This window comes from Ammospiza caudacuta, chromosome 5 (assembly GCF_027887145.1).
Source record: "Ammospiza caudacuta isolate bAmmCau1 chromosome 5, bAmmCau1.pri, whole genome shotgun sequence".
Taxonomy (NCBI): domain Eukaryota; kingdom Metazoa; phylum Chordata; class Aves; order Passeriformes; family Passerellidae; genus Ammospiza; species Ammospiza caudacuta.
Window position 1 is genome coordinate 62,422,926 of NC_080597.1, and position 121,896 is coordinate 62,544,821.

The window sequence follows — 121,896 nt, forward strand, 5'->3', positions numbered from 1 at the left end:
AGTGCTGCACAGGGCCTCTGCAGTGCTTGGGATCTGTGTGTCCATAAATCAGACACTCTGGAAAGCAAAAGAGAGTGATCTGTCCTTCAGCACCACACAGTGTGGGAGACACAGCTCACTCTGAAGGCATCATGGCTCTGCAGCTCAGAGCTACCTGTGGGAGCCAGAGCTTGCACCTCCAGCACTGGGGCCTCAGAGATGTGGCCCAGGCATTCAGCAGCAGCTTCTTCAGCAGCTTTTGCCATTTTGAGCAATATCCCTTCCCAAACAGGTTCTGCTCTTTTTTCCCTGCCATTCCAGCTACAGCCAGCATGCTCCAGTGAAGCCAATGGAAAAACACACAGTTGTTTCCTCAGCACTGCTGTGCTTGGAGCTCTACCAGGACAAAGGAGCAGATCCACAGGCTCCCTTCGTGTGCCCAAGGAATGCTGGTCCAGAGACTGTAACTGAATCTTATCAAGGAGCTGAACTTTAAACTGAAATTTCTTCCCTGTCCCGCTCCAACAATCATAGAAAGGCACAGGGAGGAGCTGGTGGCTCCCTTGGCACTGGACTAGGTCTCTACAGTGCAAGTCATCTATTTCTTTTCCTAAAAGGACAGCAGGAGGCCACCAGTTTAAGTGACTTGCCTTAGTTGCTCACATGCAGAAAGAATTAATTTGCAGTGGCTGTAAAGCAGCAGGACAGCCAGGTGCAATCATGAATCTCGGCAGCTCCTCATATTTATATTGGGCCCTTTGCAGCTGCTCTGGAGGCGCCTCACTAACTCTGAACTTCCCCTGAATACCAAGTGACTGTGGCTGCATGCAGTGCACTGTCCCTCCTTTCAGGAGCACACAGATATAGCAGAAAAAGATAAAATAATCAAAGGAAGTGGTAGGAAAGTTTTTCCATTTAGAGAAAAAGGGGAATTTTCTCCCTCAAGAGCAATGTGAGAGAATGGGATAGCCTAAATCTGGTCTCTTCTGCAGTCAAGTCAGGGCTGTCACATATCCTGGAGCAGGGCAGCAGGAGCTGGGAAACTTCTTTTTAAACCAGTTTTAGAAGTAGAAAGCTATTTATGTCTTTGTACATATACAGTGTATGCAAGTGAGACACACCAAGAGAAGAATGGATGAGGGCCTGTGCCTTTGTTAAGCAAGAGAGGGGTGATGGAACACCAATGCTATGAATTTAAAGAGTTTGGATCCAGCCTCTCCCCAGAACTTTGTCACTTGTTGCTAACACAAGTGAGGCTGCCTGAATTGGGTGATTCATGTCCCATGCCCTAAATGGATGGTTAAATTTTGCACCAGGACTTATGTGATTGGGTTATGGACCACACTTGTGCACCTTCATGTGTGCTGTGTTCCAGTGTCTTCTAGGTATGGATGGGCTACAGGTGGCTTTAATGCATTCTTGAATATTTTGGTTCTTGTTTTTCTTTATCATTGCACCATAGGAAAGCACATTTGGGTGTGATGGAGTCATCCAGGCACTAAGGCACTTTGCCCACACATAGCTGGATCGATAAGTTGGCCTTTCCCTTGCTGGAAATCCACCTGCTGATTACAAGAGGTTAAAAAGTTTACACCATAAAGTTTTGACAGGATGTATCAATTTCATTAAAAGTTTCATAAGGAGATTCAGCAGAAAGGGGACTTTCCTTAAAATGAAACGTGGATGGTGCTCTGATTTAGTACATGAGACCTGAGCCTCTGTTTGGCAGCATCTGCAGTGAAAAGCTCTGTGCAGAGCAAGGTGACCAGCATGCACCTCTTCCAGGAAAGGGGACTCAGGATCCCAGCACACACCATCACTTGTTGGGATTTTAGCTGACTAGAGAATTGGAAAAGTACAAGGCTGTGGTTAATTCTAAGTCTTGCACCTGCAAGATAGCGTGTCTTTAAGCTTAGCTGGGTATGATAACAAGTAGACAGAGAGACGTGGGGAATAGGGAATGTAGGCTCAAAAGAATGAGGAAGAGTTGATGGTGTAGTTTAACCAATAGATCGCTTGGCTTACAGAATATTCATAAGCTTATTACTTGCTGTATAAGTGTCTGATGCTCTCTTCAATAAACAGAACTTGCTGATGACTCAAATTGAGCCCCGAGTTTTCCTTGCACCCGACAAATGGCTCATCCCCAGCAAACAGCCCATTCTGCAACAATCAGTCATACATGTTACATCATGGTGTGCAACAGAACCCAAAAAAACTTAAAATTATGGTGGAAGGAGACTGGTGGCCTCTGGCTGAATGTCTGCTGGCAGTGCACTGTCTGCCCAGCCTCAGGCTGCAGCAAGAGCTCAGGAGGCCTTGTAGGGACCAAGCTCCAGACCAGACAAGGTCTGCCCCATCCCAGAGCATTCGGGGGTGCAGCAGCACTTTAAAACATGCCTGAGGGGAGCTGGGGAAGAAGGCACAGGCTGCAAGCTGGTAGCAGAGAGGAATGGATGCCTGGACACAGAACCAAGCAGCATGAGCCTGAAGTGGATCCATATGTGTGACTTTATTTAAGACTCAGAGAAGCTAAAGAAAAGTTCAGTGTCACAGAGTCAGGGTGAGCAGCAGCCAACATGATTGAAAAGCAAGCAAGCAATAAATGGAGTGGCTGCCCATTCTGTGCCCTGGAGACACCAGCCAGCCTGGCTGGCCTTGGCCAGCAGCCTGAGAGATGCCAGGTGTGAGCTGTATCACCCTCACTCCTTGGCTCTCAGTGTCCTCATTTTCAGTACTTAACTAGATGCTCTATATCAACATACTGGACTCACTCACATACACTTCTTGGGTGTGTGCCTGATATCAGAAAGCTTACACTCCTTTGAAGGAATACAAAAAAGTAATGCCACAGGTTTGTCTTTCTGACATCCTGTATGTGCATCCTCCCCTGTTGCTGTAATGATATTCAAATATGATACAGACTGAAGGAAAACTTTTAATTTGAGTTAAAGGAGTTCTTTACCCCATAGCCTCAAGGGACCTATGTCCTCCTAGGTTATCCCATTCACTAGCTTTGTACTCAACCCTGCCCTTCTCCTAAACCTCCATAATTTTATTATGTTATTATTTTATTCAGTGTTTTAGGGCAAAATTCTGAGTGTGTTTACTCAATAGAGGCTAAAATAAACCTCAACAGCCTGCAAAGATCTGGAGTTTAACCACATCTATATAAAGAGGAAAGAAAGCAAAGGGTGTGTGTGTTTTGATTTTTGTCCTCAAATTGTTGCTGCAGCTGAAATCCCCTGCTTAACTAACTTGTGTCATCTGTACTTTTCATCTCCACCTGTGCAATCATTTGCAGAAACATTATTAGCTGTTTGATTTTTTTCCCCAGTTTGCTTCCATAGCAACATCCATCAGGGAGAGAACAGCAGGAGCATATGGGGAAGTTATAAAGCACATTTTCTACAAGAAAAGGAGGCCAAAGCATTTAACAGACAGCACTTAGGTTTCCCTTAGTAACTGAAATTCCAAAATACCTCTCTTGTTTCAGTATATCCTGGTATTAATTAGGCTACTTAATGATGTACCAGTGCAGGCTGGAGGTAACACTTGGGTTGTCTTTAATTAATCAAGGTACTGGAACATTTCTTTGAGATTTAAGCTTATTGCCAAAACACATCCCTGTTACATTTTTGTGTGTGTGTATTTTACAAGCAAGGCTTGGAGCTGTTAGACAGCCTTTGACATGCTAAATATTGTGGAAAACTTTTTGCATAAAGTTCCAAAGAGAAATGCCAGAGCTGAAAATTATCTGTTTGAATAGTTTGAAATCTGTCACCAAGGAATAGCTAGAAGCTGTCAGGTCAATTTTAGAATAAGTATATAAAAAAACCCCACCATATCTCCTGCATTTCTCTCCTTACCAGCAGCAACCCTTATGAGCTGGTATTTTATTAATTAAAACTGTACTGGTGTTCCTCTTTGGTTTAAAATACAGACCCTGAAACTCAATATGAAAACACTAAGAGTTGTTAAGCCTTTTTAGCAAATCAAATATTGCACTAATCTCTTTACTAGATCCATGTTTGTGCCAGTACATACTTAAAATGGAGATGCTGATGTTTTGGGGGTGTTATATACTGCATAAGCATAAAACTGACAGGGAGACTGATGAGACTGCAGTATAGAATGCTGGTGGAGATCAAATTATTTGTGTCTGGACAAACACACTGGAAGATGTTGCACCAAGAAAAGATGCATCCTGCTGGCAGGCTGCTATTTGTCCCCAGTGTTTCTGCTGCTTTGGAAGTGTGGCCAGTGCTGGATACAGGAGGAGACACACCACAGTCCCCCTGCAGCCACTGGAAATCTTTGTGAAATGCAGTTTTTTATTACTTCTTTATGTCTTTCCCTATCAATTCCTTGCTTTTCTTCTTCTCATATCCAAATTGTTCCCTGTTTCACACATGCCACTTCAGCCTTCCCCTCTCCCCCCCAGCACCTTCTTTTGTCTTCACATCTCCTGTTGTCCTTTCTCCATGACTTCTCTGCCTGCACCATTTGTACAGTGCCATCCTTAGGATCAGCCCTGCCCCACCCAATCTCCCAGACAATGCAACTGCTCTTTCTGCAAGTGGTTTAACAATTCTCTCATACTCCCACCAAATGAACACTTCTGCTCGTTTCCAGCTTTGTATATCCTCACCTCCTTCACCACCTTCTCATCCTTGGCAGTTGGTTCCCATCTGAGATAACATCCATCCCAAAGCCACCTCCTCACCTCCTGCAGCCCTTCTGCCCCCCAGCACCTCTCCCTCTGTCCCCTCACCTGGTGAGGGCAGAGCAGGAGGGAGGAGCAGGAGATGTCTCCCACCACAGCAAAGGAGAGTGAAATCTGCTCACACATTTCCAACATATCTGGAAGCCATCTGTGACACATCACATGCTCAATGGCACTTTGCAAATCTGACCAGTCCTGCTGCCTCCATCAGCTCAGTAACCAGAGAACACTGCTGCACGAGGATCCTTGAAATCTCACTAAAAATCAAAATTTTCCAGGAAACTCAAGCTGGCCATGGACAACTATGGAGGGATATCAGTGGCCTGAGGTCTCTAGCCAGAGTAACTTGGGAACACAGAGCTCCAAACGCTGGAAAAGTTTTGTGTTTTAAAACAGGCAAACATGACTGTGTCTTCCTTTTACTCTCATGTCCTGGGCTGCAAAGGTTTACTGTATGGCAACAAACTCTGCCATTTTGTAGGTGAGTAAAAATGACCCACTTCCCAATCCACAGCCAAGAGGAAAACACTAAGGAACCTAAACAGGTAACTGCACTGGCTGTAACTCAGTCAGGTACAAATTTTTGGCATTTTTAGTGTGTGCCAGTGTTTCCTCAAAAATTAAATCAACTCACTCCCCACCCTCAGTTTGGAAGGAAGATCTCATTCCTGCCATTTGATCATTTGCTTGGGGTTTAGAACCTTGGTTCTAAAGCCGAACCATGTATGTGAAGTTCTGCCTGATGGGAGAAAGTTTAAGATTGAAGGATGAGCCCTTCTCTAACACCTGGTTCTCTCATATTACAGCAGATCTCTCAAATCCAGTTTCTATTAAGGATGGCATAGGCAGAATGGGTCCTCCCAGAAGTTATCAAACATATAAATAAACAGGAAGCAGTGTTTCTCTCCCTTTATTTAAAAAGCACCTGCTGCATCAACTAAGTTGTAGCATAGATAGAACATGAAAAATTAGAGCTGGCAGAGGATAAATTGGAGAAACAACATTTCAGTTGGCAGTCCTACAGGAGTGACTCCTCAGACTAACCATGAGCATGGGCAGAGCCAGGTTCTCCACCCTCCCTGGCTTTCTGAGGCAGCTCTGAAAATCCCAGCCAGAGCTGTTGGCCCAGCCTTAGCAAAAACAAAGGCAGCCCAGTGCTGAGCAGCCAAGAACAGGGAGGCTGACACAGCCAGGGCTGGGTAACATGGCATTAGGCAGGGGTTCTCCGTGTGCCTGAATGCACCAGGTGGAGGGGACAAAACAAATTGGCTTTGTTCCAAAGAAGCCCCTGAACTTCCATTGCTCCAAGGGGGCTGGAGCCAGCATCTTCTAGTTTCTACTGCTGCTAGTGGGTATTTTTTATTTCTTAATGTGAGCAATATGTCATATATTCTACATGTCATTTAAATATACATAATATAATTACAGATAAACTTAGGAGACCAAATGAACTTTATGTCTTTTTTACTACAAAGCTGTAGAAATAGAATAATGAATAGGACTTTCTTTTTTAGCAAATTAGAATAAGAATAATGATGTTATTTCACTGGCATTATTATTTTGCCATTATTATTAAGACTTTTAACCCCTGAAGTTAAATGCTAAGGCTAGCTCCTGCTAAATGCTCTACAGAAAAAAAAAATACAGGGCTACATTCAGACTGTCAGCTCTAAAGATGGAATTCAGACTAAATCAAGGTGCCACCATTTAAGCTGCATGTTTAAGCTGATATTACACTCAAGGGGAGCCTAGTCAATAGAGTCAGAGGAGCACAAAGAGTGATTCAGCTTTCCCTATCACAGTCACATCTACAGTGGTTCACAGGCACCAAGAGCCATCTGAGATGCTGTGGGCACCTTGCTGGTGTTCCTGCAGTGACTTACCAGGCTTGCTGCCATGCTCACCAGCTTAAGCAAGTGTCCAAGTAACTTGGGGCATCCAGAATAATGCAAGTGGCTCTGTTTAGGCACCCTCAACAGCTGGAAGGACAGCTTGCTCTCAGGGGTCAACTTGCTGTATTCAGTTGCCTAAACAGAGGCTTCTAGTGATATTTGAGGTGCTCAAGTGTCGCAGACATTTCTCCACAGAAATCCTTTTTTTCACATTTCTGCATCTTCGGGAGGCCAGGGGCCCCCGAAGAGAAGGTAAACAATTATTATCAGCTGCTGTGGAATGCAATAGGATTCACCTTGATTGGCTCATTTTCTATGTTTATAATTAAGAGCCAATCACCAGTTCAAGCCAGGGGACTGAGTCCTTGGCCACAACTTTGTTGTGGGTTCTTTTCTATCTCTTCTTAGCTTAGCTAGCAGCTCTGCAAACCTATCTCTATATTCTATTAGTACAGTAATAATGTATTATATCATATATTAATAAATCAAGCCTTCTGATCAAGATACAAGATTCACCGTCTCTCTCTCACCAGCTGCGACCCACACAGGACGCTGTAATACTCAAGAATCTTATTCCTCAAATACATTCCTCAGATTCCACACCAGCAGCACATGGTCACTCTGTGCGCCATCTGCCAGGCTGGTGAAATTGTTTCAGATACATGCAGAACATTTCAAACTGTCCCCTCATAACACAAGAACTTAAACTGCCCCTTCCACTACCTGTCCTGGGGGTGACAGTCCCCAGGCTCTATCTGTGGATAGGTGTCTCAGAGATCTCACTAATCTTCCAGTACTGGAGTCAGATGCTCCAGAACATCCATCCTCCAGCACCTGCAGAAGCCCCTCTCATCCCAGCTTACATGGGAAAACTGACTCCATCCTGGTGCTGAAGGCAAGTATTTCAGCTGCTGAAGCATCACACTAGAGCTCAAGTGCTTTAGAGTCCAAGCCCCCTGCTCCAGAAATCCATCCAGATCCAGCTGCCTAAAGTTCACCTTAACATGAGGGTGCTGTAAGATTCTGATGGACTGAGATTCATCAGCATGGGTGCAAGTAAATGAAACTGGAACGGCAGAGCTTTTCAGGGATATTATGAGCCATCCCTGAAGGCAGAGTAACTGAGATTCTTCTTAGTAGGTCCCTTGGGGCAGATTAGAGTGAAACACCACCAAATGACAAGTGTTTATAAATATGCATATGGCAGGTTTATTTCAGAACAATCTGCTTGCAATGGAAAGTAGGTATGTAGCTGGTTTGGTTATTAGCTGTAGAAATATAGAAATATAAAAGCACAAAAACGGCAATTAAGAAAATGTAAAGGGAAAAGGAAGAAAAAGGATTAGATAGAAGGGTATTGCCACCCATGTATCCAATGTGAGACTTTATTGTTGCAATTTTGATGTCCATTGATCAAAGTGGTGCTCACAGTCCTGATCAGTCAGGGGAGGGGGAAGCCTGTGAACCACAATGTTCAGCAGGTTCAGGTGGGAGTGCCCAGATACTCTGTGGGAACCCAGGAAATTCCTCTGGCTGCCCTGGAAGACTCAAGACCCTGTCAGGGGGGCTCAGAGACCTTGGCACAGAGCCCAAAACCCGTGTGCCTTTGATTTAGCCCTTGGAAAAAAAAACAATTACCAACCTTTATATGAAGGATTACAAGCCATGAAAGTTTAAGTAGAATGACAGTGAATTTATCACAGGGTGAAAAATAGATTTTTGGGGTTTTTAGAATGGGGGTTCAGGAGGAAAGATGGAGGAATCTGGGTGTGACCAGCATTTCTCCTTCTTCTTGGCCTCCATCTTCTGCTGTGATGTTGGCACTTTTAGATTGGCTTAGAGTAGAAGCTCACTGTCTAACATAGGTGATAGGTATTAGAAAGTAATTGTAAATATTGTACATGTAACTTTTAGTATAAAGACATAACACCACCCTGGGGATATATATATATATAGCAAGAGTTCTATTGTCATTACACTGCAAGGATTCCATATTGCAAGAGTTTTGTATCTCCTCGATATTTCCTGTAGGCAGCTCCTCCAGGCACTGACTCTTCCTCATCCTCACAGCAGCCAACTGACTCTAGTTCCCACCAATCCACTCTTTTACAACACTCCTCTTGTTGGCTACAGGCGTGGCCTGTTAACATCAGGCCTGCTCCTAATCTTTAGTAATTGGTTCAGCTGCAACTCTTTAGGGGGTAAGATTATATTCTATACCACCTTCATTTACCCATACTGTATGCCCCTACTGTCTTGCTGAGTGGACCTTGGCTGGACAGGAGAAATAATTTTATAGATAAGATGCAATAAACAACCTTGAGACTGAGAACTGAAGAGCTCTGACTCCTTCAACTGCCAGGCCAGGAAAAGAGACTTTCTAATGTATCTCGGGGTCACTCTGAGCAGCTAGAGACCCCAAGAATTCCCCTCCTGGGGCAGGGAGCTTTACACTGTCTGATGTAACACTGTGGATCACAAGCACACCTCTGGTGGAAGGTCTCAGAGATGAGTCTGGGGGTGCTTCAGGGTGTTTGATGGCTCATGGCACCATCTAATCTGTGGCAGCTGCTCTCAGGTCAGCGTGGCTGAGTCAGTAATGCCACTGCCAGTGGGGACTGTCAGTTCAGTCCATCCTGAAGGGATGAACACCTTCAGGACTGCATGTGAATGGTCTGATATGACCATTGGAGTGGGGGGAGAGATTTACACCTGAGCCAGATGAGTAAGAGAGGACAATAGCATGATAAAAAGCACTATCCTGTTGTCCTTATATTACAAAGGTTCTATTATCATTATATCACAAGGGTTCCATATTGCTAGAGTTTCATACCTCCTTGGTGTTTCTTGTAGGCAGCTCCTCTAGGCACTGACTCTGCCTCATCATCACAGCAGCCAACTGACTCTAGCTGCTCTCCAACCAACCAATCTACTCTTTTATAACACTCTTCTGACTGGGGACAGGTATGGCCTGTTAACATCAGGCCTGCCCCTAATCTCTAATTATTGGCTCAGCTGCAACTCCTTAGTGGGGTAAGATTACTTTCTATACTACCTTTATTTTCGTATGTTATATCCCCCTACACTATCCCACCTCTGCAAGGTCTGCTTTTTATTGGCCTCTTCCCTTACCTGGGTGAAAATCCAGCTTGTAGCCTCTAGTGGTGGGTGAGCACCCCCTCACAGCTGGGCTGTGACTTTGCACAGCATCAACAAAGCACCCCCTGCTTTAGCAAATGGCCAATTGTTTGAGTCATTAACCATTAATTTTGCAGTTTCTCACAAGGGAACATTAGCAACTTGAGCAATACTAGTCCCAGAAGACAATGGAAGGACTGGGAGGAGTAAGGGTGAAATTAGAAGACAAGACTCCACTCCTCCCTTGATTTTAGAGAAAGGGGTATAAAAAAGTGGGGTCAAAGCAGGGGAGACCAGTGCCACCTTTATGAAGAAGGAAAATCAGATCACTGCTTACACTACAGCAAGAAAAAGGCAGGGGAGGCAGGAGATTAACCCTGACTGAGAATCTGTGAGGTGTGTGGGTTCTCAGCAGTAGCACAAACAGAGGTCAGATAAGTGGGGCTTCTGCAGGGTGAACGATGGGAGGAGGGATGAGGTTTCAGGTTCACTCTCTGGATTTGAAGGACACAAATACTGGTAAGTTAAGTATGTGGTGTGCCTGTTTTCATAAATAAATTAAAAAAAAAAAAGGATGAATTGTGGAAAAGAAGTACTTGATTTACTCCTGAAAGTAAGTATAAAAACCTCAAATGTTAACTTTGTAATTTAACTCACCCTCTGCAACCATTCCTAATCCTCTTTGAGGCTCGCCACTTTTAATATTTTAAATAACTCTGCAAGGATTAAATAAGGATTTGGTGCTTTTATCCTCCTATGGATAACAACGTGAGGCTCTCTCACCTGCTCATTGCTGCACTCACTTCCTTTCCTCTCTGTGTATGTGACAGCAATGCTTTCTATTCCTCTGCTTGCAAAATACTGACATGCTTAGCAGCTGTTGTTCCTCAATTTGCAAAAAGATCTAGTATTATTCCATAATGCCACCTAATTTGTCAGCTCTTACACCTCCACCATCCTGGAATCTTTTATTCTTCATCACAAGGTATTTGCATACCTCAGGCCATATCTAGCCTCCTTATGAAAACCAAAAGCAAACTATGCCTGTTTGTTTTGCAATGCATCAGCAGCCTGAAATTCCTGTTATCTGAGCTGGTTGCAAACAATCCTCTCAGTCACAGAGCCTGTGGAAGTGCCTTGGATGGCAGCTCTGCCAGAAGCACCACCCTCCCCATTGCTGCTGGGTAAATTCAGTGAGAAATTTGGGCATTTGCCCTTGGGGGAAGTGTCCAGCAAACGCCAGTGTACAGATGTCAGAGCAGCACAGCTATGCAGGTGTGCAGCCCCTGCCACCCTGGTGTCACCACAGCTCCAGTGCTTAACTGTGATGGTGGTCACAGGGGTTTTCAGGGGAGGGAAGATACGAGAATATTGACTCCATATTCAGAAGGCTTGATTTATTATTTTATGATATATATTACATTAAAACTATACTAAAAAGAATAGAAGGAAAAGTCACATCTCAGAAGGCTAGCTAGGCTAAGAATGGAAAGGAATGTATAATAAAGGTTTGTGTCTTGGACAGAGAGTCCAAGCTAACTGGGCTGTGGTTGGCCATTAATTCTAAACATCCAAGATGGGCCAATCACAGATGCACCTGTTGCATTCCACAGCAGCAGATAACTATTGTTTACATTTTGTTCCTGAAGCCTCTCAGGAAGAAAAAATCCTAATGAAAGACTTTTCATGAAAAGATGTCTGCGAGACTTAACTCCAAGCTGCACGTGGCACAGCATCATGACCAAAGACAATGCCCTCCATCCCCAGCACCCACATCCCAGGATGGTGGCTGCTGCTTTGTGCATGATGCTGATAGGGGGAGGACTGAGCTGAGTTGGAGACCAGCTGCTCTGAGTCTTTGGCAGAGGAGTGGAGCTGTGCATAAATCCCCACCCACTTTGCATTGGAGTGTGGACCCCATTCCTGGCCACATTAAAGCTGCCTGCACCTTAGCTATCCCAAAATCATGTGTTTATCCTTCACAGGGAGAAAATGTAACTAGAAGTTCTTAATTTGATCCTACCACACCTTAGGAATGGATTTGGAGAAAGGTGCAGATTCAATGAGCTGTCCAGAGTGCATAAATGTGCATAAACACTCTGCCAGGCCACATCCACAGCCAGGAGACCCAGGCAGAGGCTTTAGAGGCATGGGATAGGACGGCATAGAAGAAGAGTGCACTGCTTGGATGCCACAATGTAATTCTTGGCCTGCATTTGCAGCCCAAGGCAGCACTAATGCTCTTTGCAGTCTTACCATCAAAGAAATTCAGGCAGATCTTCAGGCATCAGAATTTCCTCTCTGTAGTCACAAGGGAGATTTGCACATTGTCTTACTGACTTAGGTTGCTGCGTCGCTCAGGAGGATCCTTGCACCCCTCAAGCCCACTCCAGCTCCTCCTGTAGAGCTGTCTGTCTCCAGCCCCATTCCTGGCTCACGGATGGAACCTGCTGCTGCTGCCACCCCAGTTCTGCCTGCCTGCTCAGGGGCTGTGGGTCAGTCCCCAGCAGTGGCACCATGTCCCCCACCAGGGTCCCTCACAGAGAAGCTCTCTTTCCCCAAGGTCTGGACCTGGTGTGGTACCCAAAAGCCCATCATCACCAGAACCCAGCATTCCTGAACACTTCACACACAGCAGCTACAAGGCTGCCCTTTTTAGCCCTCTTCTTTCTACAAAATCAGATGCAAATACTGTTTATTCCTCTCCAATTGTTTTCTGTGCCACCTCTGCCACCGCCCTGCCAGTGACCAGCTGCTTGGTCTCGTCTCTTTCTTGGTTTTGGAGCTCTGCAGCACACAGAGAGGCAATGACAGGGACTTGGGGCTGCAAAGAGCCTCTCACCTCACATGACAATCACATCCCACCTTGTCACTGCTGGGCTGGGGTCTCCTTGAGCAGCACAGCTGGCAGCTCCTGGCAGCAGAGCCGTCCCACACATGGAAGACATTGTGAATGTGACAAGGGATAAAAAGAGTCCCACACAATTCAACCAACTTCACTTTGCAGTCTTTGTGAAGTGTCAGAATTGAATTTCCACATACACCACTCCACCATGGTGAGAGATGTAATGCTTCCAGAGCATATTTTCTTTCTTGTTCGGAAGCAGAGAAAACCTCACAAGAACAACAATTCTCATGGGATTTTGTGCAGAACTGGTAGAAATCTTAAGAAAACAATTCCATTTTGTAGTATCTCTGACTCTCCTGTTCAAAAATCCCATGAGGATATTTTCCAGGACAGTTGGATTTAAAGCTGAGGTTAGTTGACAACTAACCTAGTTGTCAAATCCTAGTGAGTCCACATAATATTTTTTCTCCCTTCCTTCTTAATAATGACTTGGGTTACTGAAGGAGAGCAGTGCTCCCTGCTCTAATGTCCCTGCTTGGTGTTGTGCTGTCAGGAGATTTAGGCACAGGTGAACCCAAGCCAGCTGCAGGGTCAGCACAGCACAGGGCTGATTCCTGAGCCACAGCGGTGGGACAAGGGCAGTTCAGAGGCTGGCTTTATTCAGTCCTGGTTTTTCACAGCTCCACAGCCTGGCTGTGATTACATGCAATTGGTGAAAAGCTGGCCTGACATTGCTCTGCAGCAGCAGGAGAGCATAAAGGGCCTGGAATCTGCTTTGACCAGGCTACCTGACAGCCACACACCTCTGGCCTTCCTGTGTGGGTCTCACTGCAGCTTCATTATGGCATTCTTCAAAACAAATCCAACAAAAGCATTTTAGCATTTTAAGTTACCCCATCACTAGATCCACCACTGCTACACAGCAGGAGTAAGGCACTGGGATTTGCTTATATTCCCAGGGTTTTCTGTGTGGGACTGTCCTGCAGGTCACCCACTCACCTGTGGCACAAAGGGAGCTGGGGCACCATCACACATGGTACAGGTGTGCAGGCAGGATTTGTAGCTGGCAGTGCACATCAGCTTTAAGGGAGAATGTTGTTTTGGGGAGAAGATTAAAAAAAATAGGAGAGAGGGGGGGAAAAAAAGGAAAAGGGAAAATGCATAAGGTCCTTTGCAGTACAGTAACAAATAGCTTGGAGATTGATTGGTACAACATCTTTGCAAAAAATAATTGGAAAAGGAATATCAGGGAGTAGAAAAATACAAGGAAGGGAAGGAGACAAGCTGCAGGAGAAAAGGAAATGAACAGATCTGAAGATGTTATCTGAGGCTGAGAAACCCCACCAGTCCTGTCTTGGTGCCAGTGAAAGTCCTTGCAATAAGAAATAATGCATTCACAGGCAAGAGACAGGCATGAGAGAAAAAGAGGGAAATGCTGGATTGTATAAATTTTGTCAAACAAACCTACTCTAAGGAGAACTTGGTGAGATAGTAAGCAGATCCCCAAGAAGCAACACTTGCCTGCATCTCCTGCTGCTAAAATTTGCCTCCCATAGTCCCAGTGAGCTGCACTGCAAAATAACCAGACACAAAGGCAGCTAGACCCAGCCATGGCGATGAGAAAAAATTTGTGGCTTAGCACTCCAAAATCTGACTCTTTTGTGTGGATTTTCTCTCAGCAGCGTTGCAGAATTCCCCATGTGCAGCTCCTTGTGCTCCTCCTCTAGAGTGGGTGCGCTGCAGGTCAGGACCTGCCTCTGGGGTGGGACACACACAGCAGGTACAAGGGCAAGGGCTCTGTTATGATGAGGATCCTCTGGGTAAACTGGAGTTACACTAAGAAAGAATAATGGCATCACATTTACAGACACCCTCAATCCAATTCTAACAAAACTAATGACTCTCATCTGGGCAGAAGAGCAGTGTCAGATTGCTGTTGCTCATTGATACAGATTGGCAGGGCATCTCCCGCTTTGGTGCTCACCAAAGCCCAAATGTTACAGAGAAGTTTTGAAGATCTGCCTGCAGCCTCCACCTGCAATCAGCACACTTATCTCAAAGACATATCTTGTCTCTATGCCATTTCCAAGAGTTGTCAGGTAATCACAGCTGTTTGTGTTCTCCCAACAGATTTCACGGCTACAAGGCTTCAGAATGAACCAGCCAGGCAATGAGGCATTTCTCTGGAGAAGACAGGTTTTGACTAAGCAGTTAAAGAGTTTTACTCACAGTAGAAGTAAAACGGGTTGTGTACCTGATCAGTCCAAAGCCTGCTCTAGTTCAACATAAATAAAAAATCATTACCCTATCCAAAAAGGACAGGAGACAGAAATCTCATAGAGGGCATTGGAGCTAAAAGGTCAGATCCATCAAAACTTTAAAGAAAAAAATCAAGATTCATCAAAACTGCTATGAAAATCTGTACAACACAAATCCCTGCAGTGTAACCTGGAGAAAAGATTTCCCCAGTTCTTTTGTCGGAGCAGGTAAAAAACGCAGAATAGCTTCAGTTAGGGTGTAGACCCCTTCAGCACCTCATAGGATGGATCTGGCCCTGTCTAAAAGGCACAAAATGAGAAAAATGAGATGGGGTCAGATGGCAGTAATTGTTTCTGTAATCTTCTCTTAAGTCTGAAGCAGGTCTAGCTGCTTCCTTGGCCTCATCCCATGACTCAGAGAACTTGACCTGGGGAAATAAGAATTTCCTCCTTGTCTCTTCAAGCCAGAATATTTCGGCTGGAGCTATCAACCAGATAAGCAGCCAACAGCATTTGAAGAATTTGTGCCTATGGTGCTACACTTTGGACATGATGTAGTTTGGTTTTCAGCTCTGCATGAAGGCAAATGGCAAGTGTGACACCTTGGGGAAAGGGAGCATGGGAAGCTCATTCATCGCCATGGAAATGACTGAAGGATTGAGGGCTGCATCCAAACTAATCTCACCAAGTCTCCCTTCCTAACAACCAGGAGAAACAGACAGATTTAGGGTAGAGTGGCATTTGGATCTTTCTAGATCTGTCTCACCTGTCTGGCCGTTCAGATGTCTGTGTGGTCAGATCGTACGTGCCTGGCATGTACAAAGTTTTAAGCAGTGATTTGATTTCCTGCTTTCTCCCGTGACTGTAAATTAGTGTTTTCTCCAGTAGTCTCCTGGGAGTCACCTGGCATGGTCAGAGAGGTTAATAAGACCCTGTAGCTAGGATCTGGCTACAGAGCAAGGTGCAAGGAAATACAAAACAAAAGCTTTGCTCATATTTATCCAGGCAAAATTTGTCTTGACAGGGAAAAAAAGGTCTAAAATATAATAGAAACAGATCAACTGCACAACATTTAGGAAAAAATGTGATACATTACTTGCACTTGATATATTTTAAATGTCTGAGAGTAATGAACTGGCACCTGGCTCAAATGGAAACAAAAGGTCTTGCTCATGGGGAGTGGAGAAGGAATAATCCTGATGCACATATTGTTCTCAGAATGTAAACCTACTTCACACTCCTGTAGGTTAACACACCCTCCATGAAAACATCATTACTCTGAAAGGGTTTTATTTATATTCGTACAAAGGGAAACCTGTTGCCCAGAAAAGAGGAAAAAATATTGAACTAGATTTGACATAGACTACTGTAAATAGCGAGAATAGAGAACACAAGGTGGTCTTGGTGATAATTTTACTTTATTGTCACAAACCATTATCCCTACCTCCCCTGAGTGCATACATGGAATGGCTGTGCATGGCCATTGGCTTGAGAGTAGGAACCTAGAAGCTGGGAAGAAGAAATAGGTAACCAATAAAGGAAAAAACCCCAAACACTTGTGCATAAAACCTTCAGCTGACTGCTAGGCAATTTTATCATCAAAAAGAATACACAGGGCTCATTCTTACAGTGCCTCTGCAACTCGAGAGCGGGTATTAGGAAAAAAAAGAGTAATCCACTAGATAAATGTTTGCTTCCTTTTCTCTCCAGTAGCCCTTTTGCCCCGGGCAGTGGGGAGCCCATTCCAACAGGCAAAGTAAGTGGTGCTTCCCTGTCTCCTGCTGACAGCTCGGTGAGGTTCAGCACTATCTGCTCGGGCAGGTACAGCCTGTTTGATATAACTCTGCTCACTGCACAAAGTGGCCAGGTGCTGTGACAGCTCGCTGGAGCTCTCCAAGTCATTCCAGCAGGGCTTTTCTACCATTATCCTCCCACAGCCCTCAGGGATATGATTAATTCATGGAGCATCACTGAAGGCATCTTTCTATGGTATATGGAGTTAAAGTGTCCTCTTCACAGAGCTGCCTGGGGACAACTGTGGAATTTGTACAGACAATCCCACTAGGCAGTCAATCTTGTAAAAGCACTGATATTACAAAGTAAATACAAGTGATCTATTTGTTTAAGGTTATTACTGTGACCGACAGGGTATTAAAACAATCTTTCTACTGGCAAAAGATATCAGGCCTGCAATCCCATTTGATGTTCCTAAGCAAGCTTTTCCTCTTTCTTTCTCAGCCACTGAGCTTTGGGGTGTTCGTCAAACTCGACTGATCGGAGTGCACCACACAACCAGCCCATTGAAATTCAATTCAGATATGGGGTTAAATCATAAAAAGAAACCTGAGCTAGTAATAACACTTTGATGTGCAGATGTATAAAAGTTTTAACTTCTACTTTCTTCTGAAACAAATCAGCTTCAAGTCATGCTATTTGATTCATATTTTAGCTTCTAATACATCCAAAGCACGAACACTGAACGTTGCCCTCTGTGGTCAGGAAACTTGCCGTGGCTTAGGTATGAAGGCTTCCATTTCACCCTTTTATCAAGGCTGTATATGGACACTTCCCCTTAACAAAAATACACTGCCTGATGTTCAGAGCAAAAGGTCAGTCACTTTATGTCTGGCCCTTTTCAAAAACATACCATTTCTGTTGGAACTGGAAATTTCAGCTAGGAAAGGGCATCACTTTCCTAGATGCATTTGATATTCTGGCAGCAGAGACACCTAAGGAAAAAGTCAAACCTGGACACAGAGCACCCAGACACGCTCCCCTCCACTCCATGCTCTGCAGACCATGCCTCACTCCCCTGTCCACTTTCTTTTTTGAAGCACACAGTCCTGTGCAACTCACAGTTTGCTTATCTATCAATTTTTGCTTTTATTTACATTTATCTTCTAATGTCCAGTAACACCTGTGCCAGCTCACAGGAGCCTCAGAGAGATGCCAGTGCACAATCCTCCCTCAGGCCTTTAATTCCTGGCTTGAAAGATGACCTCAGCTCTAAGCCTGACACACACCTGTGAGAAGATGCATCACCAGGGAAGCAGCCCTCACTGTGATCTGTCAAGGTCTCCAGGTGTCAGCCCCAGCCCTCAGTGCTGTGCACATAAACTCACCTGGCACAAGCCTCTCACCTGGGTTTGTAACAGCAGCCAAGGAATCAGATTATGTGCCTCTTTATCTACCTGCCCCATAACTGGAAGACTTCAAGGCCAGCCTGGATGGGATTTTGAGCAGCCTGGATGGGATTTTGAGCCCCTGGAAAGTGCCCCTGTCTATGGCACGGAGGTTAGAACTGGATGATCTTTAAGTTAGAACTGGATGATCTTTAAGGTCCCTTCAAACCCAAACCATTCTATGATTCAATAATACCTGACCATAATGCAAATGCAACCCTTGGTGAGTCCTGTCTGGTCCAAGCTTTCAGTAGAATCAACCCATACAAATTTCCCAGGCTGACATTTGAACCCGGTGGGCTCTGAGAGTTGTTCATTTCTATATCCACACGAGGAAAGAAAGATGAGTCCTTTTCTGCTTTCGTGTTTTAACCCTTTCATTTACACTTCTCTGCATTTTTCTGAAGTCCTCAGTATGCTTCTGGCTTGGTATGGGTCTTTTGGCTGAGTTCAAGTTTTCTGGCTGGGCTCAGTCCATCGCCATGTCTTTGCCACTGCTCACAGAGGGAAAGGCACTGATCACTCTCCTCTGTCCAGCTCTGTGTGTGGTGCTCCCTTGTCCCTTGCCATGGCATGTACCATGTGGCTCTGAGCCACACTGCTGCTCTCCTCTTCCAGCCCCTCACCCAAGACACAGGAGTGTATACTACTGCCTTTATCCTTGTGCCTCTCTTTTTTGAGAAGCTCAAGGTTTAATTTTTTCCCAAAGTCATCTCCTTTTCTCAGGAAAGAGAGTAAGGAGAACCTTTGTGACTCTCTTAAAACAAATAACAATTACAGTATTAACATGGCATTTGAATAACTCTGTGAAAAACTCACAAGTTAGAAGTCAACTCTAATTTAATAATCAAATACTGTTGGAATGTCTGGATTTAATTTTCTCTCTTGGTGCTACACCTTTTAATGGAGAAAGATCTTACCCTTCAGAGCAAAACCAGCTCCTGCCTCTGCTAAAATCCAGCCTGGTGCAGAGCTGGGTCACTGTGTCCTTCTCAGCTCCAGAGGGATGGGGGCTTACACAGTGCCCTTGTTGAGGATCCATGGATGTGGCATGTGGGAAATCCCAGGAAGGATTCACAGTTCTCACACTCCAGTGTGTCTCTGGGCACAGTCCATTGAAAAGCAGCAAGTGGGACATGGGGATCCTAAATGCAGCTTGGTCCCAGCAGGTGTTTCACCCTCTGCAACATCATCCCTCATTTATGCCTGAAGGCACAAAATCCAGGTTGTCCTGGTGCATGGTCAGTGGCAGGTACCCAACTCACCAGCCACTCACTCCAAGCTGAAGCTGTGCTCAGGTTAATTCTCCTGACAAGTCTTAACTGTAATTTAAGTTTCCTACCAATTTAAGCTGAGCAATCTGTACTTCAGATCTCCTGAGCATTAATAAAACAGTTATGAGAAATTTCTGGATAAAAGGTTAAGCCCATAAAAATATGCAACTCCTTTACAAAAATAACTCCATCAGGTTTTCAGAGACTGAGGAGACAAAGGCACTAATTTCTGCATTTGAAATAACTTTGGGACTGTCACTTGTAGAGGTCACTGGAGTAGCCACACTTTGTGAATTGGCTGCCCTAAACTTTCCAAAAGCTGTCACTGCCCACTGGCTCTGCAGCAGTGTCAGTGCAGAACTTTCTATCTGACAGCCAAGGAAGCAGCTTGAGAGAACAGGAGACATTCCTGGCCCCCTCTTGGGGCTCACCACGATGTTCAGGACAGGACCTTCTCCCAGCAGGAGTGTCCCAGCTGGACAGGCCACGCTCAGCACCTGGGGATGGCCTGTGCAGAGCCACAAGGACAATCCCTCTGTTTCCACTGACCACTGCAGTGCCACCAATGGCACTGGGAGGTCCTTCAGGCCACATAAGGCATCTGAACCACTCCTGATGTCTTCTGCCAGCTGGGATGGCCCAGTTTATATCCCCTGTGACTGGGGAACCCCTGGGGCTGGCTCAGACACAGCCACCTGGCATTGCAGACAGCCTCAGTAGGGCAGAAGGAAGCTGTTCTTGTCTCTCTCCCCTCTCAGTGGGGAGAACCAAGGCTGCCAGTGTTATGGGGTGAACCCAATTAAACACAGTTAAAATATTCCACAGCCATTTAAGGGTAACTTTGTTATTACTGGCTCCCTTTTGGGTTGAGATTGTGAAAAGTTGATGTGTTAGCTGCACAGCAGATATACAAACCCAGGGGAGTCTGGAGACAACTTTGAAATTCTATTAAAACCTAGATCTTTTGCTTTAAAATACTATGAAAAATGTTTATGTAGTTCCTCAGGAGCTCAGAAATAATTTTAAAATAAATCAGCTTAAAATAAACCAAATAATTCCTTGTTATACGTGATACCATATTCATCCTCACATAAGCAGCTTTTCTCACTAAGCATTAGCCTGTATTTTTGTAGCAATTTTAGAAAGCCTGGCTTCTTTCTGTCTATCAGCCTTTAAAGCCTTTTCCACTGCAGTATTTGCTGGACAGTCAGGTAAATGCAAGGCAAGCATCCTTCTAGCTCATTACTGCTGATTACCCTGCCCTGGCTTGGCTTTTTTCTCAGCTTGCTCTGCAGGTTTGGCCTTTTCTTGGAACTGCCATCATTCTACACAGCAGCACAGCAAAGGGAAGTTGCTTTAAAATGTTTTCTTTTGTGGGGGGAAAGGATACTGTGCAGTGCTGCTCACAGTATGTGATACTCCAGAGGCACCTCTGGGTTGGCCTCAAAAGTGTAGAAAGGGTCTGTACTTAAAAGCATGCAAATTTACATTAAAATCTGTGCTGCTAAGGGTGCTGACAACCACTGCAACAAAACCCAGCATGGGGGGCTTCCTGCCTGTTTTACTCTTGGTCACATACTAAACCCCCTCTAAGCTCCAAGTGGTTTGTTTTAATTTTTATTTGACAGTTTGAGCAGTAGAGTGCTCCAAGCATAAGCATATACTGTGGGAGTAGAAGGGGCAATAATAGTACTTATCCTTTATGTACAGACTTTTCATCTGCAGGTTTCAAAATCCTCCCCAAAAGGACATTACTGTCACTCTCTGTGTTCTCCTAAGAGGAGAAGGGACATGACCAAGTTCCCCAATATGTCCCACCAGCCTCCCACAGCTGCCAGCTCTGTGCTGTCCTCCCCACCACTTGTCGTGGTGTGCTTGACCTCCACTGGGTTCCTCCTCATCACCTTCCTCCCCCAGGTGCCTACCAGAAAGGGATGGGAGAGGATGGGAGCAAACTCTCTGTGTTTGCTGGATGGTGCAGGTCAGGGGCTCTCTGTGGGCAAAGCATCATCCCAGCTTCTCAAGGTGGGCTGCCTGCAAAGCTGTTCCTCTCTCCCGCTGGTAAAAAAGGAAACAGTCAATTAGTGCAGTGTTGATAAAACACACCTCCAGGTTTGTTTGCCTTTTCTTATAAATGCATAATATGCATACTCAAAAGTAAATCACAGGGGAAATAAATCCAGTTGCTTTTTTCTATATGGAGAGCAAGAAATACTCTCAGAACCCTCTTGCATTCATCCCTTCAGCAACTACATAAACTTGTGGGGTGTTGAAGCACTGCCAGGAGAGGGGCAGAGTATTGCAGTGAGTTTTGTACTGCCAGCAGCTCTTCCACACAGACAGATTCCTTAAAGGTGTTTCGAGGCAGTGAAAGGCTGGAGAGCTGATGCTTAAAAACATTTTAAGGTGAGCTGTGGTACTGAATAAGCAAGGAGCAGTGGGGAGCCCCTGGCAGCTGCAGCAGAATCTGGGCCTGTTCTTTACAGGACAAAAATGCATCTTCTGTGTTTGTCCTCGTGAGCTGAACAACACCAGCATTTCCATGGAGATGGAGGCATTGCGTATTGTTGGAGAAAGGATGTGAATTTTAAACAGAAATATGACTGATCTCCAAATGCTGCTCAGGAGGCAAGGCACTGTTTTTATGCTAAAGAAGTATGGGCATGGAGGGCTGACACTGTCAGCTCCTTCAGTTCCAAACCAAATAGGCACCAGGACAGTGAACAGTCTGTCACAGCTTAAATTCTGTTCAGAGATAGCAAAGTCCTTGTCTGTCTGAGCACTCAGCCCCACTTTTCCCATGATACACCATTTCCATGCCAGAGTGGCAGAAAGGGCTCCCCCTGCAACAAATGAGGAAACTTCAGTACTCTGGGGGAATGAGAGTCTAGGCTCAGCATCCTGAGGGATAAAACCACCAGCTTTTGGATTTGCAGAAGAATTTAATATGAATTAACCAAAAACCCCAAAAAACATACTCAACATATTCAAAATATTCTATGTCAGCTTTCCATTAACTGCCAGAAAACACAAGGGAAACATTATTCAAGCCAATCAAGTACTAGGGGCTCACATTTTTTCATTTTACATCTTCTTGTGACTTGACACTTAACTTAAACTGTGCTTGAAACCAGGAGAAAGCAGAGAAAGACCCATGAAGGTGACTTGAAAAGTGGTTTCACTTCTAGCTGAAGAAGCTCTCCTCACATAAAGGCCCTTTAAGCTTGCTTAGGAATGGGCAACCTCAGAAATATGAAAAACAAGGTGCATTGTGCACCTGCAGAAAAAGTCTTGGCCACCACTGTGGAGGTGCAGCCTTGCAAAAGCCCTCACAGGAATGGGAGTGGAGCAGTCAGCCAGGAAAGTAATGGGAGGGATGCTTGGGAGACACACATGGAGGTGGCCAGCGCTACAGAAATCAGACAGAAGGTACCTGAGAGAAGCCAGATGGGAGCAGATGTGTTTGCTAACCCTGTCACAAGGAATTTAGCATGGTGGGAGGCAGGGAGAATCTCAGCTCCCAGATTCTCTGCTTCCCCAGTGGTCTGGCTGGGGAAAGGACTCTGTGCTGCCAGTGTCCTCCAGACCCACAGTTCTGCTGTCACATGGGACAGAGGGGTCCCCAAGGAACAGGCACTGCCGTGAGCAGCAGCACCAGGAAAGACTACAGAGTCTGTCATTTATATGCAAAGAGCTGAATGCCTTGTGAATGTCATTATGAAATTACTTTAATTTATTTAGGACCAGAGATGGAGGGAGTGGAATGGGGAAGTAGGAACATAACCCCATGTGCTGCATTTCTGTCTATGGTAAGTAAAGAAACTCTACCCCAGCAATCTTCAGGGCTCAGCATCCTTTCATCTTGTCAGAGAGGCATGCCTGAAGCACTAACAGCCTGTCCTGAGCCCCAGGCCACAGCAGCTTTCCCAATCCACTCCCTCCTCTCCTCAGGATGCCCAGCTGCATGGGTCTGTCCCCGTTTCCCCTGTCTGGATGCAGATGGAAAATCTCACTCCATTAATTGCATGGGGGTAGGTCAAATTCTTGTCTTTCACTGCTCTTCAGATGCTACATAAAAAGAAGCATTTTACATAATCTTGGTTAGACAAATGGCCCACTGAAGGCAATATTCATTAAAATTCCAAATACATAAGAATCATTAAAACACAGAGCTGGCTTGTCCACACACACAATTTTTCTAGTGTTAAATCATGCAATTTTAGCACTTAATGATGTTAGAAAAAAAGTTAATATGGCCACAAACCACCAAAAAAACTACCACAGGCCTGAAATTCACAGTAAAACTATAGTTTGTTTGCTGGGTTAGGGTTTTTTGTGGGTTTTTTTTCAATCAACCCACAATGTCTGGAAACCACAGGCTGAAAATTTCTTATCATTGCTGTAAATAAAAACACTGTGTGGGAGAGAGAAAGTAGAAAACACCAGGCTGCTATTTGGCATGAGACTTTTGGGAGAACAGGGATAAACCTGGCACAGGGCTGGGGGAACCTCCCTGGTCAAGCAGTGAGCCTTGTCCATTTCAGCAGGCATGTAACATAGCCTTCATAAACTGACCTGGATCCACCTTAAAGTTATTAGGGTAAATACATTTCCTCCAAGAGGACACTATGGTTCTTGTTCTTCTAATAGACTGGGACATATCTGGTAATTTCCAACTTATGTTTATTAAAGACCAGTTTATAGCCCACATCTAAGCTTCCCTTCAGCTCAAATATCTCTGAGGACCTTTCCCTGAATATTGGATATATTCTCTCTCTTTCCATGTTTTCCTAGGCTAAACACAGCTGCCTCTGGAATGGCAGCTTCCCTTTCCACAGACATCCAAAACAATGGCTGGGGTTTGCAGTGTCCCTGCTGGACACTGCTGATCAGACCTGCATGTTTGCTGTCCAGAGGATGGGGATGGAATTGAAGGTGGTCTAGATGGTCAATCTTAAAAACGCAAAAGTAGCCTTGTGGCTTGAGGGTCTTTGATGCTGGAGGAAAACAATGATTTACCATCCAATTATATTGGCAAAAATAGTTAATTTCCCTGGTGATGTTCTCAAACACAGCCAAGGGAAAGCTTAAGAAGGACATCCAGCTTTGTGGCTGTGGCAGGATGGGCTGAAAGCACAGCTCTCTAGCACCACTCATGGCTGTGGGCTCTCCCATCTCATGCCTCCCAGGCTGCTGATTAGCTTGGCCTTCGTGTGGGTGCATCCTTATAGTCCATCCAAGTGAGATTTGGATGTGACAAAAGGATTCAACATAATGCAAGTTTCAGAGCAAGTGACAGGAGTACTAAACTCTAAGCAGAGCATAAACATACAAGGTTAGCATGATCAAAATGAAATTACCTTCTCCTTATTGTTTCTTTATAGACCACATATTGACCAGGAAAGTGAACTGCTTTCTGCAGCATGTCCAATTGACTTTGGGAAACTTCCTTAAATCAAATTGGAAATGTTTTGCGATTTCTCAAGAGAATAAATGAGAAATAAATAGCAAAACAGCATTTTGCTGAAGTGTCTAGTTACCAGTCATCATTAGATCTGACAGACAGAACAAGATGTTTGGAAAACTTATTGAATAGGGTCTGTTATCTTGCTATGTATCAAGGCTTTTATCGGACATATCTATGGTATTCTTTATATAAAAAGAACTCTGTTGCATTTGCAACAAAAATATGTTTATCCTAAGGACCTTGTTGTCTACAGTGTGTTGTTGTTTCTGAGCCCTATACAATTTATTTCATGGCAATACAGCTCTCCGTTTTAATATTGCTGTGAAAAATCAGGAACGTTGCTGTTTATCTGGTGAAGGGCAGACAAAAATCTGCTCTTATTTACACTTGAATAAATCTAAAACAAGTGTTGACTTAAGCTACTAATCTAGATACCCACTGCTGTACCAGAGGAGAAACTCCTCCACTGAATGCTCATTTTTTTCAATAATGGCTGTCCCTGCATGGCTGAGCCCAGGGTCCTGATGGATAATGTACAGAGATTTTGAAAAAGTCATTTTTCTCCATCCTAGATCTTCAGCCTTTCTCTGACCCTGACTCCATCCTTTCTCTGCTATGTTAGAGACTCAGAAACTTCAGAAACCTTTTCCCTGGACAGGAGCTCACAGGCCATGACCAAGGCACTTAAGCTCTTCTGGATTAATTATACTGAGCTCTTGGCATGCTCTAAGCTTTTCCAGACTTCAAATCATTCTTGCAGTATTTCAGTGTATCCTCTCCAATTTATCAGCATATTTTTTAAACTGGGGCTCCAAGAAGTGGACAGTTTGTTCCAGTAAAGCTCTTGTTAATGCCTCAGAGTGATAATTTCCCTTCCCACTTCTCATGAGTATTTCCTTCCCATGCAGCCATGGATTACTTTAGCACTTTAACCACTTGGCTAGCCTGGGAGCCCATCAGCAGCCAGCCATCCACAGTGAAAACACTTCCTGGCCACTGCTTGCTAAAATACAGCCCTAAGTCCTGTCATTGGTACCTGCATAAAATATTCCAGCTGTGCAGTTCCATCTCCAGCAACTCAGCCCACTGTTAAAATGTGTGTTACCCAAGGGAGCCTGAGCTGCTGTGACAATGGAGAGCTCTGGAGGGCTGCCCTTTGTCACTCTCCCCCACACAAACCCTCTGCAGTCAAGTCCACGGGGTGTATTTGCACCCTGGCTGCAGAGAATTATGAGAGCAGGACCATGAGCAGCACCTTGTGAAATCCCAGTGAGCACCTCCACTGGGACACTGCTCTCTTAGATATAATTACCTTCTGAGGTCTGTCCATCAGCTGATTTCTGAGCCTTTTGGTAGGGATTTGTAATGCTTTATGTGCAGAAATGCTGGCTTTTTTCAGCAGAATGTTATCCATTATCAAATGAAATGCCTTGCAGTGTCAAGCTTGGCAATGCTGTTTGCTTTTATCAGTCAAATGCATCTCAAAGAAAAGGCAATATCAAGTTCAACAGAAATACTGCTCTGTGCTCATTTGCCTATACATACAGAAAAAGCAATCAATCTGAAAAACCTTGGCAAATAAGAAAATATATTCAGTTATTTAAATTTTCAAAGAAAAATCTTTTGTTCATCCAGTTTGCAATGTACCTGAAAACAGAAAGGTTTTTTCTCCTTCCTGATATTCAGCAACTCCTATAAAGTCTGAGACAGCCAATTTCACTCTCAAGCCATTTAAAGCAGATGGATTGTAGCCATGCACAAAACTCTCTAATGAATAAGTAAAACTACAGTTACTTATTATATTATATAATAGCCATTTGTAAAGAACTGATCATTGAAGCAGCTGAAGTTTTCAGCTTCTCCCTGCCTTGCTTTATTTAATTGCCTTTGTCTGCCTGGGTTTTGCTGGGCATTTACTGCCATCCAGTGCTTCTCTGAGATATGACTCCACCATCCACTATTGAGAGCTAACACAAAGCAAGAGTATTTGGCTCTTAAGGCACTCACTGACCTCATTTGGAGAAGTGCTACAGGTATTTTACAGCAATGAGCCATGGCTGTGCTGCAGCAGTGCCTGAAATGCTGTACCTGACTGTGCTGGCAGCTTCATCCTGGTGGGACTGGGCTACCAAGCCCTGCAGTCACACCCTGCCTGCCCCACATCCAAGGGGGCTGATTTGAGCTCCTGTTCCACAGCTGTCAAAGAGAAAATGTTTCATGATAAGAAATGTAAATAAAGGTTTGCTGTGTTTTTAAGATATTCATCTTCCATGATTTTTTTTAATTCGCCGCATACAATTTGCTTTTGTGTTTTGCAGTCTGCAAGTACTCAGTGTTCACTGCTTCTGCTTGCCTGAGAGATAAAGCTCCATACTTGAAAAGCATTCATCTTACTGGTTTGCTGGTTTTTTGTTTTGTTTTGGTTTGGTTTGGTTTTGTTTTATTTTTTGGACCAAACCCACACTTCACACTTCAAGAGCTGCTCATGTTTATGAAATGCATAAGAAGGTTAAAAGAGTAAAGATTTTAATTATACAATATCTATTTTTTTCATATTTTCATGAAATGTTGAAAGACATTCACAATGAACAATCCATGAAGCAAAACACCCAATGCTACTACAATATTATAGTGCTTTTAATAAGACAGAATGTCTTAATTCCACAAGGAATAAATTGTGCCAGGCTTTGGAAAGGCCAAAACAATTACTTCAGATCTCATGGGGAGAGAGAGAGAGAAAGGACAGACCAAGTGCAACAAGAAGTTTAGGGTAGTGAGGGAGGGAGTCAGACTCAACCTTGATCCTGACCAAGTTACTCAGACCATGGTTTGGAAGCTCTGTGCACACTTGTTTTGGTTGGGTAAGAGATACCTAAATAGTTTTATGTATCCAGCCATTGTATTTGTACCTGCTAGTGGCACTTCCCTTGCTGCAATAAGATAATGCATTGTGGTAAAAACCTACTTAGGATGAAATGTGTGTTTGTTTATTTAAACTGATTTCTGTTTTGCTTTGTATGGTGATTTAAGAAAGCCAAATTTGTAGTCTACAAATTAACCACTATTTTTATTGTGAGAGATCAAACACTGGAAAGACTGCCCTGAGGGGCTCTAGGGTGTCCACCCGTGGCTGACTGGACGTGGTCCTGAGCACCTTGCTGAGACTGGCCCTATTCTGAGCAGGGGATGGACTAGATGGTCTTCTGAGACACTTCCAGCTTCAGCAAGTTGGTTTTGTGTGGTACAATGCATAGCTTTGTCCTGAAACAAAATGTTAGATAGACACAGGAAAAAGTTGTACACAACAATAAAATTATAGCCAAACACTTTAATTATGGTCATGAGTTAACCACCTTTCACTTTCCAGTAAGATAATGAATCTCTAATGACACAGAAACTCATAATAGCATTCATAAATATCACACAAATAGATTTCCTACATGTAAAAATGTTCAAGCACATGCTTAAGTATTGAAATAAGCCTACTGTGATCAGTACTCAGGTTTAGACTAAGCATGTGTTAGATGAACACACAAACTTTACATCTTTTAACACATTCATTGCTCTGGTATCTGTATTCCAGACCACAGAGCTGGGTAGTAAAGGGCAAAAGGAAAGTTATATGTACTAGAAGTTGATGTGTGTCCAGGCAAGATAGAAGTGAACTGGGAAAATGAGAGCCCAAAAAAGGAAAAAGCTGACCCAGAAAACACTTTGAGATACAACCATAATTTCCCCATGTAAAACTTCTAGCACAAGCAGCTGAGCTGCTCCACATATCCCAGCTGAGTTTGGCCTCAGAATGGAAACACAGGGGAATTTTTTCTTTTACAGCTATGTTTAACCAGGAAAGTTGGCATATGGAAAGCCTCTCAGCTATCCTGATCACCTTTCCTTGCCTGGCACAGCAGCCCAGTGGTCACCCCATCCCCAGGAGCACAGGTCTCAGGAGGCACCAAAGCCTTCATCTCCCCTTTCCATAAATCCCCCCTACATATACACATCCATCCCCCAACTTTCCCCTTCTCCTTGAGTAGAATCAAAAAGCCTCCACAAAGCTCAATGGCACAATAGGAAAAGAGGTGGTGGGTTTAAACTAGAGGAGGATAGATTTAAACTACAAATAATGAAGAAATGTTCTATGATGAGAGTGGTGAAGCACTGGTACAGGTTTCCCAGAGGGGTAGTGGGAAGATATCATCCCTGGAGATACTCTAGGCCATGTTGGATGGGGCTCTAAGCAACTTGCTCTAGTTGCAGGTGTCATTGCAGGAAGGTTGGACTAGATGGTATTTAAAGGTCCCTTCCAGCCCAAATTACTCCATGAATCTGTGATTCTCTGATGGGAACACTCAGATCACCACACACACCTGAGCAGAGATGCTGTGCTGCACCTGAATGTTCTTTCCTGAACTGCTGCCCCACTGCAGAAGGAGGCTATAAGGAACTGAGGAACTGCTCAGTACAGTGTTTCAGTATTGGATTTTGTGCTGCTGTGTTACATTTTATTTTAAGATAATAGTAACTAAAAATCTTTGCCTCAATTTATCTCTGAGATTTAATTTCAACTGAACTTTACAAAAATTATTTTCCTCTTTATCATTGTTTTTAATTCTGTGTTTCTTATATAGCTATGATTCGAAGAGGTTTAATTGGACTCACTTGGCTTTATAATAGATTCCAAATCCAAATACTTTTATACCCTTCAGATGCCTACACAGTGATGACATGGAAATGCTGATCTAATGGATCAAAACTAAACCTGTCCCACAGACTCCCACCCTAATCTAAAGGCAAACACCAAAAATAATAAAAAAATTCAGCCAGGATTTTGCTGAAAATCTGTATAGGAGACCTGAACCCTGGGGGTGTGGGGGGATAGAGTGTAAGAAAATAAAGATGGTGCAGAAGGCAGTCTCACACCTGAGGAGTTGCAGCTGTACCGATCACCAAAGATTAGGAACAGGCTGCCCTTAATAGGCCACAGCTGTGCCCAATAAGGATGAGTGCTACAAAAGAGTGGGTTAGCTGGGTGAGGAGAGAATTGGAGTTGGTTGGCTGTGCTGTGGAGAAGAAGGAGTCAGTGCTGTGAGGAAGTGACCATGAGAAATCACCAAGAAGGTACGGAACTTTTGGAAAAAGATAGTAACATGGGGGAGTAAACTGTCTTTTTTAATCTTTACTGGGAAACAAAGCAACTTATTATTGAAACTTTTATAATTACCTATTATGCCTTTAAAAAAATCTCAGACACCAAGAAATTGTTTGAGTTTTGTGGTGCATAAGTATAGGAGTGAGTGTTGTTTGTTGGACTCACTTTTTTAAAAGGAAAGTTAGTCTGATCCTATGGCTGGACCCACCAGCAGCTTTACCACCCATGTGAGCCCCTGTATATCAAAATAATGCTCTTAATTTTAGCCTGGCCACAGCTTGTCCAAAATGGGAGTGTTGAGATCCAAATGAACTGTGATATTGCTTTACCCATGGCTCTAAATGAAAAACTGCTAGTTTTAAAGTTTATTTTAAAGTCTTTATCTATTTTAAAACTTGTAACATACAGAATGCTGAAAGCATAACAAAACACAAAAAAAACCAGGTTGGCTTTTGAAGTGTTGAAGGAACGGGTATGTTTTCTCCAACAAGTGTCTTAAAATTGGTAACAGATGCTACTTTGCCCTTGTTGTCAGTAATAATTTTACAAGATCATTTCATCCTCCATTTCCTCAAAGTTTCATCTAACCAGGTGCCTGCATTGCCAGTGTCTCGGCTCCCTATTTCACCATGCCTTAGTCTGTTACTCATATTCTGAGGTTTGTCACAGTGTGTCACCTACCTGTTTTTATGCTTTACTACCTCTGAAGAACCCTTGACCTTCTAAACCTCCTGACCTGAAAATATTTAAAGGCTACAAGGCCATCCCATCAACATCCCTCCTGCGCTGCAAGACTCAGTTTCTTCAGGAGAGCCTCATGACATTCAAAGTTTAATTTCTCTTTGGTTTATGCTTTCTTCATGCTTTTAGAAACTCTGTGAATCATGAGAATGCCTCTCCCCACGTTTTTAATTTTGTTTCTGGATCTGAAATGAGCATAAATATGTGATGGATGCTCCAGAGCCTTGGCAGACCTGGGCACTAAAACAAGTGAAGGAAAGGGAAAGAAAACTTGATTTGAGTTTAGCTGTGAAGAACATCTGCCTGATTGCACCCAGAAATCTCTTTAGTCATTTCACAGTGCCTGATTTGGCAGAAATCTCAGCAAACCTAAGACATCAATTGGGTCCTGTCTAATGTGAGAGCAATCTGGGAGTCAACACAGTTCTAAAGACAACACAGCACAGGTAAATGCACCACATAGAAAGTGGTGGGTTGTTTGACTCTCAGTTTTCAAGATGGGAATTTGGTGCCATTACAAAAATGTTTGCAATGCTCCAGCAGGAGCTTTCTATCAAAAGAAGGCTTTGATTCAGCATTGCTGTGGGTAAATGATGGATGTAGTTACACCAAAGAGAGGATCCTCAGGCTCCCAGGCCTTCATGTGCTCCCAGGAGGCTGATGAGAATCTGTAAGAAGCTGGGTTGAGAGAAAGCAAAGTAGGTTGCTGTCTAATTGGCATTTCTTCCCCAGGATTTTTGTCTGTGAGTTAGCTAAGCCTGAAGATTAATGTTACAGGGGAAAATGAGCACAAAGGGAATCTAAACTCATGGCCCCAAGGACTGCAGCTTCAGGAACGGGTATGAAATGTAGATTGCAGCTTGAAACCAAAACATCAAGATTGCTTCAAATGACATGGTGTTTTTGAACACTTTGTTCAGATTTTTGTGTGCTCATGTGAATATTCCAACCTGCATCAGGCCAAGCAACAAATGTTGAAGAACTCATGTTCCCCCTGGGATATAAAACCTAATATGTACTTGGCAGTAGAAAACAAACAATCTGCGGTAGCTTAGAGGCTTAATTAAAGGGCAGCTATACCTGTGGCAAAAACTAGCAAACATTGACTTTTCAATGGTTTCTGTGAGCAATTCAAAGGAAAAAGAAACAACCAAAATTCAAACCTACTTGATTTGACAGTGTAAAGAGAAAAGTAATTCTGAAGAGCAGGTGGGCTTTGGGAACACAACCTTTACTGATGGAAGCCTTGGAGATAAACACAACTTAGACAAGTGCTTAAGTGATGCACAGGATAGAAGAAGTTACCTTAACAAGATGTATTTTATAGAGCTGTGTGTTTTTACTACCACCTTGCAACTAAGAACTCATGAAAAAGAGAAGTGCTTCTGAAATGGTGGAAACAAAATGTATTGCCACCTCTGGGTAGAACAGCCAAAGGATCTGAGGCAGTCCCTCAGCTCCTGCTGTGCAGGGATGCAGCTGAACACCACGTGGGAAATGCAGTGAAGCCCAGCAGAGATCAGTGGCAGGGTTTTAAAGAAATTACACTAAAAACTGCAGAGTTTAAGCTTCTTTTAAAGGAACGTTTGCTGTGAACCTTTGAAGAAAGACCCTCACTTGCTCTAAGCCGGGCTCACAAGTGAAATGAAAGCTGTCCTTGCAGTGCTATTCAGCTGTCCTCAATGCACTTTCCAGCAAGAAGCCATTAATAGCCTCCAACAGGAGAGCAGATGAACAGGAAACTGTTTCTGTGAAACTCTCCTCCTTGCTGCTGCTCTAAAACACACTCTAAGGCTCATTCCATTTGTGTGAGTGGTTTCTAAACAGCCCACTTATTTAAAACTCCATTTTTGCTGGGCTAAATTTCCCTCCTATAAAGAGAGCTAGGGTGACATTTATGGTAGCGCCACAGCCAGAGACTCCTGCAAGCACAGAGCTCCTTCCTGCTGCATTCTGGCTCCACAGATGCATTACCAGGGAGAAAATGCAATAGCAAATCCTTTCAGTCTTGTTCATCTGTTAGTCAGAGGGAAGCTGGTTAATTTGGTAACAGGAAGTCTTTCCTCACTGAAAAAAACATCACAGGCAATAAATAACCATTCAGTGGGTTTTTGTTTGTTCTCTTCATTGCTCTGTGACTCTGACAAAAGATAATTTATCTGGCATTACATTTAAATGAAGAAAAACATATATATATTCATTAATACAGAAATCATATGGGGAAAACTGAAGATATTTGCAAAGAAAGGTCGTAATGGAAAATAAAACACACACAATTTATAACTGACTTTAATCCTTTTTCTCCTTTCTTTTGGACAAGCTCATTACAGAAGGAGAACTGAATTTCTGCAGTAGCTGCCTTTGCTCACAGGCCTCTGATGAGCAATCAGCCCTGTGCACTGAAGCATGAACCCTATATGTGTACAGAAATTCATAGTTCAACAAATTCCCCAGATCAACTTGGAGATGGAATAACAACAGAATTAGATGTGTTATTAGAGATAGTGACCCACACTTTCATTTTTCTCCTTTCATTTACCTTTCCATTTGCCTGCATCCAAAATGACAAGCTGAGTCTGCCTTCACTCAGTCCCTTCTGTGATGAATTGTTTGATAAAACAATTTCTGCAGGCCAGAAATATTATAGTTTTCTTTTTAATTTTGATGTTGATTTTCTTGCATTGCTATTCACATGGAAGCCACAATGGATGGAGGAGATAAAGGAAAATGTCACATTGTGCAGGCTTGGAATTAAAATAAAGTTCTTGCATCACAGTTTTTTTCATGGAGCAAAATGCATTTCTTCTACTTTTCTAAGAGGGATTACTCAGTGAGTTCATCTTTGTCAGTAAAAGCAGCAACAAGTTTGGAGTGGAATAGGTTCAACAATTTTGGTATCTCTTGTTGTCTACAAAGTAAACTTCTTATCTGAATGTACTCCCTCCACATGAGCCTGCCACTGTGCCCCTGGCTATGGCAATTTCCAAATGGCAGCTCCAGAGCCTCTGTGGTGCCTGAGCCACTGCAATGGGCATCTCCATGACACCAACAATTTGCTTCATGGAGATGCCCATTGCAATCTGGTTTTGGGAGCCATAATCCTGATACCTCTGGCTCATCAGGGTCATCAGCAGCCTGCTGCAGTAGGCAGATACTGATATAAAGTTATAAGGATATAATAAAGGTTCAGCATTTTTTGGGTACCTTTGCTCACCTTCATCAAACCAAGTATTATATAAAAATAATACACATACTCTATTATATGTGTATATGTATACAATAAGGAAAGGGTGGCAGTCTCAATTTTGGATTTACTTCAAGGACCTCTCCTACAGAGGGTGGACCAAGGAGCAAGTGTTGCACTATCAAAGCATGGCTGGGCCTTGATGACACCAGTGTTTTTCAGAAACATGCTGCCCAGCTCCCAGCTTCTCAGAGCCTGTTTTTTGGAGAGGGACTTCTCCCCACACATCACATGCTGCCACAGGCTGTCAGCACTGTTTGTGAATCAACAAGTAACACAGTTACCCCCAGGTAAAGGGAAGAAGGTCACACAAAAATATCATAAAATCAATACCTCACTTTTTCTAAATTTAATTTATTTTACAATTCATTGTCGCTGGAATCAGTGGCAGCCAGGTGCTGAGACAAGAGTATTTCCTGTTGTGCCTCCTGCCATGGAAAGGCTGCTGTAAGCACCAGCCTCTTGTCTCTGAAATTGGAGTTCCATCACTTGTTGAGTCACTCAGGATATAACAAGTTCTACATTTCCAGAAGTGAAAAAGAATTTGGCCTTGAACAGCAGGTGATATTTTTGTATTTCAGCTTAAACTCTTTTCTTAACAAGGAAAGGAGAGGCTTTTAATTTTCTGGGAGCCTTATAAAAATAGTCACAGTAACTTTACTTTGATAACTCCTGTCTGTCATATCTGGGACTTCAGACTCCTCTTGCCTCATACAAGTGCTAAACCAAAGGAGCATCAGCGACACCAGCAGCACAGAGTCTGCCATTTCACCTATTTAATTATTTTATCTGAGCTCTTCCCCTCCTCTGCCAGCTGGCCAATATTTTTAAGATTTTCAGTCACTAAAATATCTTTTAGAGCATATTTCATTAAGTGGGAGACTTTGGAGTCATACCCTTGATGTGTAACTTTAATGAGGACAAATATTTGATGACCCAGTGTGCAAGGGGGTGGCACTGCAGGGTAACCCTCTCCCTGGATCACACCTTGCCACTGGCCAAGGGGTGATGTCTGTCACTTGCCTGTGTCAACTGTGCCTCTCTGGCATGGCATCCAGGGTCCTCTGTCTCCACACAAGACCTGCCAGCTGGGTGGCAGCATGACTGCCTCTGAGGACCTGAGAACCCAGAAAGTTTGGGAACCAAGTTAACTTTGGATTTTCCTTCCCTGGTAACACCTCAGCAGGACCAGATCCCTCACAGAGCACAATTCTGATGTGACACCAGTGCTGGAGGATGCCCCTGAAGGTATTTTAATTAGTTCAGGCTGGCTTATTCTGCCATAGTGGTTCACAAAGGCCCCACAGCTTCATCATCTCAGAGCTCTGAGCTGATGTCTTTGATAGCAGCTTGCATCAGATCTGTTTGCCATTAAATCATTAGCAGCCCATAAAAAATGAAAATAAATCAGGCTACTATTCCCCAGACTTTGGTCATTTCCTAATCTCATGTAACACATGAAAATAGCTATGCTAATGATATTGTTATGAATTTGGTTTTCTTGCTCATCATTACAATTTTAAAGTGGCTTAAATGGACTAGTAATCACCATAGCAACAAAGCAGCACTCAGGGGGACTACTATCAAGAGAATTTGATGTCTTAAAAGGGTATGTGGGGTTTTTTACATCTTTTCAATGAAATCTGGAGGTTTTTTCTGACTTTGAACCAGATAACAGACCTGAAACAACTAGGAAGAAAATATGCACATTCTCATAATAGCACTGAATATCCCCAAATCTACACTTGTTATTTATTGATGCAAAGTTTAGGGGGCATGAATAGGGAAGCAAGTAGGAATTAGTCCACCAGGGAGGATTTAAGCATGTGTTGGGATAAAAAATGCATTCCAGTTGCAAAAAGACAGTGTTGTACCTGGGGAAGCAAATAACTGAGGTCTGCAGGAAGATCACAGTGTCTTGCTGTGCCTCAGCCTTCAGAGACTTTTTTATAATAACCTCTCCTGCTTCTACCTCCTCCTTCCATTGCTAAACATTCAAAGACTCTTAAAATTACTTGTCACAGTATACAGCACAGTCTAACATGGTTACTTCAGTTGTTCCTTAGATACTGACAGCAACAGCTAATTATATTAGAGATGAGATATAATTTTTTTTTAATGTTTGCTACTGCCTGGCTAAAAATGTTTAGATCAATAATGACATTATCTGTTGTCTCTTTCCTATCTTTGCCCGTTTTCTGGAAGATATGATGTGTTTCGGGAAAAAGCAAATTGAATCAGAGTTATAACAAAATTATTACTGTATTTTTTTAAAATATTGACTCAGATCTGCATATACGTCTGACAAACTATAGGAATTAAATACCAATATTGCCGGATGGAGCGTGCCTGGGCTCGTCTGGGCCTTGCTGCTTGACCAGAGACGGCCACTGTGGTGTTTCACCTCAGAGCCACCTTTGGCTGGCTGGCTGCTGCAGCTGGCGCTTGGGACAAGTGCAGGCATGCAGGAGCTCAGGTTTACCTCTGGCAGAAAGGATTCAAGGTGAGGTGAAGGAAAAGGAGTCGGGTTCTGCTGGAGGGTTTTAATCCAGAGCTTTATTCCTGGCACACAGGCCTCTGAATCCAGCAACAGCTCCAACAGAACTCCTGAACCCCATGGTTGCTGTGTCTTTTAACCTTAGGGACAGGGGGAGGGAAGGGGTAGGGATCCCACCAACCAGGTAAGGTGGGGGAGTCTCAGGGGACAAATGGCTCCTGGATGGCCCAATGTCCCCAGGGCTGAGAGGCATCTTGTGAACTTCGCCAATCACAGATGGCCTTGCTGGCCTACCGAGATTGACGGCCAGCAGTCAGCAGGGGGCAGGGGAGGGGAAGGGAGAGGTTATTGGCACACCTGGGGAAAGAACCGGGATGACTGAGACAGGCTACTACATCACACTGCAACAAACCCCCTCAGTAAAAGCCCCTTCTGCAAAAATCAACCCACCTGCAGCTGAGGCTGGAGTGCTGGAATGTTCCATGCACCCTAAACCAGTGCATGGCAGCAGGACTGGATACAGGAAGGAAGCCAGAGGCCAGTTTCTGCTTGAGGAGATATTTACCCTTACCTTGTTTTGCTCTTCCTCCCTAGAATGCCTGACATCAGTAACCGGGCAATGTAGACAGCAGGTACAGGCAATACAGCTGCCTGTGTGCAGGCCTCATTTAGCAGCCTTAGGGAACAGAGTTTGCCATGCACAGCTCCCTCCAGCCCTGTAAAACCCAGTGGTTTCTGCTCAGGAGGGGCTGCCCCTTGATGTGTCACAGAGCTCAGGAGCCATGTCCTGCCAGCCAGAGCACCAGGGGTGCCCTGTGGGGCTCAGAGCCCAGGAGAGAGCTGTGGGTGAGGGAGGCTGGGGAAGCAGTGGGGAGCTACCCCAGCCACGCTGGCCAGCCCCTGGGGCAACAGAAATTGCACTCTTGAGGGTAAAGACATTTTCCAAGCTATTTTCCACCTGTTCTCCTTGTTGGAGCCTAAGGAACCAGCACATATCCAGCAGGAGCTGAGGCCTCTCCACCCCTCTCCTGCCTACATCTGCCAGACTCCTGTGTTTGGGGGTTGTGGGATAACATTCACTTCAGCCTTTAGTCTCCACCTTGGTACAAAACCTTTCCAGTATTACAGAGCACTTGGATTAACAACATTGCTTCTTGTGACGGTGTTCACAGGGGTCCAAGGAAGAGGGAAGAGATGAGGATCTGACTCCATGTTTCAGAAGGCTTGATTCATTATTTTATGATATATATTACATTAAAACTATACTAAAAAAATAGAAGAAAGGATTTCATCAGAAGGCTAGCTAAGAATAGAAAAAGAAAGAACGATAACAAAAGCTTGTGTCTCAGATTGTCAAGCCAGCTGACTGTGATTGGCCCTTAATTAGAAACAACCACATGAGACCAATCACAGATGCACCTGTTGCATTCCACAGCAGCAGATAACCATTGTTTACATTTTGTTCTTGAGGCCTCTCAGCTTCTCAGGAGGAAAAATCCTAAGGAAAGGATTTTTCATAAAATATCATGGCTACAGCTTCTCTTCTTGGAATGGGCAGAGTTTTCTTCTTATAAAGGACTTAAGTGCCTGCCAAAACTTGCATCTCAATGCCACTGCAATCACTGGGCACAGGGACCTTCTCCAAGACCTGCACAGTCATCTGTAGCCAGATACTATTTTCACCTCATTGCTGATGTGCAAGTCGAACCTGCCAAGGAGATCTAAAGCAGCACACCGAACTCCAAGTTCCTTCCCTTCATTTTTAAATACTTGCAGAGGGAATCAGCCTAGGGCTCAGGGAGGATGCAGGCTGTCTTCAGCTATGAGCTGAATGGTCTCCACCAGGAGAGCTCACAAGAAAACACATTGTTAAAAAACCCACCCTAGAGGCCTCAGAGGTGCCCAGGTGAGCAATATTGTGAGTGATGGAGACCTCCAGCTTCAGCACAGTGCAATCCTTGTGCCCCATGGGAATGAGCAGCTCTTCCCCATTCTGTGCCCAGAACATGTCACCCCACAGCTCAGCAGGCTCTGCATGTTGCCCACCACAGCAGACAACAGTGCCTCTGCTTATTAAAAACACAAAATTAGACAGACCACAATGTTGCTTTTACTGAAGAGAGCATCAAAACCAACATCTGATAAGTATGCTTCATTTCTCACAGGGGCTTCCCTTCAAATTGGTTAGAAACCTCATTCAGCAGCTGTATGTCACGAAAAAACTAACAAAGGGAAAGGACATTTAAATTACCTCAACCACATCAATATTAAGAGCAAATGGAGACCAAGGGTCCCCTGAGCCCAGACTGACTTGGCATAGAAATCCCCCTGGCTCTGACAGCCACATTTCGGATCTGCAGGCTTAAGCCCCAAAAGGAGATCCTGGGTAGTTCCTCCACTTCAGGAGCTATACAAACCAGTATGGAACCAGACAGAAAATTGATCTAATAGAAGAGGATAAAAGACATGGGACAGGGGAGACACTCCTCATAATGGTGTCCCTCTCTCTTCACCATGGCTGCTCTCAGGATTTTGACACAAGGAGAGTCTTCTCCTGTCAGGTGCTCAAGTCTTTGTTCATTGACTCATCCACCCCTGAGCAACCTGATGCAATCACCAAAATAACACTCCTGAAAGCAGGAGAAAAGTGTCTCTCATTAGGGCTTTCTTGGCAGTAACAAAGAAACCCAACACCATAACTCCTAAAAACAAGAACAAAACAAAAAAAAGCTGAAACCTGGCATCTATATTTTGGTAATATATTCCCCACCAAAAATGTTAGCAGCAAGGAGGATTAAAATACAGCGTTATAAAGTATTTCAGTCATAGAATAACATAAATAGCTTATAAAGTGTGATGTGTTTCCATGTGGGGCTAACAGATCAGGTTCCCAGGGCTGTCACAGGAACCCCTCAGCCTCAGCAGCACTGAGAGAAAAGCCAACCAACATTCCCCACCCTGCTCTGGTGTTGGTGGGCTCCACAGCTCGGGCAGCTCATGCTCTCAAAAAGCAAGGGGACAAAATCATAAAGACAGAGATAAATACAGCAGATGCTGGGATCTCTGCAAGAATGCAGATCTGGGGGTGTTTAAATGCAAGGTAGAATTCTTTACAGGCTGAGGATATGGGGAGTAACAGGAGCAGGACATCCCCCATCTAATGTAAGTTAGTCTTATCTCGGTTTTAAAAATAGCAAGTGTTAGCAACTGTGTACACCTGCAAAATATTTATATTCAGGCATTTGTGGACTGGGATCTGGGAAGCCTGAGCTTTCTCCCAGTAGCCACTGCTGCTGCTACAACCCACAGCACATCTTACAACTTAAAGATGAGATTTTTTGCAAAGATACAGGATAGCAGCAGGTTTTTTACATGGCTTAACAACCCAGTCCTGTATCTACCTGCATTTTATACCACCTCAGCAGTGCCACCACCCACCAAGCCACACAGTGGCACTCGGCCCCTGTGGGAGCATGATGTGGCAGGAGGCAGCTTTGGGAGCTGCAGTGGGAAGGGATGGGCTGGGTGGGCAGCAGGAGCAGGCTGGGTGGGGCTAAAGGTCTGGAAAAAAGTGGGCTAAGCTTTGCCAGTCTTCATGTGAATGTATCTGCTGTGCACAGAGAGGTTTTTTCAGTGCACACAGCTACATGTCCACAGGCATATGCAGAAAGAAGGTAAAACTGAAGAGTAACATGGGCTAAAAATGTAAATTAAATCAAAACCTTTTTAAATTTAAATTTAACATTGTCCAAGGTCCTTATTCATGGTTTTTAGAATGAAAACATGCCACACATCAGACCACATGCCCTCTGCTTCTTCTGCATGGAGGCTGTGAACAGCCATCCCCTCCTTGCTCCTGCTTCCAAGAGGGATGAGTCTAACCCAGCACAGCCCCTGAGACAACATGCTCAAACAAAAAAGCCCACGACCTCTCCTGGCTGTATTTCCTGCCTCCTCTCTACCCATCCCTGCTCTTATTGCAATGACCCCAAAAATTTGATGAGCAACAGCCACCCCTACACCTGGGGTTTTTTTTTGTTTTTGCCAGCCCTATTTGAAGTTTTGAGGGAAGGAGCTGGGCAAAAGTCGGTGCTTGAAGGAAGTGGATTTAGCAGATTAAACACACCTCTAACAACAGCATTCCAACTCTTTAAATATTTGCACAGTCAAATGCAGATTGCACACATGGACATTTTAGCTCAGTTTCTTTGCATTATCCTTTATTACTATATGCTCAGGATTAGCCCTTAACATTTATCCAAGTTATATTCAAAAGTTACCTCTGAAATCTGATGGACATTGCAAACCTGACAAGGGGAACACAGAGGTATTTGTATGTTAGATCCCTTATGGCCACCAAGACCATTTCTGGGCTGCAGATCCAGGGCAGCCTGTAACACCTCCTGTGCTTTCTGGAAAGGTGGATAATGCACTGTTCTTCTCACTGCTCTCATCCTGTGCTGGGCTCCTGCCCTTTCAGGAAGGTTTGGTGAGCCCCAGAATAGGCATGAGATAGGAAGCAGGAGGCAGGGAGCTCAGTTTGGCATGAAACCATAGGCATCTTAAAATGTTTGCTTGAGCAGAGCTCAGGTTTTTCAAGGTGTTTACCCAGCTGGACATGGAGCCTGGCACTCCTGTAGAAGCAAGTGTTGACAGGCTCCTGTCATCTCCCAGCCAGGAGATGACAGCTTCACTAAGCTGTCCACATTGTCAGGAATATAAAACAATAAAATTTCTCATAGAAATAAATCTTAATAGAAATAAAAAGTAGAAATAAATCTTAAGCAGGAGTTAATAAAGCAGCAAGTTTAAGATGTTTGCTGAGGTTTAGAGGATTTTGTGTTTATTTTCCCGAGAAGTCCCCAAATACAACTGGGATTTGCCACCTTGCATGATGACCATAATGGTCGTATTTGAAAATGTTTGTATTACAGCAATGCAGTAAAGCTAGATTTTTAATATAGACATTCTTTATACACTTTTTGGCATATTTAAATGAAGAGTCTCAACATATTTGTACAGCCTTGAAGACAGTATCTCCCCTTTTTCCAAAAGCCTTCCTGAACCCTGCTCAGCCACAGATGGTGTGAGGAGCACCCACAATCATCACAAGTCCAGTTTTGGACTCAAAGCTGCCTCTCCCTCACATCCCATCTGTCTTCCCCTCACCATCTCAGCCCTGCATCACAGGTGAAGTTCAGGGCTTAGTTGTGCTTTGCTTTCCTTGGAAAGTGCCCAGAGCCACTCATCTTGCAGAAGGATTTGAGCACAGACCCAGCTGCCCCCACTCCATGAGGTGTGCATCAGGGCTGCTATTTTGGTCAGTCACAGGGGTCAACACCCCAAGAGAGCAATGTAAAGTTCCCTCCATGAGCAGGAAAAGGGCTTTTTAAGGCATCTCCCCTGCCAGGAGAGTGCTGGGAGTAATGATGACATCCTGTGTAGCTTTGGAAACTTCTAGAGCATGTCCACTAACCAACACCAACACACTTCCTGCAGGCATCCCAAATGCAGGGCATGGCAAGAAAAACACATCTGAAACACAGGAAAGCCTTGCATTATGAGATTAAAGAAAGGTAAATATACACATTCACACTTCATGAGAAATGTCCAGTGGAAGCAGGTGTTAGCTCACACTCCCAGGACCCATCAACAGATTTTTCCCAAATACCATCTAGAAGATTTAATCCTTTTTACTTTTTTTTTTTTCTTTTAAGGGCTTCTTGTCACCCCAAATATTTCTTGTATAGATCCCCTTTCTACAAATACATAACTTGCATGATATTTTTAAGGATTGTAAATTCAGAATCAACTCATGACTCTTATTCCTGCTGTGTGCCTGGTTAGTATTTGTGACTGGCCAAAGACATTTCTGGGCAGGGGCAACATTTTTTCATGAAGCAAAAACAACACTGAATATAGTTGCTTTGTTCACAGACTTTATACCAGAAATCCTTCCCAAATACTCATCTGACATCTAAACAACCTAGGGAGAGAGGATTTGCAGAATTTCTTACTGACTTAGCCACAATGGGTTAAAACCTCATACCCTGTGCTCAAAAGATTGGCATGGAGATGCCTCAGCAAATAGCTTAGGCTCAAACATTCCTTCCCAAACACCATTTTGCAGCAGGCAAAATCATCTATATCTACATTTGCTCCTCTGCAGATAAATGTTTTGCTCAACCAATGCTTGTCCCTGTAAAACTGGCTTTTTCAAGAAGAGATTGTTTGCTTTAAAGAACTCACTCCACAAGTTAAAGAAGCATCTTCTTTCCCAGTCATGTAGATGATCAGGAGCAAAGACACAACAAATTAGCTTGAGGAAATGGAAGCCACTGAGTAATCCAAACCAGCAGATATAGCAATTTAGCTCCAATTTACACAAAATGGAAGATCTAAGAGGTGAAGGCAGCTTTAGTGAACTTGTGGCATGATCACTGGGACATGGTCCATCAGTATCTCTAAATAATCAGAACTGAAATAACAGTTATTTTTGTGAGAGGAAGAAAACTGGAACAATGCTGAAGGAGAAAAACAAAGGTCAGAGGAACCAGTGGAAAAGTTCTCAATTCAAAACTGTCACAGAAAAGGAGAAATTTGGGAAATTTAGGAATGAAAAAAGAGCAACTTTTATCAATATCTGGTGTGGAATAGGGAAGGATAGTGAAAAAGGAAAGCTGAAGGAAATCATTATCCATATGCAACTATATGTCACAGAAATTGGCAAAGATGGACAGAACTTCAGTAGAGAATACAAAAGCAGAAATTTTGGCTAATGCACATCTCAACTAGGCTTTGCAGCTTTCAAGGTAAAGTGCCAGCTATTTAAAGACAGAAAAAGGTATTTATCTACCCCTCATCTCTTTGCTTCCCAGTCAAAGCCAACTTGACTAAATACAGCATCAGTTCAAGCTAAATCTAGTATTAAAGACATGCTCATAACTACATCCTTCAGGCACTGCAATACGCCCACCTAACTTCTGGAGCATCTACAAATCAGTGAGGACACTGCTGCAAGGGACTGATCCCTTTGCAATATCCCAACCTCTCTAAGACAAAAAAATCAACTTTTTACATCTTCTGTATTTCTCATGTTTGAAATAAAAATATTCAAAAAGTCTAACATGAGCCAATAATTAATGCACTAAACACTTAGCCTAACCTAAAACTAAGGAGAGCAATTTAGTGGATCCAAGGATTCAGCAGAAGAACTCAGACTTAACTTGAAAATTACTTAAAAGTAACAGCAAAAAACCCCTCAGCTTCTCCAAGCTGAAAGCTGAAACTGCTCTTTATCATTAATCCAGGGCTGCCCAGGGCATGCCTTGCTCAGGTGCACTGAGTCACCGTGTGTGGGTGACACTGCAGAGTGTGGCTGGAAAGCCTTTCTGCAGCAGGAGCTGGAGTTACAGGGACAGCAGGTGAACAGCTCATTCAGCTCCATTCTGTCTTCCATGGGCTGCTGCAGTGACCTTGGCACAGCAAGCACTGTTTTCACACAGACCAAGTCCCCTCACTCATACCATGGTGTCTATAGCCGAAACCAGACTGCCAGGCTCCACACTTTGCTTCCACAAAGCCTCAGGCAGGTGGGATTGAATCCAACCTTTGTGAGTACTGCTGCAGGTGCAACTCACCTTGTACAAACACTTAACAAAGAACACGTTAAACCAGTACAAGAGGAAAGTTAAGCATTCTGTGAACAACTTAAGTATTGTCAGAACATTTAAAATACCAGCCTAAAACACCATTATACCACCAGCTGCATTGCTGCCACCAGGAGAAAACTAAACGTTGAAATAAGGAGAGCAGCACACATTCACGAGTGCAGGATCCATCTCAGACTGATCTACTTCAGCTGAGACAAACACTTGGAGCATTGTAGAGGCAAACAAATGGGCAGGGTGGCTGCTGTGAGCAGGGAGCTGAGGTGACACAGAGGCTGCAGAGCTGCTGCTGCTGATGAGGGAATGCTGCTGCTGAGCACCCTCCCGCACACCCCTGGGATGGATAGGGTTTGTCCCTACCTCCAGTGCCCACCTGCAGCACAGTGGCGTGGAGCTCTGGCTGACAGGAGCTTGAACTCCTCCCAGCACTCTTGTGTCATCCATGCCCTCCTGCAGTGGCATCACAGAAATCACTGCTTGCTATTCCATTCATTAAATTAACCATGTAACTACAAAGGGACTGATGTACTCACAGAAAATACTATCATACACACCAAAATATACATACACTCTCCAATAAAGTAACAGAATTATTTTAAATAAAATTCCAGTTCCTTGGGCTTCAAAAGCAATGACACCCACCCACCTCCCCCCAGAGATGGCTGTGAATCTGCAAAAAGCACTAATTTACTTTGTTCCAAGAAATCAGGTGTAGTTTTGATAGATAAATAACTGAAGTTTGCAAGAAGCATTAGCACAAAGCATTTTTAGGTTTATTTAAATAAAAATTATAATTTATACAAGACTTCTTAAACAAACAAGATTTTCTTAAAAAATGTACAGGGCAAATAATTTCATTATTTCAATTATTCATACAGTATAAGTCTTCTGTCGAACAAAAGTTACACTGATAATGAATTATTTACAATTTCAAAATATAGACTCAAACTTCAGACATAAAAATTTTAACATCCATTATATTTCAATGATTAGTAGAAATTAAACATCTGCCAAAATGTACAGAGTTCAATAAAAACTACCAATGTTTTCAAACAGGTTTAAGTAGCCAAAAATCAGGTACATCCTTTCATCTCTTCACAGTCGGGTAAAATTCCTTTTCTCTTTGTCTGCAGAATGAGGGTAGAGTTTTGCTGCTGGCATCCTGTGTGATGTTGCTACTAATAAATAGCTTGTTTCATTCAATCTTGCCTCAAAAAAGCTACAGTGCACAGAAAGGCATGATTTCATATTTCAGCTTGTTTCTCTTTTGAATTTAAATGGTCAGTGATAAAGAATTAGTCAGTTTTCATCTCCCTTTTTTATTGTCTTTAAAAGGGACTCAAACTAACCAATGAACTTCCAAAGAAGTTAAATCCAATTACACGTGAATGATCCAGACATCCACAGACATGAACAGAATTGCAAATATAAACAGCAGTCAGACAGACAGAATGACAAGAACATCACTTTCAGCTATTTAAAGCACTTTACATTAAGTGTTCCGACCCAGCCCGTTCCTGAAGGGCACCAGGCTGTGCTGCAGAACTAAGCGGGAAGATTGGAATTTGAGGTGGGAGCTGCAGTGTGATCACACAAGCCCAGGATACATTCACTCACTGCCCATCCCCTGCTGCCCTCCAGAGGGTGCAGCAGGAGAGAAAAGCCTCAGTAAACACCCAAAGGTCACCTCCAGCCTCTGAAACCAGGGACACCCCGGGAGGAGCAGCTGTGCAGCAGGGAAACCGGATAACCCAATGTAAAGTGAAATTTGCAAAGTATGTACACACATGTCTGTCAATTATATTACAGCTCTATTAAAAAAAACCAAACAAAGAAATCCAGTCTGTTTTCTCTACACTAGAACCAATGTTGCATTGCAGTTTGCACTAGGTTTGCTGCTTTAAGGATTGCTAACTTTTAAGTTCACACTGTTAAAGCGTGGATTCATTTCAAACATCAGCACATCAGAGTTTATAAGACATTTCTCATTTCTTCATTCAGAAAATGAATTTTAAGAGTGTATTGTACACATGAGGCATTTCAGTCTGGGAAAAGGATAATGCTATCTTTTCTCCCTCTGGGAAGCCTAGGTATGGTTCATTGTCCTGGCACCAGCAGTGTAGATCCTACAGCTCCTCCAGGAACCAGAATCTAGGAGAACCCTGGACACGAGGGTCACCAGTGAAGGGTGGAGGGGGAGGAGGTAATAAGTGCAAGTCAACTGATTTCCTACTGAAACTGCTGTTATGATCAGAGTGAAGGTATAAATTACACTTGAAAAATGATACAAAAATAAGAAAAAGAGCATGCTCTCTGTAAAAAATATAGTTTTCTGTTTCTTCAAAAAAAAAGGATAACCTTAAAACACATCCAAGGGATTTTCTTCTTAAGACAAAATGAATGAATCTGATTAAGATTTATATAACATTAAGCTATTTTAATGCCTATTTTTTAGCTGCACTTGCTATTCAAGGAAGATTCTAGAAAGAAAAGCCAAATTATAATATGTAGCAATTACAAAAAAGATATTAACTGATTTTAAAGTAGTTTTGATGAGAAAGATTTAAGATCAATAATTTTTTCTTAAACACAACCTGAATGTGTAAAGTTATGAAACCATAAACTGTCAAGCTACATCCACTTTAAACGGTGGCAAAATGGATTTCCCACCAGTTCACTTGTATTTGAAGTTTCCAGGCCCTGAGTTACAGCATACCAAAGGTGGTCTTAGAAATGCACCCATTTTTCAGGTCATGTACAGACATGTTCCAGTGCTACTCTAAAGTGAGAACTTGAAAATTGCATTTTAACCATTACAGTGGCTTCTCCCCCATTGCTGCTTACATTTCCACCCAGGGCATACCCCATCAGTGTTTCACTTTACAATACTCAAACAAATTATGACATTCAACACAATTGCTTCATATAAAATTTCTATTAAGTTCTCATATCCTACCTTTTCATGGCCAGACTAAAATAAGGTTTGCAGAGTTTGACCTCCACCTTCTTCATTACTCTTGTACTTATTGACAGACTTCAAGTTAAAACTGTGCTAAGAGTTAAACACCCTTTGGTGTTTGCTACCCCTCTCCCTCCTTCATTTTACCCCTTTCCTTACAAAGAAAGGAAATCCCTGTTAAAAAAAAAAAAAAAAAAAAAAAAAAACAGAGAAAAAAATCCATGAAATTAAGTCTCATTTTACATAAGAATTTGCATCTCCATTGCTTTTTTTTAGGGCCATTCATATAATGTCTGGAGACATCTATACTACTCAACTCAAAAGACACAGCAAAGGAAAAGACACTCAGGAAGGCTTGGCATAACTCCTACTGTGCTTTCATGAAAATGCAAATAAAACCCTAAACCTCTCAGATGGGTGCTATTATATAGAGTATAAAAGCTCTCTAATATTAAAGACAAAGGTCAATATGTGCTTTACTGCTAGACAGGCCTGAGAGAGTTTAGAGGAGTGCAGCCTTCCTGTTTTACCTGGCAGTTGGGTTTAATTGTTATTAAAATTTAGTTCTGCAAGGGGGAAGACAGAAGCACACCAACACTCCTCAAATTATGCTTTGAGAGAACTGGTGCTTTCAGTTGCTATATTATAGCATAATTTTATCACAAGGTAACTCAAGAAAAGAGCCAAATTAAAAAAGATCACATCTGAGTTTAGTTTAATCGTTCCCACCTCAACACAAAAAGCCTTCAAGTCTTTAATGCATTACATACAAACGCTTTGTACATGCAACATGTACAACAGCTGAGCCCTTCTAGGACAAGTACCTATAGAAATATATTTATAAGATGCCTAACATTTTAGGAACAACATTTTGGTGCCCTCTTTTATAAAAAGTATCTGCCTGCCTTCCATCCTCTTGCTTTGGTTAATGAGGAAAGGAAGATATAGTTACAAACTTTCTCCTCCAATTTACTGTACAAGTAATTTAAACATCTCTATGCAGGAAAAATTGAAGTTAACCAAACCAGTAAAACATCCTTCTGCAATGCAAAAATTAGCAAGGAGGAGTTACTTTAAATGCAGTTGTACATATGGAAATACTAAGAAGCTAATACTTCCTTGGTGTTGCCATCAGTTTCAATAAAGGACCCAATTAAAAACTCCAAGCTGAAGAAGGTGACTTCAGGCTGCTGCAGTCATCATTCTCACATCTCAGGGAAAAACAACTAAGATAAAGGGACAAATGAATCCCTAGTGACATCAGTGGAGATAAAGGGATCAATCTGTTATATAGTCAGGTCTCCAAGCATCTTCCCAGCTTTTAATGTCAGTAAATAAACATTAAAAGTGCTTAATGTGCAAGGCTAATAGTGATGATAGCACTTTCACTGTTTTCATTTGGTTTTTTTGTCTTTTTTTACAAAAACCTTAAAAACAAACATGAAGGCATATATAAAATACACTTGGTTTATGTAACAGATAGAATATAAACCACCAGACAAGAAAAATTATTGCAAAATAGATGAGGATGTTCATTTTTTCACTACCAAGTCATACAAGAAGGAAGTTTCCTTTAGTTCTTCCAAGATAAGACACTAGCTTTCAGTGCTGGATGATGCAGATGTGATTTTCATGTATTGGCTGAAAATTGCCTCAAAAGCCTCATCTCTGTGTACCATGGCACCAAACACCAAAGGCTAAATGACAGGAAAAAACACATCATGTCAGTCCACAAAGAAAAATAATTTCCTCTAGGTATATTTTCATCAAGTCACTAGGAACAGATCAATTGTGGTAGAAATGCATTGATAAAGACTAAATAATCCTTCTGTCTATCAAATCCTTGACCACATGGCATATTTTCTAATATTTTTCATTTCCTTAAAAACTTCATCTGAGGGCCAGGCTCTCCCACCTCAAAGCCTCCTTCCCCCCCATGGATGCTCTCAAGCCAACAGCTTTTTGTTTCAGACTGCATAGCACACTGCATGCACCTGATGGAGGGTGCTGGGGAAAAGCTTTCTGAAGTGTTAAACACTCCAGATGCACTAGACCAAGCTGAATATTTAATACATCAAAATTCTGAAGACAAAAACACTGAATAATAGACAAGTGAATTTTTTTAAAAAGAAAAAAAAAAAACAGCCACTGGTATAAGGGGGAAGAAAAAGCCTTTATGCTTATGCTAAGCAGAGGAGGAAAAGAAGGTAAGAAATCCAACACAGCAATACAGATACAGCCAGCTACTTACTTTCTGTGTAGATGGTGTTGATACAGCAATACCCATCCCTGATCCCGGGAGAACAGAGAGCACTTTATACTAAAAAAAGCAAAAAAAAAAAAGCCACACACAAAGACATAAGACACCTTCTGTACTGAACAACTGCAAAAGATGCTGCAGAGGTTACACAATCCATCACTGGCCTGTCCTCCCAACCGTGACTAAGAGACCTCCAGTAAAAGCAGGATGAGGCCAGCTGCCATTCTCTGGAGCCTCATTCTCCTGGCCTTGCTGGGAACAGCCTCACTGGACAGCCAGGACCCTCCTCTCCCCTTGCTCCCAGGAGCTGCTGGAAGCATTCTCAGCCCCCCTGTGAGCATCAGTCCTGCCCAGCCCAGCGGGGAACGCCGGCAGGGCACACGTGAGAGGGGCCTGAGAGCATCACCCACAGCCTCCCCTGCAGGGGACATCCACCCACTCCTTGCAGGAACAGCAAGCAGACCAGAAAAGGCTTGTTTCAAAATTAGATAGAAAACAGGGTATCACAGAGTCACAGCATCATTAAGGTTGAAAAAGAGCTCCCACCTTTGAACACCACCATGTCACCTAAACCATAGCACCCAGTGGCACACATGGATTGCTTGCTTGTTTTTTATGAAGTCCATAAAGATAAGAAGGAATACAGTTTACTGAATTCAGAAGTATTCACAGGGAGAAAGTGACATTCAAGTCAGACCCAGGTTTCCCACCTCCAAATAAAACCACAGTACCTTTTTATGCTTGACTGCATGATCCCTGTCTCATTAAAAACACTACACAGATGCAAAAGAAACTTTATGGCAGTAAAGGCCTATTGAACAACAAAGTAAGTTGAAGCATAATGTTTGAAAGCCATTAATATGAATTATTAATTCCAGTAGGAATGTTCAATTTGAGCATAAGCTGTCTGCTTTACAGACATGTCAAAGAAATAGAAGGAATTAATTTGAAAATCTGTAGGTACTTATGCAGTAATAGACACCAGGCTGAGGTGCTTCTTTGCTCAACATGATTTAATCTGTTGTAAGGATGCAGCAGAAAGCAAGGGTGTCTGTGTTCAAGATAGGGAGAAGTTCAGAAAGGGTAACAAAAAGTGATGTTAAAGGCCACGGAGAGTGGTGCAAGGCACCAGTGAAGCCATTAGTAACCACAGGCTGATAAACCTCAACCAGAGAAAGGACAACACTGCCCTTGCTATGCTTCCAACCTTCCACTTCTTGCCTCTGTTACTGATGGATCCCAACTAGATGAAATTCCAGCCCATCACAGTCTGGCTATTCTGATGATCTAAAAATTTAGATCATTATTTATCAATTTATTCTAATGATCTACATTTCTCCACTGACAACAATCCTGCCTCCCTCTAATGCATCTACTTTTAAGGTGGTGCATCTATCAATATCCACACTCAAACTGAAGTTAATAATACACAATTCCTGTTACCAATAGATCTTCTTAAGGCCTACACAGCTCTGGTCCAACAATGGAGTTTGTAAGCAGCATAACTTAAATTTAAAAAAAATCTGGGAGTGTAAACGTTTAGTAAACTAGTTTGTCTTCATGCTTAGAGCAAGTTTGCTTGTGCTGAGTCTGAAAAAGCAGTTCTGTGAAACATTCATAAACAAAGGATTACATTTCACTTATACAAACTATCAGTGGTGTGCTTTTCCAAAATAACAAAAGCACAAATGCAAAACATGACTAGCTGAACAGAAAACCAGTTTTCTCCCCTATTTCCAACACCAACCAGACATACCTTCTGGATATCTGTTATGTCTGACAGCTTTATAACTTTATTTCTTTTTGATGAGCCAGATTTTGAGCTTTCAAAGCACAAGTAACTGAAAACAAGAAAAGAAAGTGTTCACTTTATTAGAGTGTTTTAAAATAAATTTCTCAAATATCTTCTTGTCTCTTCTGAAGTTTGAAATCTCACAAGTTAAAATAACTTTCAAAATAAAAAAAAGACGTTCAGTTAAGCTATGGCTTCTAATTTAGCACAAACATTTATAAACTCTAGCAGCTGGCTGGTGTGTCTGAAAGCCCAGAACATACAGTATGCATACACACAAGAATTCTTGTATTTATATCACTGCACTGAATGGTTAAACCTGACAAGCATTTTAAAGACACACAAGGGACATATATCCTTAAACAGTTGAAATACCAAACGTCAAAAGGCTTATATGTCTTTCAACATCCTGAAAGAAGATTAATGAGAAACACTATGTTAGTTTCATGTTATTGTGCTGCAGACAAAAGCTCAGATTTCTAAACACTGCAGAGCAGCCTCCATCACTAGGTGACACTGCATACAGATGAGCTTTACTTCCTTTCATTACCCTCCAAAGGAATTTCAGTGCACGACCCAAACAGTAATGATCATAGCTATTCAGTCCTGGGAGGCTGGGAGGTAAGCAAGGAAATTTTAAAAAACAACCACTCACCCATAAAAATTTGAATCTAAGGCTTATTTTTCAGTTTTCTTTTTTGTTGTTGTTATTTTAAGGAAGCTATACATTCAGCTTGCTTGAAAAAAAAAGCCCAAACTAAGAATATTTGTTAAATAGCTGTTGATCACAATTTTCAATGTTCACTTAGGTTTTAGGTTTCTATTCTAATATCTATACAGTTAGTATGTTATCCCTATCAAGAGCTGCAGCTTCTAACAGCTGTCTGCACAGAGCTACTTTGCATTCCTATAAAAGCCTTTCCAAGGCAAAATCTCATCTGCTAAGCACAGCCACACACCAGGCTCAGCTCTCCCTCTCCTATGATACTGCCTTGATGTTGCAAAGCACCTTGAAATGGCATTTTTGTTTCAAAACATTATTAAAGGATCCTTTTTTGATTCAAACACTCACTTTTCTGTGACATAGAGAACTCCATTCCTGATGTAGTCTGTGGGCATCTTCCGATCTCTGTTGATCAAGCAACAGCGCCAGCCATTTTCACACACTGAAAAAGGCATAACAAGAAATCTGACTTTAGGAAAATGAGACTGGCACTATCCCCAAGTCTCATTATACAATAGAAAACACTGAATATTAAACTTTAGATACTTAAAAGTGCTTAGAAAGAAAGGCCTAAGTCTTGTGTTCTAGACACAATAACATCTGTTTTAACATTCATTTTGAAAAAAAAAAAAAAGAAAATAAAACCACCCACACAATTATTCCCTTTAACTTGACTACTGGATTTGCATAACCATAAAAGGAACACCAGGCTGTGCACTCTTTCCAAGAGCTGCAAGGGTATGGAATGAAAGAGACCACCTCCATTCATCCTAATTTAAAGCAAGACCTTTAAATCAAAAGCTTACACCTACACAATGCACAGAAAAGGAATTCAACTTTAAATTATCCTTGGCTTTTTTTACAAAATATTCTACTAATGTAGCTTTCCTGTGGCATCATACCTGGCAAAGGACGTTCATTCTCTGGCAGGTTAAAAACTTCATGGAAATTTCCTCTCTTGGTGGAATGAAAACGACTTGTGTCTTCATCTTTGCTTATTCCAGTGGGGGCACTTGAGCCCACATAACTCCTGGCAGTTGCTGTTTGAAGCTGCAGGAAAAGAAACATGATTCCAAAATCTGAGCAGCAACATTTAAGCTACACTCTCAAAAATAATTTAGCTAGCTACTCTTTCTAAAAAAAAAAATAAAAATCTATAATGCAACAATTTTCATTAACTACTTCCATAAATTAACTTCAGACTAGTGCACTATGCTGCTGCTAGAGCACAAGCCTCTAATATGCTACCTGAACATAACCTTTCAAAGTGCTGCCCTTTGATGGACACACTTTGCTGGGGTGAAGCACACGGTGCTAAATGCACCTATCTTAAAATATAATTTTTCTACAGTAAAGGCTATGTCTCATTAGATACAGTTAAGTCACTGCAAACAGCTCCAATGATTGTAACTACTGGGATTACTAACAGACAATATATTATCAGTACTTGGCTTGCTTTCAAGAGATAAACAAAGTATTACTGCACAAAAGAAGTCAGAAAGAAAAAAGAGAGGAAAAAAAGCCACACAGAACTGAGTAAGCTCATTATGAATAGAAATGCTGGAAATGAAAGGAAGTTTTCCACACTATGATCCATACCTTTTCATGCCCTGACAGCTAGCAGGAAAAGAAACAAACAACACAAATGTGACAGTGACAAAAGAAAAAAAGTGAAATCTATTTAACAGTATAATACACAGAATAAAACATGAACTGAGTGGCACTGCAAGACTTTGCTCACAAACCAAGAGACTACACACAATGAATGCAATTAAAGAAGAGTTACGAGTGGTTAGAGCACACCAGTTCAATGTATTCAGGTTGCATTGGAAGCAGTGATCTTTTCTGTGCTTTGAAGTTGCACTGAATTTTGAGAGTGTTGACACATAAAACAAAATCCGAATGGTTGCTGGCATCCTTGGGAAGGAAAAAAAGTACCATGGAGCTCCTAAAACCATACCTGAGTAAAATCTGCTTCTAACAGAGATTGAAAGTCACTGGGGACTGCTCTGGCAACAAGCCCTACTTCTGGAAGGAGAGCAGGCAGGTTCTTTTGGACAGCTCTTCCATTCTCATCTTGGTGGGGCACCATGATTCCAGAGCTGGCACAAGCAGCTCTGCTCTGAGCCCTCCCATGCTCATGCAGTTAAACAAGTGGCAAACTGACAGCATGCCAGCCCAGGACTGAGCCCTGCTTCTGTGCAGCCCCAGTGCTGCTGAGGGCCAGGCAGCCTTCAGCTGCTTTCTGTTACTCTGCACCAAATTGGCAGCACTCAACCCCTCACAGGATTTACACACTAAGGAAAGAAATCCAAAGCAAATGAAAACTTGTGAACTGCAATTGCTAACTAGAAACCAGACTGACAAAACAGGCACAGCAGAGGGCATTTGCCCTCTTACCCGCTTAAAGGTACATTTTTAGGATACCTGTAAGACAATGATGCCTCAGGGGAAAAAAAAATAAAGTTAACATGGAAAGCAAATGGCTGATGGTAACTAATATCACTTCTGCAGTGCTGAATCCCTGGAACCAAGGAAAAATAACAGCTTCTTCAACAATCTGTGTGCAACTAAAGATGAAAAGAATTCTCTGAAGACCTCCTTAGACAAGCTATTTGGCTGCACATGCACACAACCAGGTGAAGCACCATGGCCCAAAATATAAAAATTATCAAAGCAAGAGATCTAATGCTCTTTGTGCTGGAATAAGAACTATTTCTGCTCTCTGCTACACTGCTTCCTACCTACCTGCTATATAAAGAGATTTAAAAAATGGGAGTTTAAACTTCAGTACCATTACCATTACATCTGGTGGCTGAAAATATGAGTAGTTCTGCCCTTTCTAGTCCTAACTAACACATGCAAAAGTTTCCTTTTACCACTCAGGCTTGAGACAACCAATGGCCAATTACTAAGAGAAAATAATTTCCTTAAGCCTTAAATCTAACTGTAAGTGATTTGATTTGTAATGCTGGGAGAGTCCTGATTGTCTAAAATATCACCAACAATCTGGAGGTATTCCTTTTCACCTGATCTGCCATCAGCTTTTGACATACAACCTTTACCCATCAGATACTGGTGTCAGGACTGCTCTCTAAGGACACAAGGTCAGAGTGGTGGCAAAGGCAATTAATATTGCATTGTGTCTAAGTTTACTGTACCTTGTACACTGTTGAATAATAAGAAGTCAAAGTGAATGCACACACATGCTGGCACTACATGTTTTGGGCTCTGCCTTTCCTATGAAAAAAAAATTTAAAACTCTCTTTGGTTTTTACCTTTTAGTACAAAAATCTATTTTTCATACTATGAGGTTTGCAGAAATCTCTCAAGGGGTAAGAAAGTTTCTCTAAAATTACTGAGATGAAGTTCATGTTTTCAAAGGCATTTGGAAGCAGGTAATGCAGTCCTGCACATCCTTTCCAGGAAGATGAGCCAAGGCCACTGAGCCAGACCTGGTAGTACAAAACCCCTGTCTCTACTTGTAAAACTAAAACCACAAAGAACAGCCAAAAGGAATCATTATTCTCTAAGTTTATGGACTCAAGTTCAACAATTCAGAATCTGTCCACCTCTGAGGCAGATTAGAGAGACTCAGCAATATGATGTCACAACTACCACAGTATGTAAAAGATAACCTGAAAGAGTGAGCTTTTAAAATAATTTTCTGCAAGTAAGAGAAATACAGGCCATGGATGGCTTCATCCAAGTGCTTATTTACCCCTCTCATCCCTTAGAAAACAGGAACAGGAGACTCACTTTCTGTAAGAAACTGTCCTTGTCCACTTCCTTCTGAAATATTCAATTGTGCTGCAGTTATTTTACCATCCTATGCTCCGCCACTCCCCAAGCCCCAGATTTCCTCTTAACAACTAAGGATTAATTTCTTATTCCTTTTACTTTCCAGTTGTACACCCAGGCTGAATTACTGCTCAGTACTGTGCATTTCAGACAGTACTCAGAAACTCCATGAATGCAATTAGATACTGTGCTAAGAAGCATTAAGCAAATGCTAAAATGGCATTAGACTCAAGGTTTAATACAACTATTTTAATTTTTAAACTAACAAACATTGACAAATCCAGGGATATGGAAAACCCTGACTCAGTTACCACATCAGGCTCCAAAAGAATTTACCAAGATGCACAAAGCACTATACTTAGTGATTTAATTATGACATTTTTAAAAAAAGAAAATGTACTTCTGGAGTATGACATGAAGTCATTTGTCACCACTATGCTAAAAGGTCACCTAATACAAATAACCATGAGACATCATGTCTCATATGTAAACTACCTTACTACCTTTGTAAGTGATTATCCCATTAGAAAGCTAATATACTGTAAAAAAGGTAGTAAACTACCTTAATACCTCTATAAGTGATTATACTTACAAAGGTAGTAAACTAATAATTTAAAACTATAAATAAATACACTACTATATTACTATAAAATAATAAAAACTAATTTCTAAATTAGAAAGCTAATATACTTTTAAAAAGGTAGCAAACTACATTACTACCTTTGTAAGTAATTATCCCATTAGAAAGCCAATATACTATAATATTGCATATTATACTCAAGCCTTTATCTATTTTTTAACTGTACTTCATTTTAAGTATTCAAATTTCCACTGAAAAGGGATGTCTAAGAATAGAGAAAGTGGATACAAAAATACTGTATTTGACAACAGTATTACACAGAATGTAGATAAAAAAAATTGGTATGAATATGGATGGTGTTCTATTTGCGTGTTCAGCTTCATGATTCACAGTATCTCTATACATACATACACATCTTTGATAATTGATTCCTTTCATACAAGAAACAGAATTCATAGAAAAACTGTACATCTTGAAAATAATAAAAAAAAAAACGGATATTACAATCAACTAACATTGATTGTAAGGATTTAATTAATCTTCTCTTTAATGTGCTCTAGTCACTGGAGAAAAGGAAAAGGGAGAAAGGGATCTGATTTTCAGAGGCTGAGAACACAGGGACAAAAAGATTCATTGCCCTTACCCGTCTCGACACTGTAGCATTAGATCTTTCTTTGAGCTGAGGATCTGTCAGGAGGCTTATCCAGATGATATAAGGAGTGTCATACTTATCTCTTAGTCTGGGGCATCGTTTGAAGATAAAATCAATAAGGAAAAACTTGACTCCAGCATAGAGTCCTGAAAAAAAGGTCACTTCAGTTGAATGCTGAAGAGGCATTAAGAACATCACTGTTTTGATCCTATTTTCAAAAGTTCACAAATGAAACAGAATTCTGTATATTTAGTCACAGTGTTAAAACCATTCTCCTCGGTTTACTATTTTGTTATTCTTCTTGCAACACCAGAAAATTATTTTTCTTTCCTTCCCATCCCCAGTTCCTTTAAATATTTACATAGCTACTATTATGCAGAAGAACATTTGAATAATTCAAACATATGTTCCTTATTACCAGAAGCATTCTGAAAACAGTATATACTACCAAAACAAAAAACACACCAGAGCATTCAACTATGCAGCTCCTGCAAGAATTTTAATGGCAACAGAGGGCTCTCATGTACTACATAAACCTCTATCTTCCAGTCCCAACTCTTATCTTTTACAAGTTATTTCCTTGCATTCTGCCATTCAATCTGGGCTTAAAATACTCTCTCAAAACTTTACTGAGTGCAGTTCAGATCTCCTAAGAGTCAAACAATTATTCTTCATGCATCTAAATTTAATTGCTGTGTCAAGCAAACCTACATTTATGTTCAAGCTAACTAAATGTAATACTAATTTGATTACATCATTAGTTTAATGAGAAAAAATTAGAATTCTTAGTTCACAGTACAGGGCTTCATACCATAGCAAGGAGTCTCATGGTGTAGTGAGAACCCTTTTCTCCATTCCCAGCTGAGACTGAGTATCTGTAACAGACCCACTGTAGTCTGTTCATTTTGTCAGCCCATCCTCCAAGTTTTACCAGTAATCCCACTAATACTTTAATTTTTTTCCTACATTGTCACTTTCATGCCTCCTGTGCCATGCCACGTATTTCATCTACGAGGATGAAGAAGCAAAAAACCCTCAACATACAGGATTTTCCAGAAGCCTTGGAGCTGACAGCTCATCATAGACTTCTCCTCTTCAAGAAGCAAAAGCATTATCCAGTCTTTTCCTATTATACACTGAGATGGTTTTCAAAATGGTCATGACAAATGATGCCAAGCACAATGAAAATACTTTAGAACACTGCATGATTTATTAATGCAGGTTTTCTCTCTTAAACTCTAAAATTCTCCCTCTAAAGATCATGTAAGCTTTAACCACTAAGTCTGGACCGTAAGAGGTGAATTATTTATTGTGTTTACCCAATGCAAGCCCAAGAATCCTGTAGGGCAAAAAGCAGGATGCAATAAAAGCTGCCCATAGAGCAATGTAGAGCTTCTGTGTTATTTCTGGCTGGACCCACATGAACAAGCTGAAAACAAAAAAGAAGCAAAATTTTATTACCAGTGTTACAGATATTGGTCAAGTCTTGTTTTAAATGGGAAGAAAATCTCACATCAGATAACTTACTTTTTAAATTTCTCCAGTATGTCTGCCATCTTGCCAAAAAGGTTCTGCACAAGAAGCAAGAAAATTAAAACTAAGTCCTGCATTGTTTTGGGGTTTTTTGTCCACATAATGAAAACAAATAGCTTTCTGACTGTGTTGGTAAGCAATTCCCAGAAGTGACTTTTTAAAAACTAATTTTTAGCCATTTATGTACTTCACAACTTAGTAAATACAGAACAGAATAGCAAGACATGATGACTTCCATCTCGTTTAACCTAGTTCTGTAACTTTTGTTTGATCCTTACAAGTGAAGAAACTATTTGATCCCACTGTCATGACTGGAAAGCACTTACATTATTGCAAATATTTTAAATTAAGCTGTCAATCTAAGAGTAAAGAGCTTCTGTTAGTAGGTAACAAAACTGAAGGTCTCTTCAGACAGTCTGAGTACTGAAATGTCAGGAAGTGGTAAAAATGAATTCATCAAAAGGACTATTAGCTTCTTGGAAACAGAGCATTATCAGTTTTTATAATAAACCATTGGAGACAGCAGATTTCAACTAATTCCAACAAATGGGGAGGCAACTGACCCCTGCTCAGGACTCAGGCCATACTCTCTGACCAATCCTTACAGTCAGAGCACCTGAAAATTTCACCTTCCCAATAAATTTCGGAAGTTGCTCATATGAACACAGGCACCACCCCAGCAGGAGGGAGGAGCTGAGCAGCCACAGTCAGCAGGGAAGGTTCAATCCCTTCTGACAGCAGCACAGCACCAAGCAGGGCACAAGGCTGCAGCTCAGCTGCATGCTGCAGCCACTCAGCTGCCACCTCAGCCAGCTCCGGGGGCTGGGAGAAAACCTTCCTTCAGCCTCACCAGCAGATTTCAAGGCTTGGAGAGGGTGGAGCTTTTTAAAACATGCTGTTTTAGAGATGAAGTGCAAACTGCTGAATTAACACAGCCAAACAGATCACAGCCTTCAGCTAAATATTAAAGGAACAGAGTCTCCTACACCAGTTTTATGACTAGCAGATTTGTGATATGGATCCACACTCCAGTACATTTTGAAGATTCACCACCCAATCTACATTATCAGAAGCTTCTATGATACATAAGGTACAAAACTGTGAGAAGTTGCTTCTGTTCCCCTCCAGAGCTTGCTCAGAGCTGCAGTCAGGGAACCACAACCCATCCTCTAGAGCATCAAGCCATTTCAGAAACTCCAGGAATCTTACTGAGATCTCCACTGCTCACAGGTAAAGTTCCCTTTGCAGGAGAAGTATTTCCTCTTTAGGCATTGGTTTTCACATGCTGCCTAACAACCTCCTTTGACCACCTGGAGCATGAACCCCCTTGTTCCCAAGGAGGCAGCCAGAGAGCAGCACAGTACCTGAGCCTTCTGAGCCACATCCAGAACAAGCTGGAACTTCTCAGACACAGTCAGGTCCTCTTTTGGGGGCTCCTTAAGCAAGAAAGAGACAATCCAAGAAAGAGACAATTGATTTGCAGCTCAGATAAAAGGTATTTTTACAGAACAAGGTGAGTCCTCAACATTCTCAGCAATACTCATCTCACTTTTAATCGTCTCTACATTTACCATTTTCCTCCCTTGTTTCAGAGCCATTTTTTATGTCTTTCAGTGCTGGTTATTGTTAGTTTTCAATGCTTTGGGAGGCTCAAGGGAGACTTTATTCTTATCTACAACTATCTAAATGGAGGTTGTAATGAGGTGTGGGGTCAGTCTTCACTGCCAGGTAACAAGTGACAGACCAAGAGGAAATGGCCTCAAACTTTGCTAAGGGAGATGTAGATTGGCTATTCAGAAAAATTTGTTTATTAGAAGGGTTGCCAAGCCTTGAAACAGGCTGCCCAGGGAAGTGGAATCACTATCCCTGGAAGTATTACAGTGACACTTAGATCTGTCACTCAGGGACGTGTACCCAGACCCAGTGACAGGGCTGGCAATGCTGAGTTAATAGATGGACTTAATGTTCTTAAAGAAAACAGAATGCAAGACTTCTTGAAGACCCCACAGGACCTAATTTGGCCCAAGCTGACAAATTAAAATTAATTTCAGAAATGTGTTTTAAGTTTGGAATATTTTAGGGTGAAGCATGTGAACCCAAGAGTGCTGTTACTAAAGACTTTTAAATTACAAGAGAAAGAAAAAAAATGTAGTGTCTTCACTTGCAGCTTGCTCTTCCTTCCTTTTCAGCTACCCACACAAACACAGAGAATGGTTTAAAGGTGCAATTTTTTCTACAGGCATACAGGTGAAGTTGATCAAAGACCTACCATCTGTTCAGAAACTTCAGGCACAATGCTCCACTGTATCCTCCAACCCCTAGGAATGATGGAAATAGTTAGAGAGCAAGAACTCCATCCATCAACACGGCTTGTTTGTAAAAGGTTAAAAAGCAGTTTTCTGCAATAAGCATTTACGGCTTAAAAGCAAACAATATAATCCCCAAATTAACAAAGAACCCACAATATAACAGAAGCACAAGTGGCCAACAACAGCCAGCTTTAAAAATATTAGCTAAGTAGATACTAAACAGAATCACTACTTGTGGGTTTTACAACAAAACTTAATGGTGTGCATGGAGTAAAGGATTAGGAATATTTTCTCTTATTTTCTCATGCAAAGAAAATTACATCAACTTGTAAAGAAGCCTATTTGCTACCAGCAATTTCCAGGGAATACAATGTCAAACAAAATATCAATTAAGAAGTCAGAAAAGTAGTTTACAACATGAACATTAAGGTAATCTACATCATTTTAAGGCGCATTTAAAAAAAACAAACACCCAGACTTAATTTTTAGAAGAGATTGACTTTACAACTGGAAGATACTTTGGATAAAGTATTTCAAGAGCTATGGAAAAAGGCAAAACTGCCATTTTAGGCCTAGGTGAACATTCTCTGCTGGGAAAACCAGCAAGCTTCAGTATTGAAGGTGATGTTCTTCAAGTACTCTAAACATCACAGAATTAGAAATATTAGAATTTCAGTGTGCTGAGGGATTTCTCTGAGAGCATGCAACATTGTTTATGATAATCCAAGCCACAGGATACAAAGATAATTCCCAATAATAGTAAAAGATTATAGAAACTGAGCAATGACCCTTAGGGTATTTGGGTTTGAATTTCCCTGTGTTAAATGTAAGAAAAGGTAGCAATTTATAACTCAGTGCAAGGATAATAAAACATCTTTCAAACAAAGCATTGCTTAAGAGAGTAAGCTAGTATTTATGCAAATACCTGGCTATGAGGTAATTTAGGGATAACCTCAAAATTGCTAAAAATAAGAACATAGGAATGGCCCAGCCATGCCATACAGCATTGATGTAAATCTGCAGATTAAGAAGAAAAACAAAGAGAGATGTGGATTACAAACTGGGGTACAGTGAGTTACATGAAATACCACTTCCCACTGTGCTCTTGGGCTCAGAACCATGCAATTCATATAAAAAAAATTAATACATTTTAGCCACTCTGTGATTGACAATGGCCCCACACTAAGGAATGCAAAACCAAAACTAAGAATGAACCAGATCTCCAGAGATGACACTTCACTAGTTCTCAGCTGCCTCTGAGTATTTTCAACACTACAATTACTTGACGGGCTAGCAGGGAAAAAAAAAAAAAAAAAAAAAAAAAAAGGTAAACCCTCAAGTCTGTGAATCTGCTACATGACCATGATATGGCCAGCCATGGTACAGAAGTGGAGTTACAGCAACTAGCCCCATACTGGGCAACAGGATAAACTCTCACTCTATTATTTCAGGTCCATTAAATCAAGAATTTTTACCAAGATGAAAAAGATTGCAGGAAAACAGGTTTTATTTTATGTAAAAAGTACAACTACAAAAAGCTTCAAAAGGTATTCTGTACCCAGCTTCTGAAAACACAGACTACAGTCTCTGGAGAGACCCTAGGGTTTTTACTGATAACCACAAAGTGAAACCTGTCTCTGGCTCCCAGGTACCAGAGCTTTCAAAAAAAAAAAAAAAAAAAAAAAAAAAACAGCTCAAGTTTCTTCTTTCAGTTTTTATCTGAAATATGGGCTTACCAGGTGAGGCAAGAGAAAAACCAGCAGATATGGAGAAGGGACAGACAGAGGGCACTGGGAGGGAAGTCTCCTCCTCAATATTCATTCAGCTGTGCCATACAAAATAGCAGAAGGTCCATAACTTACAGGGAGTTACTATTTAACAAAAAGGTGTGTGATATTTTCACCACACAGCTATTGCCAATTCCTTTGACAGAAATTAATTTCATATACACTATGACAAAAAGAATTTAGATCATTTCATTAACAATAGGAAGAAGGAAAACAAATCCAAACTCCACTAGATACTTATGTTTCTTTGCAGCATCCAAACCTCATTAAGATAGCAGAGAAATGCTTGAACTTAGCTCACAGACCTGATGTTTGCACATTGATTCTTAATGAAATGAAGGCATTTTGCCTTTCCTCAGTATGATCCTATCAAATGGCAAAGAGCCCTGATGGGGACAATAGCTTCTCACCAAATGTAACCACTATCAGCATTTCAGCCCTAGACAAAAAGAAACTTTGCAGAGGCTGAAGTAATCATTGAATTACCAGGTCTGGGAGACTGGAAACAAGAAAGGCATGAACAACACCCAGACAGTTCTAAGTTATTTTAGCAATTACAAAACTATGCTACAGGAGACCCAGGAAAACACAATTTAATGGTTTTATATATAACAACTGACCACTACTATTATTTTGTGTCAAATGAAATTACATTTTTGATTTGACTTGAACTGTAGCACAACCCCTACTCAGATATGGCAGTTTCAAAGAATTTCAGCAAATAATGTATTTTTTCAAGTTCTTACTACTCCTGGAAGAGTAGGATAACTTACAATAAAGGCAATAGCAGAAGTGTAGATAGAATACCAGTCTAATAAGGCAGAAAGATTCTTCAAAAAATTTGTAACAGGTTTGGCACCTCTCTCTAAATGGAAGTTGAGAAAAAACGCAGTATTAGAATTAGCTGGGAGTGGTTAAATCACTTTTAAATGACAAACAATCAAATTAGAAAACTACAGGAATATTCATGACGTGTAATGATAAAAAGGCTTATCCAAATGAAAAAAAAATTAAACCCACCAATGTAACTGAACAAATAAAGAATGCATTTCCAAAAAATGAAGTGTTATCCAAGACAAATATTACATCTCAACTCTTAAGTATAAACAAAGGAAAAAAAATCAACATCATTTATAAGGGTACCCTAATGCTAAAAGCAGCTTGTTCTCAGCCATGGTCACACCACCCCAAAGACCATTGTAAAGGTCAGTTTGTCTCACTGCAAAACAATCTACATTAACCTGACTTAATTACAAGCCACCAAGGAACAACCCAGAATCACAGAATCATTTAGGTGGGAGAAGACCTTTATGGTCATCACTGTATTTGACCATTAACCCAGCACTGCCAAATCCACCACTCAACCATGCCTCTAAATGATTTTCTCTGCAGAGCCTTCCCACCCACCACTCCTGTCCAGGTTGGTGTCATTGCAAACTGACAGGGAGCACTCCATGCTGCTGGCCAGGTCATTGATAAAGACACTGAACAGGACAGACCCCAGTACTGAGCCCTGGGGAGCACCACTTGTGACCAGGTGGGTGTAGCTCCATCCCCACCACTCTGGGCTTGCCCATCAGCCAGCTTTCTACCCAGCAAAGTGTACACCTGTCCAAGCCATGATCAGCCACTTCCTTCAGGGAATGCTGTGGGAAACAGCACCAAAGGCTTTACTGCAGCCCAGGCAGACAACACCCAGAGCCCTTCCCTCCCCTGCTGCTGCTCCACCAGCTAGATTAAAGCCAGGCTGGATCTCCTGGCTGTGTCTCTGCAGGACTCTACCCACGGCTAGCACTTTGCTGCTCACCCTTCCTAAGCCAGGCAACCCAGCAGATGACTCCCTGAAGCCAGTGTGCCACCCTGCAGACTCTGCTCTGGCTGTCACTGCACGGGAGACTGCCCTGTGTGGGAGAGGCCACACACAGGCACACCCAGCCAGCAAGAGCAAGGGCAGCTCTTCCTCTGCTCCCTAAAACCCTCTAATCCTTTTCACTACTTGGCAAACCAGCTAGGGAACACAAGGAAACAGGAGAGGGCTGCTGCAAGGCCACCAAGGTGCCTGTTGGACCACACCAGTTTTGGCTTTCGTGAGAAGAATGATGATACCTCCTGCACAGAGAGCCTCAGAAGCTCTCACTCTTGCAGTAGAACTCACAACTTTCCAAGCCTTTCTTCAAGAGAGCCTCTGACTTGCTGTCCCAGTTTGTTTGGCTTAAGACTGAGCAATCCCAAACACACTTCCTATGTGAAGTAATTAAGCAACTAGCACTGCATTTCCTTAAGCATCAGCAGCACAACCCAAGCAGCAGATGAAGAAGTGGATGGGCACACCCAAGGCACTGGAAGAGCTCATGGACTCAAGTGCTGCTTCCACTGCTCTGCTGCAGCTGCCTACACCAAGCCCATAAAGAAGATTAAGACTTGAAAGACTGGAAATCACTGGTGACAACAACACTCTGGAGAGCTCTGAGTCAGCCTCCCTGGACAACAGGAATCTAGATTTTGTGGCTAACGTGGTGGAAGTTAGGAACCACCCAAAATTTGACTTTAATACTATTTTTTAAAAGGTATTCTGAAGGCAATGCATGTACACCACTGACAACAAATCAAAAGTATTCTCCCAGATGAAACCAGAATAAACACAACAAATAAAATACTGCTAAGCACTTACTTAATCTTCTCATATTTTCAGTCAACCTGAAAAATAATAGATAAAAGCAATTTGTTAAAGAGACAACTAGTGAACACTTGTGTACATTTGATCCTTGAAATACTCTTCATACTTCTAAACTATAAGCCTTTATTCTGGCGTTTATTCTTGCCTATTCTTTATTATTTCTTGTTACAAAATGTGTTTCTACTAATACAGTCTACCTTGCATCAGACTGAAAACTGAAGTTCAAAAGCCCTCCAGCCTAACTAAGCCTTTGTTCACTGTTTCTGGGAGGCATATGACAAAACCTGGTAAATAATACAAATCTTATTTTAATTCACACAGCAGATAAACTTAAAATATCATGTTTTGTCCAAAGTAGTCAAAAAACTTTTGACGTAATTCTGTACTTTTGGTGTTATTATTTGTTATTGAAACAATTGCTGAAACCATACAGAAGGCTGGTTAAAAAGAAAAAAGAAGTGAGAAGAAAAGTAACTTGTAAAGGCATCAAGAATTTCTCAAAATGACATTAGGGATTTACCTTCTAGCACTAAGTGGCTCTTCTGTTTCCACTGTATTCTCTTCTGGCTGAAATCTGAAGTCCTCAATATACTCCCCAAATTTATCACAAAACCACTTATGGAGTCTTGAGGAGACTGTGTGAGAGCTCTTATCTATAAAAAAGAAGCACTAAGTATCAGGATAGTGCTAGAAGACACCTTTATCCAATGCCAGCCCATTCCCACACACAGTGTTTGTTGGGAAGCACACTTTGCTCAGCTCCCCCATCCTTCACCAACACTCTTTGTGGAAACTTGCAATTTACTTGTGCCACTGCACAGGAACCCAACTGCATTAAATTGGTAAAATAAAACTAAAAGTGATTCCTGTATTGCTCTTAGGACAGTACATGGAAGCATCTTATCACCCAAAGTACAAAGAGTAAAACATCCTAACAAACAGTAATTTTTAGCAAACACAGTAAAAACATTTTCTGGTTAAGAGACTTCTGTAAATGAAAGACTGATGTAAATCTCAGTGCTCCCTGTTGTGCTGAAGGGTCACCTTGAGAAAAGCAAGTGCAAAGCAAATCACTCCTGAGCAGAGAGCTGGAGAACACCCTGCAGCCACAGGGATCTGACAGGAAAGGGAGGTGGAAACATAAGCAAGATTCTGCTAGAGCCATTTTTACTTCCACTTTCCAACCACTGATAGTTCACAAAGATTGTGTGTGTGTGTCTTTATAGAGCAATACAAAAAACCCACAGAGTTTCTTTTTTTCTAAAGTCAGCCTTCAGAAATTATGCTGCATATACCACTTTCTATATATGGAATATTCAGTCATAATACTACCTGGGAAGTCTTACACAACAAAATAATGAAGTGATGCACACTTTCTGTACGTCAGTTTCAGTGGAAAAATAACATAATAAAGGGGTACATGGTAATAAAATCAGGCTAAAAGCCTTAAGGCACTGCAAGTGAGAACAAAACAATCACCTATAACACACAAAATTGTGGTCTAGAAGGAACAGACAGACTATTTGGAAACACAGCTCAATACAGCAATGTCACCAAGAGGATACTGGTCATAATTACTCCATGACCAAATTTAGTACAGAATTCCATTAAATTAATGTATGATTAAACAGAGACATGGGAGATTCATCAGTCAATTGCAACAGCCAAAAAGATGCATTTAAGCTCATGAGAAAAAGCCACTGGTGCTCAGAAAATAGAATCAAACCATTTATTAATGATTGACAATGAAATATAGAAAAACAAGGAATCTAGTGACTGTTTACAGCTGGGACAACCCTTCTATTTGAGAATAAAAATATGAAGTAGCTTCCCACATGCTAATACTTCAGAAAATACTGAGAAAGAGATTTTGACAAGAGGGGAAAAAATGTCAGGTTGTAGCTCTCATAACAAAAAGCACTGACACTATGGAAGTACAGGAGGGGAAATTTCAGATTTAGTCCACAGATTTAAAAGCCTAAATCTCAATCACAAGCTGTAGGAAGGGAAGTAAAAGTGTACTGAAAGATTAAGAATTAGACTTTGCCTTAGTTGTTTCAGACATCAGTAGTACATTATTGAATTCATAATTAGCATCAGCTTGAGAAACGTATATGGCAGTGTAGGTGTCCAACAAATTAATAACTCTTATCTTACTCCTTCACTAGAATGTCTCTTCTTTTAGATAAAGGAAGCAGTAATATGATTAGTGGCATAACAGACCTTCTGCAATTGAGAACAAAACAGAACATTTTTTCTATGTGTTACACCTGTTTTCTGCTAAGTCAAGGATCAGCAAGGCATGCCAGAATGGTGAAGTGAGCCAATAGCTTTCATTACATACCTAAGGGCTTTACAATACACAATAAATTCCTTGCTCATGTATGCTAAGTCAACTACAAAAAGTAAATGCTGAATCACGTACAGAGAGAGAAGTTGCTTGAATTGTCATTTATAAAAAGCTTCTTCAGAAGCAAGATTTGATTTTCTAAGGATCTTAAAAAAAAATCCAACTGAACTAAAGTGCTGTTAGAGATCTGACCAAGCTCACCTGTTCCATTGGCCTGTGCCTGTGGCTTTGCAGGTTGCTGCGCTGCAGGCACCTCTTCTGCCCTACAAAGAAAACAGAAACAATGTGAAATGTTACAGAGGGAGAATTTATTCCCTTTTAGGTAAAAGAAACACCAGAATCTCCACGGTTTCCATAGCTGAGATTTTACAATCATGAAAACCCAGCTTACACCCTTTCACAAGACTCAAAATATTCACTGCACTTCAGATCCTGGGCAATGCCACTCACTATGAGGTGGGGTTTAGCCATTGCTGTCACCAACAGCTCCAATTCACCTTACAACTGCTCAACAACGTAGTATTAAATTTCTTGCATTATTTATGCCTTTGTGTGGTATATGCATTGCAATGCCTGCCAGGAAAATTCTTCAGAGCCACGACTCTTCCCACAGCAATAAATTAAAAGGGATTCTATATCACAAGTTGATAACCACAGCAGCAGAACAAAACCACAATTTAAGACACAAATCTTGAATCCTGCCACTGCTAGTAGGGTCAAACAACTTCACAAGAGGAACGGGTGTTAGGAATGATTTAAAATGTTATGCTGTAAACTCTCAAAATACACAGATCACAACCAATTTGAAAAATAACTTGAGAAATCAAAATAGCCCGAAAAACTGCAACAAAAATGTTCTAAAAATATATGTCAAGAAGCTGGCATCATTGGTCTCACCTTTCAAAATGACTCAAGAATATTCTCATCCATTAAAAGTGAACAGATTTTTTAAAACACAAATGCTTTTGGCATTCTGTACATGTGCAAGGCTTCAAGTTACATTTGTACACAGCCTCCAACTGCCAACCTGTGCTGAGAATACTTCAGGCTTCAGTCCCAAAGTCTTCATTCATCCATGCAGATATCATACAGAAAAAGATTTTTCTATGGAAGCAAGAGCTTTGACAACATAACACCAGCCACAGCAAGCTTTGACAGGGAGTTGTATGATTGGAAAGATTACTTCTTGAAATAAAAGTGTCAGTTGTGCAATTTCATGATCACTCATTTATCAGGCAATGTAAGCATTTTCAAATGTTCCTTTCATCTTTTGCTCCTCAGAAAGAGAAACAAGTGAAACATGGTCAGGAAATGAAGAGCAAGAGGAGGGATCCCACTGCACTGGGCAGATTGCAGCAATACAGATGGACACACAATCCTCTCTCCTGCTGTTCCTCTAGAAAGGATGTTAGGAAAAGATGTCACTATTGCCTGCACATGGAAAAGGTCATTACTGCTGTGTGCTGCTCAACATGACCATACATCAATGAACATGATGGAGAAACTGCAGAACTTGTTAATCCTTCCTAAGCATTCCCAATCCTTAATGAGTTTTCCACGTCCTTGTTAATTTCTAAAAGGAACATTTAGAAGTAGTTTACTGATTTATGAATTACAGTTCGACATTTATTGGTGTTAATGAGCTAAAATCAATGATTTTTGCTTTGAAAGACACTTGCTTTCATGATTCATCAGGACTTTTCCCCATGGCTTCTGTATTTGCAGCAGAAAGACTTTTGAAAGTCACCTGAAATGTCATCAGTTTATTTTCTTTAGCTAAACTTTAACTTTGGTTCCTGTGCCATTTTACCCCAGTTTCTATATAAGTCACAGGTTCCTCATCTAAAAACTCCTCCTATCCTTGCTTCTTCTCCCATACCCTTGCATCTCCTCCATTACCAGCTCTCAAAAGACAGACAGAAATAAACATGATCAAATTTGCACCAACTCTTATGCAGTGGTATCTTGTTTTCCTCCACCAGCCACACATCAGATGGTTACACCACATATTGAGCGTTTCAGCTGAAATCTGTCATTTGGGCTGTGTTTCACTGGAGCTGAAGCCACATTTAGGTGGAAAGGAGATGGTCATTAACAAGCCATTCCAGCTGTGTGGAGGCACTGGCTGGGGTGGTGTCACACCAGAACTCCCGGGACAGAGCCAAGATGAGATCCCAGCACTGTCAGCTGTCAGAGTCTTCAGGCTGGGTCTTCCTTTGGCATGCTGGGATGTACTTTCAAAAGCAGCACAGCATCATTACTCCCCATGTTTCTTGGGCAAAAAAATCAAGAAAATCTCACCAATAAGTAGCTCTGTACAGCAGCCTTACTGGGCTCCATCAGGAGCACATGACAGTTGGCTTTGGCCCTTCTTGGTGCTTTGTTTCATTTCTCTGGCAATGTCTTACTTGCCATCTGCCTGTTACTTCTTCCCCATGAAGAACCTGACCTTTGCAGTCATCAGGTTAATGACAGCTCATTACTGCACCTGTGAATCAGGTTATAATTAGCCACTTCAGACAGATCTGTGACAGGAAGCTCAGAATTCATTGTTTGGGCTTGCACACCTACTGGGAAGTTCAATTGTAAAATCAGGTCATGTTGAACCATGCAGTTCATCAAGACCACTGACAGAGGGAAGAAATTATCTTTCCAGGTTTCTGAACCACTCTTCATGCCAGAGGTAATTTAGAGGACTGAAAAACATAAACAGTCCCCAGAACAACAGTGTGTTCCTATGTGGGCTTCCCAACAGCAGCCTGAACCTACAAAAAAAAGCTGCGTTAATTCCTCTTGGACACACTTTCCACCCAGAAAAAGGGTGTAACACCAACACATGCCCAACATGAAGCTAGGTCATCTTTATGCAACTAGAGATTGCAGCCATTTAAAGCACAGCTGTTTGAAACAGATAAGAGCAGACAGTGGAGGAGACAAACACAAACTGTCTTTTTTGTTTATTTTAATATACTGAGGTCAGGGAAGCATCAATATTAATGAATATTAGAGCTGTGCATGACCAGGTCACATGTACCTCTCAAAAGCAACTAGCACACTCTGATGCAGTGTCCATTCAGTGCTGCCCCACAGAACAGCACCCAAGTGTTATTTAATTATTTAGCTGCAAGCATAACACAAAAGTTAAGGGAACCTTGACACTGAAGACCATTTCCCTAAAATAAACATTTTTGTTCATGCATATGAGGCCCTGAATACAGCTGCAAGTTGAGATGTCTGTGAATCAACAGCCTCCCCCAAAAAACTGGATGCAGACCAGAATTGTTGGACACAAGAGGTGCAGTCCCTGCCATGATGTTCTCAGACATATTCAAAGCATATTCCCACAGGCTAACTCCAAGTTCACAAGCAACCCATCACCAGTTTTTCAATCACTGTTGCAAAAGACACTCAAGGCTGTTAACACTCTTCCTAATGCTCAAACCTGAATTTGTGTGTACTTCCATCAAAAGCACATTCCAACCTCATACATGCACAACTAAGCAGGTATTTTCTGAGCCTAGTTTAAAAATACCTTTCAGGTATGCATGGCTTCTTACCCTGAAGAGCTGTTAAAAAACAAGTGATATAATTTTCATGTTTTCCATCTCCTTCCCATTTAAACACACCAAACATTTCAGAAGCCCTTGCTATTCTCATCTACAACGAAGGAATAGTGATTTATGCAGAAGCATTGTCTATTTGGTCCTTGTAAAAATAGTTCACAATGGTACTAATAACAAGGTGTGCTGCATAAGTCACAAGCTGCTGCTAAATGGTGTTGCAAAACTTTGTTATTTTTCTTTTCTGCATGACTGTAGCTCACAATTTGCAAAATATGTCAGTTACAGCTCACACAAACTATTCCAGATTATTTATGCATCATTCTGCTCACATGTCATAAGCTTCAGCTGCCATACCAAATGCTGGGATGTTCTGAACTGTATCTGTGGAAAACTTCAGCTGAGGCCACTGTATTTCTGAATAATCAGATACACAAACAATAAACACCAATACAAAATAAAGCACCAAAAGTCCTCTTCTTCCACTCTACTCTCTTCCCTGTGCAAAATTGTGGCCTCAAAAAGGAAGCCCATGTTCTTCACTAGAAAAAAAAAAAATTAGATTTTGAACTTGCTTTCTCCTTGCCAAACTTTTTTATCATGTTTTATATTGATACATGTATTATCTGCCTCACAAATACTTTCGAATACTGCAACTTTTAAAATAATTTCTTTCTTATACCACAGCACAGTTTGATTTTCATTAGCATCAGTTTACTTCTGCAAACAGAAAGAACAGTACCTGCAAACCCCAGCCCTCAACTAAGTACCACAAAGCTGCTCCCTCCCCTACCAGGGGACACACGAATCTCTATTTTAAAACTGCTAACATTAATCTTAGAAGCAGGGTGAATTTGACATAACCAGACAGAACTTGAGGCAGTTACTTTGCTTAATAAAATTAAATTTCCATCAGGCCATATTTATTTATTAATAAATATTACTTTGCTTAACCAAATTAAATTTCCATCAGCCCATATTTAATTTCCAATTAAATATGGGCTATTACATATTTGACTATGTAAGCCAACATTTCCCCTATAGTCCTAATAAAAGTATTTTTAAATGTCCACAATGAGATGCAAAATATAGTAAGCAGTGAAGAATTTCACAAAATAAGCACAAGTTAAGCAAAAATTATGGACAAACAAATTGTTCTCCTCCTGGGTAGAAACCAAAAAAATTTCAAAGTCTTATTTTGTTGTCACCTTATGCATCCTGCCTGCCACAAAGAGGCTGAAATAGTAGTAAGAGCAGTTAGAGAAGCACTTTGGTAGAGAGGATAATTGGCTGAATGTAATCCCCAAGTGCAATACCCAAGCTGACAGGACTAATGCAATCCTTAGGGTATCTAAATAGCACTCAGGGAGCCATGTCATCCTACCTTAATTTAGCAATCTCACTCCTGCTAGAGGTTTGCTGCTGTTCACAACCCAACAAGGTGCAGATGTTGACACAAATACTGATAAACAAAGACTGTCCATCTCTTCTCTCTGTAAAGCCTGTGCTGATAAGCTGCAGTGGGCCAGGTAAGACTCTGACTCAGCCTTATTATTGTGAAACAGAGTGGGATGATGAGTACCACTGTGAAGAAGAAGAGAGCTCCTCATCCTCCCCCAGGACTCACAGCCATGAGGAGATCCCTGTCCCCTTCTCTGTGCATGACCTGGAGTGCAGGCACAGCCCTTGGGACAAAGCTGTGCCAGATCTACAGACAAGCACATGGAATTTGCATTTCAAGCAACTTCTTCAAGGCAGCAAGTCACAGGTGAGAAATTATCCTTTCCTGAAGCATCAGTTTCACCTACCAAGAGCAGGGAACAAGGCTCAGTGCTCTGTACAGCTGTCACTGTGCCAGCTGATACTCTCAGCACACAACAAGCTCAAACTTCTCCTCCTCAGCTGTCCACTCTAACAGGCAGTGCCAGTCCAGACACACAGCAAGACCAGCACAGGCAATAAAAATGCACTCTCACATCCCAGCTGTAAGAGCAACTTTAAAGTGTCACTCAAAAAAAGTCCAGACGAGAGCAGTTTGAGCCACCTTCCCACTGCACAGTTGTGGTGCTGGGTGGGAACCAGACTCCTCACAAGGACCTTGGAGAGCCCCTTCTAAGCTGACTTGGCAGCACAGGTCAAAGACTTCACATAGACCAACCCTGCACAAAACCAGTGATTTTGGAAAACCACCACTGTGAAATATCACCTGAAAAAATCCCACTGTAGTAGGTACTGAGAATAGAGGGAAGGCCTAATCTATCTTTTATCTAAAGCCTTGGTGCACCAACACTCTGAATACTGTTCAAACTCTTAAAACAGTTAAAGAATGGCAACTGAATTGATGAAGGGGATGGAGTACTCTTAAAGAGACTGTGGAAAAGCTGGAACTCTTTAGTCTGGAGACAATGTAAGAGAAGAAAGGACTCATTAAGATGGCAAATAAACTGAATGCTGAACAGTAATTCACCATTTCTTACAATTTTGTAAATACGGGGTGCTTCTTGAAACCACTATAAAGTCTGTTAAAAAGGAAAGCAAATAAAATGCTTCTTTAAGATGTAAGAGGGGACTTCTGCAATGCATTGTCTCCACAGTTTCCAGAAGAAGATAGCTCCAGCAATTAATAGTGTTAAATAAATTCATGGATAACAAGTCTGCCAAGAGAGACTGAAGTGAAAGACAGCAATGTACCTTCTGACAGCCTTAAATAAAGGGTATGTGTATGCTTACAATGAGTGGCTGGGGGAACAGGGGCTGTTTAGCCAGGAGAAAAGGAGGCTCAGGGGAGATCTCACTGCTGGCTACAGCTGCCTGAAAGGAGATTGTAGCTAGGTGGGGGTCAGCCTCTTCTCCCAGGTAACAGGCTATAGGAGAAGAAGAAATTACCTCAAGTTGCACCAGGGAGTTTTAGACTTGGTATTAGGAAAAATTCCTTCACCAAAAGGGTTCTCAAGCACTGGAACAGGCTACCAAGGGATGTGGTTGAGTCACCATCCCTGGGGGTATTTAAGAGACATGTAGATGTGGCTCTGGACTGCATGGTTTAGTGGTGGCCCCAGCAGTGCTGGGTTAATGGTTGGACTTGATGGTCCTAAAGGTCTTTTCCAAACTAAATAATTCTATGATTCCATGGGAGCAGGAGGCAGACAAAGAACAGAAAGAAAGCAGGCCCACATGTTTCCTATAAATAACTCCCACTTCCATTGCTGCCAGTGGATGTGGACTGGCCTGAGAGGGAAGGTATTTTTACACCTGAGTACAGAATGAAGTGGGAGGCTGGGAAGAATTTGCATGGCACTGGGAAATTGCATATCCAAGCAAAACATTTTGCCTGTCTGCTCTTGCTTGTCACCTCTAAGTAAGTGTCAGTGCTTAGCACGTGATCACCAACTCAGCCTGCACTGTGTCCTGTGACAGCACTGTGTGGGGAGACAGAGATCCTGCTCTCAGCTCCTGCTGGGCAAGGTACAACAGGCAGCTACACATACAAGGGGTCTAAACAACCAGCCACAAGCAGCTGCTGTGGTCTGAAGATCTGTGTAGCTAAGCAGAGTAAGGAGAGACTACATCAAATGTCATACTTTGCATCATCAAAATGGATGTCCTTGAAATGGGCATGAAAGGACCTGAAAGGACCTAGAAGCATGGGGAGTGTTTCCATCTGTCACTGCAGTGGCCAGAAAAGCTCTAATTCCAGTTACTCACATGCTTTTAGGGCTTTGCTGTGGCGCTGGGACATCCTTGCTGCTGCTAGATTAAGAGTAACAAGGATTGGGCAGTCTGGAGAAGACACAGGTTTTGAGAGGGATAAGCATTTGCAATGGCATGGCAAAGGCTCTGGCATTCAGTGGCTCCAGGTAGGCAAGATCCCAGAGGGAGAGCATCAGAAGAGGTGAAATGAAAAATATCTCAACTAGAGTGTGTCATGGCACTTCTACAGCTACAGCAGCACTTATGGCCAAGTAACTTGCATGTACATGGATGTCAATTATGTCATTTTACAGGACAACTTAGACAGCGGCTCTCTCTGTGACCAGTAATTTATTTTAAGAGCACCTGGGCTGGAAACATATGTTTTTACCAGCACTTCCCAGAGACAGACAGAGATCTCAAGTGGCTTTGAGCTCTACAGTGAAGATGTTTCTCTTACCTTGCTTTAAGTACTTCATTGACTCTTTGTTCTAGCTCTAATCTCCTCTGCCGTTCCTTTTCTAGCTCCTGCCTTAATGTTTCAGCGTTTGTTTCTTCTCTCAGCTTCCTGAGCTCCTCCTCTGTTAATTAAAGAAGAAGAAGAAGAAGAAGATAAAGATTTAGTTACCCTGAAGTATTTCTATACAAAATTTTAAAATCTAATTATGACAGATTGGGTGTGGGGGATTTTTTTAGCTGTGCTATACCAAATATATTCACCAGAAAAAAAAAAAAAAACAACAAGTATTCAAGGGCTAGACAGTCTTCATAAAAAGCACACAGCTGTATCAGGTACAAAATGTTTCATTACAATTGTTAAGCAAGGAGAAAAATAGCTCCAAAGTTTTCTTTTCAAGATGCAAAATAAGCCCTTGGTACAAGCTATCTTTACTTAAACATGACTTACTCTTCATTCCCCAAAGAAATAATCAGCAGGAAAGGCTGCCGATTGCTAAATGCAGTGATCATAACAACAACAACAAAAAAAGTATCTGTTATCTTCCCTCATGTCTGTGGGTGGAAAAACACAAAACCATAAACTCAAAAGAAGTTATATGATGCCATATAAACCCATGCCTATCAATTCCTGGCACTAGGTCAGAGGGTGCCTCTATGAGCCTCAGCACCTTATAATTGTAAGAAAGGGTTGTGAAACAAGAAACTAAGTCAAAATTTTTACACTTTTCCAAGGTTTTTGGAAAAATGTAAAAACTACTAACTTCCATGTAATAATTATATATATATAAATATACTCACATATTTACTTATACAAACACATACACACTCTCACAACATTTTTCACAAGAAGTTAGTATCAAGTATGTATAAGGCTATTTTGTGGCTAATTAGCCTTGCTTTTTGTCACTGGCAGCGTCCTTGCTCATGACCTTATTTTACTCTAGAGCTAAAATGGGGTCACTATTACTGACAGCTTTTCCCAGCTAGGCATACATGAGACATGGCCAAAATAAGATTGGTAATCTCTCTCTTTTTTTTTTTTCCTTTTTCTTTTTAAACCAAAATTTACTTTACACTTTTTCTCTGGTATGATTTTTAAGCTCAATTACAACAATCAGTAGCAGAACAGCAGGTGTCTTTCAAGTTTACACCAAACTAGAACAGAAACTACTTTCTACTTCCACTACCATTAGAAGCACAATGGGTTCAGGCTTTTTACATTGTTTTACAAGACTGGAACACCATTTTATACCCTCCAGAGGGTTGTTACACAATGTCTTTTGTTTCTTCTCACATACTGCCTTCTAAATCTTTCATAGTCGGAGGATTTTGGTATGTGAGCCTCACTGACTCCAACCACCATGGTTCTTGAGAGGGTCTGAAGCCGTAGTGCAAATGTCCAGAGGAACTGATGCGCTCCCCATGCCCTGCAGCAAGCCCTGTGCAGGGTGTCCAACCTCTCCATCTGCTGATTGTCCTGCAGCAGAGCAGGAGCCTCAGAGCACAGAATTAGGAGAGATGGGAAGAAGACACATGAATCAAGGGGACAACACTATGGCTTCCACAGTAAGGCAACAACTGAGCTCCACCAAAAAGAAAGGAGTGCTGTTACCATCTCCCACTGAGAGATGGTGACCCTGGGAGGAAGAGCTGGAGCACAGAAACCACCACGTTATCCCCCAGAACTGAAACTGAGAACCCCCAAGGGTGGGGCAGGGCAGTGTCACTGGGGCAGAAGGTATTGTCTCTCCTGTCAATAAATGGAAATGTCACTGGGGCAGAAGGTATTGTCTCTCCTGTCAATAAACGGAAATGTCACTGGGGCAGAAGGTATTGTCTCTCCTGTCAATAAACGGAAATGTCACTGGGGCAGAAGGTATTGTCTCCCCTGTCAATAAATGGAAATGGCACTGCTGCAGAAGGCATTGTCTCCCCTGTCAATAAATGGACAGATATGGATATAAGGGCAGACTTCTACATGGGGCTGTTGCTAATGACGCATCCACAAGGAATTTTAAATCCAACAAGAAAACTAAATTTGTAATTAATTTACCCAACTTTCAAGGGCTTGTTCCAGAACAAGAGCCTGCACACAGCTGAGGGGAAACATCTGTTGCACTTCAAATGCACTGGAGCTTGTGCAATATCATGAAGATATCACAGAAAGTTCCAAAGCTTGATAGAGACACTATCTTCTCAAGACCATTAAAGGGAAAAAAATTCTTCATTACGCATTTTTAGTTTGATTAAAGAGGAAGTGACTATGCATTTTGTGTACATAAAAAAACCACACACATTATAAATTAACCTCAATGTCCTTGAAAGTCAGATTTTCCAGCTTCCTTAATTCCAGCTGTTCTGACTGTGCTACATCTTGTACCAAAACAAAACCTCCAGAAATTGTATCTCTTGTCCTCCAAAGAGGACAAGCAGTGCCAAATATTCTTTATGGAAAGAGGCAGAGTTAAAGGGTGCACAGTGAAAGAGGCAGAACTCCTGTAAAACAAACAAAAGAAAATACAACATCCAATCCTTAAGGACTGTCATAGCTTCACATTTCAGAGCATTTCCTAACTTTCTCATACATGACTGCAATTCAAATCCACCTCATCAAGCCCTTAAAGCAGTATTTGTTGCTACTTTGGCAGCAGTGTGGTCTGGCACTGTAAAACCTTCGTGTTCAGTTAGTTAAATACTCCTGAGTCTGCTAAGCAACAGGAGCCACAGAGAGGGGAAGGGGGGGAAGTTCTTCCTTGCTCGGTCCCCTGAAATAATCTACCATTTGGCCAAGCTGAACTGCACTTTTAAAGCAAATTCCTCTGTCCCTGAAGAGCCCTCCTGCAGAATGATGGAAGCTGGCTACAAAGAGCAGAGGTCACAGACCCCTGAGAAGTATACATAAGAATATTTCACCATGGTATCTATCCACTGAGTTTTATAGATGAATACCCTCCATGATGCTGAGAATGGAGAGCTCCTTGGATTTCATCTTCAGTCAGCCAAAATTCAAACATCCTCTCCCCTCTGCACACACAAAATGATAAAACATCAAACATGAAGCTTCAAGGTTCCAGATTAATCAGTTTCCATAATTTCCTTCCCAGGCACATCCATCATGGCTCACTATCTCATCCAGGGCAAGAAACATTAAAATATTCCTGGGGGCTCAGTGCATGTCTCAGCTGGACACTCAGGTGAAGTGAGCAGCCATGAAGGTGACCTGGCTAGAGGGGGGAATTACTAAAAGAATAAAGTGTCTGCTGAAATACTGACAGAGAAAATGCTGCTATGCCTGGGAACTGGACCTGGGAACCAGAAGTATTGCTGAGAAGTGCAGCTGGCCTCTCTGAAAAGCACAGCCTGGTACCCAGAAACCTGAGACACCCTGAGATACCATTGGGAAGCACAAAAACAAGGAAACACAACAGCCACTTATCATCTGAAAAGGTGAAAAGTAGCTCAAAAACAGGGAAAGCATCCTGGGGAAGTAAGACTTGGTAATTGCCATTGGCAATTACCTGCAGGAAAAAGAAACCAGTCTAGAAAAATAACTGGCATGAGAGAACAGAAAACATCACGTGTTGGCTATTCTGGGTGAAATATAGAAATTAACAGCATCTATTGGCTGCTGAAGTGGTAATGTCCTACACTTCCTTATTTCTGTCTAATATGACTTAAATTTTTATCCAAAACAAAACTTCTCTCTCCAAGAATTTTGCATACTGCACAGACTTTTCCTTTCCTAAACAGGATGAACCCTTCACACAAACTTTCTAAGAGATCTTGAACCCTCACCCAGGACAGTTTCCTCCAACATCTGGGAAGGTCTGGCCCATTATGACATCTGTCCAATAAGCTGGATACTGGTAGTAATATAAACATTTGTAAATGTGCACATAAATAATCCATCATAATTACATTTTCTGTGATTAAACTGGAAAGCTTCATTAGTGAGAAGTTTGCAGTAGCCTGTAACAGTATACACATATTTGGTTGCTGCCATACTATTGATTGTTCCCAGGAATTGGTAATAGCTCAATATATATTTCTATAAATATACACACACACACATATATATATTTGAGTTATAAATCATACATATAGTTGCTAGCCCTGATTTTTGTCACAATATGTAATAAAGTAGAGATTTAGAGTAAAAAACCTCCATGCCCTAGAGTCTTAGAGAAGCCTATGAAGTCAGTAATAACCTCTAAATACCTACACATTGGGTAACTCTAGGTTTTGATAGCAAGTGTGAGTCTGAAAAAAATGCTTTAGAAGCTCTCTAGCAAAGTCAACTCGTGTAGAAAAGCAGAACAATATCTGGATGCTACTGCTCTTTTAAAATGAGCTATAAAAGTCTGTCAGACAAGGCAACATTGGTGTTTCAATGACAGTAATCACTACACTTCTTATTGCACTGCAAACCCTAGGAGAATTGACCCCATAGTGAACACCATCATCAGTGATGTATCTCACAGGTTACCAAAAAAACTTACCCATTTCAGTTTTTCTACAGCATTTTATCCTCTATGAAGTGTAATGGAAGTGTTGGAACTGAACTCTTAGGGATTGACAACTGAAATTGAAAGACTTAGCATTTCAAAAAGCTTAGCTGATACCATGAAACTGCTACAAGACAGCAGCACCCAGTGTTTTGTTGCATCATCTTACAGCATCAGCCACTACAGCAAATGAAAAATTTCAGTTTGCTCCTCAGAATGCTCACCTGTAAGAAACGTTCTGATAAAAAGCACTTTAACACCCAAGTGTTTAGTATTCAGTATTTAGTTCTGGTGAGACTGAACAGAATGTGAGTAGTGTTTAGAAAAGAAGGATGGTACATCAGGCTAGCAAGGCGTGGCAGAATGTTGGATTTCTAATTCAAAACTGCTTGTGCAGTAAAGCGGATGTTTCCCCTAATCCCAGGATTGGAGGTAGATTAGGGAGCCTCCTCGTAGCTGTTTTATATAATACCATTTATTCCCAGACCTACAGGTATGCTGCAAAATCCCCCTCTGGGACAAAGTGACCAAAAATTTATTTCAGAGCAGAGCTAGAGATTGCCAGTCACTGTTTCTAGCTACCTGAATTCAGTCTAGTGTTAGATCTAAGGAATTTAATCTGAGTTAAAAACTAGAAACGGCAAAAAGCGTGTGTGGAACCCTGTTATATTTACATGGGGAAACACCAGTACTTAACAGGACAAAAATAACCCTTCTACATCTATGTTAATCATGGTAAATCTCCTTACAACCCTTTGAACATTGCTAGAGTTCAAGCATGTTATTTAATTGTTACTAAACACATTAAATCCCAACCACACACTTTCAATCTGGATCTCACCAGTTGTGCTGATGGAGCTAGACACTGGGAGCTGTCCCCAGGGCAGGCAGCTTCCACCCTTGCCAGACTCCCAAATCCTACAGAAAGCTAAGATGTTAACTTTGTCCCAAGGTAAACCCACTATATGACACTACTAACAAAAGGTCAGGAGTCTGAAAGCATCAGATATTCTTATCATCATAGACACTGAAGAGATTTTAGTCGTCACCATTAAAACCAGCAGCAAATGGCAGTGCTGTGAAAGCATGGAACAGCTCCATCACTTATGATAAAGCAAGGACAAACAAAGAATATTGTCTGACCAACAAGCAGTGACGGACGAAGAACCTGAAATGGAATTCTCTGTTTTTTCCTGCTTACGCTTGCTCTGGAATTTACATACTCCTCTGAAGACATGGTCACAGTTCATAGCTGTAACTAGATAGAGCTTAACTGTGCATTATTTGTTCCTGTGCTTCTTCTAATCCATGATTCTCCTTCTCCAGGGCATATGTTTTTTCCATCAGTGACTTGAGCACCATGGAGACTGCCAAAGAACTTATCATAAATCTACCCAAAAGATTTCAGATAAAACATTACCTTTTGATCCCAGACATTGTGAGATATTCTCCTTCTCTGCATGTCAAATGCTTGGCAAAGTGCTTATTAAAGCCATCACTCTAGCAGCTCCACTTTATTAATTCTCCTTTCTTCCTTGAGTCACCTCTTAAGGTCACGTCATCTTTCATGCTTGGATTTCTACACTTCACTTGGGAATCCCAAAACTCACTGCTTAGGAGGATTACTCTAAGGATTTTATGAAGAAGAACCTAAAAATGTCCTTTGTCAAAATGGATCCCAGTATTCTTGTTGTCCATAGCTCTTCCAGAGCTGAGCAACAACTGGTGATTTGTCAATTTAATGGCTTTCCCTTGTGGTCAGGCCTCTTGCTTGTTTGCATGAATCTTCCATAGAGCAAAAAAAGATTTTCTAATAGGAATATTGGTGTCATAAAAAGCCAAAAGGCAGACAGAATCACTAAACATTAAGTATCTTTACTTAGTGCATATCCTTCCCTCCTCTCTGCCCATTTTATACAGGCATTTGGTAGAGTGGAGAAGTGAAATGCATAAATACAAACCCCACATTTTCAATATCACCTTTCTCCAGGTAAGTCTGCACGCATCAAAACAAAGAAGTGACCTGTCATTTTCAGAGCCAGTCATGCCAATTTCCCTTTAAAAACTTTAACACAGCTTTGGCAGTTAAACAAAAGTTTTTTGCTTTGTTTTGTTTCCATCATTCCTTTGTGCTTCCCTTTGCTCTTCCAAAGACAGAGCTCCTGCCCCAGTACTCAGACTAAGCAGAGCTTCAGAGGACCAGTTTTTGAGCCTCTTTGCGTGTGCCTACAGGCCAGGGAGCAGTGTGCTCACAGGGCTCCTGCTCTGCTGATAAGAAACAAGCCAACTCTGATCCAGAGACAGGGGAGGGAAGGGAGAGTCTGAACCAGCATTCTCCCTCAGACAGTTAATATTCACTGGTACTCTTCTCCTCACCTGAGCAGCAAGAGTTTCATATAGAGCGATCTCTTTAATGTGATGAGGAAGATGGATTTACAAAGCACATCATATTTTATAAAGTCTTCTTCCTCTGTGCAAACTGTTCCAGCCTCCTCTCTCACCATTCCTGTCATGTCCTACTTGGAGTGGGTGAGGTTAGAAATAACTAAGCTGCCATTGCTAAGGTTTGTACAAAACCATGATGCTGACTACCAATTAGTAACTTTACATTTACATTTAGTGCTTTCAGTGGAGCTTTTTTCATGTTGTAATAGACACAGACCTGGATCATTTCCCCTTCATTAGGGAAGGATTTTAAATTACACTTCCTGAAAACATAGCTTACTGATACAGACCCCCTTCTCAAAACATCAAGTGGAAAGTTTTCTATTGCTAGATACACTTAAAAGTTCAGCTTAAAAGCAATGAAAAATACTGCTCCTCTATGAATTTTCAGAAATTTCAGAGAATAAAAATGCCAGAAGTGTTGCAAAACCCACCTAAAATAAACAGAGCTGCAAAAATGTTGTCATTACTGCAGGAATGGTTTTCACTCTGTGGTTTTGGCAGAAGTGAAACAGTCTATAAATGTTGAAATAACGTCTGGCTTAGGCATAGCAGCAGGCTCTTCCAAGGCTTTTGTGTTACTAAGCTGAGCAGGGAAATGCAGGTTCCACATGGGGCTCCCAAAATCTCTGTCCCAGTTACACAAAAGGGAGAGGCACAACAGTGCTGACCTTGCCCTGCCTGGGTTATCACACCATCTCTGCAATTAACGAAGCCAAGCTGGGCACCCAAAAAAAGGCAGAAATAGGCACAGCCCACACACATAACACAGTGTGTAGGTGGGATCTGTTCAAGGCTCCACAGCAGCTCCAACAATACATCCCTCTGAGCACTGTGCTGCATTTTCTGTGGTCCATCAGCCTCATGAAAGGCAGTGTGACAATACAGGACCCTGCAGCATTTGGGCATCTTCACGTACAGCACCATCCCCTCCATCACCACGTGCATCCTTTGTGCAGTGACATGGGCAGACTGCACAAACCAGGCTCAGATCAGTGATCAGCCTGCTGCTGGACTGGCATGGAGTCACATCCTGTCCCTCTGCCCTGGTCTCAGGAACCTCATGCTCTGGGAAGCCAAGCAGAGAGTGAGCAAAAGCCCAATCTGTCTCTTCTACCAGTCAGAGCAGAGTCCCTGAAGATGAGAAATGGAGATCTGAGTGCTCATTAGTCTGTATTGAGGCTTCCTGACCCTCAAACAACTGATCACAACTGCCTCTTCCAACAGCATTTCCAGGAAAATGAAGTCAGAGTTTTGGAGGGTTTTTAGTATTTTTTTTTGCCCAGGAAGGCTAGAAATGAACTCAACATACATATTGAGTATGAGAACTCAATGTACACATTGAGTATCTTTGGGTATAAACAAAACCTTTCCTACATCTCTTAAGAAACTTTCTGTAGTTTTGAGAAGTCTCCCAATCAGAAGTCAGACCTAGAAAAACTTTAAAATTTGTTAGGAAGCAAATGAGAGCAGCTCTAATAAAGAGACAGCACTATAGCACAGCCTGGACTCATATATTTTTACTGTGTCACCTCTGGGTGCCCAGGATAAACATTAAAGATTTCCCAAAAGTCACCACAGGCAAACCAGTCTTCATCAGAGGAACTCTACAATCTCAAAAGAGACATGTAAATCTCCCAGAGATACATTCTTAGTGCTAAGGAGTCCGGGATTTTAAACTGAAAAAAAGGAAGTTTAGAGGAAGGACTAAAGGATGTGAGAAACCCAGGGTAAGCTCCAGTACCACAGCACCCTCAGCACTCACCAGCACCAGCACACTTTATTTCACAGCCCTGGTGCAGCATCAGGATCACCTGGCCAAGGGCTGACCATGTAGCAAGGAATGGCCATTATGGCCCACAGCTGGGATTTGTGTCTCTCAGATAAACACCGAGCTGCTTATTCTCTTGCCAGGGTCTCCACCTGCTATGTAAACCAGCTCAAATCAGCTCTAGATTCTGCTTCAAGATTTCTGAACCTCAGGTTCAGACTACAGGCTGCTGTATCAGTAAGAAAACAGCAAAACCAATGCAGTGAACCTATTCTTCTGCTCCTCTCTAGCTCTGCTACTGCAGCTGGTGTGACCCTCATATCAGGAGAAATTAAACAGAAGGTGTCCCGACACAGTTGGTGACTGGACTCTGGCCCAGCTTCACTGCCTATTTGTTGCACAAAATGACTGGGACTGTTTGAGAAGGTATTAGCATTTCTGCACAGAACTGGACTCTTCAGCACAGGTCTTTTTCTGGTCAGCACACACTTGGCCTCTGAGGTTTAACACTTTCTAACGTGCCAGTTCTGCCTGGGAATCATGTATGGTTTTCTAGAGCTCTATTTCCATGAGGTCAGTATTCTTCTAGGTTGTTCTTAGAAAGAAGCATCAGGTCATTTATATCAGAAAGTGAAGTGTGAACCAGAGAAAATACTGTGGAGTTAGTCACATAAGTGGTTCAAAAAGGCACAAGGATGAACAGCGTGCCAGAGCAGAAATTTCAATGGGAAAGCAACATAATTCCAACTTCTTTTGTCATGTGGTATAAACATCATGACTGAGAGCACTGATTTGGTGAGACCTTAAAGTCTCCTGCCACAGACTGCTGTGTGGTGTGGAATGCACAAACCCTTGTGGGAGAGGATTCTATTTCCTTCTAGTACTCCTCATCCTCATGTGAGGTTCCTTTGATTTACCAGCTCATGACTAACCCTCTTCTCTAAGAGTCATCAGGTTTATTCACTCTCAGCTGGTGCTACCAACTCCTCTTTCCTGAGCTGATGAATTCCACATTGCAAAAGGCCTGAACACCCTTGAATTAGAATTAGCTAATACTTCATGTAAACCACAGGATGCATGTGTGCTTACAAAGCACCTTGTGGCACCAGGACAAGAGCACTGATATCTCCAAAACTGCCCTCTATAAGCAGGCACAGGACATAACAGGAAGCAAGGTGTTTACCTCAAACAAAAAAGATGCAAAAGCAGAAAGATTGTTTTGTTGGTTGTTTTGTCTTTCAAATGCAACAACAGCAGGTACAATTTTATTTTTTGTTAAGATACTAGGTTTTGAACTGGAAACACTAAAATCACTACTAATCTTAGCATATCAATCTAACTGCCCTGGGTCAGTAGTTGCCTTCCAAAACTGAGCCCTTAACTAGCCCAAGGCAGTGTTCACTTGTATTAAAAACTAGGTTATAATAACAGGAAGTCCTTTAGAAATAAATGATTCTGATTGTCCCAGCTCCAAGAAAAGCTTTTTCCAACCACATGCACTGGAAACTCCAGCAGACTAAGCCCTTTGCACTCTTCATTCAGCTGATGTTCCAAGATTTCTTCTGAAGGAACCCACACCAGACCAGTACCACAAACTCAACAGGCACATTTTCAGCATTCCTATAATAAGGCTCAGAATGAGCCATTAGATCAAGAGATTAGGACCATTCCCACGCAGACAGGAAAAGCAACTTTAGCCCCTTTAGCTGGGAGAATCAGATGATCCCTGCCCCTTGCTTAAGACATTATCCAAGATCCCATTCTCTGCATGCCTCACCCTCCTGTCAATCCACAGCTTAAATCCCTTGCATTTCCAGATACATTTCATTTGCATTTACAGCTCTGCACGAGCTAAGCAATTCCTCTCCATCTTCACATCTCTGGGTGTTTAGATTACCTCTTTGCTAAAGAAGACATTCATCTGGCATCTCAAATGTAGATATTTTCCTTAGAGACAACAGCTTCTCTCCATACCTACTTGCTCTGGATATCCCCAACAGCTCATAGAGGCTACAGTGAGGTTTGGGATGTTTTTCACTGAATGTGCTACTCGGCCAAAATGCACCCATTGCTGCTGCCTACTAACAGTTGAATGGAGTTTAGAGAAAAACTTTAGCACCTCAAATTACAGACCCACACTGACCTGCACCTGTGTAATGTACGTGTACATCATACATGAGATAGAGCTGAAAGGAAATTTCTCCTCCTTGAACCTCCTGCCTGATGACATCAATACAAATAAAAGTCAGAATCAAGCTGATAACAAGTAGAACCACAGCACATTAAAAAGCAAATGCATGAAACTTCATATATTTCCCTCACTAACTAGCAATTGCTTTGGTTTTTGCATGCCCAGCTGGAGGAAATGGAGTACGTGGACATGGCAAACAATATGCAAATTCACTATCATAGCAAGGTGCCCTTAAGGGATTCCATAGTTAAAAATAGTATGGGAATACTGCAGAGCAACTAGCCTTCCTAAAAACACCTACTGTATGGAAATACTGCAGACCAACTAGCCTTCCTAAAAACACCTACTGCAGCAACAGGATTTAAAAAAAAATAATGGCCAGGCTTTCTTCCAAGGGCGAACTGAAGTGAACAAACTGCACATTTCAAGAATGTTTTTTCTGCAGACCATTAGTTCAGTTTTGGGAAGAAAACAATAATGAAGCATTTCTAGTATCAAAAATCCCAAACCAACTCAAAAGAGAAGGAAAAAGGAAAAGTAAGAACTCAGGAGCCATACGCAAAAGCTGAACTCCATCTTCACTCCAACTGACAAACATGGTGACCTATTTCATCCCAAAATTTTGAACGGAAAGTGGCCAAATAAGGGATAAGCTTCATTTAACTTATTTCTCAACCAGTTTATGACTCTTACTCTTGTTTTTATGGACAAAGGTACAAGCAATTTGTCAGGACAATGCTGTTATTACACCTACAGCTAACATCAGGCTGTGGTGAAGAGGTGAGGGCTGGAGACGCTCCTGGCTGACTCAAGGCACCCAGCTGAACCACCCCACTGGCCTGAACCCCCAAACATCTGCTCAAAGTTTATAGAAAGGGGTAAACTTTATCCTATTTATTCTTCCCCTTGAAGTTCACTGCAAAGCTCTGTGCAAAGGAAAATTCAGCTACAAGTAACAGTTGATCAGAAGGTTTTCAAATAACAGCAGGATCCTGAAGACTACCAATATTCACAATATTCAAACATTTAGTTACTGTAAGAACATTTAGTTCTTACAGTAACTAAATGTGTGCCCCGTTTAGTTACTGTAAGAACATACTAAGAAGGAGAATGGATCAACCAGCCATGGAAGTGCCTGGGAGCTCTACCATGTTTTTACATCAAAAAGCACATCCCACTTCAAATCAGAAATCAGTTCTGCTAAGTCCTGCTGCTTCTGGTGTACATTAGATTGCATCAAGAAATCACAGGTGTCCAACCTAGCCTAAACACAGCTGTGTAACAGGGGCTTAAGCAAAGTATCTTTGGGGATGGAAGGAGTACATGGTAACTCTGTACCAAATAGTTAAATAAAATTCAAGTAAATCACTGAAACTAACATGGCAAGTCAAACAGATCTTTCAGTTTTTACTTGACATTCCAACCATGATACCTCTTCCACGTATCAGTGGAAGCTGACAGCAGCTTGTTATAAATTCGTGCCCAGTCTCCTTTATCAGGCCTCCCTCTGATACACATCAGGGGGAAAACATATCAAAGAAGTATTGCCAAGTGAAAAACAAGACCCAGAAAATTAATGACAAATCCTTGAGAACAAGCTGAAGATAAAAACCTGAGTCTTGTCATTGGATTATAGCCTAGAAATTGGACAGAATCTATAGTCTTGTTATTTCTACTCCTTAGAAAATATCTGACAAGCTTTGAAGACATAAAAACAAACCTCATACTCTGAAGTTCAACACCAAAATATTAAAATGGCCATTTTGGGAAGTAACTGAGCAAGAATTCTCATTAGTTTATTAGAGAGATCTCTACTTGTATCAAGTTATTTTGTTTGCTGTTTTTCTGTTTTTAACTATCCTGTCTTAAAAATCAACAGTTCAGACCTGCTGAGATAAAATCCCCAAAATCTTGCAGTTTCCCCTCGCCATGAATGACAACTTTTTCTCATTATACAAACATATGCACACATATATAAGCATCAACCCCAAAAAAAGCACTTTAAAGCTCCAGACATCCTTCTCTGTATTTCCTACACCACTTACCAATAATACACATCATGTTAAGAGACACAAGTTTTAAGGTGCATTATTTGTTGAAACAGCTGCCACGACAATGAACTTGTCTCCCCTTCATAAATGTCTTCTTAGCAACTACTACTGGAAAGCAAAACACCTATTGCAGGCACATGAAGGTTGACTTAGTTCTAAGACAACCTGCAGATGTCAACATCAAGACTTCATCTACGCAGCTTTTGTCACACAGTGAGTATGTTGTGAGGAATGTAATGAGGAAAAAAATACCCAAGTGACCCAGAAACCCTGGGAATGCTTTCAAGTTCTTCTTAGGGAAGCATAAACCCACGTGCTATCTGCACATCAGCACACCTCAAAATTCTGATGCCAACTCCTACTGTTAGAGAAACGTTATTTCAGAAGTCCAAAGCTATTCCCCTCCACAGAGCATTTTATACTTACGTAAGAAGTGTTTTTCCAGTAAGGCTATTTCCAGGTGACCTTTGATCTCATTCAGTCTGTCAGACTCTGTTCTGTTAAAATCCTGGACTCCTGAAGCCATGATGGTGGTCCCTGGACCAGCCTATAAGAAAGCCAGAACATACTGAAAGTTCAGAAGCATTTTTTTTTGTGTGTGTGCGTGTCATTTAAGTACATCAACTGATTTCTGGGGCAGTAAAGAAACAAGCATGTATTAACAACTCTACATGCCTCTTTCAGCATCAGATTACCAAAATAAGTGAATGAAAGCTAATCGAATGTGAATTTACAGAACACACTTCTGCAAACCTTGGGAAGCCACAGAAAACAAGTATTTCCCACCACCACCCTCACCAGTTCTACTGCATCATCATTTAATCCCTTCTTCTGCTGACTGAAAAGCCGTATTTATACTACTCCTCTCCTCTTCCCATAGAATGAATGGTCAATGCTACACGCTAAACATAACATAATTTAAACATAATCTTGACATAAAATTGTGAGACCAGCAAAAGTAATAGTTTTCTAGATAATCACTGAGCTACTGGGAAACACATATTGTATATTTTAATATCTATCTATGGAATGTATCATTTTTAAGATCTCTCAGCAAGGAAGGGGCTCCCCACTCCCCCACAACAGTAACTCTCCCAGTTACTGCAGAAGGATGTTGTTGGTGCCCAGGAGCTCACTCTGGCAGGCCAGAAGAGCAGGAAATCAGAAGATTGCATGCCTCAACAGATTTTACCAGCACCCCTTGAATGAACTCAGCAGAATACTGAAAATACTGCAGAAAGCAGGAATTAAAAAGCAATTTGATTATTTAGGGAGACCACTGGCAATGTCCACCTCCATGAATTAAACACGGAAAACCCCAGGCCACAGAGCAGAAGGCAGGTGATGCCTTCTTTCTCTCATCAAGTGGGCATTTTCAGACAGCAGGGAAAAGGGTGGGTGAGGGCATCTCCTGGGTAATGGTTGCTAAGTGCTTGTGTACAGGCCCCACCAGGTATGAAAAATCTGTCAATGAGAATTGCAGGAGTTTCTCTAGCAGTTTATACTCAAAACCAAAGGGGTAGATTACAGAAACCTGCCTGTCAAAAACAATCTCAAGACAAAAAAGGAATTTATTTATGTATTCTGACTATTTCCCACTCCTTGTCTGAACCCTGCAAACATACAGGAACTGCATTCCTTTCAATCAAACATGGTTAAATGTATTCCTTGCATACATTTAACCATGACAGCTTAAATTACATACATATATAAATTCAAGTAATGTACAGAAGACATTAAATTCAGATATTTTCTATGTTTTAGGAAAGATGTGCAGAAAGCTTACTGACAGCAAAGTACTTTCACAATTGGGATTGATTTGTACTTTCAAGATAAAACAGTGTGGAAATAGCTATTAAACATCTGTTTTCTTGTTTGAAACTGAGTTTAAGAACAGATCCTGAGTTTAAGCCTCAGAATCTGTCTGTGCAGGCATATCAGCAATCTGTAGGCAGTCACTGCCCAGCATTCACCTAGCACCAGCTCCCCACCTGGGCTTGCTGAACACAGAGCCAAGCAGAGATGGATGCTATTTCCAGTCCCCCAGGCAGCACCACCCACACACACTCTGCCAGTGCTGCTGGCCCTGACGAGGAGCAGGAGCTGTTAGCTCAGCAGCAGCCCTGGGCTACTTCCCATCTTGGAGCTGGCAGGAATCACAGCACAGCAGAGAGGGACAGGGCCCAGGGCAGGACTCACACCGGGAGCTGCAGCACAGCATCCTCCTCGCCATGCCCACATTTCCCCACCACTGCTGCCTTTAGACAGGAGGTGCAGTGAGAGATGCCATCTGCAGCTGCTCCAGACACTGCAGAAGATTATCAGAGACTCTTTTCAGATGAGCACAGGATGCAAACTGACCTCTCTGTTGATCTCTTATCTACAGAGCTGGGCTGTGTTTATTTACACTGCAAGACTTAGTGCTATCACTTGCCAGACATTTGGAGAGCCCCAAGGAGGATGGTGTGGCTGAAGCTGAAAAGCAGCACCCTTACAACATGGGCAGGCACAAGGGAAGTGTTATTAATGTTAATGCATGGCTTTCTGCATTGTACACCCACATCTAGCACATAGGGACAATCTCTGCTCCCAGCACGTACGATTTCACAGGGAGCTGTCTGAAGAAACAGTGCCACTGCTCAAATATTTTATTGATAAATAAATAAAATCACATACAGGACAAAGAGAAAGGTGATGTACTCAGAAGGAATGGGCCTGAACTGGGCATCAGCCCCGTGCTTAGACAGCAGCTGCTCCCCATCCCTGGTGAGGGGGGACAGGAAAAGAAAGGGGCTAGCAAGTACCTAAGCATATTTAAGTCCTCATCCTCACTGAAGGTACTCAAGATATTTTACCCAAAGATGTGCTACATTTCAGAAATATGCCTAGAGAACCAGGTTTGCTTTTGCTTCTTCAGAGCTGTTGAGTGAATAATTGAAGCCCAGGATACCTTAAGTGTGCCTCTAAGGAAGAAGGAAAGAGCAAGAGGTGCACAGCACTGGGGAGACTGATACCAGTTAACATGACTCATTCTTAGAGTTTCCAAATACGTTTATCTGCTAAAGCATTGGACCTAAGCAGCCTGACATCCACAGATAGATTAAAACTCAAAAGGTACACGTTTTTAAACTAGCAACAAAAGGTTAAAATGACCTTCTAACTTAGAGAGGAGAAAAAAAGAGAAAGAAAATTCACTGAGTTAAAACGTAAGGCTGCTCACTAGAATACTAGGAGCAAGATAATGTAACTAACATGTAATAATAAAATGGCTTATTAAGATACACAGTGACACAAATTTGGTGGTGCACTCAATTTCCAAAATTAACATCACCACAACATTTTATAAGTACCATTTAGAAACACACAGAAAAATTGAGGATGCCCAAGACAGTGATATAGAAAACATTTAAACAGATGTCTCTGTCACTGAAGCTTTTCCCCACACCAACACATCTAAGAAAACAAGAAATAATGCCTCTACATTTGCTGAAGGTCAACTGCTTGCCTCTGAATTCAAAAAAGTCCCTGTGTCTGAAGCTAGCATATCTGGCTCAATTCACAAGTTAACAAAATCCTTGTATTAATTCCAGTTTTATCTGGGTAAAGGTTTCTCTTCTCTGCTGCCTCTGTTTGACAGCTCTGGGACTCAGGCTGGATTACCTACACTGCCCTGTACAGATGTCCTTTCCAGTTTCTGACTCACAGTAAAAGCCTTGAAGGCTTCCACAGATTTCTGCTTTTCCTTCTGCCTCTCTAGCTGTGACAGTATTTGACACAAGAGCCCTCTTAAAAGGTTGGCAATCGTTATTACTTAGCCAAGACCATGAGAAGAAGGCAGTGGTGCCTAGGAACACAGAAATGCCCAAGGTGAACACACAGACAGAGGGGTTAAAGGAACATTTCTGATGACAACAGACTGCCTGCAACCCATCAGCAGAGCTCAGGGCTGCTTGTCCAAGCCACATCCAGCTCCAGATCCAAAACCCGCATCTCCTCACAAAAACATTTTTCAAGCCATCTGCAGTTCAGGCTTTTCATAGCAGCATTTCCCAGCCCTCCCTCTCCAAAACCCCTCCATGCTGCAAGCCCTGGGATTTTGTTCTGTGTGCTGCCACTGCTGCTGTACAGCCACAGAAAGGGTCCCAGTCACTTCCCAGCTAAATGGATCTGTCCTCTCCACTTGCAGCACAGCACCTCTTCAGTATCACACAGAAACACAACTGCCCAACTCTGTGCTTCTAATTTCCTTCCACAACATCATATGTATGCGGATGACTTTTGTCTAGGAATATCTCACAAAATGGTGAAGTTTCTTGGAGAGGAGCAGCTCTCAAACACGAAGGATGGGGAGCAGTGAGGACACAATATGCCAGTGCCAGGGGCAAAATCCTCCACTCAAGTCACTCCTCAGAGCCCAGAAAGTGGCTGGGACACAACACAGGAAAGAGACAGTTTAAAATAGAAATTTTTAACTTGCATTCATTTGAGGAAAAAAGAGAAAGGGAGAAATCTTCAGCAAAACAACAAACTACACAGCTTGTCTTGTGAAGTTCTAGCCTCCTGAGTTTTTTTCATCTGACACTTCATGTGCATTTACTCACTTCAAATTATGAAAGGGCTCCCCATGAATGATGCAATTACCTGCTGTAAGAAAAGGAAAAACTCAACAATGTTGCATAAGAATGCAAGCATCTGCATGAATAGTTAATTCTTAGTAGCTATTCATGGAAGCATACCCATACTGGCATGTTCCTAAACCACAGCTATATTCTACATAAATTTTTAAAAACCTAGTGCTAGCCAGGTTCAGAGGCTTTAACTTCTTAACTGTAATGTTTGCATCGTGCTTTATACCTTCCAATCCCCATACATGAGATGACCAACAAGAGCAGCACTTGAGGTTTTAATTGACATGTGTCAGGGAAAACCATGCTATACTGCAAGAGCAATAAAGTAATGTTTTCTGTACCACAATAACTCAGATTTAATCCTAGCACGCTGGCAGGGAACTTGCATAAGTAGATTAGACTGCTTCCCGTACAATGTGCCAGATACAAGAGAGCTTTACCAGCAATTCTCACTGCCAGGTTAGTGCCAGCTTACAGGTTTAAACACAGTTTGTTCTTTCTCTGCTCTGTGAAGGGGATGTGATCTGTCTGCAACATGTTCATTCATACACCTGCATGTAGAACAGGATCTTGTCTCCCCTTCTGTACAAACAGGAAGGGTAGCACTGAATAAAGCGGACTTTAATTACTGAGCAAGCAACATTGCCTCAATTTCTAATGTCACAACAAATCACATGCTAATTATTTTGGAATGGACCAGGTTCCTCCCTCTACCTATTTTGCAATTGTGGTGATTTTACAAAACAATGCAGAAAGAGCAGTGCTGCATGGAGTGTCTAATACCCTTGCCTTAAAAAATACCAAACAACCAGAAATCTAGGAAGCCATTCAGGAATTGAAAGAGATATTTAGCAGAGAGTTAAATCTGTTAACCAGTACTGCTGTCTTGGCAATGATCTGATCACAGCATCCAAACACCCACAGGGACCTAAGAAAGCATCTCCTATTCAAGGCATATCTGGTAGCTGGGGCACTTAAATGAGAGGGGGAAACCCACACAAGCAAGCAGCCAGCCTGTAAGTTGAATCCAAACTAGTTCAAAAACTCTTTTTTCAACAAAAACTCTCAGAAATCACTGAGAATTCAAAGGAAAATATAAATCCTTCCACCTCCAGAGTCCCTGGACCAGGAGCTAGCTGAGTGCTTTACCCAGGTTAGGATGTTTATTATTGAAGTAAATAGGTACAGCTCAGTTTAAAGATAAAGAATAGGAAATGACCTTATCTGGCCATCCTTTCTGTCTTTTCACAGGGTATGAATTTTACATGTGTGACTTCAATAAGGCATGTGAAGTGTTGGGACTAAGTGCCACTGAGCAATCAGCATTCACTTCATTTGCTGCAAGTGCAACAGAGGATGCTGCTCCTCCTGGCAGATGGTCAGGGCTCTGCAATCACAAGCTTTTATCACAAGGCTTTTTACTCTGCAACCTCCATTTGTATCAAGCTTTTGCACTCGTTTGTCAAGTTCAGATACATACCAAAAGAAGAGGCACATTTTTAAGAGCACTGTAAACCCATGAAGGGTTCTTCACTAATAGATGCACTGTGCTGTTCTAATAGACAGAGATCTTTTCTTGATGCCTCCAAAATGAATAATACACCAGACAGGGGCAGAGGAGGGAAGCAGAGAGAGGCAGAGATGAAGTCTTTGTCTAGGGAATAGCTGACAGTGAAGATGCAGATAAGGGGACTAGGACCCTAGATTTGGGTGCTTATGTTCAGTTCCAAGCCACCAGCCTTGCTCTTTCAAGACCATGAGTTCTGTACCCAGATTTCAATAGAAACCATGAAGGAACCGAAGTGGATCTACAGATACATTGTAGATCCCGTGTGAAAAGGATCCTACAGATCCTTTTCAGATAGATGTGCTTTTGTTCCTTCTGATCTACAGGATCTACAGTAGATCTGTAGATCATGTAGATCAGAAGGAACAGAAGCACATCTATCTGAAAAGACATGTAGCCTAACTTCCATTTACACAGAAGACTTGCATTGGTTTTTGTGTGCTTTCAATGGTTTCCCAAAGGTATTAAACAGGAAGAAACCAGTAAGATTTGGTTTTCCCATGATCAGTGTAATACAAATATAATACTAAGTTGCTTACAAAGCCTATAAAAGAAAAACACCCTGCACAAGCAATTTAAGTTATGAGTTTTAGACACTGAATTAAAACCATTTCAGGCACAACTCAACTATATAATCTCAATAAGAAACAGACAAATAATTCAGAATTGCACTGTTTACACAACCTCAGACACACTACTTTAATATTGATTTAAGTATATAAGCATTACTTTCTTTACTCTTGGCACCTCTGCAGCACAGGGGTTATTTCTTCTCCCTTCATTTGAGGGATGGGCAGCAGCACTGAGTGCACAGATGCCTGTGAGGGCCAACTGTTAATCTCCCAAAATTCCCATCTGAAATTTATCCCTTATACGTCAGACCTTTTTCCTCATCCCAATTTGCTTATTTTGCTCATATCTGTAACACAGCCACTACTCTTAGACTGTTCCAGCATCACCCTGGGTTTGGAGCTCCCAAACATCAGGAGCAGAGCGAAACAAGGTTGATGCCATTTCTGCTTTCCTCTCTTTCTTTCTCCCCAATTTTAAACAGCTGCCCTCAGCTGTATCCAAGGACTTGGACCCAAGGACCACAACAGCCTAGTGCAGAACGTAATAGCCAGAGAGCAAATGCTTCTCCCAGCTCCCTTCTCAGCACACAGAGCTCAACCTTTTGAGAAAACAGAGACCATCACTGCAGATGTGCAGCTGATAAGGCTTTATTACTATTCAAAACTACAAGTTTACCTTGCTGCGCCCTCAGCTGCCCTCCATACCACCCAGGAGCTACTACTCCCCTGAAGAAATACAGAAAATAGTACCTGGAGTTTAAGGCAGATCTTTCTGTAGCCTCTAGCTCTGCCATCCAGACACTTCTAATTAAATACAAAAGGCATATGTACCAACACCAAACATAAAGCCTGAAGTTTAATGAAAATAAGCCAGTATTTACCTACAAAAAACTCACAAAATACCACATTGGAAGGACAGCATCAAAGATTAGTCCCAGTATTCACAATACTTACATCTTAACAAATGACAAATGTCACAGACATATTTTATGAAAAATCATTTCATTCGGATCTTTTCTCCTAAGAAGCTGAGAAGCTTCAGCTTCTCCATGTTTTGCTGCTTTGGAATGTGATTTGGAGAATTGTTTACCCAGCATGTGAAATTGTTTTTACTAGATGACCAACGACAGCCACCTGTGTCGAGGCTGTGAGCAGTCACAAGATTTTATTATCATTCCATTCCTTGCTAGCCTTCTGATTAAATCCTTCTTCTATTATTTTAACATAGTTTTAATATATCCTTTTGTTTTAATATAATATATATCATAAAATAATAAATCAGCCTTCTGAAACATGGAATCAAGATTCTCATCTCTTCCCATGTTGGAGTTACCTGCAAATTCCACATCTGGTGACCTCAAGTGAGGAACATTACCACAGATACATGTCTTCAGTAGAATAAGAGCAAAGGAATAGCATTTAACAGATTTCCTTGTCTGAGAAGCTTGAGGATTTTCATATAACAGACTTTATGTGACCAAAACATGCTCTGTCATTACCACCTGTTTGCTCCATGATCATAGGAAAAACATTCTGGCAGAAAAGCTCTCTATAAGCAGGACTGTATGTAGTACCATGAAAGCCCACTTCAATTTAAAAAAGATAAGAGCTACAGAACTAGATACAAGCTGCCAGCCCCAAAGGAGATGCACAAGCATATACAGTTCAAAATCTTTTAGTTTACAGCTTCCTGTGAGCAAGCCCCATGCTCCTACCCATGAGCCTTCAGACAACAGTCTGATTACATTTTGGGGATAAAAACTGCACAGGAAGCTTTCAAAGGGTGATAGAAGTTCTGAATTCCAAGCACCTTCCACAATACAGTTATATAGACAAAGCTAAAGTAATACTGTGGCACTCCAAGCTCATCGATCTACAGCCATTTCTTAACACTTAAAGAAGGATTTTTTTTACTTTTTTAACAAATATTTAACTTTTCCTTAAGTAATGTCTTTGAAAAACGTAGGTGCGTTTTGGTGCTTCTGCTTATAAGCACCAAAATGTTTTAGCAGCCCCTTCACAGGTTTAAACCAGCTCTAACTGCATGGAAGCACTACTGGTTATAACACTGCAGGAGAAGGAGCTGGTGTGACCCTCTAACACCAATGAAGCAACCAGAAGTCTTATCCTTAAAGTCCTGGATAGTGTCATTTGAGCAGATCTGAGCTCCTCAGGCTGAAAAGTTGCCTTTTCTCTTTCAAATGTTCATTAGTAATTCAACAAAACAAATAAAAAACAGAGAGCATCCAGAAGCACATCCAAAGTTAACAAACCTGTCAGCTCACAATATCTAAAATTAGAAGTACGGACAGGGAACTGTAGTATTGAGAAATTAATTGATCTTCCCACAAAATGAAGGCCTAATACTGGAAAGTTACTTCCTAGCCCATAATCTTCAAGTTTTACAACCATTATATAAGGATAAAGAATTAGTAATTTCTGTTATTTTTCTGCCTGAAAAGTAAATAACATAATATAATATAATGATACTAATTTGAGTACTTACAGGGTCTCTCAACTCTTCATTATCTCGAGCAGACGTTCGAGGTATCTTCACTGGGATTTCATCTCCACATTCAGTGTCTGAAGCATTTGGAGACTCTGCTAAATCAAGGAACTCATCTCTCTTGTGACCTCTGAACCTTATTTTGTCCAACTTCTTTAGCATGTTCAGCACTGCACTTTTCTGCTTTACCTTAACATGACGGTTGGAGTCTCTGCAAGATCAAGAAATCAAGAGTATTTTAGAAAGCTTGCAATAAATCTAAAGACACACATTCTTATCACTAACTACTCCCAACCATCTTTCAAGTGCCTTCCTGCCACTTGAGGAAAAACATGCTTAGCTTCTTAACAGGAGTTTTTTCCACAGTGTAACAGATGCATGGTTTAGTTTGCAGTAGTTGATCATTTACCTTCTTCCCAGACTATCATGGCCCCTCTCTCATGGCAGTTTTTAAAGCAAGTCAGAATAGGCAGAAAGGAACAACCTGCACTCCAGAGAAAGATTAGGAAGTCAGTTCCTAATAGGTTACTAGAAACAAAAAAAAAGTTTAGCTGATAAGTCAATATTCTTCAATTTGTGATGCTTCTAATCAAAGACATCCACCAAGAAAATCTACCAAGCTTCACAACCAAGTTTTAAATTCCCAGGCAAACTAAAGTCAAAGAGTAAGGATGTTATCCTATCTCACTACGACCTCAGGCTAACAAAACAAAGTACTATGGGTTTACTGAAAAAAGCCACAGATCCAAGCAGAAGATTTCATAAAAAATTAGACAGCTGAAACAGACCATAAATCATATTCAAGCACACTGCCAAAATCCTTAAAATTACCACAAACTGACAATCTTGTATACCCCTGAAATTATACTAGGAGAAGCATTTTGCTTTTTAAAAGACACCAGAAGAAAGTTTAATTTATGTGCGTAAACTCATTGTAATGGCAGCTTTTCAAGACACTGCACTGTATAATTTCTGATTTAATCCAGACTTGCCAAACTGGTCCCATTCAAGAAATCACACTCTGTACTAGAGGTGCCAAGCTTCATCTTAAAAAAAAAAAAAAAGCCAAACCCAACAGTTAGTTCCTTGACCCTGTCACTCTTGCTCTGTCAGTTTATAACAAAACAGCCACAATTATCTCAGCACACAGAGATTCATCTGGAGGATGATGCCATGCTCTAGAAAATGGATTTTTAAAAACCTTTTTTGAGGCACTTGTTCCTGGTACTACCCTTTTGTCCTCTATGGTCAGCACTACCATCCTCTTCATTAGAAGTCATGCTTGGCTTCATGGCACATCATCCCAGACACTGGTGTGAGATGGAAGTACAAAGGTAAATTCAGACTCATGTCACTTCAGGAGTAAAATAGAGAGCAAAATACAAAAACCTTTTGCTACCACAGCCTTTGTACCTAAGGCAATTCTCACCTCCTAGGACAAACCTCTTTTCAACAGAGCTCTTCAACTTTCCATATGGATTTTTCACTCAACCTAACACTTTGGCATTGACTACTCATTCCAAGTTCAAACCAGATCATTCCCTTCAAATATGTCTTAGTTTGCACCTCTGCCAAAGTTTATTAGCACCTTTCAATTAAACACAGAAGTTTTAAACCAATACAAACCCCTTACAGTACAGCTGGCAAAAAAAACCCCACAAAATTCTTCCTTTATCAGTGATGCTTAAAGTTTCAACTCGTGTTTAATCTATCACTTATAGAGAAACACTTGCGGTAACTCACACCAAGGTTATTTTCTAAGAACAGCTTTACTTTGAAGTTCTTTTACTTGTCAGAGCTATGTTTAAAATAGAAACACTTCTTGCTCATTCATTGACTATTTGATGAAGAAACTTGTCAGCTATCACATCCAGAAATATCTCTAGGCCCTACTATTAATAGCAATTAGGGAACAAATGGTATGAGGGAAGTTTAAACCTCTGATAAGCACCAGTACCATTGTATGGTTCTCTCTCCCATCACAATGATCTCCATCTATGTTCAACCAGATTTACATACCGTGTAGGAGACCTACAGCAAAGCAGCTGTAAACCAAATCCTGTCTGCTCATCATCCATGCTGCCACTGCTAATGACACAGCAGTGCATGGAAATAATAAGGCATGGAAGAGTTATTCCTTTTCTGGAGTGGCTGGCAGCCCATAATGATGGAGGACAAGCATCCATCCCATGCCCTCTCTATCCCTCTCAGAAATGGAGCAGTGAGTGCAGATGAGCACTGCTGTCCTGGACAGAAACAGGAGTCCTCAGCATTGTCCTGTTAAAAGCACATTTATCCACTGCTCCTCAAAGGACAGGGCTGGATCTGGACATGTTTTATAGCCTGGTATATCCAGTACTTTCACAGATGGTTCAAGATGAGAATTCAGCTTTCCTTCCCCTTAGCATAAATTTACATTCACTTGCACGCGTAAGAAATGAGAGGCATCAAAAACATCTTGAAACAAAGCAATCTCCAACCCTCTGAATGAAGACTGAAAAAAGCCACAAGGAAGTGAAGAGGCCCACTGGCATAACTGCCAGGGATGGGCATCATTTGGGGAAACTGAGGTCCTTTCTCATCCTAGGATGGCTCATGCATTTCAGCCCAAGGTCACAGAATAACCTGGCCAGCAGGTCACCCATGAACACATTTATGGTATTTTTTACTCACAAAACTGATGACTTACCCCTATGTATGTTACCACCTAGCCTTTTAAAAATGCAAACCTTTCTTTAAATTACTCCACTGAATGAAGTCAGCATAAATTCTGATTTGACAGGTATGTCATGAGGGTCAATATTTCTAAAGGATTATTCAGTAGGTTAACCATTAAAGGAGGACATAGTAAAGAACCACACTCCAAGCATTTCTGAAGTGCTTGAAGTACAAAAATCTGGTTTATAAAAATATCTTCTCAGTTAAAATTTAAAAATAATAAGATCATTTTGTCTAAAAATTGTTTTGCATGTACCAGGTTCTCAAATTACTTACAGTTACATTACATTAACCTAAGCAGAAATGTAAGCTTGCCAACAAGCTCCTATGAAAACTCATTATCTGGCCTCCAGCCAAATGTTGGATCTAAGACAGGCTTTTTATGTCAGCAGCCTGTTCCTGCAACCAGTAACTTTTTTTTTATGCTGACATTTCAGCAGTTTCACTAGGAAAAAAAAATCTTGGAGATTCTGTATTCCAACTGACTCGAGAGTCAAATTTAGGCAAGCTTGGGGAAGCTTTTGTAAAATGAAAGACCAGAATCCGACCTAGAATTAGATTTACTGTAAAATACAGCAACTAAGTATCAAAACACTCCTTTCACCATCATAGCTATTCATCCCTCACCTTCTCCCAGCTACCCATCCTGGACCCATCCAAACACCCATTCTGAGCCCAGCTGGCTCAGCTGTGAGTTTCTGGATGTTTCTAGTAACTCCCCATATCCACCACATCAAAACCACCAAGCAACTCCCTGCATGTGAGGAGCTCAGAGTGCAAAGGCAGACCCACATCTCACTCTGCTTTCAAACTATTAACAAATATCATAACACTCTAATAAAAATACAAGTATTTTAACTCCATGCATTTTAAACACTGCCAAACATGCATTTCCCAACACTGCCACACATGTGACAGTAATCAAGTGAAACAGGTCTGTTTTCTCCATGCTTAAAAAACCTCCTAGCTAAAGTAATCTTTAAAGATTTTCTTTTTAATTGTAATTAATATCTACCAGTCCTTCAAGACAGAAGCTTTATTCCTTTTAGAGAGGGCCAGGGAAGAGATGCCTTTCTTTTGACCTAATATGTAAAACCCTCAAACAACTGTCAGACCTTTATTTCCAGTGAATATATCAGGACCCAAAAACAACATACATTCACATTCCAAATTTATACTAAGAACAGAAAAATCAAGTTTTCCCAAACTTCCACATGAAAATTGTAAGGAGATCTACAAGACATTTTTCAGCCTACGTTTATAGAGATGCTTCAGTAAGCAGACAAGGATTTCCAGGGAATATTGACAGCCACCCCTGCCATCTGGAGGGACTTGTTCATGAGATGTGTTCCCATGGACAACCCTCCCACCCCTTCCTGCCACTGCCACCCCATTTCTACTCCTGCATGAAGGAGGAAGAGGTTGGGATGCAGAGGGAACTCAACAAATGCATTACCCAATGCACTCCTGCTGTCTGAAACCTGCCTGAACTCACCCCAGAGGCTCCTACAAGTAGAACACAGGTTTTGGTTTTCTGTTGTTGCATTTAGTTTTTACACAAGTGCAGTCTGTGGCCTGGTAGACCCAGCAGGGATTGGACAGCTAAATTTTCAAGCGCACTTTTCAGAGAAAGGGATCTGCTTCACAACAGAGGGTTCAGTCAGCTTTCCTTGGCTGTTAACAAAACAAAAACCTGCTACACAAAGTCAAACAGCATTGCCTCAGCAAGTGTAAGTCTGGAGCCTGAGGGAAAACAAACAAAGAAACCACTTAAAACATCATGGATGAATTTCATTCCAGGTCAAAAAGGCCCTACGAGATATGACACAGTACAGCAACCTTTAAAGCACCCCTGTTCCTTTTGCTAGAAAAATAGCTTTTCAGAAAGCTGAAGATGACCTGCAAATCTAGCATACCCCTAGTTCTCACTTCTACATTCCATCTCCTTCATATTGTCCTTTCATTCTCAAAATGGATTTCTGCAGAAGTTCAGTGTAAGAGTCCTGGTATCCAAGAAAAGCCAGGCTGTGAGTGGATGAACAAATACAGACATTGTTGTCAACACCAGGACGTTCTGGTCTTATTGTGAGGAAGGGATGTGCAAACTGAGGAAGTGGAAAGAATCAAGATTGTGTTTGATATCCATTACTTCTACACTGAAATGTTTCTTAATAATATCCTGAGAGTTCACAGGAGAGCAGTAACACAGGACAAACTCAATCCATCCACATACACTGAAAATTAAGCTTGGTGTATTCTTTTCTAGACATGTTTAACTAAAACTGAAAGGAACAGTGAGTCTATCTAAGCCTAATACAGATTCAGAGTCCTCTGTATAATGTTCTGTGCAAAAAGTTCCCTCCTGCTACATGATTTTTCCCCCCAATATTTCATTTTAATGAATGGAATCTCATTTCAAGTCACTGTCCAAACATTTTGTACTTATTAATATTTAAGAAACTAACCAGAGAAAGATCAACTGCACTAGAGAACTCCTTGTCTGCTCAGCTTTTCACAGAATCAGAATGGGTCAGAGTGGAAGGAACCACAGTGGGTCATCTGGTCCAACATCCCTACTCTAGCAGGGTCATCCCAGAGCACAGGATAAAGGAAAATGACACTTTCCTTCCCCCTGTGCACAGACTTCTCCCAAACTACTCTCCAGGAGGCTCACAACTCTGAAGAAAGCCAAACTTTACCCACAGTTCTTCCTGAACAACAGGGAGTGCTTTTGTAAAGGGGAAGTTTGTACTTTTCAAGAAAACTTTTCATTAAGCTTGCCTCAACAAAGATTTTAGCACACAGAAGGGACACAACTCACACTCAACACGGCCCTTTCATGTCATGAACAGCTCCAACATGAGACTGAGCTCATCCAGGACAATGCAACATTTTGGGTTCTCAGTATAGGATGTCATCACTTGTCACTGGAAACCAAGACTGCAATACTTCGGGCCACACATTCAGTTGGATTGGCCAAGAGCAGCTTACAAACACTCTCTGAAAATTACAAGCATTGCCCAAGTGCCCTCAATTTCTGACATCACAAACACGAAAACAAATCTTCCAGCTGAGCCCTCCCACACTCATCACAACAGGTTCATCCTGAAATAACACTCAGCGTCACAGGCTGGTCAAGTCTTCCTTGAATTACATCACCGTCGGCTTCAGGGCCAGAACATACCCAGAACAAACTCCTTTCTGGTTTTGAGTAACATCTATTAAAAGCTCCTGACAGGGTCAGGATTCCTTAAAACTCTAGGAACAGACTAGACTAGACTAGACAGGGATAGACCATGGGGATGGACTCTGTGAGTTGTTTCTCTTCGTAATAGATGAAATTATCAGGCTACCCTCGAAGAAGCATTATGCTTAGTAACTCAGGATTATTATGCCTGTGAGTTTGAAGGGAGATGACAAAAAAATCCCACCAGAATCACTTCCTGTTACACACTCCCAGCAGAAGCAACACTCAGTTAACACAGTTTGGAAACCAACAGGACGTTGTGCTTTGGTGTTGAGACTTAAAACAGATGCAGCTATTAATTAAGTACCACCTCAAACAATTTATATTGTCCACTGGGAGGAGGAGGGGAGGAAGAAAAGAGTGGAAAGCTGTGTAACATCTTCCATGGTTTAATATGGGGTCTGGAGATGTAGTTCAACATACAGATCTCGACTGCCACTGCTGAGGTTGTCACAGCAACCATAATGCAGCTTCATGAATATGCATTATGGTAAAATCTATCTTTTTTTTCCCCAAAAGGGAGTAAAGTGTCATTCAGCTCACAACATGAAGCTCCCTGGGAGACAAATCAGGACTGCACAGTAAAAGTGACTTGTCTGCAAAACCTTCAGCTTGGCTGCTGCCAACAAAAGGGCTGGGGGAAGAGGGGAGACCCAGAAGAGGGTGGCTTGGGGCTGTAGGGATCTCTTCTGTACCTTCCTCAGACAGTAATTCACACATATCTGGCAAAAATGTTAAGGCAGACATTCCCAAAATGAGCTGCTCAGTTCCTGCAGAGTTGCAGACCTTGATCCCCCAAGCACCTGGGGACCAGCCCTTCAGTCAGCCAGGCAGCAGCACCAGTGACCCTCCACAGAAGGACAGAGAACGGGCAGCTGCTGCTCAGTGTCCCAGACAGCTGAAAATGGGGCCCTTGACTTGACCACCACTGGAAAGTTGTGGGTGGACAGTTCACAAAAAAAAAAAAAATCCCAAACCACACACTTGTACCTATCCAGGTCAAACTTCACTGTGTCAAGGAACAAAAGGCAGTAATTGTTTCCACTGAGTATCTGTGGGAGGTGTACTTTGTCCTTAACTCCCCATTTACCCTAACATTTCCTCTGCTAACAGAGAGCCACCATACACACTTCTTCTGTCTGGCATCATGAAACCTGTCTCTCCTTGTGAAACCTAAAATTAACAAGCTTTGTTAAATTAATTTGTCTGTAAATTGAGAATTTTAACTCCTGAACAGGAAGATGAAATTCATTCTTCCTCAGGACACCTGTGTGGGAGACAATAAAAGTGAGACACTGGTTATGCCACCAGAAGAGCTGCACAAAAAAGCCTTGCATGAAGACTTTGCCTGCAGAGAGGATCTCCAGCAGCATGCATGGACTAGAGGAGCCACCAGTTCCAGCCATGGCAGACAGCCTGTGAAAGGGTTAGCATGTCGTGATAAAGGCTACTGCTGACATGAATTTCTTCCTTCCAGGTCACCCACTGGGCCCTCCTTTCTCCCCTGCTGTGCTCCCATCCCAATCCCAGAAAGCCCAGCCAGGCCTGAAACCCACGAGATCATAGGCTGACACCAAAGGGAGCAACCCCATTAATTTCTGCCACAGCCTTTATGTCATTTGATCACTCATGCAGTTTATCAGCTCATTGCTGAGCAACTAATTTTTGTGTTTGTTTTCTGGCAAGGTCAGTTTAATCAGAGCAGACAGGGAGGCAGTCTCACTCAGTGAAGCACAGACTATTGGAGATTCTGCTGCTCCCACACAGAAAACATTTGTGGTGGTGGTGGGCAGAGGGAGAAAGCATCCTTTTACAGGAGCCACCTGCACTTAAATGAGGCTAAACTGCAAAGCCTCGCCCTAAAGACAGTGTTCATGAAGCTGCCACAAGGCACATTTCAGAAATTGGACTCAAGAGCTTCATTCCCCACTCTGAAGGACAGGGAAGAGTTTGTCACAGCTTGGCACTGACAAAAGGCTTTTTTCTGCTTCCTTGCTCTGAATTTTGTCTACTAGTCAGGGTGAAGACAGGAAGATGAGCATCACCAGCTTAGCAAGAGCCTCTGCATAGAAGGTTCTGGCAGCTCAGAACTGGATGGGCTTCCAACAGGTAAGAAGTTGGGGCACACAGCAAGTGCTTCTGCCTATAAAAACAGAGACATGGGGGTGACAAATGGGGCAGAAGGACAGGACACAACTAACACAGGGTAAGACTGTCATCACTGCACTTATCTCTTCCTCCACTGTTCAAATGGAAACTCTAAGAAGTCTAACTTGACACAACACTCAGAATAATGCTGGTCTTTTGCAATCTACTTTAAAATAAATATTTAAAGTTGGAAGTACATATACTGGCAAGAGCATCTTATGCAGACTAATAAGTTTATTAAGAAGGTAATCACTGATTGTTTATAAAAACTGTGAGCCCTGCCAGCCTTGAAGAATTTTGATTACATTCCTTCAATGTAAAAAAGAGCAAGTTATTGACACCTCTTTGATGCCAAGTTTTTCATCATCTCAACTGCATGTTCATCTTCAGAGGGTAACTACAGATAAATCAGAGAATGAAGGTACTGCTAAGAAAAAAAGACACTGTAGAAATGAGCTGCAACGCAAGCTTAAAAAAAGATTCTTTGAGAAAAGCATTCCAAGGTCTACACAGACTGGCTTGGTGCTAGCAGGTATTTCTTTGAGAGGACTCTCAGAAGCAATCGGGTGTCTGATCACAGCTCACTCAGCAGCCTATGGAAACAGAGCAAAGGTACACAGCATTGTCTAGTTTTGAAGAATGTCTGTGCATTCCTTTTTGTTTGTTGTGCGTAAACACAAAGATGTACCCAAGTGAAGCAGACACAGCTCACAGCTAACAAGCACAGCCTGACCAATTTCCACCATGCACATACAGCCATGAGCACAGCTGAGGGCACAAGCCAGGGCTCCCTTCAGGGGAGCCTGCCTAGCCCTCACCACTCTGCCATGTGAGAAACACTTCCCTGAGCCACTCTGCCAAGCCTCCTGTGCACTGGGATTTCGCTCATGGCCAGGCCACACAGAAGGAATTACTGAAGCTAAGAGGCAAAAGACCACAGGCTGCAACTGCTGTGTCACACGTGCAGGGATAAAATTAACCCCCCAACTTTTCTGACACTAAGGAACCACAGGCCCAGGTTCCCAAATACTTCCCAAACCACATATCTATCAGGGTACCTCACTGAGAACAAGGGCCAGAGTACAGCAAAATGGTCTGTTCTGAGGGTCTTTCCTCAATTTAGGGAGACAATTCAGTAGAAGCCAACATTAGAACTTTGTGAGTATCCAGTTAACATGAAAGCAGATGCAAGTTTTCAGTGAAAGATTCCCAAGATGCATTAGTTTTGTGTACAACACTTGGTAACTTGTTTCTCCAAGTTTTAACTAACCTACTGCTGATCTGAGAATTCATTAACCTTCTGAAATGTGAATGTTGCAAAAAAAAAAAAAAAAAAAATCAAGCATTTCACTTATGCTGACTACAAAAATCGAAAGACAGACACAACTGAGGAAAAGAATGGAGCATTTTACCAAACACCAGTAGCTCTCCAACTGCTATGCAGTTATAAAAATAATGTTAATGCATTAAAGATTTTTAACTTCTCCCTTTGTGGTTAAATACAACATTGCAATTCCATGAAGAACTATAAAGACATAGCTAGCACATGCCAATTACAACCACCACTATAATTCAGCATATTTTCTTTCCTACTATATACTGGCCCTGAGCTTACAAAGAATGTGTATAATCTCCAAATCACAGACATTTCCATGCAAGCAGCAGAGCTGCTGCTCATTCTATTCCTTGTCACTTTCTCCCAACAAATATCTGAAAATGCTTCTGAAGTTGGTGCTACAAGTACACAAGAGAGGGAAGAGGGGAAAAAAGTTAAAATACACCACGGATTACACAAGTTTGCAGTATTATAATTACTCATCATGTCAACCTCTAAATGAAGGGGCATAATATATTGTGTAAAAACTTGCATAAATCATGTGTAAAAGGACAGGCACAACACACAAAAATGGGGTTTATCAGAGTAGGTTAAATGAAGAAGTAACACAGAAAGACCAAGTTTTATACAATAAGTCTGGCTTCAGGCATCAGCTTAATTTCTGGCACTGTCTGTACTACACAGCCACTTGTAAAAGCCATGTAAACTGTTCCTTGAAATCTTACCACAGAGTAAAAAAGCCAAGGTCAAGTTCCCACCAGACTGACAGCAGCTCTGCTGGAAAGCAGCACTCTGGAAAAGAGCCTCCTTCATTCCACCCACGCAGCTCGTCAAAGCACGAGAGAGATATTTTACTCCACGTAGAAGAGTTAGGAAATAGCAGAGGAAGTTGTGTGACACAGGAAAGCACCGAATCTGGGCTCTAGTTATCACAGACCCCTCCTGCATTTCTTCTGACTGCAACCCTTTATTGCACTGCTGTTACATTTGCTGGGAAAAGAAAGAAATCACTGTACCCGAAATACGGGTTTGATATCTGAACTGCAATTACTTGTTTGAATAATTAACCTAGTGAAATGGCAGGCTCCAGATTGAAAAGCCCTGCTGCTCAAGGTAATCTTCCTTACAGGAGCAAACCTCTGTTCTCTCACATTTCAAACTGCACCATTCCCACAGTAGCCAGAATATCTGCTCTTTGTCCCCATGCTTACAGTAGAAATCCTAAATATTTAAGAAACAAAACTCCCAGCTGGTGTAGCCATACCAGGGAGCAGAGGGTACAGTTCTGTGAGAAACAAGATCCCTAAGGAATAGAACCACAATCCTGCAAGTTAACTCCTTTGTTCAGTAAACTGCTCAGGTCTTCTGCCATAACTGCAGATCTTTCATTTCTCATGTTGATTTTAACATGCTTTGGACAGCAAAACTCAGTAGAAATCTTTGCTATTAAATCTGATTCTTCCAAGAAGCAGCTGTCGTCTGGGATCTCCTCCACACTCTTTCCCAACAACCTCTGCCTATAATATCAATGCTGTTCAAAAAGCCAATTTGGGTGACACCACTAACTGCTCTAAGAAGAGGGCTGAGGATGGACACTGAGGATGGACACCAGTGCCGCCCAGGAAAAAGCTGCCATACACACTCAGCAGCAGTGAGAGTTCAACAGGCAATGCATGGAGAAGTATGAAGGTGAGGCTGAGCAAAGTACATCCCCTCACCCCACCAACAGTCACAGATGGGGACCATAGCCTATGAGGAAGTAGAATAACCTTGGAAACAATGATGGAGAAGTCAGGGAGAGAAAGAAAAAAAAAAAAAAGAAGACATTACCCAAGTTTCCCATGCATTCTTGTGTTTTCTTACAAATTCTATTAGTTGACAAAACCTATTTTATTTTGCAAACAAAAACCAAAATAACTCATCACTCAAGACACTCAACACGGCTGGAAACAAACTCCAGCCAGCAATCATAACACACTTATCTTCACACACAGGGCAGCTCAGCTCCTCACCTCCAGCAGCCTGGCACACACAGGCTGCCACAGGAACAGGGACAAAACACGGAGATGCATGGCCACATTCTATGAGCAGTTCTGAGGCCTCCTTAAAGCAAGAATAGAGCCAAGAAAAACTAAATAAAAAATTCCATAATACCAAGGAAACACAGAAATTATGCTTTACATAAGTCTGTAAGGAAGATACAAAGCCTTTTCCTAACAATAAAACACACAGCTGAGGTAATTACCATAAGCTTGCCCAGTTCATACTAATTTGGTCATATTCGTAAAAAATTAACATTTTAATGGTGTCTCTTATATTCTACTGTCTCATAACTGCAGATGACAAAAAGTTATGCACAGGAGTTAACAACTACTTTCTGAAGCTGCCTGAAACAACTGGAACAAGATTATCTTAGAGCAAGTCTTTAAATAAAGCAGGACATGTCAACAAACCAGCTCCACTTCTCTGCAAAGGGGGAGCCTGCTGTCAGCATCACCACCAAAGTATACACATAGGCTAAGTGGCATTTCTCCCAAGAGAACCAGCTCCTCTCTTGAAACAGCAGTACTAGCTAGTTTTCCACCAGGTTTCAACATGATATGCACTGAACACATGGAAAAGGAAAAAAAAAATCTCTGCCAGATTTGTCCATTTGATCCCAAACATGGGGTAGCACATGAATCCAATGGTGTGTGCACTTCATGGATCAGCTTTTTTAGTTTATTAACCAAGCCTGTAAAAGCACTCTAAATTACCATACATTTTGCATCTCTATTATAAAAAACCCCAGTACTTTCTTGTCTCAAAATGTCACAGCTACAACGCAAAGCCTGTCAGGCTGCTAAAATAATCCAAAGCCACTGACAGCAAATAGCAACCTGGCACATGTTGAGCCTTCAGACTCAAAATAGATTTAAATTAACACAAAGATAGAGGGAGAGAGTTTAGTAACAAAGTGAAGAAACCAAGGGAAAAGAAATAAGATTCTATCAGTCATCATTTCAATCAGCCCAAACAAGTCAAAAGGCAGCTAGAGGATGGCATTTACGTCTGCCTCTGAGGCTGGGACAAGGGCCAGAACTACACTCCTTGAGCTGACTTATTTATGCCACGCTGGCACTTCAGTTGGCAGCCATAAAGGTGCAGAGGTCAGAGTCCCTGAGGAGAGAGCCATGGATGTGTGTCCTTCCAAGCAGTGTGTCTGGAGCCGGGAGCCACAGCCCTTGCAGCCACCATCAAACCTCTCCAGCTGCGCCCATTTCAAAGCTGCCTCAGCCCACAGAGGAGATTTCTGGAGAGATCCCACCTTTCTCCATCCAACCACTCCTACAAAATAGAGTGTTTTTCCAAGCCAAAGCCAGAGAGAAGCCAGCGGTGCCTCACTTTAACACTGAGAGGCCACGTCCCCAGCTGAAGGCCAGAGACCACCCACAGACCTCCAAAGACCTCATGAAAATTCTCTAAAGAATGTGGGGATGGATACAAATGAAGGCAGAGAGCAACATTTCTGGCACTTCTGTCAGTTTCTTAACTGAGATTTCTTACAGCTTTAACTTATTCCCAATTTCTTAAATAATAGTCCCATATTTAAATCTTAGAATTTTAAAACCTAAACCATAGATTTCACTTTTCAAGAAGGATCCCAAAAGCTGAATTACAAGTCAAGCTCAAATTCCTGCATAGGGATATCAAGCCTTTTGTTTATACTACACAAATGTTTTAACAGATACAGTCTCTCAAAGTCATGGAAACTTGCAATTCTGAGACTTTTTGCATTAATGTCAGAAGTATACTCAAGACTGCAGAATGTGATGGAACCACCAGTTAGTACTGAACTCCCACTAGCCTCTGACTTACTTACATGACTGGCATAAAAGTTAAAAAAAAAAAAAAAAAAAAGTAAAAGCTACACTATATTATTCTTGAATATACTGGGGATCTCCAGAGCAAAGTATGCTCAAATGCAAATTACAAAACATCAAATTTGGTGAAGGGAAAGTAAAAGGAAAATTATCTCTTTGGATTTCTTTGTTGTAGACACCTGGAGCCTCCATCCAGCTGCAGGATCCAGGCAGACAGACTAAACTTGAGCAGGGACTTGGATGGCTGGAAATGGGATCTGCTCTAAACAACACCTTAGTCTTGGAAGAAGAGCTGATGAGTAACAGGGACTGGCTGCCTTTAGGGGGAAAAGAAAAGCTGTAAATACACAATGAAGGGATAGTTCATCTCCTATGGATACCCCTGCCAAACCATTCTATTTGTTGGATAGTACAAAAGCTTCAGAAACTAAACAGCACTCTAAATCAGGGACTGTTCTAGCTTTTAATTGCTACACTCAACTTTGATGCCCCAGCACACCAGGGGCATCAGGCTTTTCAAAAGATCTATTGCAACAAGCAAAATAAAAACCTCCCCTTACTGAAACCCTTCCTTCAGAAGAGGGAGGCACACAACCCAGAGACATGAAAGCAAGTTTTTCCAAATTGTAAGACTATTTCCTAGTAAATGTGAAGGTTTCTGAGTGCCCAGGAGTCACAACTGGCACTGGGATCAGAAAGTTGGGTCTGATTTGTATAGAACCAGCACTAAGAAATTTGACCAAGAGCTCACATGTGTACAGAAAAGGAAGTCTTTGGATTTGGTATATAGTCAACAAACATACAGAAGAGGTCAGACCACTTCCTACTGGCATTCTTACACAAGAGTGCACACTGGACTACAATCACACTGCCAGTTATGACTACACTTTTCAAAACAACTTTTAAAGTAAAAGTTGAATCTACTAGTAAGTCCTTATTTAAAAATAAAAATAAGCTATTCCAGTTATCAACTCATAGGAAAGAAAAACTGCAAGCTTGTAGCTAATCTACCTCAAGATCTCGTGTCTGGTGCTTCCTCTGTGGTTCAGAACCATCAGCAGTGCATCTGTTTCCTAAACACAGTTTCCCATGTCTCATTTCACACAATGAGCAACCTGTGGTCGTTCAGCCATCCTCAAGGTCAAACCCTTCACTGTGTTTCCAGTAAGTATATGGGTCTTCAAATGACTTTTCTTCTGGCTTTTACAAGAATTCAGTATTAACCCACAGCAACTAAACTACTGCTTGATTAAGAAAGTTCTAGAAAACACCAGTCTGTGTAACTACCAACACCTAGTTCTGCTGGAGCTTTTGAAATGAGAAGTAGTAGTTAAAAACACCAAGGAAACAGACACTGGTTTTTGTGGCAGTCTATGTAGTGTTTTCAAAACTCATCTAACACAAATGTTAACAGTTAAATGTGCACATGAAATATTTTGTTCAATGAATGAGGTCTGCTGTACTTTCATATTAGCTCTCAGATGTTATCATGAACTTTTAGCCAGATGAGAAGAAAGCCTCCTTCAGGGTAAAAGAAACAGCTGTAGTTTGCTTCAGACAATAAGGAATACAAACTGCATGGAAGGATTTTCCATAATTTAACTGTCACCAACAACAGACTAATGAGTCACAGACAACAGCTTAATACTTACAGCTTATTGCTAAAGAAAAAAATATTTATGCAATTTCAAAGTATTAACAAGAAAACAAAAAATGAGTTTTGAATAGATCCCTGTAGTGTCTCAGGTTAGCTGTAACCACCCAAGTGAAACTCAGAGTGGACACTGGACACAGCCAGGCTTGCACTGCACCAGGAAAATCAGAGTGAAAATGTCAGCCATTGTTTCCTACTCAAAAAGCATATACTGTCCCTGTTCTCCTTTAACAGAGGACTGCAAGGGCCAGAGAGCTTCACCAAGCAAATTCAAACTGCTAACAAAGTCAGCTCCACATTCCTCCTGTAAAATATTCCAAGAAATGGTATTTGTGCTTCATTTATTTTCAAGAGGGATAAGTGATCCAGCATCAGAGGGAATCTTTGTTGGCAGAGCACTCAAACTGGGGAAGAATTGCTACTGGAACAAACAGGAAAGAAGCAAAAGTAGCTTTACAAAATGTGTATTTGCTGTAAAAATATTGCCTAATATAGTTTTCTGGGGAAGTCACAACTATTCCACCTTGGCTGGTTATTGCCATGACTGAAAGCAAAAAGAGCTGTTGAATGCATGTATAATCATCAGTCACATAAGCAACCCTGCCAGGGAGGGAAGACAAAGTTTCTGAAAATAGGCCGAGACCTTTTTCAAGTATCAAAAAGCTTTTGTTTTCAGAACATTTCTTCCAAATAGAAAAGGGCTTGCTTATTATTCCAGATAATCTGGAAGAGAACAGAGTTCTCATTTCTGCACTGTTTTGAAAACTCTTGACATTAGTTTTATTTACTGCAGGTTTCCAGGAAGCTCTTACATCTGAGGACAATCTGGCAAGCCCAGCACCTGGTAGCAGCTGTCAGTTCTCTGAAAGGATCACCGAGCTCAGCCCCACTGCTCAAGGCTTGTTGGGAAGGGCATTCCCACTGCACACCCACTGGGATCCCACAGAGCTGCTGGGACCATGCAGGCTTTTACACAACACCAAGTCACATTTTGTACCACATTTTGGTACAAAAAGTGACCTCAGACACTTGGAGATGTCCTCTGGGTTACTTTGTAGATTAACTTTTAAAGGAGCGTGAGATATTGGATAAAAGCACTGCAGAAGTGCAAAGAATTATGAACTTAATCTAATTGTAATAACACCTGCAGGTGGTTTAATGCTTTGAAAAGTTGGACTACACAAAGAATATATTCAGACAGATTGTCATTTTTCCTACTCCTTCCAAGAACATAACCCTTGCAGGGCATTGCAAGACTTAGTAGTCTTCAGATATGGTTTTTACTATTATCTGATGATCCCATCAGTCAAAGACACCCTAGTGCAAGTCCCATGAGGATTCTTTGGATGTTTTGCTGCCCCCAAGTTCCACACTTGACAGCTATCTTTGCTCCACACAAACAGGATGGCAGCTGCTGGGAATCAAACATCTCAGCTAAAGACAGCAAGGTGCATGCAGGCAACTCCTTTGGCACTACTCCCTGTCTCACAAGGGAAAAGATGAGAAAGAGAGAAGATGAAGAAAGCCCCTAACACAAAAATGAGTTCAGAGATAGGATTGTGGATTACAGATCATCTTGCACTTGATTTCAATCAGGTAAAGGTCATGTTCATCAGGGGCCATGTAACTGCAAGGCATATCACATTGAAGGTACACAGCATTTCATCTTTGGGTGCCTAAAATGCCCTTGTTTTTTCCTGTTCCAACCTGGTATCTCGTTGCAATACTTGTGCATTTCACAAAACACTCAGGAGCCCAGGCTATTGCTCCCTGCACTCCCAGAATGGGGTTACAGGTATTTTCAGACTGGGCTCTACTGCTAAGATCTCTAAGGCTCATATTGGACATCCTGTTCTCTCCAGACAACGCAGAAAGCATAAACTCACCCATTTTCTGGGTTATCCCTGGAACAAAGGCTGACACTGGTGGTGGTCCCACTACTAGAGAAGTGTCATGGGAAGCAGCTTTACCCAAAGCACACAATCATACAGTTCCCTGGATTCTGATCTGGAGCAAACTACAGTAAATTACAGGGTTTAGACACCTTCATCAGTCCTAATGTAAGGTGGGTCCCTGAAGCTTTACAGCTACAGACATCACCTGGCTCTAAAAAACAACATGGAAAAAAAAGATATCCTCATCAGATCTCTAACACAGCAGCAGGGACTACTCGAGGTGAAGTCCAAAAATTGCCAACATTTCAAGAGATCCTTCTCCAAACACCTCATGTCTCCCCAACCCTATGGCTGTGACACTCCTGAAAAACTGCTGACAGTTAGAAACCTGCACACCTCTATGATACTTCCCCAGGAATTACAACACACTTCTGACCTTGAGAAGTGCAGCAAGGTATTTTAAAGCAGTTACTGTGCACACCTGGGAATGCAGAGAAGAGATCCAGAGAGAAAGAAAGAAAAATATGCAAACCATTTTCCAAATGCAGAAGGAATGTGGAGCCTCAGGTAGTAAAATACATAGTGAGAGGCTGGAGGACTTTTTTTCTGAAGGTACCTCTAAAGCTAAAATTCTCTTAAGGAGTCAGCTTTTTCATACACATTTCTAACTTAAGAAGAGTTAGTTTTCAAAATTTAAGTTAATTATAAATTTTAGTTTATGAATTAAACCCTGCCTTGAGAGCATCTAAAGATGCTTGTGTATCCTTCACTGAAAAACCTGGTACTAATTTTTGATCTCTGAATATTGGTCAGTTTCCAAACCAGTGAATTTGATCCGTTCTCTATGTCAGTAACCCTGATACCTGACATGAATATTGAAGGAACAAGTGGCTTTTACAACATGGTAAAATGCCAAGCATTGGTAATGCTAGACACCGATACAAACTGCTGATAGTCCTGTCAAGAGATCTGGTAAGACAGTTTTAGCAGCTGGAAACTAACTGCACTCAGTCATTAACTGCATGTATGAGGCCAGCCTGAAGGGTATGGTTTTGTTCTTTCCAATTAAGGTAAGTACAGACCTCTAATGTTGTGAAGTTACTTTTGGGGGGATACTAAGAAAATTTGAAAGGTGCCTATTAATCACTATATTTGGACACAGAGAAGGCAAGCAACTTCCAACTGCTTTTTCCACATGATTTTGCTACATTCTTTAAAAACCTTCAAAAGATCCTATCTTAACCAACCACACATATTAATATTAACATTAACAGGATGTAAATATAATGTAAACCATCACATTTACTTAATGGTAAAGAAATTAGCATCCCCTCTCAAGGAGTTTGATGCAAAACCCACAGATAAAGTGATATTTTGTGCTTTTTGCCTTTTTCTTGTTCTTCTCTCTCCCTCCTGTCCATGACCAGAGCTAGCAGCATTACACCAACATCTTTATTCTCCACCTGGAAGTGTTCACCTAAAAATAGAAGCCCTGTTGACCTAAAAATAAAGCCCCTGTTTACAAATTCTGTACTTAACACCAACTACAGAATCACCCATTTACGCACACAGCATCCAAACTTGCCTGGGTTTGTCTAGAGACAGCTGCTCCCCTCCAGGCCCATCTCTGGGAGATGCAGCTATGCACAAGTGCCCAGGGCTGGGCAGGGCAGCCCCAGCAGAGCACAAGGGTGGCTGCTGGAGAGCCAAACCAGCCCACAGCAGGAATGTGCCCTCACTAATGCAAGCACACGTTCATTATAAGCTGCAATGAGCTCTGTTTCAGACAGGAGTCTGCATCAACACACCCCAAAAACACATGTCCCCATGTGACTCAGCATCCAATGGTTACGCTTATTAGGCATGTGCAGCCAGCAAACCCAGTCATAAATCCCTTAATCACAGGTCAAAAGAGTTGTCAAGGCCTGCACTGATGGGATCAGCAAAATGCTGAAGTGTTTTAAACAAGGAACATTAGCTCCCATGGAAGGCAGAAGTACTCAGAGTGTACCCAGAGTGCAAATCATCAGTGATTTACAGCACCAAAGTGACCTCTTGGACCTGCATCCAAAAAAACAAAATGCACAATTTACTTTATAAGTTTCTTATTTTTAAAGCCCACTGGGAAACATGAGGCCACAACTGTAGCACTGTGCCCAGTTCTGAGGGCCCCAGCACAAGAGATACATGAACATACTGGAGATAGTCCAGCAAAGGGACTGGAGCATCTCTCCTGCGAGGAGAGGCTGGGAGGGCTGGGACTGTTCTGCTTGAAGAAGAAAAGGCTCATGGAGAGGATTTTACAAATGCAGATCAAAAGCTGAAGGGAGGGTGTAGAGGTGACAGAGCTGGGCCCTGCTCAGTGGTGCCGTGACAGAAGCACATCTAAGGGGCACAAACTGAAACAAAGTTCTCTCTGCACATCAGGGAACACTTTTTTTTTTACTGTGGGGGTGACTGAGAATTTGCACAGGCTATCCAGGAAGGTTGTGGAGTCTCCATCCTTGGAGACACTCAAAAGCCATCTAGACTTGTCCCTGAGCAACCTGCTTTAGCTGGCTCTGCTGGAGCCAAGGGTTGGATCAGGCGTCCCCAGAGGACCCTTCTAACCTCAGTCATTCCATGATGCTGCAAAACAAAAAGACTAATTCACTTCAATTACTGATGAGATACCTAGAGCAAGTTTAAAAAGAATACATCAAACTTCATCTAAAATGTATCTACAGGTGAAGTGCTCTTTATGCATCACCACAGAAAGCTTTCTGCATTAACCTGGCATTTATAGGAAGCTGCAACCAAACAGAATTTCAGTTTTTATTAAAATGCAAACTAGTTTTTAAACTTAGAAACAATTTTGAGTATAATCAAGGCATGTTTAGAGAACACTTCCTGTGGGGTTTTTTCCTTATTAACACAGGCAAATATTAAACATATACAGTGGCCCAGGATGCAAATAGAAAGGATTTTTTCAAAGCAAACTGTGAATCTTTACTTTCCGTCACCCTCAGAAGCAAAAAATCTGCACTTCCAATCATTTAAGCACCTCTAACAATTGGGTCTTGTAAGCCATGGAATTAAATTTTCTGCTTCCAGAGCATGCACCAGGAGAAAGGATTGGGAATTCAAGAGAGAAGGAAAAACACAGCAAGAGTGCTCCCACCCACAAATACAGCATTTCTGATTTGCATCTGATAACTGCTCTTTCAGTTTAGTCAAGACAAGATTTACTTTGCAAATGAAACCATACTATTAAGGTGAAGAAAAACACGCAGAACCTACTCTCTCTGAAGACTGCAGAGCCTGTTAATATTTATGAAGTCTGAAGTAGCTTCAAAGACTCTTTACTTCATTTTCCTTATGTCATAACAAAAAGCAGCACTAAGTCATTAAATTTTAAGGGGACTTCACAACCAAACTCTAACTCTTTTAGTAAATTCTGACCTCTAGGAAAAGGTGTAATTTCTTTGGTTTGGAAGTGCATGTCCTATAGCAACGGCAACGAACACAAGGTGCAAAGAGGAAACTTGCAGGCTCAGTAACTTCAAAGACCAAAACAGATAAAAACCTCAAAGCACCCAACAATCACAACTGAAGCACTGTATTTGTTGCCTGTATTTCTGTGCACAGATTATTACATGGATTAACCTGCCAGGTTAAGGGCAGTGGGCAGAGAGGAAATCTGTTTAGAAAAACCCTGATTAAGCACTTACTGTCGAAAGCTTTCCCTCTGATCAAACTGTGGGTCATAAAAATAACACATTAGAGAAAGTGATCTCTCCTCCTAGCATGGAGGCTGCCATGCAGATATTCTTTAGCTGCAAAAGTCTGTGTAGGAAAGAAACAGAACCAGCGTTACAGGATAATGCTAGGAAATTGTGTACTTTATTTGAGCCTGACATAGGTTTGGACAAGAGAGCCTCCAATTCAAGATGACAGAATTCTCTGTACATAATACTGGGGTATTTTAGTTACAGCCAGGGCTTTCAAGACTTTGAAGTTAGAGAGCATCACTGCTAAGCCTGATAAATACTGGGGGTAAGAGAGGGAGGAAGGGACCACGACAAACCATTGAATAGCTACATAACTTTAACCCCAAAAAATCAGTGAGGTATATGTTGCCCTTGACTCAAGCCTACCTGAACAGCATTTATTACCCAGACCTATAAAAAAGAAAACATCAGGAAATGTGATCTATTACTCCTTAAATAAAAAATTATTCACTATAAAATTGTTAATGGGACCATATGTTATACAAAATACAGACTGGTGTTCAAGAGTCCCTATACATTTGGTGGTGATACAGTCAAAAAATAAAATGTGAATTTTCAGCAGACAAAATAAGGAGAAATGGGATCTTTGTTATTCTTCCAACAGATCTGTCATCACTTTGGGGGTTAAACAGCTAATGCCTCTCCCTAGTTCTGAAGTATCTGTATTAAAGATTGAATACTCAAGCACCAAAATGATGCTGAAGACATACCACATATATGTAGTACTACATGTATGTACTTCATTTGTATCCACAGACAATGTTTCATACCCAGTACCTATACCTGACCTTTAACAGCAGCACTAATCACTTCTCAGACACTGAAAGGGTTCCCTTGCCAAAACAAAGTCTTCCAGCTGGGGTTTTTCCCCCCAGGTCTCAAACAACACTGAATCTCTCTGGCACATAACACTGCTCCAGCCATTCATTTGTATAATTAACTTCTATTCCTATAACCTTTCAGTATCACTCACAGAAAGAGAAGGGGTAGAGGCAGGGAAAAGTTTCTGCTGTAAATCACAGGGAATTAGATTCCAGCTGGAAGGACAGCAGGGCTGCGGTCAGCCCCCTGATTTTGCCTCCTCATTTGGGATCTCCTTCTACCAGTCTCTTTCAAACCAGGTCCCATGAAAGAGCAGAGCCAGGATAGGCTTTTCCCAGCTGCTGCCTTAATTCCTCACTACCCGCCCAGGCACTGATGTGAGGTCACAAGGACACAGCGATGCTGGCAAGGCATCAGCAGGAGGTGAAAGCCTGGGTGATGCCTCCACCCAGAGCAGAAGCTGTACCATGCAGCAGGAGGTGAAAGCCCGGGCGATGCCTTCACCCAGAGCAGAAGCTGTACCATGCAGCAGGAGGTGAAAGCCCGGGCGATGCCTTCACCCAGAGCAGAAGCTGTACCATGCCAAGGAGTGGCACACACACATCCAAACAGCAGCAGCCAACCCCAGGCTGCTTGAGAGCCACCCCCTGACCAAGGGCATGCTGAGCACATCACATCTCAATCGTGCCACAGTTAAATGAGAAAAAAAACCAAAACCAAACCTATCAATCTGATACCTGAACTCAGGTTAGTCCCATCTACCACCGTCCGAAACCTGCTCTGAGAGCTTACCTGCAGAGCAGGATGCACGGCATGGCTCATTTCAGTTCACTCTGGCATCTCAGCCCAAAACCACCTTTATTAGGGCAGAGGGATGAGCCAAACATTCTTGTGGCAACCACATGAAAAATAGTGAACCATAACTCAGGTTTTCATGGAATTTTGCAAAATTCAGTGCCATAACAACATCATTTTTGTATTTTATCAGTTTCAGAGCTAGCAGTTTAACGTCAGCTTCTGAAGAACACAGACTAGGACTAAAAAAAGCCTTCCCTTTCTGAACAACTAGATGTGGTATTTGATAACTAAACATGGCATTAAAAAAAGTAGTTAAGATCACACTTCTAATTCTGTGGAATGAAATTATCTATCACATGTTAAAAGTAAAGGCAGAATACTGGCAGATAATGCAATGCACAGGGACCTGAGAGCCCTACTTTATTAAATTTCCTCTCCCCACTCGCATCTCAACCACCACTGGAAACGCGATACCGAGAACTTGTCCATCATTCATTCCATAATCACACAAGCTTAACAGTACCACATCTACTAATCTAAAATTCCTGAGATGCAGCAACAAGGCAAGACACAAAAACGTGACAAAAAGCCGTCATTTCCATTTGCCCCATTTGTGCACACGATGACCACAGCAGCACACAGAAGACCACAAAATCTACGCATACCTATTGACCTGTCTGCAGGAGTCCAGGCTGACATCCTGAATTGCAAAACAGCCATTTACTATGCCATCCTCTCTGTCTCCTCCCGAGTAAGCTCTCCAGCAGCATTCCTCTGCTTCTACTGCTCCACACCAAGAAGCATCCAGACACTGCATGCTCTGAGCAATCAGCACATTGCTGGCTGCTATTTAACACGAACGTGTGCCCAGCCCTGAACTCGGCTAGGCACAGCCACCGCTCAGGAATCAAAGCTCACAGCAGAACCTGCATTCCCAGCTCTCATTGCTAAATCGGATGCCACCCAGCTGCCACCCCGGCCGGGGGCGGGAGGAGGCAAAGCAGGGTGTGACGCAGCTCCCGCTGCTGCTCCTCGCCAAGGGAGATCCCTGCACGCAGCCGGGGAACACCGCGCGCCCAGCCAAGGGCCGGGAGCGGCTCTGCCAGCCACCGCCGCCGGCAGCCACCGCACGGCCCCGGGACAGCAGCTGGGGAGCCCGGGGAGCTCGGGCTGCGTGTGCACACAAGGATGTGACCTTTACCGGGCTCACCGCCGCCCCACGCGCTGTGTTTACTACAGCCGCTGCCTTCTGGCTGGTGGCGGCGATGCCACCGCCTGTCCCCGCAGCCCAGGGCGGCTCCTCCGTGCCGGAGGGGCGCAGGCAGGGGACGAGGGCCCCTGCTCCGCCCGGGAAGCGGGGAGGGAGCAGCCGGATACCCCCTGCGCGCACGGGGACAGCCGTGCCGCAACCGCCCGGGCAGCCGGGCCACCGGCCGAGACCTCCGTTGGCTGCCCCGCAACCTCCCGGGCCGCCCCTTCCCCCCGGCCCCGGGAGAGCCGAACAAAAGAGAACGGAGGGACCAAAGGACAGCAACCCAAGGGTCCTCGTCCGGGGATGGCGAGAGACACCGCGCCCCGCTGTCCCAGGGAGGTGGCGCCGGGCTAGTAGGTAAAGGTATGGACAACCAAAAATAAAATTATTATTATTATTATTATTATTATTATTATTATTATTATTATTATGCCTCCGAGACAGCGAGGCACTCACCCTGCTCGGAAATCGGAGCAAACTCTCATTCACGCTCCCCGCCGTGCCCAGGCCGCCGGAGCCAGGCGACGCCCCGAGAGCCGCCGCTCTGTTGAGCGGGGCCGGGCGCGGCCGGGGCCGGGCGCGCCCGCTCAGCCCGGACAAAGCGAGCGCGGCGCTGCTGCGGGCGAGGCGGCAGCAGGTGCCCGTCCGCCGCCGCGGCCGTGCCGAGCGCCCCGCGCAGCCGCCGCCGCCGCAGCGCCCGAGCCGCTCGCCGGGGCCGCGCTGCGCGCCCGCCCCGCCCCCGGCGGCCCCGCGGCGGGAGCCCGCAGAGGCGGGGGCGGGCGGAGCCGGCGGGCGGGCTATGGGCGGTGCGGCACGGCCCAGGCCGCAGCGGTGGCGGCGGCGCACAGCGAGGCGCCCCGCCGGTCGCAGCCCGGTCGGGACCGGAGGCGGGTCCCGGTCCCGCGGCCCACCCGGCGCGGCGGCCGCCGGATCTGCGCGGAGCGGCAGCGAGCAGC

The 121,896-nt window shown here is 42.1% G+C and overlaps 1 protein-coding gene across 2 annotated transcripts; it reads right to left on the reverse strand.

Annotated features, from left to right (window-relative positions):
* Positions 1 to 47,256: 47,256 nt before the first annotated feature.
* On the reverse strand, positions 47,257 to 121,607 carry GRAMD4 (GRAM domain containing 4). Of its 2 annotated transcripts, XM_058805317.1 has the most exons (20): positions 121,397 to 121,607; positions 97,438 to 97,648; positions 88,591 to 88,711; positions 75,203 to 75,323; positions 67,694 to 67,755; positions 65,663 to 65,795; positions 65,137 to 65,162; positions 63,239 to 63,330; positions 61,604 to 61,695; positions 60,639 to 60,687; positions 59,734 to 59,805; positions 58,364 to 58,407; positions 58,156 to 58,265; positions 56,828 to 56,982; positions 53,403 to 53,420; positions 52,706 to 52,853; positions 52,152 to 52,245; positions 51,044 to 51,128; positions 49,279 to 49,347; positions 47,257 to 48,724 (listed from the first exon to the last, which is right to left on the reverse strand). In XM_058805317.1, the coding sequence occupies exons 1-20, from the start codon at positions 121,423 to 121,425 to the stop codon at positions 48,623 to 48,625; spliced, it is 1,833 nt and encodes a 610-aa protein (XP_058661300.1). In that variant the 5' UTR covers positions 121,426 to 121,607; the 3' UTR covers positions 47,257 to 48,622. The 2 variants fall into 2 exon arrangements, with proteins under 2 accessions (XP_058661300.1, XP_058661301.1); XM_058805318.1 differs by lacking the exon at positions 53,403 to 53,420.
* Between the last annotated feature and the right edge of the window lie 289 nt (positions 121,608 to 121,896).

Excerpts from the sequence above, each read along its gene's own strand:
- GRAMD4 (XM_058805317.1), bottom strand. The coding sequence starts at position 121,425 with ATGAGAGTTTGCTCCGATTTCCGAGCAGG. Across the intron at positions 63,331-65,136 it reads TGAAAATATGAGAAGATTAA|AGAGAGGTGCCAAACCTGTT; the intron begins GTAAGTGCTTAG and ends ACTTCCATTTAG. Across the intron at positions 49,348-51,043 it reads ACATAACAGATATCCAGAAG|TATAAAGTGCTCTCTGTTCT; the intron begins GTATGTCTGGTT and ends TGCTTTTTTTAG.